We start from the raw sequence: 122,514 nt of genomic DNA on the forward strand, positions 1-122,514 counted from the left end.
TTTAAATGGCCTGGGTGGGTCTCGTCCCCTCCAGCGTTTCCTTCCACTTGTGTCTTATCCATGTCCAGGTCTATCAGTCCCTATCTGTTTACTGTACCAGACTGTCTTTGTCTTGTGTGGGGACACAAGACCCGTCGTTATCCTAGTCGTCTTGCTGCTTGTGTGTCTTGCGTTTTTGGTTTGTTTTGGACATTAGCAGTGTTTTTATTTTGCATTGCTAACACTGAACGACAGCAGCGCCCCAGGCTTTTTTGGGAATGAAACCATTTTGTCGAGCTGCATATGACTGTCACCTCTCCTTCCACACCTGCCAGCATTTGGGTCCACCTGCTAGCCCCCCCCCACACACACACTCCAAACCGTGACAGGGTGACCGGACTTAATGACTTAACAGAAAGGGGGAACTAAATCCTCACAGATCGATTAGACGCCGAGGTACACCTGGGCCCCGAGTTGAAGGACACAGCTAATTGGAGGAGACGTGAGGATCAGGACAAGACGCCCAGGTGTAGACCATGTCGCAATGGACGACAAATCAGCAGGAACCAGAAATTCTGTATTTCCGTCCATTTAACTTGTGACGTTGATGACATTCAAGTCAGGTTAAATTGCAAAGTTGAGGAATGTGTGTTACCTTCGGTGCAGAAGCGGCCCTTGTATTCTGTTTTGGAGCAATCACAGACGGCTTCTCCATCCACCACTGCGCACGTGCCGCCATTCTCACACGGGTTCACGGTGCACCACCCCTCGGACTCCAGGGGAACCTTGAGACTTCCTAAGAACCGGGGTTGCGAGTTGCCATATTTAAGGTCCGTGATTGTACCCTTGAAGGGCTGCATGTTTCGCACTGTGGGCAGTGTGAGGGCACCACTGCGAATATCCTGAGGCACCCCGCCCAGGAAGAGGTCGCTGACGATTTTCATAAATTGGCGTTGAGGCCGCACCTCGTCTGCTTTGGCCTGTCCGTCGAGGGCCAGAACGGTACGCAGGTTATACCTGCTCAGAGTTGCAAAGTGCCAGTTGCTGTCATCCACCCGTCTGTCGGACACGAGTGTCGTTTCGGCACAGTCGATGCTGAAACGCAGCTGGAGTCGACCTTCTACCACCGCCAGTTGCAGAAAGTCACAGTAGCCGCCGTCGTCGAAGTAGAGCAGCAGCGCCTCTGAGAACTCCGTCTTGAACTGGAAGCTGAGGTCACCACGAGTGCTGGCATCCCAACGGAGGTAGCGAGCCCACTGACCTGGTGTGCCTAAAAATTCCATTCCCATACACGTGCTGAGGAACATTTGCAGTTTGATACAAAAACTGAGGAGATCCATAATTGCAAAAAATAGATGTTTGATTGGAATTCAGTCTGGTTGGACTAATTTCCGATAATCCTATTCATCTTTTTAGAGATCTATTCAGATATATATTGTACAGTTATAAAAATATGCTTCTAAAGGAACAAGGGCAGTAGCAGGAGAACAGTCGTTGCGGCTAACAGTCTTGACGCCGATCACATCAGGAAATTGTCAAATAGTTGGCAGGCAGTGGTCTTTGCTTCCCTCCTGAGGGTCCACAGATTGAGAGGAGGTAACGTTGAGATTCTTTTTACACTTTAGTGCATATGCTGTGAAGACTCATGGTGCAAGGTCCTGCTGGAAGCGACTCCTCTGGCTGTGAGGTCAAGCGGAGCATCCTTCTTCATGTCATATACGGAGGAGAAATACAGCTGACGTGGGGTCTGCGCTCTCTCTGGGTTCCATTACTGTCAAAAAGAGAGACAAGGGGAGGTCACACAAGGTCGATCAGCAAGCGACAATTAATTCAATTCTTGTTTGCTTTTTATTAAAAGACGTAAATATGTCTAAAAACCTACAATAGCAAGCCCAAATAGCTAAATAATGTAGTTCTATTGGGGGTAGCTCTCAGCTATGGCTGGAAGTCACCCATCTTAATTAAAAGGGCCTTTGATAGAGCAGCATTTCCCCCCCTCCTCACAAAGGTTGTTTGTAGTTATCGGTCATCTGCCGGGTAAATTAGTCCCATTATTCTCATGGCAGTGCATTACTATCTGTCAGCCGGGCAGAACGCCTTTTATCTGATGATGAGCCTGGAGAGACAGCTTTCTGTTCAATCCTAAAGAATACAGAGCAACCGGCACATACAGCGTGACCACCTTTACACCGTATATGCTAGACTGAGAGGGGGTTGGGGGCTGTGCACCACGGGGCTGTGGGCCGGGGACTGGTGGCTGTTGACCGGGGGGCCGTGGGCCGGGGACCTGTGGCCGTGGACCAGGGGCCGGGAGCTGTTGGTTGTGGGCCGGGGACCTGTGGCTGTCGGCCATGGGCCGGGGACCCGTGGCCATGGGCCGGGGATCTGTGGCTGTCGGCCGGGGGCTGGGGACCTGTGGCCGTGGGCCGGGGGCTGGCCGGGGGCTGGCCGGGGGCTGGAGACCGGTGGCTGTTGGCCGTGGGCTGGAGACCTGTGGCCTGGGACTGGTGGCCATGGGCCGGTGACCGGTGGCTGTCGGCCGGGGCCCGTGCGCCGGTGGCCATGGGCCGGGGGCCGGGGGCCGTGGGCCAGGGACCTGTGGCCGTGGACCGGGGACTGGTGGCCGGGGCCCATGGGCTGGGGACCTGTGGCCGTGGACCGGGGACCTGTGGCCGTGGACCGGGGACTGGTGGCCGGGGTCCGTGGGCTGGGGACCTGTGGCCGTGGACCGGGGACTGGTGGACGGGGGCCGTGGTCCGTGGTCCGGGGACCTGTGGCCGTGGACCGGGGACTGGTGGCCGGGGTCCGTGGGCCGGGGACCTGTGGCCGTGGATCGGGGACTGGTGGCCGTGGGCCCTGGTCCTCGCTCCTCGCTCACTTCTTATGCTACATAAATGTCAGGTTCACTTGTAAAAACACTGAAATAACACAGAAATACAGAAGAAACAATATTCAAAGTTACTTCCACTGTCCCTTTAACATCGTCTATCATCAACAAAGGGTATATGTATGTGTGTGTGTATGTGAGAGTCATTACTTTTATTGTTTTATGAGTTCTTATCTTGACACATTCTTGCAGGATTAACATGAACATCTGCATGGTTGCTGTTGGTGCATCCAGGCACCTCCAGGACCTGGGGGTCGCTGGGGGTCTCTGATCAGGGTCACAGGAACCTTCCTCCTTCAGCACGTTCACAAGCTTTCTATTGTTTAAGCTAATGAATATAAGGGTGATAACTAACACTATATTTATTCTATCTACATTTTATTCTAACAATAATTGAATTAAGGGCTAAAAAAGTCACTGGAATTTTGAGAAATAATTCTAAAGAATGCTTAGTTACGTGTACTAATATAAAGAATATCATCTGATTGGTGGGCCTTATTTTTCGTATTATGTATGCTAGCACGGTCATCGACTTCAATACAGTAACAGGACCACCAAAGATGTGGAGGAGGCCCAGGAGGAAGACGTATGAGTCCCAGTCATACAGTATGATGGATGACATGCTTTATTTCTCCGATTATGGCTAATGTGATATGCTGGCTGGTGAATAATCAATATCAGGTACCCGTAGCTCGTTTCCATCTACTTTTTCCAACATGTCACTGTGATGCTTTTGTTTGACTGAGAAACTACGGTACTGTATCTTTAAGAATATCCCTAAGTCTTGCTCACATTGAACCCTTTTAACCCGCAGGGACCTCAATAGTCAACGTCCAGGAGGGGGACAAGGGTACAGGGAACTGATTATGGGATGCCCTCAATTGTAATCTGATGCATGTTCAAATGAAATTAAACCATTACCATTACCATTACCATTACCACTACCATTACCATTACCATTAGGCTGCAAGTTTCAGTAGATGATCTGACAGCAAACACTGATTATGGCCATGACCAACATCCTTCACCGTAAATCACTAACACTTTATTAATACCACATTTTTCGTCATGTGTTGTGATTGTTTGGCGGTCCTTGAATGCACTTTGGTGTTTTTTTGTGAGATTCAAAAATCAACCCGGCCTGAGGTGAACACCAGCGAAGATACGATTATAGACATTTACCGGTATATCAATATCAGGGACATCATGTTTCATAACTGAGTCCTTCTCTTGTTTTGTGTGGAAGTGGTTCATGTTTTGGCTTGTTTTGTCTTTTCTTCCCCACTTTGTTGAAACCCTTTTAAGTTTAGAATAAATTGGAGGTGAACTTGTTAGCCTGCTAACATGCTAGCATGCTATGCTTAAAGCTGTGACAGTGTCTTGTGACCCTGCAGTGATCCGTAGTGTGGTAATGTGGTGTAAACAAAGAATAAAGTTGACCATAGGGTTGTTATTTCATATCTGCAAGGCTCTAATAATGGTAAAAATCAAATTCAGAAAACGTGTAAACAAAGAATAAAGTTGACCATAGGGTTGTTATTTCATGTCTGCAAGGCTCTAGTGATGGTAAAAATCTAATTCACAAAACGTGTAAACAAAGAATAAAGTTGACCATAGGGTTGTTATTTCGTGTCTGCAAGGCTCTAAAAATGGTAAAAATCAAATTCAGAAAACGTGTAAACAAAGAATAAAGTTGACCATAGGGTTGTTATTTCATGTCTGCAAGGCTCTAATAATGGTAAAATGCACTCAATTGTAATCTGATGCATGTTCAAATGAAATTAAACCATTACCATTACCATAAAAAATAAAATCATCACTGGCCTTTCCTTGGTCACGGATTTTGACATTTTGAATTTGTGTGTATGTTCATGTGTAAACATTCCCATTTGTGCTTTTTCTCGCCCCAAACATTTAGCCGAAACACAACAATTCCATTGATGTATTTATACATCTTTTTGTGGGGGTTTTTTTGTGCAAAAAATGCATAATGGTGAAAGTACACGACCCGTAGTACAGATAAAAACAATACAAAGCTCTACACTTCCTGTGTTCTGGACGTGAAAATGTAACCCAAGCTTCCCATGCTGGCATACGGCAGCAACTCCAAGCACCAAACATCAACTACTATCTTCTTTAAGCTGCACTCTTATCAAACTCCAGCAGAGCCTCCATATTGTGCCTGCAGGTTCAATCTATACAAGCGAGCTGCTTACTAAGCTTCCACGGAATACAAAGTATCAGCCAGTCAATGCCTTCCATTGCTGACATCATAGGACTCTCCTCGACAATGCGCCGCAAAGATAAAGAATTAGTTTGTCACATGTGAAGGCATTTCATTAATTCCTGCTCATGGAATACCGTACACCAAAAAAGTAGTTTTTAATCAAATGAAAAAAACGACCATCCATTTTTTTGGAGTGGGGGTATGCTGGAGCCTATCCCAGCTGACTTTGGGCGAAAGGCAGGGTCAGGGTTGGCAACGTGTCTAATGGTCACGGTCTATGTGCCCTGGGATTGGCTGGCCACCAGTCCAGGGTGTACCCCATCTCTCGCCCAAAGACAGCTGGGATAGGCTCCAGCGTTAGAAAATAAATTAATGAATGAATGGAAGATTCAATGTTAATAAAAGGAATATTTTCATAGAACATAGAAAACCTATTTATGACTTTTTGAATTACATTTTTACCATTATTAGAGCCTTGCAGACATGAAATAACAACCCTATGGTCAACTTTATTCTTTGTTTACACGTTTTCTGAATTAGATTTTTACCATTGTTAGAGCCTTGCAGACATGCAATAACAACCCTATGGTCAACTTTATTCTTTGTTTACATGTTTTCTGAATTACATTTTTACCATTATTAGAGCCTTGCAGACATGAAATAACAACCCTATGGTCAACTTTATTCTTTGTTTACCCCACATTACCACACTACGGGATCACTGCAGGGTCACAAGACACGGTCACAGCTTTAAGCATAGCATGCTAGCATGCTAGCAGGCTAACAAGTTCACCTCCAATTTATTCTAAACTTAAAAGGGTTTCAACAAAGTGGGGAAGAAAAGACAAAACAAGCCAAAACATGAACCACTTCCACACAAAACAAGAGGAGAACTCAGTTATGAAATATGATGTCCCTGATATTGATATAGCGGTAAATGTCTATAATCGTATCTTCGCTGGTGTTCACCTCAGGCCGGGCTGACTTTTGAATCTCACAAAAAAAAACACCAAGAAGGATGTTGGTCATGGCCACAATCAGCGTTGCTTGGACGCTTTAAGAAAGGTTTTTGTCCTCCTGTTATGTTCTGCTTCGCTGTCAGATCATCTACTGAAGCCTGCAGCCTAATGGTAATGGTAATGGTTTAATTTCATTTGAACATGCATCAGATTCCAATTGAGTGCATCCCATAATCAGTTCCCAGTTCCACATGTCCAAAAGGAGTAGGAAGAAGCAAAGCTTATTAAATCCTACCCCTCCATCTGGTACTTTTACAATCAGTAACTGTTACATTTGTTCACTTCCTGCTTTCCTAATATAGTTTAAGGTTTTTTTTTGTTAATTTCTTGGATTTTTTTTTATTTTTTTGTAGATATTTTTTAGAAATTTTTGACATTTTTTTGAATATATTTTTTTGTATTTTCTATTTTTTATTTTTTTGTCACAAACCGAAGTACTCGGTGATATGAGCATCCAATGCCATAATGGGTACCATAGTAAGTGTCAATATAGTGATATATATAGCACATCATGACTGGTTCAAGACTCTTCATCCTTGTATTTAGCAAACATCAACTGCTTGTATTGTTTCTTGAATTGGCTCATCGTTGTGCATTGTTTGATTTCCTTACTCAATCCATTCCATAGTTTGATTCCACATACTGAAATGCTGTGGCTAGCATAACGTAGTCCGAGTCCTTTTAATTTGTTGATCATGACACACAACAAATATTTGAGGCAAACAAAAATGAAAATATATCAACAAAGTTATTAGTGAATAATTGATGAGTATGTGAATATAGTACAGTACACGGTAATAGTGTCAACAAATCATACAATTGCCTTTTCCTTTGTATTACTCCCGATTGAATGTTTGAATGAGGGGGGGGGCACTCACATGCAATTATCTTAGGCTGCGTCCATACCAAATAAGTGGAGCACCAGTGCACTCAAAGAACATCGTTGGACCTTCGCGGAGATGTTACCAGAGAAGTCATGTCGGGGGGGTGTCATACACAAAAACACACATGCAATAATCTTTTTTTGAAGATCTGCACGTGTGTGTGTGTGTTCATGTGTGTGCGCCTTTGTTGCAGTGCAGGGAGCGTCAGGGTTAAAAGGCTAAACTACACGGATCATTGTTCCCAGTGAAAGGCTCTTTTGACCAACACCGCAGGGATGAGTCCACGTACACACAGGCTGACAAAAGGCAGCAGCACTCTGGATCCTATTAACAGACACATGAGCACGGGGGGAAGCGGTGTGTGTGTGTGTGTGTGTGTAAATACAAATAAAAGCAGCCCACCAGCGGGCCCCTTGTGTTTAAATGGATGCCACTTGCCAGTAATTTTACAGCAGGTGACTCCATGGACAAAAAGCCACAGCAAGCTCACATCCGGTGACAAAATGTCCTCCGCAGCTTGAAAAGATGGCCCGCAATCACGCTCTGATTTATCCACGTGAGTGTTTTTTAATCGTGCCTTTGATGAATCTTTGAAGGGAGGAGGAGAGAAGACGAGGGGGGGATCTTGCATCTCATCCACTCGTGGAGAACCTACATCGCCCAGACGTCAGCCATTCTTTTCTCTCTCTTCTTCATCACCTTTTTCCGACATAAACCTTCCCTTCTTGGCGTTGTCGGACAGCCATTTTAGGTCAATCTCATGGGAACCAGTTTCCCCCAAAACATGGCCAGCCACACCGATGGTGTCTTTAAAGAAATACACCAGAAATCCCTACTGGGATGTGTTAACAGTAAAGATGATAACTCGTTCATTGAATCGATTACGCTAACGTTTTTAGCATATTTAACGAATCTGCTTCACGCCTCTCTGCAACGTGTAGCGCCTCCATGCGTCTGACGCTCGCTTACTTTATTCAGGCCTTAACACTTCAACAGCAGCACAATTTAACACCATATACCACATATAACAGGATGAAGGTGCATTCACTGACACTCCGAAATCCGAACATCGCACCAAGATTGTTATCATGTCGTCGAAGTATAAAGGAAGACATTTAAGTGTGCCTGGAAATGCCAGAAAATACACTTAAAACATGTGAATTCCAATAAAACTGTGGTGTCTTTGAACGCAACACCTCAAGGTAATGATCAGGTTCATTTCCAGCGTGCTTGAAAAGGTTACAGTGGCATAATTCTAATGTCCGAAAACGAGAAAGAGGAAGTAGAGCTTATTTGTTAATAAGCCCCAGAAATTTATAGTGATCATTTGTTCACTTCCTGTCTATTACTTCCTGTTTTTGCATCAATTGTAATAATAATAATAATAATAATAATAATAATAATAATAATAATAATAATAATAATAATAATAATAATAATAATAATAATAATAATAATAATAATAATAATAATAATAATAATAATAATAATAATAATAAATAGCTCATCTACATACAGGCCATGCAGGAAACAAGGTGAATGTTTCCGGCTTCTTTCAGTCGGCACTTTGTGTTATCAGTCAGACATCCACGTAAAGTAGACCCCCGCTTTTTGGGAGACTTGGACTGCTCCGGGACCGCCATCGAATGTTAAAAATGGAGAGGTGAATGACTGAGATGGCCATAAAAATGCCAACTTCTGATACACAGATCAATCCCTCACCGCCTCCTGCTAGCCTCCTGCTAGCTTAGCGTTCAATGTTGGATCTACATTTGCAATAACACAACAATAAAAATATGCACTTATTAAAATGTCAAATATATAAGTACTCACCACTAGTTATTGGCCTACGTTTCATTTTGGTAAATATGGTGCTTTTAAGGACTGACACACAAAGTGCGAAACTAGCTGACTGTAAAGTATGCTGTACATTTTTCCTGTATCGTGTATTTATAAATTATTTATTATTTATCTGTGTGTGTGTGTGTGGGGGGGGGGGTGATATGTCTCAGAAGAAAAAAGAAAAATAATAAAAATAACTTCTAAATCTGGAAGTAAATCGGCAGAACCATGGATGGTCCAACCCAATAAGCCCAAATGTGAGGGGGTGCACCCCCGTCCTTCAATAATGTGGTTACTCCTGTTCTGTTGTACTGTGTAAATTTTTTTTAAAATAATATTAATTTAAGTTATTTTGTCTTACCAACAACTTAGCAAAATAAATAACTTAGCTTAGCTATTTTGTCGGTAAGACAAAGTAACAGCATGCTTGAGTTATTAGGACTAAAAATGTCTTAAGTCCATTCATGCAAAGCTTGTTGTTTCCATGAATGGAGTCATCGGTTAGGCCTTGGACGGACCAAACCAATATGAAGCAAACACAAACAATGAATGGTTTGGTCTGCAACATATCGAAAAAAGTCCAAAACTGATGTGATGTCTAAAAAAGAATGGATGACCCAGGAAATTATAAATCATACCAGAGACTGAAATCAGAGGATATTTACATTTTATAATATACATAAAAAACCATGAATTAAAACAAAATTGTTGATTAATTGGATAGTTAATTAATCATAGATTATTGATTGTAACAACATAATTGCATGTATCATTTTCAGTGGAATAATCAATATATTTGAAATAAAACATTTAAAGCAAGAGCGACCAAGCTTTTTCCATGAAGGCCACATACATAAAAATGAAAGGATGGGGGGGGGGGGGGGGTATTTTGTACATAAAAAGATGCTAAAAGCAATCAGCTATCCTAGCTTTGTGTTGTAGCCGACCAAACACAATCATGTAATAACTAATAATATTTCATGTTTTTACAAATATGCCAAGGGCCCATGACAAACAAGCTGTGAACCAAAAATGGCCCCCGGTCCGCACTTTGAACACCTATGTGAAATGACTGTGTGAGTGGACATACATACATGAATGTTCCAGATTGTTACGGCAAAACGGAAATATCATTTCATTTGGATTCAATTTCTTTTTTCCTTGCTTTCATTTTTGCATCCGAGCCTTTTTGAATATGCCCGGAATCTGGATGATCCCATGGTCCCAAATGTGCCATTTTATTATTACAGATAGAATGCAACATAGAAAATATGTCTAAGTACTATTCCTAACACAACATATATGTTTAAATACTTCCAATTCCATATCATTTCTTTGGATTTACATTGGAATCATAAAGTATGGAAAAAGGATTGAACAAACATTTCCTACCGAGGATCGAACATGGAAAAATGTAAGTTCAGATTTAAAGAAGCCTCCACATTTTAGCTGAGAGAAGCAATGGCTGCCATAACTCATAAAAATATTATTCATAATGAATTGAGGATGTTTTTACAAGGTGCCGAAGGCCATTAAAAAAACAGCTGCGAGCCCAAAATGGCTCCCGGTGCGCAACTTGAACACCTCAGAGAGAACATTATAATATACTTCAATAAATGATTTGGCCCAAAAGCAGGAAAAATATTGTTATGTAATTGTCGGCCTGTTTTTTTTTTTTTGTCTGATCAAAAAATGCACCAAAGCAAATGCGCTAAGAAAATGAGTGCACGTTTACGCGTGGATTTTTGGCGTGTGCACGACACGCGTGGGCAAGACCTTGTGTATGTGTGTGTGTGTGTTTTCCCGCTACTCCCGCAGGCGGGACACGCCTTCTTTGGGTTGTGTGGTACTGCTGCAGCACCCTTCACGGCATTACATCACCCAGTTAGAGAGCACCTCACACACGCACACGCACACACACACACGCAACATTACACGCGTACACGGACACACGTCTCACCACTACAAGACACGCCACACAAACGCCAACAATCACCATTTTTGTTTAGGATTTTCTTCCTCGTGTGTATCATTTTACGCACAGGTGTGCGTATTTGCAAAAAAACGAACCCAAATATAGAAAAACATGAAATGAACAGCGAACATGGTGCAAAATCCAAGTAATATTTGACCCCCCCCCCCCCCCCCCCCCCCGCCGCCCAAAAGGGATTAGGGTTACCTTGAGAGCCCTTGGCTTTTCGCGCTTGATTTGTCAGAGGAGTTAATCGCCCGCCAACCGGAGGAGGAGAAAAACACAACAGCCAAATTACGCAAACTGCCGCTTCCAACCCTTCCGAAATGGATTGGGGGGAGAGTCAGATGTTAAAAATAAAATCCCCCCCCCTTCGGATCCACGAAAAAAATGTGTAGCTCATTTGGTATATGCATCAATTTCACGCCTGACAAAGTGTCAACATTGGTCACACACCCGCAAATATATTAGCGCACACTCGGCAATGCGGCAAATACTTTGTTCCCCCTCTAAGACTAAACCGCCATTGCATAAACACGCACTGCACATCAAAATATGAACAGTGAAAAATAAAATAGCCTTTTTTTTGGTTTTCTTTTGGGGGGGGGCGCAAATCCTGAGGGCCACTCCCATCCCAGTTAGCCAGCTCCACTGGAAAAAAAAAAGCCTGATTAGGAATTCCCTTCCCATAAAAAAAATACACGACAATCATCTAATCCTATTAAGTCTTCAAATCCGACACATTGAAATGTGAGCTACGGTAGTGCGGAAAAAATGACATTTTTTGCGCCAGTTTAGCGCTTCAACTATTTCTCCGACTGAGGCCTCCTTGTTTATTTCACTGCAGGCGCACTCTGTTCTCTGCTATGGCGCACACACAGCGGAAGGCCTTGTTGCTGTTTGAAATGACAGAAAAAAATCACGCCCCCCCCAAAAAAAAAATTACATAAAAACGCTATTAGCATCCAAAAAATATGTTTATTGTTTTATATAAGAGATGCATGAAGGAAATGTATTTTTATTTACATCCGAGAACAATTAATTATTGGCGCAAATGCGGCATGGAACGTAGTTGATTTGGGCACAATTTCGCTACCCCCCCCCCCCCACCCCCCTTCAAATAAATAAATGCCCCAATAAATAAATGCATCCAGCACTCCGGCTTCTTTGTAGCAGCTAGAATTAAAATGTCGGAAGTGTGCGCACACCAAGTGTGCGTGTGCAAATTCTGTGCAGTCGCAGAAAGGAAGAGATGTGACCTGGTGCTCTTGGCTTCGTGGAGCGCCAATGCGCAGTCTGCCGGTGCCCACCCAGGCCAAGAAAAATATATTAAAAAAAAAAAAATGAAGTGTACTGTAAACCGCACACGCAAGTGCGTGACGTGCTAAATCGGCAGGTGCGTTTGCATTTCCACGGTGCGTTTGTGGTCGTGTGTGTGCGTGATATGCGCAAAGGGACATCCATGCCAACGAGAACAATGCGCCGATATTTGACACCGGCATTCATAATTAATCCTTGTAAATAAATAAATACGAATCGAATAACTAAAGTACTATTTGTAGGAACGGTCATAAAGGCGCAAAGATGCGCATGTGAAGTGCTAGTGAGAGCGCAAAAGATGATTGATAGTAAAATAGAGAATGTGTAATTGGACAGCCGCATCCATAATCCCACACGTCTCCTATTTTAAATGTTTCAAGTGGGTGTCCACTGGGGGGGGGGGGATTGACCCCCCTCCCTGAGAATAAACCATTCCACTCTTCCATCAGCAGCTTTAAAGGCAAATAAAGAGAATAAAAAGATAATACTGACCTCCGTCATTAAGACCAGCAATGGTGTAAAAAAGGTAAATCCAACCGGAAGTCCCCAGACGGCTGCAAATGTGCTAAATATGTAATCTATAAATAGATGGAATATATAGATTATTTAATCCAGGATGCGGATGCTGGTGCAAGGTATCGGATCTGGCGGCGCTGCGGTGCTGGGTGACCACCGGCGGGCTCGAACGTCGACCGCGGTGCACCGCGTCCACACAAGCCGCTGGTCGCCTCGGTGCCACTCGGAGAGCCTGTGGGCAGGGACGAGCACGCACACGCAACCCGCGCCCACACGCACGGCTCGGGCCCGCCCTTTCCCGCCACGGCGGCGCGCGTCATTTTAAAGGCGCACGGCTTCGACTTGCCGGGAAAGGCCGACACACGTGAGGCGTGTGTTCGACGTGCACGTGTGGACGTGGGATTCGGTGCGCTGCCCTCCACGTGCGCCGGAATAAGTCTTTTCATATTGAGCAGGAAATATGCACAAATATAAAGAATATACACAAACATATAGAATATACAGAATGTACAGGAATATACAAAATATACTGAAATATACAAAATATACAGAAATATATAGAAATATATAGAATATACAGAATATAAAGGAATATAAAAAAATATACAGAAATATTAAAAATATACAAAAAATATACAGAAAATATAGAATATACAGAATATACAGGAATATTAAAAATATACAGAAAATATACAGAAAATATACAGAAAATATACAGAAAATATACAGAAAATATACAGGAAAATATACAAAATATACAGGACTATACAAAATATACAGAAAAATACAAGAATATCCAAAATATACAGAGTATCCAAAATGTACAAAAATATATAGAATATACAGAAATATACGGAATATACAGAAATATACAGACTATACAGACTATAGAAAAATATACAGAAATATACGTACAAAATATACATAATATACAGAAATATACTATAGTATATATATAGTATATATAATATAGTACTATATACTATACTATATTATACTAGACTATAGAAAAATATACAGATACGACAGTCAATGAGAGAGCAGGACTAAACATGGTTAATTTCAAACGACAATAATGCAGATTTTATGGTTATTAATATGGTTATTAATATGGTTATTAATATGGTTATTAATATGGTTATTAATATGGTTATTAATATGGTTATTAATATGGTTATTAATATGTATGCATAGACTGCATAGACTGCTCTGTATCATGAATATACTGTACATCGTAGGCCGATACTGTATTCAATGCACAGAAAATGGAAAGAAAAAAAAGAATTGGGAATGATGGGCAAAATTCCAAAAAGTCCAGTTCCCTTTAAGGAGGTTGAAAGTAGAGTTAAAAAAAAGTCAGACAAGGAAGTGAAGGAAAAAGAAAGTGAAACAAACAGGCTGTTCATCAGATGATAAGACCACAGCTCCAAGAACCTGAAACACCCCCCCCCCCCGCATCAGAAGGGAAATGTTCCGAAGGGGACTCGGAACGAAACGGCCTCATTCTTGTTCATCACCGCAAAAATTAGTTTGGGCAGGTTTGATTCCAGTGTTTCCAGGATAGTGGAGATGTGGGAAAGTTCCTTGGGGTCAAAAGTGTTTCAAAGTGAGGGAAGGATAGAGTGCAAGATCAATCCATGGGGAATTGGTTGGGTTGTGTCGGACCAACTCAGGAACCCCCGAGAGTGAAGCCATAAGAATGTGGTCTACTTATGAATGATAATCTTCATGGTTCATCTAAAACCAGTCATATGAAGGTTTTGAATGTGTATGATTATATAATCCCAAGAGTTTGGGGGTGTAAGGTTAGGTTTAGAATTAGGATTAGGTGGTGCCAAACAACTTCTTCCTGGACACACACACACACACCAGCAACCTGGAGAGACCTGGAGAAACCTGGAGAGACCCGGAGAGACCCGGAGAGACCCGGAGAGACTTGGAGAGACCTGGAGAGACCTGGACAGACTTGGAGAGACCTGGAGTGACCTGGAGAGACCTGGAAAGACCTGGAGAGACCTGGAGAGACCTGGAGAGACCTGGAGTGACCTGGAGAGACCTGGAGTGACCCGGAGAGACTTGGAGAGACCTGGAGTGACCTGGAGAGACCTGGAGTGACCTGGAGAGACTTGGAGAGACCTGGAATGACCTGGAGAGACCTGGAGAGACTTGGAGAGATCTGGAGAGATCTGGAGTGATCTGGAGAGACCTTGAGAGACTTGGCATGACCCGGAGAGACTTGGAGAGACCTGGAGTGACCTGGAGTCCCAGCTGTCTTGGGTGAGAGGCAGCACATATAAACAAACAACCATTCCCACCCACATTCAAGCTAACATGTTTTTGGAATGGTTGAGGAATCGGGAGAACCATAGGCTTAGCTTTCACTTTTAAAATGATCAGTATCAGTATTTATGTGGTTTTAGATGAAATAAAAAAAAAAACCCTGGAAAGAAATCTTTCCACAGTACTACCGATTTTTCCCATAGCACTCCTTATTATATATATTCCAATTATTGTCAGTTATAGTCCATGTGGAAAATGTGATTGTTTGCTTTGCAGAGAATACCGTAGTTGCCCTTGGATAGTAAAGAAATTTCAGTCGGGAATGGAACACTGGGGTTTAGTGATGGTGATAAAGATAGTGTGAAGGAGAGAGGCTGAATCCATTAGGACTTTTACTACCTTCAAAGAGTATATATCCTAAGGACACAGGTAATGGTTGCCAACAAAGTACTATTGATCACATCTCTCTTATCTACTCTACTCCAGAGGATAGAAGCCAGGCCTGCCCCACAGGGAGTATTGCTATCTGTGTGCATATATGTTTTAAAAGACGGTTGAGTACATGGAATACCTTCACAGAAAGAAAGCCGATACTAGGTTGCGTATTTTTAGGGAACAATCTTTATCCTGGTCATTTTTGATATGATGAATCCATCTCTGTTTGAGGCTAGACATCATTATTTTAATAAAAAGGCAGATGTTTTGACACTGGATTGGTTTGAACAAAACAAATCTTAGTGTCATAGCCCCCCCCAAATTTTATGGTAGTACAACAAAAAAAAACGACCTAAATTGTCCAGACAAAAGTTGAATACATGTTTAGTAGTATGAACAGTACATATCTATACGGCATACCAATGATACCAATGATACCACTTATACCAATCGTACCAATGATACAAATGATACCAATCATGCCAATGATACCAATCATGCCAATGATACCAATGATACAAATGATACCAATAAAACCAATGATACCAATAACACCAATGATACCAATGATACCGATCATACCAATTGTACCGATAATACCAATGATACCAATCATACCAATGAACCGATCATACCAATGATACCAATGATACCAATGATACCGATCATACCAATGATACCAATGACACCAATCGTACCAATCGTACCAATCGTACCAATGATACCAATAAAACCAATGATACCAATCACACCAATGAACCAATCACACCAATGATAACAATGATACCGATCGTACCAAAGATACCAATCGAACCAATGATGCCAATTGTACCATTGATGCCAATCGTGCCAATGATGCCAATCGTACCAATGATGCCAATCATACCAATGATGCCAATCATACTAATGATACAAATGATACCAATAAAACCAACGATACCAATGATGCCAATCATACCAATGATGCCAATCATACTAATGATACAAATTATACCAATGAAACCAACGATACCAATGATACCAATCGTACTAATGATACCAATCGAACCAATGATGCCAATCGTACCAATGATGCCAATCATACCAATGCAAATGATACCAATAAAACCAACAATAACAATAAAACCAATGATACCAATGGTACCAATCATACCAATGAACCAATCACATCAATGATACCAATCATACCAATGATACCAATCATACGAATGAACCGATCATATCAATGGTACCAATGATACCAATCATACAATGATACCGATCATACCAATGGTACCAATGATACCAATTATACAATGATACCGATCATACCAATGGTACCAATCATGCCAATGAACCGATCACACCAATGACACCAATGATACCAATCATACCAATGATACCAATGATACAAATGAACCGATCATACCAATGGTACCAATGATACCAATTATACAATGATACCGATCATACCACTCATACCAATGATACAAATGATACCAATCATGCCAATGATATCAATCTACTTCTGGGCTGTCAAAATTAATTTACATTTATGATCTGATTGTCATCTATTCTTGTCCCTACTGCCTAAGAAACATTTTGTCTCTGAAGGAGAAATCTTGTCACGTCTTAATCTTAATCTTGCAAGATCTTTTCCGTTTATAGCAAGTCTACGTTGGACTGTATGTTTTGCTGAAATGCAGCAATGGAGCAATCAGCTGCTTCCTGGTGTGAAACAATATTGGGTTACCTCATCCTTTGAACACTTTATATAAGAAAAGTCTCCATGGGGTTATTTTAATTATTCTAATGTCCTCTGAGGTGGTAAAGACACGTCTGACGGTGCTGGAAGCAGGAAACAGCACAATGGGAATCATCTGGGTGTGCAGACGAGCGGTGAAACGGGCCAAGGGCTGCTTGTTATGCCAATGACCTGCAGTGTTGCGTATTGAGTGGCTCCATAATGCAGAGTGATTACACAGCAATTTCAATTCACAAGTCATACACAAGCAATGTCCCCCGATAAATGACATTATTCTAGCTCTTGCTCTTCCACGACGTTAAATACACGGCGACTCACACGGAACTTATTTTACATGAATCGCATTTGAAGAATACCAATCCTGCGGATTTTAAAACGATATTGAAAGACTTGTGCAAGGTCGACATGGATTCATTGAAAATAACATATTGTAGTGGTAGGTTACCGGGACATAATTCAGCCCGGAACGATCGATAGGGGAGGGGTTGCCACCCGGAGGGGTGGGCGCAAGGGGTTTTCCGCTTCCTGTTGTGGTTGAGAGACGGGGCTTTCATGTCTCACGTAGCAAAGAGTGCAAGTTAATGTTTGCAAGAAAAATAAATTTTTCTCCCAAATTCGACACTCCGTCTAAGACTCCAGTTCTTCTGCGCTTCACTGGTGACCCCGACAGTAGTCCCGAAGTGTACAGCGAACATGGCTATAAACGCCCATCCTATGACAGACCATACAGGGTCCTGGAGCACGGCGACAAGTATTTTGTTTTGGACATGGGTGGCCGACGGGAGACCGTCTCGGTGGACCGGCTGAAGGTTGCGCTGGTGGACGACACCCAACCCCAGACACTGGCGGAGCCCCCTCGCTGGGGTAGGCCCCTGCTCCCCGGCAAGGCGACCCCTGTCGGGCCAGGCGTGCCACCCCCTGCGTGGACAATCTTGTCCCCTTCACCACACCCTTCTCCCCTGCCGCAAGGAGTGCACACACGGCGGGGCCGTGCGGTTGTCCCCGCACGCATGGACGATTTTGACTATGGGTGAATTCTGGGGGGGCTTGTGTAGTGGTAGGTTACCGGTTGTTTTTGTATCCTTCCTCCAATATGAAACTGGACCAAGTAGGAAAGCCACAACATTAGCGATCAGAAACCGTTCTTTAGTCCGACGTCTTCTCTCAAGCTAACCGTGGTTATGTTTGCTTTTTCTAAAAGTTTTTTGTCAATTTCCTCAACTTGGCCGGTCGTCACTACGGATGTCAACACCCCACAGTTAGCTTGCATATTTCCGTAGTGGAAGATTCAAATCTCGGCAGGTAAAACCTTCGGACAGTAATCTGTTGTGTCCACAAAATGTCAAAGTGGAAAATCCTGGTGGGAGAATCTCGTCCAGTGGCGTCAACACAACAACGTTCCCGTGAAAAACAATGAAAGGCTAAATCCAATCACTTGTTGCTTCCCAGGGTCACCAATCAGCTCCACAAAGCGTTCACCCACAATTCCACTTTTCCGTACCGGATTGTGTAGTGTTCGAGTCACGATCGGTTTTACAGCAGGCTCTTTGACGGGAACGATCCGGTTTAGTTGATTTTTTTCTGTTCAAGCCGCACATATTTGGTCAGCTACATGATGTGTGATGGCTTCTTTGTGTCGGCACTGACAGGACGGGCAGAGGCGGAGTGACAGACAAGTACGCACGGAGAGAAAGCAGTTACAGAGGCACGATGATCCAAAGGTTAGGAAAATGACTGACAGCAGGAAAACACAGTAAGAATCATTTCAGCTTCCAGATCATACAAAAGCAGCGTAAAGGAAGCACAATGGAAATCTCATATCTAGCAGCCCTTACAAAATAACACACTAACACATTAGAACACTATTGTTTTTAAAAAATATATATTTTGTTTGGTGCGAAATAAAAAAATGACACCACCAATTACGATCTGTAAATGATCGTGAACGAACATGCAAACTCCACACAGATATGACCGAGGGTGGAATTGAACCCTGGTCTCCTAGCTGTGAGGTCTGCGCTATAACCACTCGACCGCCGTGCCGCCCAGATCAAAAGATAACAAAACAAAATGGCCTCATAAAGTAAACATTAATATTCCAATGCATTTGAGACCGGTCACAAGTACCACCTGCAACCTTTAGTGTTGACCACCAGGGGAGAGTATTTCTATGTCTATTTCCCGAACTTCAAATCATCAGAAAATACTAATAATTGTTGAAGATCAAAAGATCAAACAAAATGGCCTCATAAAGTTGTGTATTGTTGTAACAGACGTAAACATTATGTCTATGTGTATTTCCCGAACATCAAATAATCAGAAAATACTAATAAATTCAAACAACATCAAACAACAAGTCCATACAACATGGCTGCACGAATCTTGTAACAAAATCTTAAATCAGTGTCAATGGCTCAGAGGTGGTTTGTATGATGGGTCATTGGGTAGGTTCTAATCCCTCTGCTAACCCCTCATCTTCCACGATGTTTACGGTCCTGCAGTTCATCAATATCCACTTGGCAAGATCTGTCGCAGTTTAGTTTGCCATAGTCCCCGCTCCTCGCCTTGCCCTCCCAAGTCTAACAGGAGCCTATAAGCTGATGTTAAACAAACAAAATGACAGCCAATGGATGTTGCCATCAGGGTGCGACTGACTGTTGTTTTCCAATCCCAACAACTCAAGCACCAGAATTCCAATACATAGAACTCCAGGAGATGATGTCGGGTAATCTGAAAATACATGTTGGCAGGCTGGAAGGTGTTATGCTCATTAGCATAATTAGCATCCTCATTAGCTCCTATGTGTTTATCTCCGTCTTTTAAACGTACCATATTCCCAAGGATCGTGAAAGACGACACAAGTGGATTTTGGCCATACAGTGTGCTCCCTTTGATATGATGGACGTTAGTATTTACATTATTATAATTCTATGAACATAAAAGCTGCTCCTGTCTGGTGGACCAAGCCGTAGAGCACATAGCAGCTGTTAGATATTGGTGCAGAGTCACGGGAGAAATGTTACCGTCAATACCAGAGATGGCATTCTAACACTTGAAATAGTAATCAATAGATTTCCAGTAACACCATTAGTAATTACTCGCACACGACTCGTTCATTGATGCTTACATTTTAGTTTAGGTGTTAATGTGTTCCAAACAGGTTGCTGATGGTTTACAGTAGGTGTGAATAATTTATACCAGAGGGGGGGTTGTCGGTGTCTGTCCATTTATTCCACAGTGACTTTACCCACTCTACTTTGGATCCTAGTTATACGCCTTAGTCAAGTGGTTTGCAAAAAGAAAATCTTTCCTCTGTACACTGAACACTGATCGTACCCTGCAGCATAAAATGTGAGTAGACGGAATTTTTGTCGACACAAAGTGACACCAAAGCGCATGCACACGCACAAACTTGCTTACGCTGGCCAACTGTTACCTGTGAAATTGGATCATCTGGCCTCCTGGGTTGTGATGTGGCACACAAACACATCGGCTACCGGAGGAACCAGTATGGGGGCAAACATTGTGAGGAGCGCAACTGCTGCACCGGGTGCTGGCTAATAAATGCAGCGGCCAAATAAACAGCAACGTGCATTCCTTCCTTCAGGATATGGAATAAGGAAGCAGGAGTGAAAGCCAGAGGAAATTAGTGAAGCAATCAAACATCATTTCTCTCTCCCGCTTGATTGGTGCACAGCTGTGACACATACCTTCATCTCCAGTCTCATGCTAGGCTGCCCGAAACATCATCCTCATCCTCATCCAAACGCTGGGATGGGCAGGAGAGGACAATACCTGGATCTTCAGACCGCTTGCATTGCTCCTCAGGCTGCACGCTGGACAAGTGGTTAGGACGTTGACCGCACACCCTTTTTTCCCAACTATAGTACCCTTCTTTCCCAACTATAGTACCTTTTTTTCCCAACCATAGTACCCTTTTTCCACAACAAAAGTACCACCCTTCTTTCCCAACTATAGTACCACCCTTCTTTCCCAACCATAGTAACCTTCCTTCCCAACCATAGTACTATTTTTTCCCCAACTATAGTACCTTTCTTTCCCAAATATAGTACCCTTCTTTCCCAACCATAATACCACCATTCTTTCCTAAATGGTACCCTTCCTTCCCAACTATAGTACCCTTCTTTCCAAAACATAGTACACTTCTCTTTCCCAACTATAGTACCACCCTTCTTTCCCAACAATAGTACCACCCTTCTTTCCCAACTATAGTAACCTTCCTTCCCAACCATAGTACTCTTCTTTCCCAACTATAGTACCTTTCTTTCCCAAACATAGTACCCTTCATTCCCAACTATAGTACCCTTCATTCCCAACTATAGTACCACCCTTCTTTCCTAACTATGGTACCCTTCCTTCTCAACTATAGTATCCCTCTTTCCCAAACATAGTACACTTCTTTCCCAACTATAGTACCACCCTTCTTTCCCAACTATAGTACCACCCTTCTTTCCCAACCATAGTACTCTTCTTTCCCAACTATAGTACCTTTCTTTCCCAAACATAGTACCCTTCTTTCCCAACCATAGTACACTTCTTTCCCAACTATAGTACCACCCTTCTTTCCCAACTATAGTACCTTTTTCCCAACTATAGTACCCTTCTTTCCCAAGTGTAGTACCTTTCTTTCCCAACTATAGTACCCTACTTTCCAGCACTCCTGAATAGACTTTCCCAGGGAGGCCAAGTACTGTGATGTCCTGGAGTTGGAACTCCAACTCGTGTTGTCTTGGACTATCAAACAATTCAATCGGAAGAGTCTTAGTTGACGATCAGTCTCAGTCAAATCGCATGAAAATGTCATGTGATCAAGATCGTACCATTGTGACTACAGGGGGTGCCGACGGCTGCTGCTGAGCATACATTTGAATATACGTAGTGTCTCCATTTTTGTTATGCATAGCCTATTTGGATACAACAGTTGAAATTCTATCAGTCAAAACTGCTACAGTAATTCATTTTAATGTGAAATTGGCAGTATAGTATAGACTTTACTTTACTAGTTAAGGATCATAGAAAAGATCATTTCTCTTTTCACTCATATTTCTACATTTTTTTTTTTAGAATTCAGAGCAGGCTCGAAATCAACCATTCCTTCCCAGTCTTACATGCTATAATCCCTGAAGCAGCAGTGGAAGCAGCATCCAATCTCACACACACACACACACACACACACATACACACACACACACACACACACACACAGTCGTCAGGGCGCTGATCATTTCCTTCTCTGTGAGGCTCATCCTGCTAAAGTGCATAAATGCAAAAATATCCAAGAGGAGGAAAGTATTTCTTTGACCCGGAGGTGGACTTGCAGTCACTTGAACAGGATGGTTTATAATCTCATTTGCAACGACCCGTCAGGTGAGTGGAAATTTGATTGAGTTTGGTTTGTCAGAGACTCTGCAGAAAACTGTTTTCCAGCTCCAATGGACGAATGCGACCAAGGTTGTGCAATGCAAAAATAGGCAATTTGGACGTTTTCTGCATAGTCATAACATTTACATTTTACATGCAACCTTATAGCGGGACATAACAGTTCATTCATAATTGTCTTGGGTTTACAGTACGATAGTACCAGCCCAACTATACTACCCTTCTTTCCCAACTATACTACCCTTCTTTCCCAACTACAGTACCCTTCTTTCCCAACTATAGTACCCTTCTTTCCCCAAGTATAGTACCACCCTTCTTTCCTAACTATGGTACCCTTCCTTCCCAACTATAGTACCACCCTTCTTTCCCAACTATACTACCCTTCTTTCCCAACTATAGTACCCTTTTTTCCCAACCACAGTAGCGCCCTTCTTTCCTAACTATAGTACCCTTCCTTCCCAACTATAGTACCACCCTTCTTTCCCAACTATAGTACCACCATTCTTTCCCAACTATAGTACCCGTCCTTCCCAACCATAGTACACTTCTTTCCCAACTATAGTACCACCATTCTTTCCCAACTATAGTACCACCCTTCTTTCCCAACTATACTACCACCCTTCTTTCCCAACTATAGTACCACCCTTCTTTCCCAACTATAGTACCCTTCTTTCCTCAACTATAGTACCCTTCTTTCCCAACTATAGTACCCTTCATTCCCAACTATAGTACCACCCTTCTTTCCTAACTGCGGTACCCTTCCTTCCCAACCATAGTACACTTCTTTCCCAACTATAGTACCACCATTCTTTCCCAACTATAGTACCCTTTTTCCCCCAACTATAGTACCACCCTTCTATCCCAACTATAGTACCACCCTTTTTTCCCAACCATAGTACAACTCTTCTTTCCCAACTATACTACCCTTCTTTCCCAACTATAGTACCCTTCATTCCCAACTATAGTACCCTTATTTCCCAACTATAGTACCCTTATTTCTCAACTATAGTACCACCCTTCTTTCCCAACTATAGTACCACCATTCTTTCCCAACTATAGTAACCTTCCTTCCCAACCATAGTACCCTTCTTTCCCAACTATAGTACCACCGTTCTTTCCCAACTATAGTACAACCCTTCTTTCCCAACTATAGTACCCTTTTCCCAAACTATAGTACCACCCTTCTTTCCCAACTATAGTACAACTCTTCTTTCCCCAACTATAGTACCCTTATTTCCCAACTATAGTACCACCCTTCTTTCCCAACTATAGTACCGCCATTCTTTCCCAACTATAGTAACCTTCCTTCCCAACCATCGTACCCTTCTTTCCCAACTATAGTAACACCCTTCTTTCCTATCTATAGTAACCTTCCTTCCCAACTATAGTACCCTTCTTTCCCAACTATAGTACCACCCTTCTTTCCCAACTATAGTACCCTTCTTTCCTCAACTATAGTACCCTTCTTTCCCAACTATAGTACCCTTCTTTCCCAACTATAGTACCCTTCATTCCCAACTATAGTACCACCCTTCTTTCCTAACTACGGTACCCTTCCTTCCCAACCATAGTACACTTCTTTCCCAACTATAGTACCCTTTTCCCCCCAACTATAGTACCACCCTTCTATCCCAACTATAGTACCACCCTTTTTTCCCAACCATAGTACAACTCTTCTTTCCCAACTATACTACCCTTCTTTCCCAACTATAGTACCCTTCATCCCCAACTATAGTACCCTTATTTCCCAACTATAGTACCCTTATTTCCCAACTATAGTACCACCCTTCTTTCCCAACTATAGTACCACCATTCTTTCCCAACTATAGTAACCTTCCTTCCCAACCACCGTACCCTTCTTTCCCAACTATAGTAACACCCTTCTTTCCCAACTATAGTAACCTTCCTTCCCAACTATAGTACCCTTCTTTCCTAACTATAGTACCACCCTTCTTTCCCAACTATAGTACAACTCTTCTTTCCCAACTATAGTACCCTTTTCCCCTAACTACAGTACCACCCTTCTTTCCCAACTATAGTTGAACAGTCAATTGATAGTTGTCTTAGGTTTACAGTACGATAGTACGAGCCATACAATCATGGTAAATAATATTAGACCACGCTTGTTTCTTCAGTTTCTTTTTCATGCCTGGCGCAACTAAAAGTACATTTGTTTGAACAAATATAATCATGACAACAAAAATAGCTCATACATTTTTAATTGTTTGGAAGTACAACCAAGCTATTGATGTAAGAATTTTTGGTTGTCATCAAGAAAACCATGAAAATGGCTAGATATAAGCTCTTCAATGAAGCTATTCTGAACTATTTTTGTTGTCATTGATATATTTGTAGAAACAAATGTACCTTTAGTTGTGCTATGCATTAAAATTAACTAATCATCTAAAGAAACAAAGCTGGTGTAATATTTCTGGTGACCAGAAACGGGGAAGAGGGTGTACCTCAGCGACAACAAGCCCCCCAGTGGTGACCCCTAGTGGTGATTGTCTGCAAGATCAGCCGCAGTAGACAACACCATACTCAACAGGATGGAGAGCCAAGTCCATCCTGTTCTACCTGCAACACGGGGCCGTGCATCGCTGTGCTGCAACACGATGTAAATGATTGACAAAAATGGGCCTCAGGCTGACGCCGCCGCATCGCCGTGCTTTCAAAATGCCATCACTGCAGTGAAACACGTCCGTGTTGATGACGTAGCGGCTAGGTCTATTGAGAAAAGCTGTGATTAGCGATAGCGGCTGTAAAAAGCAGCTTGTTCCTTGTGTGCTCTAGATGGGTAGAGCGACCTGGACCTCCGCGTGGGCGATGGCAATGTCATTGTGCGTCTGTTCCAGCGTGTTCGGAGTAATAAATGACGTGTCAAAGCCAATTGGCCTACGCTGCTCACATCCCAGACCACGGTCTGGCACCCAAGGTAAGCGCAGGCTAAGAGGTTTTTCTTTCTTTAACGCCTTCCTTTTCTGACCCTTTTTCCTTTTGTTGTTATCCCAAGAGTAAATTGTTAACTCTTACATAGTTTGGGTCCAATCTGACCTACATCGGGAAAAGTACAAATACGAGGGATGCTCCAATCCATCAGCTGATTCCCGTAAAAAAACGAGATAATTCATTTTCTACCGCTTTTCCTCACGAGGGTGGCAGGGGGTCCCAGCTGTCTTCGGGGTACACCCTGGACTGGTCGCCAGCAAATCACAGGTCACATATAGACAAACAACCATTCACACTCACATTCATACCTATGGACAATTTGGAGTGGCTAATTAACCTAGCATGTTTTTGGAATGTGGGAGGAAACCGGAGTACCCGGAGAAAACCCACGCATGCACGGGGAGAACATGCAAACTCCACACAGAGATGGCCGAGGGTGGAATTGAACCCTGGTCTCCTAGCTGTGAGGTCTGCGCACTAACCACTCGACTGCCGTGCCGCCCAGATCAAAAGACAACAAAACAAAATGGCCTCATAAAGTTGTGTATTGTTGTAACAGACAAACATTAACATTAAACATTAACATTCCAATGCATTTGAGACCGGTCACAAGTACCACCTGCAACCTTTAGTGTTGACCACCAGGGGAGAGTATTTCTATGTCTATTTCCCAAACTTCAAATCATCATAAAATACTAATAATTGTTGAAGATCAAAAGATAATAAAACAAAATGGTAACCACTCGACCGCCGTGCCGCCCAAACGTGATCATATGTCGATAAATGGCTATCAAAGATAATGACAAAAAACTATCAGCGTGCTTCGGCAAACCGTAAATGTGCTGTGTCACGTAGGGTTGCCGACACTCCCATTTTACTCACAAGGCCAGCTAGCAGGCCTACAAGAAGCTCAGCATTTTCACATCCTCTGATTGGTTGGTCAGAGCCAAACTGTTTGACAAGCCAAGTTAAACCAAAGATGGCTGACTGAGGCGGAGCATCGCTTTGTCACGTTTTGGAATAATATATATATATATATATATATATATATATATATATATATATATATATATATATATATATATATATATATATATATATATATATATATATATATATATATATATATAAATATAATGGCACCTTATTGTTGAGCTATCTGTTTTTTACGCATTTGCTTTTCTTTGTACTTTTAATGAAATACCTTTTAGTACACAAGTTGTCTCAGAGCTTTAACCATGCAATACAGTACGGATACAGCAAAAACTGCATTGCATGTAAAATAAACACAGCAAGACAACTGAGCAAGACAATTCCACATGCAACCACAGCCCACGGGAGTTTTGGCTACAAAAAATGTCTGAAAATTGGTCAACATCCATTTAATTCATGTACACAAACTTAATGAGGCGACAAGCATTTCACAATCTTTATATCAGTGGAAGGAGTGTAAACCAGTGTTTTTCAACCTTTTTTGAGCCACGGCACGTTTTTTACATTGTAAAAATCTCGTGGCACACCACTAACCAAAAATGTTCCAAAATGTCACCACGACCTCACACGTGCATCAATAAGTCTATGGGAGGAACAAGCTAGGTGTTGCCACACGGACCAATATTACATTGCTATGCCAGTCTTTACACCACAGACACTCCACAGTAGCCACGTTTTTACATCACCACTTTTTCTCTTTCCCAATGACCTTTCGGGAAACAATGGTATCCATGGAAAGGAATATTCCAATCTCTTGTCTACATGCGCCGTGAAAATCAACCGGAATAGTCAATAGGGCATGCCCAGTAAAACGTAAACATCAATATCACGTGATACCGGCTTCCCCGAGTTATTCTTTCACTTGTTGGAATAACTCCGTATTGCCAGTTTTTCGTCTGTCCAGTCTTGAAATTTAGTTTGAATCAAAAACAAACTTTGCTTAGTCCAGTGCCGATTGCTGGCCTCCATTTTTAAAAGTGAAGAACGTCTGGATCTGCGTGTTACATCATATCTGAGCATGCGCTGAAAGAACGCACCCGGGATCAATTTAAACAGGAAAAGATCAAATTCAATCTTGCTAATATTTTATAATTAAACTCAGGACATGTTTTATATAGATATATATTTTATTTTTTTATAAAACTGCACTTGTGAATAAAGTATAGAAGGGTTTAGATTCTGTTCCACAGATGGCGCTAATGCATACGAAAGCTGCTTGCCAACCGCCAATAAACAACAGAAGAAGAAAAACACCAGGAAGAAGAAGGCACCCTGACAACTTTCCGTTTGAGCGGGTACAAGATACCTCAATCGGATTGGTTAAAGGAATATTCCATCCCTGTTCAATTCTTTCCGTTTGAGCAAATAAACAAAAGTGAATTGGAATATTTGGGTCCATGTAGACTATTGACATAATGGCTATTGACATCACATTTGCAAATGATGATTAATAAATGTTAATTATAAAAAGTGATATTGGATAATTCCTCACGGCACACCTGACGGTTTCTCAAGGTACACTAGTGTGCCGTGGCACGGTGGTTGAAAATCGCTGGTGTAAACAATGAGTCATTTGTTAATGAAATAAATACAAATGTCTTCAATTCAAATATGACAAACTGGTCTGCTTGTGGAATGAGATTACAGTATTTGACCTAAGAGAATGCTATCAAAATCAGGGATGCTCCGATCCATCTGCCAATTTCTGTAAAAACGTGATCAGCATATGATGATCAATGCCTTTCACAGCCGATCACAAAAAGCGGCGACATGGCAATTCATGTCATGACTACACAAACATGACATGAATGTGGCCCCACGGGCCCCACCCGTACTGAGCCGACAAGGAACGCACTTGGTCCTGTGTTGCTGTGAGAATCAACACTAGTCTCTGATTGGCAGCTGGTTCTTCTTCACGCGTTTTGCCTAGCTCTCACCTGTGCCGGCTAGCTAGCTAGAATTATGGTAATGGTTTAATTTCATTTGAACATGCATCAGATTCCAATTGAGTGCATCCCATAATCAGTTCCCAGTTCCACATGTCCAAAAGGAGTAGGAAGAACCAAAGCTTATTAAATCCTACCCCTCCATTTAGTACTTTTACAATCACTAACTGTTACATTTGTTCACTTCCTGCTTTTCATAATACAGTTTAAGGTTGTTTTTTTTTTTTTTTTGTACCTCGTACCGAAGTACGAGGTGATATGACCACACAACAATGACATAATGGTTACCATAGTAACTGTCAATATATGCCTAGCTTCTCATCTCTGGACTACAAAAGTCACTTTTACCACAGTGACATTTTGTTTTTAAAGGAAACAATCAATGTGGTTAGTTTGGAGCTCGTTTTTGTCCCACGGGGAAATGGATATCACTTCCAAGGGGCATGCGTGTGGTTATGTAATGACCCTAAACACATCGTGGGGGCGGCCTTATGCTCGGCACATGAGTTGGAATAGCTCACTATCCGTCCATTTTCTATCCCGGTCGTACTCACTGGGGTCGCTGGTAGCTCCCAATGGGTTAGAGAGTATCTGCTTTAGTTATTATGTTTATATTATATATATATATATATTATATTATTATACATATTATTTATTATATATTATTATTTAGTTATTTAGTTTTAGTTATTTACTTATTTTACAACCTAGTATTTTATTGTAAATGTTAAAGGTTGATGCTGTTATATTATGACAAATGAGCACAAAATAAAGTCAATGGCCACACCATTTGAGTAGAGATGTGCTTTGTAAATCAAATGTTGCCAATCATAAATAAAATACAAACAGCTCTAATAGAAGGTTGGAGACCCCCGAGACCTCAATTTATTCTCTTTAAGTTAAGCAGGATAATTTTCTATTTTATAAAGGTATTTATTTTGAGTATTTATTCAACTAAATAAAGAATTATTGAATCGACAGCATAAAACCCTGATCAGAGCATCCCTAATAAAAACATCATCATTATGCAAATAATACAACAATAATACTACTCGAGCATTATAAACATTGAGATTACAGCTTCTGACCTAATAGTACGGTGTACAAATATAATAATAATAATAATAAATCATTTGATCAAATATGAATAATAACAATCCAGAGCCTTTTTCACGGTCCATAATGTGGAGGTACACGAGTATTTTAAGTATTTAAAAACCCAAATCCTTACACATATACAGTACTACAGTACAGCCAACTATGTTTACTCCGAACCCCATCTATCGTAATACCAGATCCTCGACCTGAAGTTTTCGCAACGTAGGAAACCTTATTTATAAACAAAATATCATAGTTGGAGAATGGAACACCTGTTTATGACCTTCTAAATGCACTTTTTAACATTATTAGAGCCCTCTAAAATAATAATATTAATAATAATAGTTATCACCCAATATAGTACAAACAATACCAGTAAATAAGACTCATGCTACTGTATGTTGCTGTGCTCAGGGAGTTTGGTGGGGGGATTGGCCGGGGGGGGTGACAAGAAGTGGCACCCGGGATTCAGAATTGAATTTAGGGTTAGGGTTCGTCCCATCCCTACTAGCGGTGTGTTGCTGTGCTCAGGGAGTTTGGTGGAGGATTGGGGGGGGGGTCCAGACACTAAGTGACACCCGGGATTCAGAATTGAATTTCAGTGGCCGCAACAGTGTTTTTTTTTTTAAAATATATTATTATTATTGTGCCTGATGTGAGATTCAAACCTGCAATAAAAGCCCGTTGTTGTGGCAAGGAAATCTGGTGCTTGTGTGTCTCACCAAACATGGCAGCAACATTAACGACACCTAGTGACCAGGGCTGGGTCAAACGATTATTTTTGTAATCGATTAATCTAGAACATAGTTTTTCGATGCATCAATTAATCTAACGATTTGTAAATACGATTTGATTCGATTTTGTAATCGATGACGTCGACGCGTCGTCCCATCCCTACTAGTGTTGTGTTGCTGTGCTCAGGGAGTTTGGTGGGGGGATTGGCCGGGTCGGGGGGTCCAGACAAGAAGTGACACCCGGGATTGAGAATTGAATTTCAGTGGTCGCAACAGTGGTTTTTTTAAAATATATTATTATTAATGTTTGTTGTGAGATTCAAACCTGCAATAAAAGCCTGTTGTTGTGGCAAGGAAATCTGGTGCTTGTGTGTCTCACCAAACCTGGCAGTAACATTACCGACACCCAGTGACCATGGCTGGGTCAAACGATTATTTTTGTAATCGATTAATCTAGAAAATAGTTTTTCGATGCATCAATTAATCTAACGATTTTTAAATCCGATTTGATTTTGTCATTGATGACGTCGACGCGTCGTCCCATCCCTACTAGTGGTGTGTTGCTGTGCTCAGGGAGTTTGGTGGTGGGATTGGCCGGGTGGGGGGGTCCAGACAAGAAGTGACACCCGGGATTGAGAATTGAATTTCAGTGGTCGCAACAGTGGTTTTTTTTAAAATATATTATTATTAATGTTTGTTGTGAGATTCAAACCTGCAATAAAAGCCTGTTGTTGTGGCAAGGAAATCTGGTGCTTGTGTGTCTCACCAAACATGGCAGCAACATTAACGACACCTAGTGACTAGGGCTGGGTCAAACGATTATTTTTGTAATGGATTAATCTAGAAAATAGTTTTTCGATGCATCAATTAATCTAACGATTTGTAAATACGATTTGATTCGAATTTGTAATCGATGACGTTGACGCGTCGTCCCATCCCTACTAGTGTTGTGTTGCTGTGCTCAGGGAGTTTGGTGGGGGTGGGGGGGTGGGTTGAAGAAGTGGCACCCGGGATTCAGAATTGAATTTCAGTGGCCGCAACAGTGTTTTTTTTTTAAATATATTATTATTATTGTGCCTGTTGTGAGATTCAAACCTGCAATAAAAGCCTGTTGTTGTGGCAAGAAAATCTGGTGCTTGTGTGTCTCACCAAACATGGCAGCAACATTAACGACACCTAGTGACCAGGGCTGGGTCAAACGATTATTTTTGTAATCGATTAATCTAGAAAATAGTTTTTCGATGCATCAATTAATCTAACGATTTGTAAATACGATTTGATTCGATTTTGTAATCGATGACGTCGACGCGTCGTCCCATCCCTACTAGTGTTGTGTTGCTGTGCTCAGGGAGTTTGGTGGGGGGGTGGGGGGGGGGGGGGTGGGGGTTGAAGAAGTGGCACCTGGGATTCAGAATTGAATTTCAGTGGCCGCAACAGTGTTTTTTTAAGTATATTATTATTATTGTGTCTGTTGTGAGATTCAAACCTGCAATAAAAGCCTGTTGTTGTGGCAAGGAAATCTGGTATTGTGATATATGTAGATATTGATTTAATTTTGCTGTTTTTAAAATAGATTTCCTTTCTAGAATGTGTTGTGTGTCTTCATTCATGGCATACAGTAACAAACAGTAACAAGTATGATGGCTGGACTCCACATGGGATGTTTTGGCAAAAGCAGACAGATATGTCGTTATCGTTAAGACAATCCTTCATGAGCACATAACGGGCGCTGGCGTTCCAGCATGGTGTCATCATGTCTCAGTGTAGAAATGCATGCAGAGTAGAAAGCCCCCGTCCCAACAATGAACTCTTCAACCACAGAAACAATTCATACATGCAGAGTCTCCAGAGGTTGAAGGACTCTACCAGTGTGATCTGCAGAAGTTCCTTCCTGGACTGAGTCTTACTCCTCTTGTGCCTGTCAGTCAAAGCAGAGAAGACAGTTACAGGAAGAATGTCATGTAAAATGACGACTCTTTTGCACATATGACTTTTCTTTTTGGTAAACTCTAGTTGAACTTAAGAGGGCTACATGACTTGTGGAGGCCAACGTGATCTGATTGTTACACAAGATATTTTCGGATGTGTTTGGAGTCCAAGATGTTCTGCTAAAATACTTATACCAGTCAGGAGGCATGACCAGAGTTCATGAGGTCTATGTAAGTGCTGTATTAAATAAACAAGAGGACCCTTTCCTACAACTGCAGAGGTGATCGTGTTGCATTATTTGCCAACATAGTAAAGTGGAAAATGCCATTGATTCCAATGGAAAAGTACCAAGAACAACACAAGCTTTTATACCTGGCCAATGCACGTATGCAGCAGCGTGACATGTTGATGAAGGACGAAGACGAGGCTCTGGTCTGTAGGGTGGTTTCGATTCCCCTCAGCAGGTCGTTGGTCTTCAGCAACAGCAACATCTGCCGAGGAACTCTGTTCAAGAGATCGCTGATCTGGGGCAGGTAAAGAGCCGCGTTGGTCCGGATTTCAACATCCTGTCAAGACAGCAGACATTGCTTTCTAACACGGTGGTCTGTTAGGCGTCTTCTGACTTCATCATGTTTTGGAATATGTAAAAAGGGCTCAAACCAAAAAACAGTGTCCGGATCAAAAAGAGTCGCTGTGGGAAAAAGCAATGAAAACCAGTGGTACCAGGTTATACCTCGGATATGCAGTACTCTGGTCGCTAGGCATCAGTGATGTTATGAGACATGATGTTTGATTACACCTTTTACACAGCATGGAGACTAGCTACAGACCCGGCAGAGCCAAGCCAACGTGCCATGGCGGACATCGAGTGGGGAAAAAAAAGTTTCCCTCTCATTCAGTGTGGAAGTGGTATGTTTTTGCTTCCACTGTCCTTCTTCCCCATTCCATTTCAAACATTTTCCCGTGGGCCAAATGTGGCCCACAGGACACTAGTTTGAGGCCCCCGCCTTGATATGAAAGTTTAATGTTAGTGCGGCCCGCGCAAGTTTGATATGGATGCTGTATGGTATCATGTACCCAGAAAAAATTATTACGTTTGATTCATGTTCATGTTAAAGGTTAAATAACTGTTAATAGTTATCCTCCCTATCCGTGTGGAAGTGGTAAGTTTTTGGCTATTTAAGTTTAAAGGAAATAACTTGAAGGCTACCGTTTAGGTCGCTAGCTCTCTAGTTTGCGAGTTAGCATGTGTCTCAAGACCCTGCAGTTGCGCAATATGTTGTAAATAAAAAGAGTATAAAGGTGACTATAGTCGTGTTTTGTCATGTCTACAGGGCTCTAATCATGCTTTGTTCATTTTAATCTGAAAAAAATCATTTGTCTACCCACCAACTATATGTGGTTTCTTAACTTTTTATTACTTGCCCTTTTATTATTATTATTATATTTATTTATTTATTACTGATTGATTGTTTTTCTTTATTCTTGATTTGTTTATTTAATTTTCATCTTATTTTGTGTAGAAAATAAAAACTCAGATATTTGAGAACAGTGGAATGTTTTATTTATTGTAGAAAATCGGAACCAAAGCAAAGTTTATAAATTTTTCCGTTTTTAATAAATGCGTTCTTTGTTTTTTTTTTTGAAAACCTGATGTGGCCCAGTCTCACCCAGACCCTAGCTCCAGTGGCCCCCAAGTAAATTGAGTTTGAGACCCCTGGTTTAGAATAAGTAAATCGGAGAGGCTAACGTTAAGGCTAATGTGGTAATATTACAAGTGTAAAGTGACTATAGTGGTGCTATTTCATGTCTAGGGGTCTCTAATAATGTTCAAACCCGAATTTACAAAGTCATAAACAGGTTTTGTGTGCTGTAACTACAAACATATTTAATATGGAATCCCGACCCTTCTGGATCGACTGGATCGAGATACGACTATTTGATTCCCTGATAATTTTAAATGTTTAATGTTGATGTTTGGTGTTGTTTATGTTGTGGTATTCTCGTTTCAATATTTGATTGGTCACACAAGCAAATAAATTTCTATCAAAGTGAAAGTTTTGCTTGAAATGTATCTTCAAAAAAACTTATTTCACTCCCTTTTTTAGTCAGAAACTGATATTTTCATGAAATTTACCTCTGTTCTACGGCTGATTACTAAAAGGTAGAAAAACATTTTTTTTTCGGATGAAAGACAGGAGTCTAATCTTTCTTTTGGCAGCTTACATGTTTATAAAGCCCAGCAAGACAATAAATATAAACACATAAATATTCTGTCTGCCTGCAGAAAGTAGTCAAAATGTGCCAAAATGGCTGAAAATGGCTGTGGATAACACTCGGATACCAAGATATGGATCCTAGGTTACCTGTATCATTGCACCACTGAATCTGAATGTATTTTTATTTTAGATGTGTATTTATTGAAGAGTTAGCTGCTAGCAGTCATCACTTTTGGAAATTCATTTAAGCTGTTGACACAAAAGCAGAGACATTTTATGCTTCCTTTTAGTTTCCTTCCGGGACCCGAAATTAACCAAACCGAGGAGCTTCCCGAACGGTGATTGTGGCTTCCCGTTACGGCCGTCGTATGTCAATACAAGACATACCATCCATCCATCCATCCATTTTACTCCGCTTATCCGGGTCCGGGTCGCGGGGGCAGCAGTCTTAGTAGGGAAGCCCAGACTTCCTGGTCCCCAGCCACCTCCTCCAGCTCCACCGGGAGGACACCAAGGCGTTCCCAGGCCAGCTGTGAGACATAGTCCCTCCAGCGTGTCCTAGGTCTGCCACGGGGCCTTTTCCCGACTGGGCATGCCCGGAACACCTCACCAGTGAGGCGTCCGGGAGGCATCCGGACTAGATGCCCGAGCCACCTCAACTGACTCCTCTCGATGTGAAGGAGAAGCGGCTCTACTCTGAGCCCCTCCCGGATGACTGAGCTCCTCACCCTATCTCTTAGGGTGAGTCCAGCTACCCTACGGAGGAAACTCATTTCAGCCGCCTGTATCCGCCATCTTATTCTTTCGGTCATGACCCAAAGTTCATGACCATAGGTGAGGGTGGGAACATAGATGGGGGGGTAAATTGAGAGCTTTCACCACAACGGTCCGGTACAGCGACCGCGTACAAGACATACCAAAAAAGAACAAAAACACAATATGACAGAATGAAATATGCTGAAGAGAAACATCCCAGTTGGAAAAGCAGCAGTTTGGATATTCCCAAGTGCTGTGCTTCAGTCCTTCTTGGGGAATAACAATTAGTAGCAATTATAGGAGGTTACATAGCGAGCCTCACAGCTGTCAGCAGAACATAGAGCCATTCTCATTTGCATGTGAAAGCTTCAATAAGGACACATTGTATAGCAAGTGCAGCAATAATAGGCAGCGCTAAAGGCAAAAGGAATGCAGTCAGTAGGAGGAGAAATCGGTGGGAGCCATTTAATTTTTTCCCTGGCGTAAAAGAGAGTCATCTGGGTTATTTCACGAGTGAGACATGAGGGAATAGTGGGTAGAGGCAGATGACAAAGAGTCAAATAATGTCTGAGTCATAAGGCATTTGCTTTCATCACCAAACTGATCTCAGCTCCTTTGTTGGGGGGGCGGCTTTCTCTCAGGTAAGATGGCTTTCCAGGAGAACCCAACACGGCATTATCAGTACACTGATGGAAATGATACCAGTTTTCCAGGATATTTTATCCTATGCGGGGATGCAGGAAGCTCCCTATGCGTTCATTGACTGTGATACTGGACATTGGCTGGAATTGTTGATGGAAGACACGCTGGTTAAGTTAAAACAAAATTCGGGCAAGTAAATCCAATCAGTGATATTAATTGATTAATTAATTAATTAATTAATTAATATTATAAGTGCACTTTGGCATGCCATACTGCCAAGAGTTCTTTTAAAAGCGGTTCTTGTTGGGTGTTGGTAAAACACAGACTGCGTAATTCCGGTGGTAATTAAAAAAACAAGTAACGCATTCATCGGGCTGCTGCAATGACATCAGCCTCCCATTGGGATCTGGGCTCTGTGACTTCCTCTGGTGGACAGAGGCAGCATTGCAGCTTCCATCCACCATTTTTTTCCCTCGCTTGTCCTCTAATGAACTGTTATTCTGGCAGTAATGCATTATGGGTAGATGTTAAAAAAGCTGCTGTTCCTTATTTTAAACTTGCATTGGTATTTGTAATGTATATTTCCTAGGTACTTTTGAGTGTTAAGTTTGATTCGTTCAATGTTGTTTTTTAAGATGACAGGGCTCGACAATAACGATGTACCGATGGCCTGGGGTAAGTTCAAACAAAATTGGGGCAAGTAAATCCAATTAGTGATATTCCCGTCGGGCAAGTGCACTTTGGCATGCCATACTGCCAAGAGTTTTTTTAAAAGCAGTTCTTGTTGGGTGTTGGTAAAACACGGACTGCATAATTCCGGTGGTAATTAAAAAACCAAGTAACGCATTATTGGGCTGCTGCAATGACATCAGCCTCCCATTGGGATCTGTAAAGCCCTGCTTTTGTTTTTCTAGCTATGGTCTTACACGTTTAATCAGTTGATGGACATCCCATTTCAATGTAATGCCTGTTTGCAATAAGTATTGAAGTTGTATATTTGGCTGGAGTTTGTGGCGTTACCGCTGTGCTCTTTCACGTTCCGACCAATATACGCACGTACGTAGATATCCTACCTCAGAGGCTGTGACGGGAACAGAGCCGATGCCAGAGTTGACGGCGGTCCATGAGCGAGCAGTGAGTACGCAAGCGAAGAGTGGGTAGAGATCTCCAGCTCCAAGTTTGCGGCTGTAGCGCTCCACCCCAGACATGTCTCCGCTGATCAGTGCCTGCCATAGCCGGCAGTAGTTCATCCGGAAGTCTGGTTGGAGCACCTGGGCACAAAAGAGCAGTGGGAATTTTTTACTGAACACATTTGCATTTGCATTTGTATTTGATGGAAGTGAAACAGGGACAGTGGAACCTCGGGACCTTCATGATGAATCCTTTCCACTGGGTCCATCTAAAACCAACCTGGAGTGATCTTTGACGACAAGCCAAGATGATATCTCAATATTGAGTCATGACTCACCAGTCATATTTTCATGTTTATACTCCAAAATGACACACTCTATCCTAATATTTTTAAACTTTTCTTATGTTTTTATCTTTTTAGTCCCATTTTATGCTTTTTGTTTTTAGCTTTTAACTCCAGTCCAGTCCTCCACACTGGGGGCTGTGTCGGGTCTGCTGACGGGTTCCATCCTTGGGTCCCTTTGACCTGGCCGGATTGGGGTTCCTCCCTTTAATGTGGGGGTCCACCCGTCTGTCGGAGTCGGGGAGCCCGGGTGCTGGTCCCCTGATGGCTCCTCCCAGTGTGGACGGCCCCAAATGTGGCGTTTCCTTGATCCTCAATGCCATGCCATGTCTCCCTACTGTGTGTGATTGTGTGTTTGTGTGTGTGTGTGTGTCTAGTATGGAGGGTGGGAGGTTGTTGTTTTTCCTTTTAATTGTGGTAATTGTTTTTAATTCTGTAAAGCACTTTGTGTTGCATGTCTTTGCAGGAAAAGTGCTCTACAAATAAAGTTGATTTGATTCATACCCATAGACCAGGGGTCTCAAACACGAGGCCCGCGGGCCAAATGTGGCCCGCAGGACACTAGTTTGAGGCCCCCGTCTTGATATGAAAGTTTAATGTCAGTGCGGCCCGCGCAAGTTTGATATGGATGCTGTATGGTATCATGTACCCAGAAAAAATTATTACGTTTGATTCATGTTCATGTTAAAGGTTAAATAACTGTTAATAGTTATCCTCCCTATCCGTGTGGAAGTGGTAAGTCTTTGGCTATTTAAGTTGAAAGGAAATAACTTGAAGGCTACCGTTTAGGTGGCTAGCTCTCTTGTTTGCGAGTTAGCATGTGTCTCAAGACCCTGCAGTTGCGCAATATGTTGTAAATAAAAAGAGTATAAATGTGACTATAGTCGTGTTTTGTCATGTCTACAGGGCTCTAATAATGCTTTGTTCATTTTAATCTGAAAAAAATAATTTACTATATGTGCTTTCTTACGTTTTTATTATTTGCTGTTTTATTATTATTATTATTTATTTATTACTGATTGATTGATTTTCTTTATTCTTGATTTGTTTATTTATTTTTCATCTTATTTTGTGTAGAAAAATAAAAATTAAGATATTTGAGAACAGTGGAATGTTTTATCAGAGCTTTTATTGTAGAAAAATCTAAACCAAAGCAAAGTTTATTCATTTTTCTGTTTTTAATAAATGCGTTTTTTGTTGTTTTTTTTTTGGAAAACCTGATGTGGCCCAGCCTCACCCAGACCCTAGCTCCAGTGGCCCCCAGGTAAATTGAGTTTGAGACCCCTTGCCATAGACAATCTGGAGTCGCCAATCAACCTAGCATGTTTTTGGAATGTGGGAGGAAACCGGAGTACCCGGAGAAAACCCACACATGCACGGGGAGAACATGCAAACTCCACACAGAGATGGCCGAGGGTGGAATTGAACCCTGGTCTGTGAGGTCTGCACGCTAACCACTTGACCACCCCACTGTATATTCATTATCAATAATTGTATGACTTCATTTTGGCTTTTTCGTTACCACAGGATGACATCCCACATTTTGACAGATGTGTAGGATTTGACCATAAACAATAAAAGCTGTGTGCGTTTATCTGAAATAAAAAAGTCATTCTGAATAATGGCCACCTTTGGCATGCTGGCTAGGAACAACAACGTGGATAGAAACAACCTTTGAATGTCTGTCTCAGTTAGCCAACGTTAGTTAATGAATGCTCCCAAGCAAAAAGCATTCATCTGCGTGTTGTGTACCTCCAGAGTACACATCGGCCAAGTTCAATTTGAACACGGCACCCTGCACTCTGCTAAGAACATCGAACGAGCTGTTGATCAAAAAGCTTTTAGTCTGCCGAGGCTCTAATAAATACGTCCGTTTGTCTGTGTACGTGTGCGCAACAGCCAGGTATTTTTATGTGGATCCCAATTTCTGATCATTGGTTTACTCAAGGCTTCACGCGGTGCATGAAAAATGGACTGCAATATTGGAACATTTCTTAGTTTTCCTTTCCCGGCATGAAGATTCCGAACCTGATAAAGGCCGTGGTCAAGTAGAACAATCTCTGCCTTCTTGCTTTTGGGACATTTTCGAACCAACACATTGCCAGGGTGGGGGTCGCAGTGGACAAAGCCGTGTATGAAGATCATTTCGCTGTATATTTTGCCCAGGTTTTGTGAAATCTGAAAAAGACATTGCGAAACACGTTAAGGAAGTACAAACCAAAAAAAACCCTGAAATGTACCAATCCTGCAGATTTAACTATGACGACTAGGAATGGTCCCAGATTGCAGCATTATAGGAACGTAGTTGTAGATACGTACCGCGGTTTTAAGGTGCTTGTGTCAACAAAACATGTTCATCTTTTTACTGTGACGAAAATATTGACAGGCATATTTTCTGTGTTTCTGTGTGGTTGTCACGACAACCAGTTTTCTTCTGGAGACTCAAGAAGGAGTAATTGACGTCCCTGCAACCAGGCTCATTTATTTCTACAGGTTTGTTTATATTCAGTACAAGCTACACTAAAAGGACGTATTGTGGGACGCAAGTCCATGGGGGCCAGTAGCCAATCAGGAACTATGAAAAAAACTTACCATGGGCTTGCCAACCCATTGGAAATTGCAGGAGGTCATAACAGTCTGACTCACGGTGTCATCCAGGGCTCTACATTAAAAACAAAAATGACTTGCCCATGGGGAATCCTTAAGGTGAGAACTACTTGCCCGATCTTGCGCCATGTAAAATGAAAAGACTGCCATAATGATATCATATATATCAATATATGCTGATAATTCATCAGATAATAGTACTGACGCATTGTATTTGGAGGAACGTCTGAAAAATAGTGTAGATGTATGTTAACATGGCATGCCATACTACCTTACACATGGTAGTCGTAGTAAGCAGTGATATTTATAAGTTGTGCACCACAATGAAACATTATTATTATTATATAATAGACACATTTGTGTACTAGTAAAGTGTTTTTAATCCAGAAAAAAATGCTCAACGGTCAAACAATAATTTGTGAAGCAAAGGTGATAAAAATCCACAGAGAAACGCTAGATTTTGTAGCTTGTGCAAAATCAGCACTTGGTATTGGATCTAATGGGTGGTGTTTCATTGTGACCACTTCAAATTGTCACAGCAATGTGATTCACTCACCTGTGCCATCATTTGATTTGCTGCCGCTAATAAAATACTTGTTTAGGAGGCACTGGTTCATCACTTTTTGCTGTTTTCCTTCACAAGTTGTTGAAGAATTAGACCGTGTTGGCAGGGACGCCATGATAGATGTTTTCCTAGTCAAACCATCGCTGATTGGTTGATCGCCAACAAGAACGGGTGTGGGTAAAACGCGGACCGCGGTCTAAATAAACGATTCTGATTGGTCCGTTTCAAGATTTGCAAGGATCGGTTTGCAAATTACCACCGGAATTACGCAGTCCGTGTTTTACCAACACCCAACAAGAACCGCTTTTAAAAAAAACTCTTGGCAGTATGGCATGCCAAAGTGCACTTGCACGACGGGAATATCACTGATTGGATTTACTTGCCCCAATTTTGTTTTAACTTGCCCCGGGCCATCGGTACATCGTTATTGTCCAGCCCTGTCATCTTAAAAAACAACATTGAACGAATCACACAGCAACTTAACACTTAACACAAAGTACCTAGGAAATATACATTACAAATACCAATACGAGTTTAAAATAAGGAACAGCAGCTTTTTTTAACATCTACCCATAATGCATTACTGCCAGAATAACAGTTCATTAGAGGACAAATGGTGGCTGGAAGCTGAAATGCTGCCTCAGTCCACCAGAGGAAGCCACAGAACCCAGATCCCAATGGGAGGCTGATGTCATTGCAGCAGCCCAATGAATGTGTTACTCAGACGCAGTGGATTATGGGACAATTTAGTTGTTGTTTTTTTTATTTCAAACCTATAATTGCATTTATTTATGTCACTTTTGCAGAATTGCCGCACAGCCGTGGAGCCCATTATTATATTAAAATAACACAATATGTATCTACAGTGTACAGTGTAAGATGATGTAGCAAAATTAATGAGTTTCTCTGCCTAGGCTTAGTCTCGCAGCATCAGCGACCCCGCTCACGTTACCTCATTGACATCGATGCCGTGGGCGTTCATATACTCTCTATCGTTGACCTGCCCTCCCTCAGCAAACTCCATGGTCAGAATCCTCTTAGTGGACAGGTCCCAGTGGATCACAGGAACCTGAAAAGAAAATGATAATATGTATAGTAGTGTGAACGAGTATTTGCCCCTTTCTTGATTTCTTATTGTTGTGCGTGATTGTCACACTTAAATGTTTCAAACATTTAGACGACGCTCTTGTCCTAAAGTGCTTTTCATCTTGGACCTCTGCTATTTGTGCCCAGTTTCTTTCTGATGGTGGAGTCATGACCACTGACCTTAACTGAAGCAAGTGAGGCCTGCGGGTCTTTGGATGGTGTTGTGGGGTCTTTTGTGACCTCTTGGGAGTCGGTGATTTTGGTTGGCCGGCCACTTCTGGGAAGGTTCACCACTGTTCTATGTTTTCGCCATTTGTGGGTAATGGCTCTCACTGTGGTCTGCTGGAGTCCTAAAGCTTTACAAATGGTTTTGCAACCTTTTCCAGACTGATGGATTTCAATTAATCTCATTTATGTTATCTTTTTACGAGGGGCAATCACTTTTTCACAAAGGGCCATGATGATATGAATCATTTATGTGTGACAAACATGCAAAAAAAACCTAAATCAGGAACAATAAACTCCACTAAATGAATCCAGTTGTCCCAAAAGCTCATTGAATCTGAAGTCAACCAATGATTTAAAATGAATGTCTCTTTTTACTTCATAAGGTAAATGTAAACAAAGTAAGAGTAAACCTGCACCTGAATAGGAGTTGGGCTATGATTGCACAATGCGGAGACATATGATCCCGATTAACATCCACCTGCCAATGTGACTGCGGTTGGAAGTGGCAGCGTTGACCTGTTAATGCAAGCCTGACACCGTGGAAATAGAGCTGGAGGTAATGTTTTGACAAACGTGTCTGCAACATGGAAGTCATGGAAAAACACACTGCTGTAAATATAAACTACAGCCAAAGTACAGTACATGAGAGGTGTGCGGACCGTTTGTAAGGAAAAGAATGGCAGACGACATTCAGCAGAGTAGAGCAGAAAATACCTGCAGTCGATGCCAACTAAGCAGGGTAACTTGTTTCATGGTTAACATCTTCATTACACTGGTACTGTGGTTAGCATCATTAATCATCAACGTCATTCATTACTTCACCAATGTCACTCAAACGGAAACATACTCTAACCCGACATTATTTTCCATAAATAATGTAACTCCAATGATGCACAGTGTTAAAACATTTACATGTTGAGTGAATGTACATTGACATGTACAATGTACATGTCATTGCTATAGTTTCAAAAATGTCTATTTAGGTGTCAGCACGTGAAACATGCTTGTGACATATTTGATTGCCACAACAAAAGGCTTTTATTGCAGGTTTGAATTAACTCCCAGCAGGCACAATAATAAAATAATAATCATAGTACATGGTAATAACACGGGCAACTAATCCAGTTACAACTCAACTCTGAACCACCGACATCACTTCCTGTCCACATCTATACTAACAACACATACAGACATGGGTTATGTATCTTTAATCATCTTTAATGTCTTAAATGGCTGATTTTCTCTTTTAATATGGACTATATTGGGTCATATGAGAGTAAAGATAATTATAGGGGTGTTATTTGATTTCTAGAAGGCGCTAATAATGTTAAAAACAGGTTTTCTGTACTCCAACTACAAATATATTCCTCTAATAAAGAATTAATCCTACTTGGAATTGGACTTTTCATGGTCGGGTCTGGAATCGATTAACCACGACAAACCAGAGATGATCGTATAAGACGCGTGTCTCATCAAAGTATCCGATTCCAGAACAGATGCTCTGCTAGGTGCAAACCACCAATTACCACACAAAAACACTTACATAACGATATATGTTATCTACAAAAGTATTGTGAAAGATTCAATTCATGGTTATGGTGCATTCAGGTAAGTTAGGCATTAAAACTGGAGCCAACATTACAAGAAAGCTTTGTTACTGCTTTGTTATCTGAAAATACCAACAACAAAAAAAGCATTTGTAAAAAGATAGACGTCGTATTTTCCAAAGTTTGGGAAAATTTGTTTGATTACTGTTTTTTAACATATTTTGGGGAAAAAAATCTTTAAAAGCTACCTTTAAGACAGGGGTCTCAAACTCAATTTACCTGGGGGCCACCGGAGCTAGGTTCTGGGTGAAGCCGGGCCGCATTAGGTTTTCAAAAAAACCCAAAACGCTTTTATTAAAAACTGGAAAAAAAATCTATAAAAAAAAGCATCTTCAATGCTTTTGCTTCTGCTATACCCTACACTTTTTTCAGTACTTTGGTTCCGGTTTTCCACACCAAAATATCTGATAAAACATTCCACTGTTCTCAAATATCTTCATTTTTATTTTTCTATACCCAAAATAAGATAAAAAAAAAAAAACAAATTAAGAATAAAGACAATAAATCAATCAGTAATAAATAAGTAAAATAATAATAAAACAGCAAATAAGAAAAACGTAAGAAACCACATACAGTTGGTAGAGAAATTATTTTTTTCAGATTGAAATGTACAGTATTCACAGTTATTTAACCTTTAACATAATATATGAAAAATAAAAATTTGACCCAATTAGCAAGTTAGCATGGTACTCCGTTCCATCTGGGAGCAGCGTGGTAACTTTAACAACATGTTTGATGAGATGCTTTATCTTGACGTGTATTTTCCCTTTTATTCCAAATCATTTCCTGCATTTATTTGTACCCAGCGTCATAAGCCTTTAGCTTCATTGCTAATCCAAAGCAAAACAGGGCGGGGTAACAGGGTAGGGTACCAGTACGGGCGGGGCAAAATCATGTTCATTGTGTCCGGTGTGCACACAGCTTTAAGATGTCACTTCAACATTTTTTTTTTTTTTTTTGTCCCGTCCAGCCATTGGGGCAGATAGTATTGTTGATCTAAATGCCCTTACCTGCTAGACAGATTTGCTCTGTGTCAGGAAAGGTGTTGGCTACAACTTCCCTGTACCATGAAATTTTATTTGCCGTTATTTGACGTCTTTGTTATGCCATTTGGGACGACCGGACCGGAGCAAGAAGAAGAACAGAAAAGAAGAAGAGAGAAGAGAAAGGTGGGGTCGGGGGGGGGCAGTAGAGGGAGAGACAAAAACAGCAGCAACAAGAATTCCCAAAACAACAACAGTGACAAACAGAACAGTTAAATGTCAATGATGGCTAAGGGTCACACTGGAGATGATATCAGTGGAATGAAACAGTCCAACTTACCAATAGCAATAGTAACAATGAGGACATGACCCATGATAGTAAACACAATTGCAACCATACAGTTACAGTAATTAAAATCTCATTGCTTGACACCATTATTACTGTAATAATAGCATACCAATACTATATAAACATCAGGGATAAGAGAGTAGATTGTATAGAGAAGCACCCATGTGCTGTGAGTGCCCATATGGAGGTGTGTTGTGTATGTGAATGCGAGTGTGTGAATGTGTAATTGTCACTGAGAATGACAAAAGGAGAGAGACTGCCTTCTACCACCCAGCAAACCCCGCCCCGCGCAGCCAGGTCAAGCCCCCACCGCCAGAGATCCTCCGGCCCCGTGGGTGTGGGCAAAGCCAGGGCCGACTCCCCAAGACCCGCCCCCGAAGCAACTCCCCGAAGAGACCAGCAAGAGGCCATGGAGGAGCAATCCCAACCGGCAACAGGGCGCCAGCAGGCCGGAGGAGAGCCGCACCCCCGAGACCAGCGGGAGACCATACCCTACTAGGGCAGAAGGGCATCGAAGGCCACACACCCGTGGGCACAGGGGCGCCCCTGCCGGCCGGAAGGGAGCCCGTCCACGGCCGGAGGCACCGCCTCCCGCCCCCCACACACCCCCAGGCAGCAGAACCCGGCCCGCCCCAGGTAACCCCAGGCCCGACCACCGACATAGGACCGCCCCGGCCAGGACAGAAGAGGCCCGGGCACACTGCCCCATGGAGGACCGGGCGGTTGAGATGGAACACCCTACGCCAGACCCCCGCAGAGCCCCCCCCCCCGTATATCTACATGGCCATATACCCACATACACATCCACACATATACATATATATATACATATATATATAATTATAATAAAACTAATCATTAATTATCTAAGTATTTAAAACAATAAATACATAAAATAAACTCAGACACATGCACACCCCATCCACTCAATACACACACATGCTGTGGACGTCCCCGGGTGGGGCGTCCGGGGCATCACAGGGTGGGGGACCCAGGGGTCCCAGACCCACAACCAGGCCCCGAGCCCAGGGAGGTACGGACCGCCAAGGCATAGCACCCCCAAACTCCCCTCGACCACGGCATCAGGGCTACTGCAGTGTGGCAGACAAAGGAGCGGGCGAGGGGAGGAGGCCCGCACATGAGCAAGCGGAGGGGGCGAGCAGGCGAGTGGTGAGGCGCTCCACTGCGCCGGCCGACATCCACCGGGCAGCTCAACCCCGTGAGGGAGAGCCATAGCTCCAAGTCACGGGGAGGCCACGCACCAGAGCCGAGGAGTTAAGACCAGCGCAAGGCCCCCGAAGGACCCCACCATCCACCGGGAGGGCCAGCCCCCCCCCGCCCCCAGAACCAGCAGCGCTCCGCCCACGTACCGGAGAACCATCCCCGACGAGCCCTAAGGCAAGACTGGGGATGGGCAAAGACAGGGACAGCGATGCGGCAGAGCATGGGACCAGTGGCAGCAGACACCCAAACGCCCGAAAGAGCACCGCCCCCCCAGCAGGCCCCACCCCGAGGAGCATGCTCCCCATCCCCACACGCCACCCCGGCCCCCGTACCCACGAGCAGGATCAGGTCCCCTCCCAACACACAGCCCGGTCCCCGCAGCAGCCACCACAGCGCAACAACCCCAAGCCACCACCGTAGACTTCAGGCCACCAGCAGCGCGGACCCCACTGCCTGGAGGCCGGTGAACGCCCCCCCAAGGGCACGTTGGCGCCCGCGACCCAGGACAGATCCAGGGAGGTAGCGCCAACCATGACACCAGGGCAAGCCCCGGCGTCAGCTGGTTCCAGCGGGACCCCCAGGAAGGCCAGGCAGACCAGACCAAAATATCCTGCAGCCCAGGGCACCCCGAGCGAGCCGCCAAGCCCCAGCAGCCAGCGGGCCAATCGCGGGGGTAGGCAGTAGGCTCTCCGGTCCAGCCCGCTACACCTGTGTGTGTGAAGATGGTATTGTGTAGATAGTGCAATTAAAAATAGGCCTGTCCCATAGGGCTGACCTATGTGTGTGGTGTATGTGTATGTGTGTGTGTGTGTGTGGAAGGAAGCTGAGCAATGGTGGGTCCCCTGCCTGCCCAGACCCCCCCCAGAACTGAGTGTCTAAGGTGCGGTTAAAATTGAAGGGTGACCAGCCAGAGGAATGCCGAGGACAAAAGGGCATCCGCAAGGAAACCCTTCGCCCCCGGCAAAACCAGTTGCAGGCCACCCCCCAAAGTCCTACATGTATGTGAGGTGGTGCAGTGCAGCAGGGAGGATCGGGGCCCCACACACGCTCACCCCGCACTACCGGCCAACCGAGCCGGGCAAGCCAGCCGCCCGGAGCAAGCCCTGGGCCACAGGACCAACCACGGGCCCCACCCAGCCCATGGGGGCGGCCAGTCCAGCCTGCCAGCTCCCCCCCGGAGGGCCCCACCAGAGATTGAGCCAGCTATGCCACCCCCGGACCACCAGGAGCCGCGGACAAACCACATGCCCCGAGGCTGCTCCTACAACCACCAGAACAGCAGGAACCGCGCCCCGGCAACACATCCGTCACCATGGCAGCCCAGGGAGTGACACCACAGAGACCGCAGGAGAACCGGGACCCGCATGGGGAAGAGCCCAACCCCACCCCCCGGGCTCGTGAGCCAAGAGTGCCAGGGCGGGACAGAGACACACACACCAGGCAGCAGAGCCCACCAGGCAGACGATACCCCAACAGCCGCAAAAAGTGAATGGCCCCCCCAGTCCCACCCTCCACCACAGCGCCGACCCGTCTCCACCACATCTCCCATCCACCCACGGACCCGCCAAGTAGGACACCCCGGAGGCGGGAAGACCGCCACCAGACCGGAGACAGAAGGGGCCAACCAGACACCGGCAAATAGCAGGGGCCGCCCGTGAGCCACCGGCCAGCCCCACCCCCCAACCCTTGGTCGAGGCCCCCCCACGACCCAGGGCCCACCACCCCGCCCCCCAAGCAAGCCCCCCGCTAATCCCGGCCCACGCCGCGCAGAGCACCACCCCCACCGCTATCCGCCCCGCTACCCACGCACCCACAGCCAGCCCCCCACCCGCCCGCCCCACATCCACCACAACCCAGCCATCCCTCCACCGAAGGGAGGGAAGCAGGTAATGCCCCACCCCAGCACCGCACCTCCCCACCCAGAGCCCAAGCTGCACAAACGAGACCCCCCCTCCCGTATGAGCTTACCAGGCGCCCCACCCGGGGCCATACACCTACCATACACAAAAATTAAAATTGAGAATAAAAATAATAAAAAATAATAATAATAATAATAAATAAATAAATAAAAATAAAAATAAAGTAAAGTAATTGATAATAATAATAATAATAGTAACCATAATAATAATATTAGTAATAATAATAATAATAATAATAACAACAATAATAATAATAATAACAATAATAGTAATAACAATAATAGTAATAATAATAATATTTATTGATAGTTATGTATGTATAATAATGATACTACTATTGATACTTAATATATAATAATTTATATAAAATATATTTTCTAATAATTTAGATCTTTTAACTATTTTAGATATGATAATAATAAATATATACATGCATACCTACACACACACATATATAGCCATGTACATACCTAAGAGGGAAGGCTCTGCAAGGGCAGCGGGGTATAACCACCCGTGCCCACACCAAGGGCAGGGCCAAAGCCTCCCATGCCCACACCCCACGGTCCCACACAGTAGCCAGGCCAGAGCACCCAGGGCAAACCCGGCCCACCCCCAGGGGCGAGGGAGGCCGCGGAGGAACCAGCGCCACCGGACGCACACAGGCCCCCCCCAGCAGCAGCAGGCGCCCACCACCCACAGGATGCGGCTCCCCGTCTACCCACCACCCCGAGGGACGGCCTGCACCACCCCCGGGACGACCACCACCACCCCACCCACGCCCCATCCCCAGATCCGGACAGCCCCCCACCAACCCCCACCTGAACCTCCAGGGGGTCAGCCCAGCAGGAAGGGACAGAGATACACGGCACCCACCCGCTCACCCCCCAGACGCCAGGGCAACCCGGCGACCAAGACCATGCCCCAAGCCAGAGGAACGAGACCGCCAGGGGCAGAGACAGGCACACTCAGCCCTTCGAGAATTACAAAAAGAGATTAATTTAAGAGATTAATTATTGGAGCCCATATAGATTGAAATTCTGACAGTTGTTCTTTGGATTCAGCAGACATTCTCTCAATTGCTATATGATCTAACAGAAGATTTTTGTAAAAGGCTATGTTCAGTTTTTTTTTGGATTTCCAATTGATAAGAATGGTTTTCTTGGCAATGCTTAACGCTGTGATGAGGAGTTGTGTGTGATTTGTTTCTACGTTGACTGTAGAAAGATCACCCAACAAGCATAATACAGGTGAGGAAGGAATAGAGGTCCCAAGTGCCAAAGAAAGGTCCTCGCACACTGCTTGCCAGAAATTACTAATGGGGGCACATGCCCACATGGAGTGTAAATAATCATCTACTACATGATCTGGGCAGTATACACAGATGTTGGAGTCGGTTAGACCCATTTTAAACATTCTCTGCCCTGTGTAGTGTACTCTATGAATGGTTTTGAACATTAAACTTCAACATTAAACTTTGGTATCAAGGTGGGGGCCTCAAACTAGCGTCTCGCGGACCGCATTTGGCCCGCGGGCCGCGAGTTTGAGACCCCTGCTTTAAGATATATTTTGACAAGTCATGAATATTTCTTGTCATGTTAATGTCAGGTAGGTCTTTTTTTTTTTTTTCTTTTTTAGATATCTTGCTATTTAGCCACAATACCGTAAAAAAGACTTTAAGCCTATTTTTGTCACCCTAAAAGTACATATCATTCCTATAGTTTAAAAAAATGTCTATCAGCACAACATTGGAATTAGCCTACACAAGCAATTAATTGAATGCAGCTTAATTACCTTGAGGAAGGGGAAGTGGGTCAGCATATTTGATACAGTCTCTGCGTTGTGGCCTTCATTCAGGAAGTCCAGCTCTAGCGGCATGTTTTTCTTGGCCTCTTCCACCAACCACATGAAGGCGAAGTCTGGGAAGAGCCAGTGGACGGCTCTGACCAACACCTTCACAACATAAAGCAGAGCGTGCATTGCCGTTTTATATTACCGCAGCTCATTTATCAAGCATAGTTTGCACTAAAGAGCTGCTGCAGCAGGATGTGTCGTGTCTGACTTCGGGTATATTATCTTGGAATTCATGGTAATGGTAATAGTTTAATTTCATTTGAACATGCATCAGATTCCAATTGAGTGCATCCCATAATCAGTTCACAGTTCCACATGTCCAAAAGGAGTAGGAAGAAGCAAAGCTTATTAAATCCTACCCCTCCATCTGGTACTTTTACAATCACTAACTGTTACATTTGTTCACTTCCTGCTTTTCATAATACAGTTTAAGGTTGTTTTTTTTTTTGTACCTCGTACCGAAGTAGGAGGTGATATGACCACACAACAATGACATAATGGTTACCATAGTAACTGTCAATATATGCCTAGCTTCTCATCTCTGGACTACAAAAGTCACTTTTACCACAGTGACATTTTGTTTTTAAAGGAAACAATCAATGTGGTTAGTTTGGAGCTCGTTTTTGTCCCAGGGGGAAATGGATATCACTTCCGAGGGGCATGCGTGTGGTTATGTAATGACCCTAAACACATCGTGGGGGCGGCCTTATGCTCGGCACATGAGTTGGAATAGCTCACTATCCGTCCATTTTCTATCCCGGTCGTACTCACTGGGGTCGCTGGTAGCTCCCAATGGGTTAGAGAGTATCTGCTTTAGTTATTATGTTTATATTATATATATATATATATATATATATATATATATATATATATATATATATATATATATATATATATATATATATATATATATATATATATATATATATATATATATATATATATATATATATATATATATATATATATATATATATATATATATATATATATATATATATATATATTATTATACATATTATTTATTATATATTATTTATTATATATTATTATTTAGTTATTTAGTTTTAGTTATTTACTTATTTTACAACCTAGTATTTTATTGTAAATGTTAAAGGTTGATGCTGTTATATTATGACAAATGAGCACAAAATAAAACTGTTACATTTGTTCACTTCCTGCTTTCCATAATACAGTTTAACCCTTAAATGCGTAAGTGGGTCAAAAATGACCCGGTCAGGTTGTTTTCTTGAAATATCTTTGTAATGAAAAATTTTTATCATTTCATATTCCAACATATTTTTGATATCATGCCGTTCACATTTTTAACTTACCTTTATGCAACACACAATGGATCCTCACATTTTCTATTGTTGTACGGGGTCATTTTCTTTTTCAAAGATGTAAAAAAGTGAAAAATGAAGATGTTTCTAACATGAAATCATTCTTGTGTGGTCCTAAATATAATACTAAATATCATACAAGTGATTATTCCTAACCAAAATGGCAAAATTGGCATAAAAACGCATTGATTCTAGTATGGGTCATTTTTGACCCACTTATGGAAGAGTGTAGGGTCCAGTCACTCGTGCATCTAAGGGTTAAGGTTTTGGGGTTTTTTTTTTAAATAATGTACCTCGTACCGAAGTACTCGGTGATATGAGCATCCAATGCCATAATGGGTACCATAGTGCGTGTCAATATAGTGATATATATAGCACATCATGACTGGTTCAAGACTCTTCATCCTTGTATTTAGCAAACATCAACTGCTTGTATTGTTTCTTGAATTGGCTCATCGTTGTGCATTGTTTGATTTCCTTACTCAATCCATTCCATAGTTTGATTCCACATACTGAAATGCTATGGCTAGCATAACGTAGTCCTAGCATAGAATTGTTTCAAATGTACTTCTTCCCTGAGATCATATTTCTCCTCTCTTGTAGAGAAGTATTGGATGACATTTTTAGCTAATTGCTTATTTTTAGCCTTATGCATTATTTTAGCTGTTTGAAGATGAACTATATCAGCAAGTTGAAGTAGTTGTGATTTTAGAAATAAGGAGTTAGTATGTTCTCTGTAGGCGGCATTATGAATTATCCTTACCGGCCTTTTTTGCAGTACATTTAGCCAGTGAAGATTGCTTTTATAGTTATTAGCCCATATTTCCACACAATAAGTAAGATATGGTAGAACCAGAGAGCAATAAAGAGTGTGGAGTGATATCTGATTGAGAACAAATTTTGCTTTGTTCGATACTGAAATATTTCATAGCAAAAGGTTTCTTCAAAATCCTGCCTCTGGGATATTTAGTCAAATATTATTGGCAATATGCAATAATATTAGATTCTGTATATATAATGTTTAGCCTGTGCTATCCAAAAGTCCCAAATAAAGTTGAACATGTGCACTGCATTCTTATTTTTTAAAATTCATTCTTATTCCAAATTTGCATTTGGACAATTAAAAAAAAAAGTTCAAATGAAGAATTACAAGATGGACGTGTATTTGACATGAATACCCACAGTGAATGTACATGCTAAAGTGTGACCACAACTGTACCTTACCTCCATCACCAAAATATCTTTGGAGCTTTGTCTTTGTACTTTGGGGTGTTGGACCTTCACAGCCACTGTCCTCCCATCATGCAGCACTGCTTTATGGACCTGGGCTAACGAGGCGGCTCCCTGCGGCTTCTCGTCAAAGAAGACGAATAACTCTGACAGCTGCAACACAACGCCAAGACACGGGAAGAGCAACAGTGAACACACACTGTTCCAAGGAAATCAGACCACCTGGAGTCGTTTGGACCAGTTCTGCTTCTCCACCGCGAGAAGCGACATTGGAGTCAATGTGAACTTGGTCACGCTCTGACCTCGTGTGGCAATACGAGCCGCAATGCTCCCCCAGCACACGGGTTGAAAAATACTGCTTTCCGTCTTCCGTCTGTTCAACGTGTCTTCTAAAAGCGAATAAATGGCCTCAGAGGGATGGGCTTGTGAGGAATATAGGCGGGTGATTTTTCTGGCCAGGACACCTCCTCCGAAAACCAAAACATCACAACGGCAGCACTCGGGTGAAACCAACATGGCAAAAAGACAAGGGGACATCCAAGAAACATCTGGTTCGAGTAATCTTCTTGGTGTTTTTGTTTTCTTGAATTATTCATTCATTCATTTTCTAACGCTTATCCTCACGAGGGTCGCGGGGGTTGCTGGAGCCTATCCCAGTTGTTTTCTGGCGAGAGGCGGGGTACACCCTGGACTGGTCGCCAGCCAATTACAGGGCACATATAGACAAACAACCATTCACACTCACATTCATACCTATGGACAATTTGGAGTCGCTAATTAAGCTAGCATGTTTTTGGAATGTGGGAAAAAAACGGAGTACATGGAGAACATGCAAATGAGGGTGGAATTGAACTTGGGTTTCCTAGCTGTGAGGTCTTCACACTAACCACTCGACCACCGTGCAGCCCAGAACTAAAGTTCATTCATTCATTTTCTGCCGCTTATCCTCACGAGGGTCGCAGGGAGTGCTGGAGCCTATCCCAGCTGTCTGAGAGGCGGGGTCCACCCTGGACTGGTGGCCAGCCAATCCCAGGGCACATATAGACAAACAACCATTCACACTCACATTCATACCTATGGACAATTTGGAGTCGCTAATTAAGCTAGCATGTTTTTGGAATGTGGGAAAAAAAACGGAGTACCCGGAGAAAACCCACGCATGCACGAGGAGAACATGCAATCTCTGTGTGGAGTTTGCATGGCCGCAGGTGGAATTGAACCTTGGTCTCCTAGTGAGGTTTTCTTGAATAAAAAAATGCAAATTCATGGAAGGTGATGGAGAAAGATGTTTCCGTTTTAACAAAAGACAAAGCAGAAACTCTTACATTAGAACAGTGGTCAGAGGAACATCTTCGCCATGGAAGATGGACTCACCTCCTTGCCAAGGTCTTCTCGAATAACCTGCTGGATCTCCTCCTTGCTGCTCTGAGGAGCCTGGCTATGGAGGACTTTTAGTGTGGTCGTGTACTCCTCCGGGAGGAGATAATCTAGAGCGCCCAGATGCTGGCCCACCTTGATGAAGGTACCCCGATTGGCACAGCACAGATCTCGAAGACGCTCTGCCGAACGTCGATGTACCTGGCAGTGGTGGGGAGGACAAAATGAAGATCTCACAGGGAGGGGGGGGTCCTATTGTAACTGCATGCTTGTGTCATGTCAGCCTGAACTGCTGCACTTAAAACTTCAATCTGGCCAAACATTCATCACTAATCAGGCAATCAGGCAACACTCTGGGGTGGGTGCTGTTAAATTACGAGGTCACATGACTGAGTATGATTATGTATGTAGTATGATATAGTACCATATAATCCTTTCTTAAATTGCTCATGATGTTCATTCATTTTCTACCGCTTTGTCCTCGGAGGTGCTGGAGCCTATCCCAGCTGTCTTGGGGCTAGAGGCGGGGTACACCCTGGACTGGTGGCCAGCCAATCACAGGGCACATATAGACAAACAACCATTCACACTCACATTCATACCTATGGACAATTTGGAGTGGCTAATTAACCTAGCATGTTTTTGGAATGTGGGAGGAAACCGGAGTACCCGGAGAAAACCCACGCATGCATGCGGAGAACATGTAAACTCCACACAGAGATGGCCGAGGGTGGAATTGAACTTGGGTCTCCTAGCTGTGAGGTCTGCGCGCTAACCACACGACCGCCGTGCAGCTGGTCAGTGTCAAAATTCCCAAATTAAAATGGAAAGTTTTCATTCATTTTCTAGCCCTTATCCTCACGAGGGTCGGGGGGGGCGGTGCTGGAGCCTATCCCAGCTGTCTTCGGGCGAGAGGCGGGGTCCACCCTGGACTGGTGGCCAGCCAATCACAGGGCACATATAGACAAACAACCATTCACATTCACATTCATACCTATGGACAATTTGGAGTGGCTAAATAACCTAGCATGTTTTTGGAATGTGGGAGGAAATCTGAGAAAACCCACGCATGCATGCGGAAAACATGTAAACTCCACACAGAGATGGCCAAGGGTGGAATTGAACTTGGGTCTCCTAGCTGCGAGGCCTGCATGCAAACCACTCGTCCATAATAACAAAGAATATTTGTTATTATTTTTGTTACTCTTATTTATACAAGATGTGCCGCTACATTTTGACCTTTAGAAAGAAGACGGTCGAGGTCTCCTAGCTGTGAGGCCTGCGTGCTAACCACTCGACCGCCGTGCAGCCTGCTCATAATGTTGTGAAATGTAAATATATATTGAATCCCCTGCTGATTTTCTAAGTTTGGCTGCTTATATAAAGTCCATCATTTTTATGGGGTTGAAGTTGTTCATCGCTGCATGTGTACACATGTGTGTGTGTGTGTGTGTGCGCACTTGAGAAAGAGAGAGAGATGGCACCATCCTGTCTGACTGAGGCAGCTGATAATGCTTATTGAGAGCTCCTCTCCTGAGACCACTGCAAATAAAAAGCTGTGAAACTAGCTCCCCTTAACCTTTGTAACCTCCCGTGCACACACCATGAATACACACTTGGCACACACACACACACACAAGGCTTTCTCCCATGGGCCGTCTGACTTGAGTGTCACCTGTACAAGAAAACAGTGGCTGGAGATTACCAGATGATACCTCTGCTCCGAAATGCAGGAACAAGTATTAGTAGTACAGTAAACCTCGGATATATCGGATTCAATTGTTCCCACTGGTTTTGTCCGATATAAGCGAAATCCGTTATATGCGTATACCGGAAAATGTCCGTTTTACGCATATATCGGATTTATATCCGGTATATGTGTAAATCGGATTTTATCCGTTATAAAAAGGCACTTCCTTGACTATGTTTCCAATGTACCTGGACGCGCAGGCAACGCTGCAAACGCTGCAAATGACGTCGTTTAGCGGCCTGTCACGATTCGGCGAATCGGAGCGCCACGATGCGGCCATCCGATATATGCGAGGGAAATTTAATGGAAATGCATTGGAACGGGACTGGAGATTTTGTCCGAAATAGGCGAAATCCGTTATAAAAAATCCGATATATGCAATGAATTTTTATTGGAAATGCATTACAGAAAAATTGGTTCTTTTTTATCTGTCCGTTGTGAGCGAATTTCCGATATATCCGAGTCCGATATAGCCGAGGTTTACTGTATCACATTTTGTGATGTGCAGTATTGTGGACCGGCCACTAGGGGTCAGCACGTGAAACATGCTAGTGTCAGACTTGATTGCCACAACAAAAGGCTTTTATTGCAGGTTTGAATTAACTCCCAGCAGGCAAAATAATAAAATAATAATCATAGTACATAGTAATAACACGGGCAACTAATCCAGTTACAACTCAACTCTGAACCACCGACATCACTTCCTGTCCACATCTACACTAACAACACATACATACGGACATGGGTTATGTATCTTTAATCATCTTTAATGTCTTAAATGGCTGATTTTCTCTTTTAATATGGACTATATTGGGTCATATGAGAGTAAAGATAATTATAGGGGTGTTATTTGATTTCTAGAAGGCGCTAATAATGTTAAAAACAGGTTTTCTGTACTCCAACTACAAATATATTCCTCTAATAAGGAATGAATCTTACTTGGAATTGGACTTTTCATGGTCGGGTCTGGAATCGATTAACCACGACAAACCAGAGATGATCGTATAAGACGCGTATCTCATCAAAGTATCCGATTCCAGAACAGATGCTCTGCTAGGTGCAAACCACCAATTACCACACAAAAACATATAAACAATATATGTTATCTACAAAAGTATTGTGAAAGATTCAATTCACGGTTATGGTGCATTCAGGTAAGTTGTCCATAAGTATGAATGTGAGTGTGAATGGTTGTTTGTCTATATGTGCCCTGTGATTGGCTGGCCACCAGTCCAGGGTGTACCCCCCTGTTTTTTTAACATATTTTGAAAAAAAATCTTTAAAAGCTACCTTTAAGATATATTGTGCCAAGTCACAAATATTTCTTGTAATGTTAATCTCAGGTAGGTCTTTTTTTTTTATTTAGCCACAATACCATAAAAAGGTTTTAAGCCTATTTTGTGTTGTTGTTTTTTTTTTATGTAAAACTACACTTTGCCATAAAATATGTAAAAAGGGCAACATTTTGAAGACAGTCCAAACCATAATCCCAAAAACGGGTCAAATGTGGACAACGAGGGAGCAGTAGCAGCAGAATATGTCATGAATAATTTGACAAAACAAAGCAATAATCCAACAAACTACAAATAAAAAGATGGTACAATAAGATAATAAGTGGAGCCAATTACAAATTAGAATATTTAATTATGACTTCTTGTATTGGAGGACTCACTGGTGGGATGACGATGTGATGCTGGACAGCTGCTGCTATATCGAGAGCCCAGATGCAGTAATTGATTTCTGCTGCAACACCAGGATTTAAAGAGTGGGATTAGTGGCCTATGAAAAAGGCCCCATTAATTATTAGGATGCTCATGATTAGCTCGTTACTGGGCTCACTGAGGCTCATCAAGCTGCCGAAAACAATGAGGGGCGCGGTGAGTGGGCTTGTGTTTGTATGCATGGTTGAACCTGCCTGGTCAATAGGCCTCGTCCGAAGGTGCAATACCGGAGTCGCCTCGCTGACACAACACAAGGATGAGAAAAATCGGCACAATTCAACATGGAAGTAATTATTGGTCATGGTTGAAGTCAAAGGCAAGGTAAATATATATATATATATATATATGTTTTTCCTTTATAATACAGTTTTTTTCGATTGTTTACACCAGGGGTCTCAAACACGCGGCCCGTGGGCCAAATGTGGCCCGCAGGACACTAGTTTGAGGCCCCCGCCTTGATATGAAAGTTTAATGTTAAGTTTGATATGGATGCTGTATGGTATCATGTACCCAGAAAAAAATATTACGTTTGATTCATGTTCATGTTAAAGGTTAAATAACTGTTAATAGTTATCCTCCCTATCCGTGTGAAAGTGGTAAGTTTTTGGCTATTTAAGCTGAAAGGAAATAACTTGAAGGCTACCGTTTAGGTCGCTAGCTCTCTAGTTTGCGAGTTAGCATGTGTCTCAAGACCCTGCAGTTGCGCAATATGTTGTAAATAAAAAGAGTATAAATGTGACTATAGTCGTGTTTTGTCATGTCTACAGGGCTCTAATAATGCTTTGTTCATTTTAATCTGAAAAAAATAATTTGTCTACCCACCAACTATATGTGCTTTCTTAACTTTTTATTATTTGCCATTTTATTATTATTATATTTATTTATTACTGATTGATTGATTTTCTTTCTTATTTATTTTTCATCTTATTTTGTGTAGAAAAATAAAAAGTAAGATATTTGAGAACAGTGGAATGTTTTATCAGAGCTTTTCTTGTAGAAAATCGGAACCAAAGCAAAGTTTATTCATTTTTCTGTTTTTAATAAATGCGTTTTTTTTTTTTTTTTTTGGAAAACCTGATGCGGCCCAGCCTTGCCCAGACTCTAGCTCCAGTGGCCCCCAGGTAAATTGAGTTTGAGACCCCTGCTGTATACATTTAGATGCAGACCACTGTATGTGGAACTTTGTGTTGGCTGTGCTGAACACTTCGTCGATTGTTTTTCTGTGAAAAATAAAAAAATATATTTCTGTGTAATTTTGTGTTCTGAGTAAAAAAATTACCAAAAAACAATTCTAAAATATTTTGCAAGAAGTGTCACACTGAACACAAAAAGGCCCAAGTCGTAGCAAGAGTAGTAGCAGAGTACGCATCTCCAGTTTGAAGCCCTTCATTAAAACAAAGCAGCAGATGACAATAGAGCATTCTTTCAATTCGCTTCTACATTTACGCCCCCCCACTAATACGCTGCAGATGACTGCCAAGGTCAGCATTATCAGCCACTAGCCTTCAATCTGTGTTGCTCCTCAAAGGAGAGAAGAAGTGAAGATGGCCTTTTATCTAGGCTAAGTACCCTCATGTCCTGTGGGAGATGAGATGAGCCTTCCAGGAAGCTGCCAATGGCGACACCTGCTGGTCACGGAGCAAAGTGAACCCCTGTGTTCACTTTCCTGAATACACTTAAGGTATAATGGACATGTTTCCTCACCATGGTCTCTGTTTTATGGCATATTCTGTTTCCTGGCCGACACTTAGTCGTTGACATGGCGACAACTGATGATGTTGATGATTTGTGTTGTATGGTATCGTTATTTGGTTGGTCTTGTTCTCCTCTTATGGAGCGGTGGAGCCCCGTCACTAACTCATCCATTCCACACGTTATCTCCTTCTTCAATTCATCAACCTGATTGCTCTTAGATTTTGATGATTTGTGATCATGTGATCATGCGCTATATCAGGGGTCTCAAACTCAATTAACTTGGGGGCCACTGGAGCTAAGGTCTGGGCGAGGCTGGGCCGCATCAGGTTTTCCAAAACAAAAAACAAAAAAAAACGCATTTATTAAAAACAGAAAAATGAATAAACTTTGCTTTGGTTTCAATTTTCTACAAGAAAAGTTCTGATAAAACATTCCACTGTTCTCAAATATCTTACTTTTTATTTTTCTACACAAAATAAGATGAAAAATAAATAAACAAATCAAGAATAAAGAAAATCAATCAGTAATAAATAAATAATAGAATAATAATAATAAAAGGGCAAATAATAAAAACTTAAGAAAGCACATATAGTCGGTGGGTAGACAAATGATTTTTTTCAGATTAAAATGAACAAAGCATTATTAGAGCCCTGGAGACATGACAAAACACGACTATAGTCACATTTATACTCTTTTTATTTACAACATATTGCGCAACTGCAGGGTCTTGAGACACATGCTAACTCGCAAACTAGAGAGCTAGCGACCTAAACGGTAGCCTTCAAGTTATTTCCTTTCAACTTAAATAGCCAAAAACTTACCACTTCCACACGGATAGGGAGGATAACTATTAACAGTTATTTAACCTTTAACATGAACATGAATCAAACGTAATAATTTTTTCTGGGTACATGATACCATACAGCATCCATATCAAACTTGAGCGGGCCGCACTAACATTAAACGTTCATATCAAGGCGGGGGCCTCAAACTAGTGTCCTGCGGGCCACATTTGGCCCGCAGGCTGCATGTTTGAGACCCTATACCCTATACCCTATACCCTATAGTTCCTTCCTGCTGTCATTCAACATTGGGGCTATGATCTCTGGGTTAGTATGTTTTGTGGCACCCTTCCACATCCTGTTCCTCGGCATTCAAAGCCACAGAAGCATTTTCTGCCTATTCTGTCACTTTCTTTGAAGTTCAGCCGTCTTGCTAGCAATAAGCTATTGTTTTTCTTTCAACAATGACTTCCTCACGCCACACAGTATTGCAGCCAACGGCGCCGGCAAACAGATATATAAAAATAGTCTAATGAGGTTGGAGATCTGTGGTCACGAGTGGGTCTTTTTTTCAGGATCTTTTAGCAAACAGACAATCTTTTATTGTGTCCGACCTTGGTAAGCTTGTTTGACCTTGCCATCGGCAGGTCATGGCAACGCAAAGGTTTGACAGAAAACTCCAGCAGCAGTCAGTCAATGACCAACAGGCACCACCAGGCACCACCAGGTACCATCAGGTACCACCAGATGCCGACCAGTGGGGACGGTTTCTTCAACCTTACTACCAGGTGCCGTAGGAAATGTTCCTGTTCCAACCACCAGGAGGAGCTCTGCTGTGATGCATTCACGGTCTTACAGAAAGTCAGATATTTTTAACTCTTTTCATAAATGCAGTTTCCCCACTCTGGTGTGGAAAAAAAATATTCAAGCCACCCATCCATCCATGCACCCATCCATCCATGCACCCATCCATCCATCCATGATCCATCCATCCACCCACCCATCCATCCATCCATGATCCATCCATCCATCCACCATCCACCCATCCATCTGTCCACCCATCCGTGCAGCCATTCATCCATCCATCCGTCCACCATCCACCCATCCATCCGTCCATGATCCGTCCATCCGTCCACCATCCACCCCAGGGCTCTACGTTAAAAACAAAAATTACTTGCCCATGGGGAATCCTTAAGGTGAGAACTACTTGCCCGAACTTGCCGCATGTAAAATGAAAAGTGCCATAATGATATCATATATCAATATATGCTGATAATTCATCGGATAATAGTACTGATGCATTGTATTTGGAGGAATGTCTGAACATTTGTGGAGATGTATTTAACATACATCTCCACAAATTTTCAGACATGCTACCTTACACATCGTAGTCGTAGTAAGCAGTGATATTTATAAGTTGTGCACCACAATTAAACATTATTGAATAGACACATTTGTGTACTAGTAAAGTGTTTTTAATCCAGAAAAAAATGTTCAATGGTCAAACAATAATTTGTGAAGCAAAGGTGAGAAAAATCCACAGAGAAATTGAACCGATAGATTTTGCAGCTTGTGCAAAATCAGCACTTGGTATTGGATCTAATGGGTGGTGTTTCATTGTGACCACTTCAAATTGTCACAGCAATGTGATTCACTCACCTGTGCCATCCTTTGATTTGCTGCCGCTAATAAAATACTTGTTTAGGAGGCACTGGTTCATCACTTTTTGCTGTTTTCCTTCACAAGTTGTTGAAGAATTAGACCATGTTGGCAGGGACGCCATGATAGATGTTTTCCTAGTAAAACGATCGCTGATTGGTTGATCGCGAACAAGAACGGGTGTGGGTAAAACGCAGATTGTGGATTACGGACCACGGTCTAAATAAACGATTCTGATTGGTCCATTTCAAGATTTGCAAGGATTGGTTTGCAAATTACCATCGGAATTACGCAGTCCGTGTTTTACCAACACCCAACAAGAACCGCTTTAAAAAAACTCTTGGCAGTATGGCATGCTAAAGTGCACTTGCCCGACGGGAATATTAATGATTGGATTTACTTGCCCGAATTTTGTTTTAACTTGCCCCGGGCCATCGGTACATCGTTATTGTCGAGCCCTGCACCCACCCATCCGTCCATCCATCCATGATCCATCCATCCGTCCACCATCCATCCGTCCATCCATCCATGATCCATCCATCCATCCACCATCCACCCATCCATCCATCCATCCATGATCCATCCATCCATCCACCATCCACCCATCCATCCGTCCACCCAGCCATCCATCCATCAATTCTTCAACCTTACTACCAGGTGCCGTAGGAAATGTTCCTGTTCCAACCACCAGGAGGAGCTCTGCCGTGATGCATTCACTGTCTTACAGAAAGTCAGATATTTTAAACTTTTTTCATAAATGCAGTTTATATAAAAATATTCAAGGATTGCAACGGGAGCAACAACAAGGAGGCTGAAGACATGCGGGTCCGCTTTCTTTGAAGTTCAGCCGTCTCGCTAGCAATAAGTCATTGTTTTTTTTCAACAATGACTTCCTCACGCCACACGATATTGCAGCCAATGGCGCCGGCAAACAGATGTATAAAAATAGTCTAATGAGGTTGGAGATCTGTGGTCACGAGTGCAAAGACGGTCCAAAACCCTGATATCAAACAAGCGGTACGGAAAATGAATTCTTATTGGAATAATGTGAAGCTAGCACTCAGCCCCAAACACTAATGCAGCCACCTGCCAAGCGACACGTATTTAACATTTCTAATGGAGCACATTTACTGTATATAAAAGCCCATGCTGTCAAGCTTGTACCTCCAGAGAGAAGTGACACTAATCACCATCCGCACTGGCTTTCAAACCTTTTCCCACGGTGGCTTCAGATGGCGATGACGCATTCACTGAAGTTTCAACATATGTGAACATCGGCGATGAAGGCTGCTGTCGCAAGAGCATTTGCATCATAGTATGCAGATGCACGCAGTCAATCAGCATTTTGTTCGCTCCTTTCATTTCCGTAATGAAAAGACTTTTTCAAAACGGCCGCTTCCCCCAACTGCTGGGCCACTCGCCTTTTTCTCATGCAGCTGAGGATGCAAAGGCCTCTCAGCATATGCTTTGAAGAGGAATGTCATCGCTCTTGATGAAGCTAAGGCAGCCAAAAGATTTTACTCTATGTATTCACATTGAAATTGGTGGCACACATCTAATATATTTAGGGCCTTCCGTACCTGCACTGGTCTAGGGGAGGCTGCCATCCATCTGCACATCCATCCATCCATGCAGCCATCCATCCACCCATCCATCCATGCAGCCGTCCATCCATCCATGCAGACATCCATTCACCCATCCATCCATGCAGCCATCCATCCAGCCATCCACCCACACATCCATCCACCCATCCATGCAGCCATCCACCCATCTATCAATACATCCACCCATCCACCCAGCCATCCATCCATCCACGAAACATCCATCCATCCACGCAGCCATCCATCCAGCCATCCATCCATTCACCCATCCACAGCCATCCATTCATTCATGCAGTAATCCATCCATCCACGCAGTAATCCATCCATCCACGCAGCCATCATCCATCCACACATCCATGCAGCCATCCATCCAGCCATCCATCCACACATCCACCCATCCACGCATCCATCCATCCACCCATCCATCCACACATCCATCCATCCACCCATCCATGCAGCCATCCATACATCCACGCAGCCATCCATCCATCCACGAAGCCATCCATCCATCCACGAAGCCATCCATCCATCCACGCAGCCATCCATCCATCCATCCATCCACCCAGCCATCCATCCATTCACCCATCCATCCATCCATTCACAGCATCCATCCATCCACGCAGTAATCCATCCATCCATCTATCCATCCATCCATGCAGCCATACATCCATCCACACAGCCATCCATCCATCCACACAGCTATCCATCCATCCATCCCTCCACCCAGCCATCCATCCATCCATCCATCCACGCAGCCATCCATTTATCCACGCAGCTATCCATCAATCCATCCATCCATCCATCCATGCAGCCATCCATCCATCCATCCATCCATCCATGCAGCCATCCATCCATCCACCCATTCACGCAGCCAGCCATCCATCCATCCATCAATCCATGCATCCATCCATCCACCCATCCATGCAGCCATCCAACCACCCATCCATCCATCCATCCATCCACCCATCCCGCTTATCCTCACAAGGGTCACAGGGGTTATGCTGGAGCCTATCCCAGCTGTCTTTGTGCGAGAGGCAGGGTCCACCCTGGACTGGTGGCCAGCCAATCACAGGTCACATATAGACAAACAACCATTCACACTCACATTCATACCTATGGACAATTTCAAGTGGCCAATGAAGCTAATGCTAATGTGTTTTTGGAATGTGGGAGGAAACCGGAGTACCCGGAGAAAACCCACGCATGCACGGGGAGAACATGCAAACTCCACACAGAGATGGCTGAGGGTGGAATCGAACTCGGGTTTCCTAGCTGTGTGGCCTGCGCGCTAACCACTCGAACTCCGTGCAGCCCCTCAGTATTTATTTTATTTATCTTTAACATTATTGCTGTGTGTTTTTTTTTCACATTTAATCCATCCATCCACACCCACCCGCCACCGCCCACGGCCAAGGCTCTCATGTATTATTCATGTGTGTTAAATAAGCTACATTTAATTTCCCAATCAGCTGTTGGCAAGGCTTGTAATGAGATGCTAATAGTTGAAGAGCCTGAGCTCCCTGAGAGGGGAAGGGAAAGGGTGGGGGTGATATACATTTACAATGGCACTGTCAGTCCAGCGATAAGGACCTATCGCCATCAGCCAGACTTCCCTTATTTTTTGGTTCTTATGAATGTTTGTTTGAATTTAATGGATTCTTTTGTCAGTTCATCTTTCTCATCATTTATCGTGATTCAAAATAATTTTTGTAGACACACGTATGTAAATGTATCACTTGTTTTTGTTCCAGAACCTTCAGGATCGCGGCACGGTGGTCTAGGGGTTAGCGCACAGACCTCACAGCTAGGAGACCAGGGTTCAATTCCACCCTCGGGCATCTCTGTGTGGAGTTTGCATGTTCTCCCCGTGCATGCGTGGGTTTTCTCCGGGTACTCCGGTTTCCTCCCACATTCCAAAAACATGCTAGGTTAATTGGCTACGCCAAATTGTCCATAGGTATGAATGTGAGTGTGAATGGTTGTTTGTCTATGTGTGCCCTGTGATTGGCTGGCGACCAGTCCAGGGTGTACCCCTCCTTACGCCCGAAGACAGCTGGGATAGGCTCCAGCACACCCCGCGACCCTCGTGAGGAAAAAGCGGTAGAAAATGAATGAATGAACCTTCAGGATCTTTTAGCAAACACAATCTCTTATTGCATCTGCTGTGATGCATTCACGGTCTTACAGAAAGTCAGATATTTTTAACTCTTTTCATAAATGCCGTTTCCACACTCTGGTGTGAAAAAAAAATATTCAAGGGTTGCAACGGGAGCAACAACAAGGAGGCTGAAGACATGCGGGTGCGCAGCCGCGGGTTGCCGACCCCTGGCACGTTCAAACAGTCCATCTGATCTCGTATTGCGATGTACGGCAAACTTCAGAGTGCTACCATGCTTGCTCTGAGATCAACTGCATCGGGCCATGAGTGGAACTGCTGCCCGGAACGGCCTTTGATGAGCCTCCAGGAAGGCCGGTTGCTGAAGTGGCCGGCGAGTGGGGGCCATTATACGAGGCAGGCAGCTGCTTGGCTTCTCCACAGAACCATATTGGGACTTTACTTGGGAATTGTTCACAGATTTTACAAATGTTGACGAATCAGGGGGCAACTGCTGGCCTTTGGAAGGTGACTGAGTTTAGGCTATTTAAGGAATCTAAGCAATTAATAATTATTGAAATGAAAAATGATTACATTTCCATAAATCACAGAGAACCATCCGGTTGCAGGGAGTACCTAATTCACTGATTATTGCCTCATTATTAATCAGTCTCATAAGCTTGTGCTTCAAATTATACAGAATTATGATTAATGCTACATTACCGTATTGACCGGCATATAAGATGGTATCGTTTCCTAAGAAAACAGTCGGCAACAATGGAGCGCTCCACTAACATCGCCGACAGGGAAACACTGTGTACACAGGAGATTGAGTACAGGACGGAGATGGCAATCACATGGTGTTGGATAGCTGGAGGTTTCGGTAACTGTTATTAATAAATCAGATGACTTTGTGGACCCAAATGGCTGCTGAGAATGCATACGTCATGATGTCAGCGGTCTGTGCTGTTTCTGTAGGATCAGTTGCTGCAGCAGGCATTTTTAGATTTTAAGTTTTTCATGCAATTTTATTTTTTTCATATATCAATTGTATAGAACATCCATAACTGCTAACAGTTATGTGATACGCATTGTGATTCATATGGACCAGCACAAGTATCTACCTTGGACTTGAGGGCCCAATACTCCTCAGTGCCATGGTCCACGTATTTGAACGCAGTGAGGTAGTCATAGCTGATGACTGCAGTCTGTGCACAAAAACAATAAAAACATGTAAGAGCTCTGACAAGCTAAGGTAACAACTGCACTGCAGTTACATCAGCTACCCACTAGATGGCGACAAAGACAAATAATCCCACCACTTCACACAATTCAAACATATTCACCATGCAGCCAATATTCGATGTATTTCCAAAATATGATTAATTCATAACTTACAGTGGCAGCAGCTCGTCCAAAGCGGATCAAACTTAGGTCATTGAAATCCAGTTGTCGATTGTAAAGGTAAACTCCAGAGGAGGCAAAGACTGCCGTGGCCAAAGAGGAAAGTTTCAGCAGCCGGCCAGCCATCAGCCGCACTCTTAAGAAAATATGGGAAATGGGGAAAAGAAAATAAAGTATGGAATAAATAACTTAAAACTTAAATAAATAAAGCTTAGAGCTCCCAACAGCATGACAGCTATTGGCCAATGAACTGCTCTGGTGGGAATACTGCATTATTATTATATGAAGAAGTTTGATATAGTCATTTGAAACTCCTATTGGTACCGTTCTTGTATATGTGAGTGTTAAGTTGCTGTGTGATGATTTTAGCATTTTATCAAAAACGACACCATGAGTACACGGTACATAGTATATACTGTATAAACTCACAAAAGTCAGTGTCCCCGTCAATTGCTGGAATATACGTATATCGACAATATATGCTGACGCGTCCTATTGTTTTACAAAAAGTTGTGATTGAAAAAAAAACTGTATTTTTCTTATAATTTAAGACATTTTCAACACAGGTAGATTTCAGCGTATGGAAAGTATTAGTACCTTTTTATTTTCATTGACAGTCAGTATTTACAAGAATTGGTTAACTAATGTGTGTTATAGCACAAATAGCCCATGTGTTATAGCCAACAATAGGTCATATGACAATATTAATATTCAATTTTTACAGTATGCCAACAGCTGGACACGATGGTTTGTATATTTTGTTCAGTAGGATACAAAGCAGAAGCAATTTAGGTTCACTTTCTTGCAGAGAATTAGAGATTCGCTATTGTTTTGTACATACGGTACTTCTTCATGTACAGTATGTAATGTGTTGGTTATTGCTTAACAACATTTGAAACGTGTTACAGTGTTATGTCGTACGACCGCCAGGGTATCGCAGCAAAATTCGCAGGAAGACCCACAAGCGGAAGTTAACACAAACATACAAAACCACACAGAATAGTGATTTTAACAAATAAGCTTTAAATCGAACACATTTACCTTTGCTACACCGGCGGTTGTGCTGTGACCTCTTCACCAGCTTCCCATGTGGAAAACAAAGGATTATGGGTAATGTAGGAGGAAACGAAACAGTGGCTGTTGTGTCATGATTTATAAGCATGATTTGCACGCTTGCGTTCATAAAACCTAGATGTGACTTGCTATTTTAATTAATGTGTTAAATGTTTCTGTCGCTAATTAACATTACCTATGTTATTTGTACGGTCTATGTTCCACTAAAAACTACAGTCATGGTGACGGGTGTGACGTTAAACACATGCGTCAGAAACAGTCAGCTGGACACAAGAAGCAGATACAATGTTACACGGAAATCAACAACATAACAACAAAATAAAGCAAGGGGAAAAATAAACAGTGCTGGGGTTTTAATCAGACGTAAAGCAAAATTACCAAAACACAGACCAAATGAACATTATACTGTCGATCAAAAAATTAAAAAACACTCGAGCCTTCTGTTGCAACACTGTGATACATTACAGACTATTCCCTTCATTCAAAGTTTACGTCACAAATTACGGTTCTAAATTAATACTGAAGCTTGGTTTATACTTTGGAAACAAGTGACGTTTTCCCTCTGAGGAGCCTGTAGCTATTTAGTCAATCAATCAATCAATCAAATAACTTTATTTATAAAGTACCTTTCACACATCACATACAATAGCCATTGGAGGTGCTGTACACCAGCACGACTTGACAGAAAAACGATACAACAAAAATCAATAAAAACAACAGACATTAATTACAAAATAAAAAAACACAATTTCATGCAATAAAATCAGTAGTTCATGCTGTGTCAAAGGCCAAACAGTAAACATATTTTTTTAAAGAGGCCCTATGATGCTCATGATTTGTGCTTTCATTTATTCCATGCACGGCCCGCCTCCGGGCACGCCCACTCCACTGTGATTGGCCACACGGCCAAAGTGCTTCTTCACTATGAACCATATGAGGAAGTCCGCCCTTCTGTGACGTCACAAAGGGACAGTTTTACCACGCCTTTTGAAACCCAGCCTATTGAGCCATCCGAAACGTCTTTCAGGGCTCACTTCCACATGATGTGACACTTTGGCATGGTTTAACACCAGAATACTACATTCTAACTACAGTTATACTTCAGAATGGTTTAACACCAGAATACTACATTTCGAACTACAGTTATACTTCAGAATGGTTTAACACCAGAATACTACATTCTAACTACAGTTATACTTCAGAATGGTTTAACACCAGAATACTAAATTTCGAACTACAGTTATACTTCAGAATGGTTTAACACCAGAATACTACATTGGTACTAAAGTTATAGGTCAGAATAGTTTAACACCAGAATACTACATTCATACTACAGTTATAGAATGGTTTAACACCAGAATACTACATTCTAACTACAGTTATACAACACCAGAATACTACATTCTAACTACAGTTATAGGTCAGAATGGTTTAACACCAGAATACTACATTTGTACTACAGTTATACAGTTATTACATTCATACTACAGTTATAATTCAGAATGTTTAACACCAGAATACTACATTTGTACTATAGTGATACAGTTATTACATTCATACTACAGTTATACTTCAGAATGGTTTAACACCAGAATACTACATTTGTACTACAGTTATAGGTCAGAATGGTTTAACACGAGAATACTACATTTGTACTACAGTTATATTTCAGAATGGTTTAAGACCAGAATACTATATTCGTACTACAGTTATACTTCAGAATGGTTTAACACCAGAATACCACATTCTAACTACAGTTATACAACACCAGAATACTACATTGGTACTACAGTTATAGAATGGTTTAACACCAGAATACTACATTCTAACTACAGTTATACAACACCAGAATACTACATTCTAACTACAGTTATAGGTCAGAATGGTTTAACACCAGAATACTACATTCATACTACAGTTCTAGAATGGTTTAACACCAGAATACTACATTGGTACTACAGTTATAGGTCAGAATGGTTTAACACCAGAATACTACATTGGTACTACAGTTATAGGTCAGAATGGTTTAACACCAGAATACTACATTCTAACTACAGTTATAGAATGGTTGAACACCAGAATACTACATTGGAACTACTACATTCATACTACAGTTATAGAATGGTTTAATACCAGAATACTACATTCATACTACAGTTATAGAATGGTTTAACACCAGAAGACTACATTGGTACTACTACATTGATACTACAGTTATAGAATGGTTGAACACCAGAATACTACACTCTAACTACAGTTATAGGTCAGAATGGTTTAACACCAGAATACTACATTGGTACTACAGTTATAGAATGGTTGAACACCAGAATACTACATTGGTACTACTACATTCATACTACAGTTATAGAATGGGTTAACACCTGAATACTACATTCATACTACAGTTATAGGTCAGAATGGTTTAACACCAGAATACTACATTGGTACTACAGTTATAGAATGGTTGAACACCAGAATACTACAATCGTACTACTACATTCATACTACAGTTATAGAATGGTTGAACACCAGAATACTACATTGGTACTACTACATTCATACTACAGTTATAGAATGGTTTAACACCAGAATACTACATTCATACTACAGTTATAGAATGGTTGAACACCAGAATACTACATTGGTACTACAGTTATAGAATGGTTGAACACCAGAATACTACATTGGTACTACTACATTCATACTACAGTTATAGAATGGTTTAACACTAGAATACTACATTGGTACTACTACATTCATACTACAGTTATAGAATGGTTTAACACCAGAATACAACATTCATACTACAGTTATAGAATGGTTGAACACCAGAATACTACATTGGTACTACTACATTCATACTGCAGTTATAGAATGGTTTAACACCAGAATACTACATTGGTACTACAGTTATACTTCAGAATGGTTTAACACCAGAATACTACATTCATACTACAGTTATAGAATGGTTTAACACCAGAATACTACATTGGTACTACTACATTCATACTACAGTTATAGAATGGTTGAACACCAGAATACTACATTCTAACTAGTTATAGGTCAGAATGGTTTAACACCAGAATACTACATTGGTACTACAGTTATAGAATGGTTGAACACCAGAATACTACATTGGTACTACTACATTCATACTACAGTTATAGAATGGGTTAACACCTGAATACTACATTCATACTACAGTTATAGGTCAGAATGGTTTAACACCAGAATACTACATTGGTACTACAGTTATAGAATGGTTGAACACCAGAATACTACAATCGTACTACTACATTCATACTACAGTTATAGAATGGTTGAACACCAGAATACTACATTGGTACTACTACATTCATACTACAGTTATAGAATGGTTTAACACCAGAATACAACATTCATACTACAGTTATAGGTCAGAATGGTTTAACACCAGAATACTACATTGGTACTACAGTTATAGAATGGTTGAACACCAGAATACTACATTGGTACTACTACATTCATACTACAGTTATAGAATGGTTTAACACCTGAATACTACATTCATACTACAGTTATAGGTCAGAATGGTTTAACACCAGAATACTACATTGGTACTACAGTTATAGAATGGTTGAACACCAGAATACTACAATGGTACTACTACATTCATACTACAGTTATAGAATGGTCTAACACCAGAATACTACATTCATACTACAGTTATAGAATGGTTGAACACCAGAATACTACATTGGTACTACTACATTCATACTACAGTTATAGAATGGTTTAACACCAGAATACTACATTCTAACTACAGTTATAGGTCAGAATGGTTTAACACCAGAATACTACATTCATACTATAGTTATAGAATGGTTTAACACCAGAATACTACATTGGTACTACAGTAAAAGGTCAGAAAAGTGGAAAAGCAGCTATGACTCTAGCAGAGGGTACCGCCTCAAGTCAGTTCACTCAACATTCCAGTACCGGGAGATACTTGGACAAGGTGTGATGTGCCATTCACTGGGGTTCTTGGGTTCTTGGGTTCTTGGGTTCTTGGGTTCTTGGGTTCTTGGGTTCTTGGGTTCTTGGGTTCTTGGGTTCTTGGGTCAAACCTCGGTAACGCTTCCCTTCCTCGCCATGCAGTACGGTGTTATTGTGTTATTATTCTGTTCTGATGCTATTCTGTTCCGACATTCACCCGTGCTTCGGTGATTTTCAGCGGGTGTTTGGAACAAGTGGTGGAAAAGTATGGTCTGAGCGTGCCGCTCCATTGCTTTTTAAATCTATGGATAAGAGTGTTGCCATTGGCGTCTGAGAAAGTCAGACACCCCCTCTCCCAGTCCAGCTGAATCCTGATCCTGGATGGTCTTTTCCTGAGTGTGAGAGGTGAAATGTGCCCGGGAGAAGCACGATACACCCCGGAAGAGAGGGACACAGTCCATAGACCACCGCTAAATTCAACAGGATTTTCATCCAAGTTCAACCAATCTTTTCTACGGACGCTCTCGCTGGCCACCCCTAAAGACCACTGACTGTTCTCGCCGACTTCCACCTCCCAGTGGTGGCTCCCAGAACTGAATCCAGCTGACCCCAAGATGCCCTGTGGGTTCACAAATCTCTCTGGGTTGTCCGGCAGAGGCTGCTCGTCACACACCATCAGGCTGGACAGGTCAGGAGACACAACTAGACACGACGAACCCGTGTTGGGGTCCAAGGTCACTGGAACTGGAGATAAGGGACACTGGTGTCATACCATAACATCAAAAAAGTATCCATACTCAAAGTCCACTATTTTAATCAAGCAAAAAACTCATACAGTTTTACACCAGCGGAAGCTAATTGTGTTTTTACAGTTTTAGGTTAGCATACACAGTTATTGTGTATTCGACTAAAGTGGACTCAAGAGGACTATAAATCAGGGTCTCTCAACTGGTTTACTGGACTATTAGCTCCCAATGTTCATGTAATAAAATCAATCACTGTGATTGTGCTTCCTCACTATGAACCATATGAAAAAGTCCGCCCCTCTGTGACATCACAAAGGGACAGCTTTACCACGCCTTTTGAAACCGAGCCTTTTGAGCCATCCCAAATGTCTTTCAGGGACTCCATTTTCCAACTTCTCAAATGTCTTTTACTATTTAAGGAGACTGTTTGCGACACAATGTGAGCTACAGCAGTGGGACGCTGTCTCTCGCTTTATGCCGTCTTCTTCTCCAGCAGATATCTGCAGCGTTTACACCCTGGACTGGTTTTCTAACATACAAAAGTTTGTATGACTTGTGCTGATATGGGATCGTTATCGGCCGATACGCAAGGCTGTACCATCGGAATCGTACCGGAAGTACAAAAGTTGCATTGGGACACCAGTTACTCACAGTAGTGGATGATTCGCAGCATCTTTTCCCAGACATGGTGTTGCATGCAGCTCTGGTACTTTGGGACATCAATCAGGGCTCCAAATTCTTCTTTGTACTCCTCCACGTTGTACGGAGTCCTGAGACAAGCAACTTGGGATACTTAGGATACTTAGGATACCTAGGATACCTAGGATACCTAGGATACCTAGGATACTTATATATAACATGCTTCTTCTGGCTACTATTTGGACATGTTGAATTGTGGCAATGTTGACAGTAGCAAGCCTAACGATCATCCACTTTGTCTCCTATGGCATAAAGCTGGCAAAGATTTGCATGTAATGCTAATGGTAATGGTTTAATTTCATTTGAACATGCATCAGATTCCAATTGAGTGCATCCCATAATCAGTTCCCAGTTCCACATGTCCAAAAGGAGTAGGAAGAAGCAAAGCTTATTAAATCCTACCCCTCCATCTGGTACTTTTACAATTAGTAGCTGTTACATTTGTTCACTTCCTGCTTTCCGTAATACAGTTTTATTTTATTTTATTTTATTTTATTTTATTTTATTTTATTTTATTTTATTTTATTTTATTTTATTTTATTTTATTTTATTTTATTTTATTTTATTTTATTTTATTTTATTTTATTTTATTTTATTTTATTTTATTTTATTTTATTTTATTTTATTTTATTGTTGTGCATTGTTTGAGGTCCTTACTCAATCCATCCCATAGTTTGATTCCACATACTGAAATGCTATGGCTAGCATAACGTAGTCCTAGCATAGAAGTGTTTCAAATGTACTTCTTCCCTGAGATCATATTTCTCCTCTCTTGTAGAGAAGTATTGGATGACATTTTTAGCTAATTGCTTATTTTTAGCCTTATGCATTATTTTAGCTGTTTGAAGATGAACTATATCAGCAAGTTGAAGTATTTGTGATTTTACAAATAAGGAGTTAGTATGTTCTCTGTAGGCGGCAGAGAACATACTAACCTTTTACTTACTGACCTTTTTTGCAGTACATTTAGCCAGTGAAGATTGCATTAAAAGTATGTGGTTATTCTTATAAGAAGAAACAAATGAGGTTGCTCACCTTGTGGAGGTACTTCTGTAATTCTGAAGGGAGACAAAAAAGTACAATCAAGTGGAGGAAAGAAAAGTAAGCCAGCATGAAAAAGGTTTTTTGTCAGCTGTCATGTTGTGTTCATTTCCACAATTGCTTGAAACATTGACTGGCATTAGAAGAAAATCTGCTGGAAGGTTGTGTAAGACTGCATGCCAAGGTTTGGATTAGGATGTGGGTACGGACACTATCTTCAGCACCCGCAATTTACTTCAGGTGTGGCATTCAAGTGCAGTCTTTCTATGCACGGATCTTCAAATAACATAACATCCAAGTACTCAGTCATTTAGACGATTGGTTTGTGCGGACCTCGTCTTTGAGCCCGTCCAGCAAATGCACTGCAGCTGTGTTGGCTCGCACAAAAGACCCACTTGGTACCTGGCGGATCAGCCAACTACCTGAGGCTTCATCTGGACTCGGGAACGTCGGGAGCCTGTTTGATACGCAAGCAAGTGTCTGCAATCAGCAGTGTTGCTGTTTGGGAAATCAGATCTCCTGCAGGCATTCGGACCCTGAACATCAGGCAGGCGGATGATGGTGAGGACAGACAACACAGCTGTGGTGTCCTCCTGCATCATTAAATGTCCAACCTGTCCTGTCCTGGGGGCCTGTTACCTTCCTGGCCTTCTGAATGCAATTCTCACGGAATCCTGTTTACATACGCACACCAGATAATGTACACGTGTTTATCCATGAATGCATTCATACATACTGTACGTTTGTATTTACTTATGTTTGTTTGTGTCTGGACTTTACACGATATTTTATCAATTTGACTTCAGGATTATCATCTACTCCTCATTTTCTCATTATTAATTAAGGCATTATTTATCATGTTTTATTCAGTTTGACTCTATTTATTCTGCTTTTTATTTATTATTTATCATCTATTCATTTTTCTGTACTATCATACATCTTCATCCCTTTCATTGACAATTTTGATAATAGACTGGTGTATATTAGTATACAGTATGTTATGTATTTATACAGTATGTTATGTATTTTACAGTATGTTATGTATGTATTTCTTTTTTCTTTTTATTATTTTTTAATTTTTATTTATTTATTTATTTTAGTATACAGTATGCTATGTATTTATACAGTATTTTATGTATTTATTTCTTTTTTCTTTTTATTATTTTTGTATTCATTTTTTCTTTTTTTCTTTTTTTTAGTATACAGTATGTTATGTATTTATACAGTATGTTATGTATGTATTTATTTATTTTTTATTATTATTATTTTTTTTATTTATTTATTTTAGTATACAGTATGTTATGTATTTATACAGTATGTTAAGTATTTATACAGTGTGTTATGTATTTATCTCTTTTTTATTATTTTTGAATTATTTTTTTCTTTTTTCTTTTTTTTAGTATACAGTATGTTATATATTAATTTCTTTTTTCTTTTTATTATTTTTTTTTCTTTTTTCTTTTTTTAGTATACAGTATGTTATGTATTTATACAGTATGTTATATATTTATTTCTTTTTCATGTTATTACTTTCTGTATTATTTTTTTCTTTTTTTCTTTTTTAGTATACAGTATGTTATGTATTTATACAGTATGTTATGTATTTATTATTTTTTTCTTTTTATTATTTTTTATTATGTTTTTCTTATTTTATTTTTTAGTATACAGTATGTTATGTATTTATACAGTATGTTATGTATTTATATATTTTTTCTTTTTATTATTATTTTATTATTTTTTTATTTAGTATACAGTATGTTATGTATTTATTTCTTTTTATTATTTTTTTTATCATTTTTTCTTTTTTGTATGTTGTTTTGTTATGTATTCATACAGTATGTTAGTCAGCATTCACTAGGGGTGTCACTTTGTTCATACACAAAATTGGGTCTGCAAGAATGAGATGAGATTGCAATCTACTCAAATATTACACTCCTCTGCAGTGTAATCTTGTCATGTTTTCATCTTGCAAGACCTTGTGAACTCCTGAGAATTGACAAATGATAACAAGAATATTCATTCATTCATTTTCTACCGCTTATCCTCACAAGGGTTTCGGGGGTGCTGGAGTCTATCCCAGCTGTCTTGGGGCGAGAGGCGGGGTACACCCTGGACTAGTGGCCAGCCAATCCCAGGGCACATAAAGACAAACAACCATTCACACTCACATTCATACCTATGGACAATTTGGAGTGGCTAATTAACCTAGCATGTTTTTGGAATGTGGGAGGAAACCGGAGTACCCGGAGAAAATCCAGGAAGAACATGCAAACTCCACACAGAGATGGCCGAGGGAATTGAACTTGGGTCTCCTAGCTGTGAGGCCTCCATGCAAACCACTCGTTCATAACAAGAATATTTATTATTTTTGTTACTCTTATTTATACAAGATGTATACAAGATATTTTTACCTTTAGAAAGAAGATGTTCTCTGATTCCATGAATTCTTCGAGTTCTCCAATACTGGCAGTCAGGATCCGTATGTCATTACTCGTCTTGTTTATCTTGTTCTCCACCTTCTGAATCTTCTCTTCTTCTTCCTGTTTCAACTCTGACATCAGAGCGGCCTCCTCATCACGCAAGTGCTGGTGCATCTTCTCAAATTCCTCCCTCAAGATTTGGGTGGTTGTTATTGACTGGCTCTGTGAACAATGTCCAGGAGTTAGCATTTCACATTACAACATTCAGGTTGATCAGGGGTCTTAAACTCAATTTACTTGGGGGCCACTGGAGCAAGGGTCTGTGTGAGACTGGGCCGCATCAGGTTTAAAAAAAAACAAACAAAAAAACGCATTTATTAAAAACAGAAAAATGAATAAACTTTGCTTTGGTTTATTTTCTACAATAAAAGCTCTGATAAAACATTCCACTGTTCTCAAATATCTTCATTTTTATTTTTCTGCACAAAATAAGATGAAAAATAAATAAACAAATCAAGAATAAAGAAAATCAATCAATCAGTAATAAATAAATATAATAATAATAATAAAACGGCAAATAATAAAAACTTAAAAAAACCACATATAGTTGGTGGGTAGACAAATGATTTTTTTCAGATTAAAATGAACAAAGCATTATTAGAGCCCTGTAGACATGACAAAACACGACTATAGTCACATTTATACTCTTTTTATTTACAACATATTGCGCAACTGCAGGGTCTTGAGACACATGCTAATTCGCAAACTAGAGAGCTAGCGACCTAAACGGTAGCCTTCAAGTTATTTCCTTTAAACTTAAATAGCCAAAAACTTACCACTTCCACACGGATAGGGAGGATAACTATTAACAGTTATTTAACCTTTAACATGAACATTAATCAAACGTAATAATTTTTTCTGGGTACATGATACCATACAGCATCCATATCAAACTTAACATTAAACTTTCATATCAAGGCGGGGGCCTCAAACTAGTGTCCTGCGGGCCACATTTGGCCCGCGGGCCGCGTGTTTGAGACCCCTGAGGTTGATGGTATGAAATAGTCAACTCGTGTAACTGAATGACCTTGGTGTCAAAACCGGTAGAACGGCTAATGTTAGCTTCCTGGAGATGCGCCGATCCAGGTTTTATGCAACCAATTCTGATACCGCTGAGGGTTGCGACCCTTTCTTTCCAGGAAAACTGCACTACTTTGGAGGGAATTTGCCCATCACCCAGAATCCTTAACACCCGCGGTGGTCAACCAAAGGTTCCAGAGTATTTTGAGTTGGGTGGCAGTTCAAGTCGGATGCCTGCACCACCTGGTCTTCATTGGCCAAACATCACAAAATCATTCAACAATCTTGAAAATGTTCAAGTACAAACGGCAGTAGTGGCCATGCATGTATGTACTTGGTATTGAATCAGTACCAGAAATTGCAATATCCCGTCGCCCACCCCTACATCATCAACCGTCATCACCGTGATCACTCCAGACATACCATGATGTGAGTTGCAATGTCCTCCCAGTTTTGTTTTATGGCGGTTATATTCTCCAGTTGCTCCTGGATGGCTCTGATGGTAGATCTCATCTTCCTCTGCAAGCACACAATCATGGAGACGTGTTATTGTTTGGAACAAAATAGAAATACAGCCTTGTTTTCACCAAGCAGTACAATAGACGCAGTAGCTGACCCAGATCTCACCATCACACCTGAACAACCTGTGGTTCATATGTGACACAGCTCAAGGTTTCTTGGTCCTTTATTTTGTTAGCTGAACTGAAGTGAACCACTTAGAAGAAAAGTCAGCAAAATTTCCATGTACAGGGTTGCGAGAAACCGGAGCGTATCCACTGGAAGATGAAGTGTTCCCGAACAACGAAAGAGAAAGGATCTCCAGTTTCAGACTTCTCTTAGACCAGGGGTCTTAAACACGTGGCCAAATGTGGCCCCCGCCTTGATATGAAAGTTTAATGTTAGTGCGGCCCGTTAAAGTTTGATATGGATGCTGTATGGTATCATGTACCCAGAAAAAATTATTACGTTTGATTCATGTTCATGTTAAAGGTTAAATAACTGTTAATAGTTATCCTCCCTATCCGTGTGGAAGTGGTAAGTTTTTGGCTATTTAAGTTTAAAGGAAATAACTTGAAGGCTACCGTTTAGGTCGCTAGCTCTCTAGTTTGCGAGTTAGCATGTTTCTCAAGACCCTGCAGTTGCGCAATATGTCGTAAATAAAAAGAGTATAAATGTGACTATAGTCGTGTTTTGTCATGTCTACAGGGCTCTAATAATGCTTTGTTCATTTTAATCTGAAAAAAATCATTTGTCTACCCACCAACTATATGTGCTTTCTTAATTTTTAATTATTTGCCGTTTTATTATTTTATTTATTTGTTACTGATTGATTGATTTTCTTTATTCTTGATTTGTTTATTTATTTTTCATCTTATTTTGTGTAGAAAACTAAAAAGTAAGATATTTGAGAACAGTGGAATGTTTTATCAGAGCTTTTCTTGTAGAAAATCGGAACCAAAGCAAAGTTTATTCATTTTTCTGTTTTTAATAAATGCGTTTTTTTGTTTTTTTTTTGGAAAACCTGATGCGGCCCAGCCTTGCCCAGACCCTAGCTCCAGTGGCCCCCAGGTAAATTGAGTCCCAAAGGCTGGGCTGTACTTTGTTTACTTGAGAAGCACTTCCTGTCTGTCCTGTGTACCAATGGAGGAAACTGATACGCCTCTGGACCGAACCAAAGGTTCTGTGGTAAAATCACGTTATGAATGCATGTACCTTGTACCCCAGCGGGAAGGTCAGTATGGACGGTCTATCTCTGCGCTGTGATCGCCTGGCCACCAGTCGTGGACTAGCTTTAATTGGGCAGGTTCCACAGCCACGGGATAAGTGGCGAAGGAAATGGATGGATGAAGGGTGGTTGCAGCAGGGTTCACGACACATTAACCCTCCTCTTGTGTTCGGGTCGGCACCGACCCGTTTTACATTTTAATGCATCAAAAGAATCCCATAACATATATTTATTTATTGCATCAAGGCTTTTTGACTTTGTCAGGAAACTCTATTTCAACAAAATAAAACCCAAAAAATAATTTTTACTACATTTTAAAATGGTCTGGTTGAAATTATGACCACTGTATTGTTAGGGTGGGTTTGGACCCGGTTATAATAATAATATGACTATAAAGCAATATTTTGAACCCCAACTGAAGTCACAAGCGTCCAATTAGCCAACACAATGACAACCAGCTCCTCTTCTCATCATGGAAGCTTCAGGGGATTCTCATTTTGACCGCTTTTCCAGTATACCAGCAGAAAAACAAGGTCCACACATGTGAGGGGAATTCACACATTTGATTGGCTGATTTCACATTTACAATTTGGATCATGGAAAGAATGGCAAGAAGTACAGTGAACCAAGATCTGGACCTGTTCTGCTTTTTCATTTCACTTTATACTAAAGTTCTGTTGCTGAAAACAATCACTTTTTCTACCTTTTCTTGACATGAATATATATGGGTCAAAATTCACCCCAACACCATACATGTTTCTTTAGTGATTCATACTAAAATGAGAAAATAAATACAACTCATTGATTTAAGAGATATGTTCTATATCCCTCAGTAATAGCCAGGTAACAAACGAACCTTCAATTTATGAATATGATTCTTTTGAGGTTCATTTTTGGAAATAGAAATGGAGGGGTATAGTGACAAAAAAAGGCCTGCATGGCCACACCAAAAGTATTAAAAGCAACATTTTCATGGATGAGGAAGCCTAAGAAGGTAACCAAGACATGAGAAGCAAATTTGATGGTAACTTATTGTTTTTAGTGTATTTTATAGCTGATTTAATACATAATATGGGTCAAAACCGACCCGTTAACATAAGAGATACTAGAGATACTAGAAAGCTAACACAAGAGGAAGGTTAATAAAGTGTTATCAGGCAAAATATGTGCATTGGTTGTCATGTTAAATCATGACATATATTCAACCAACCAATCGATAGAGTTGGTTAAGATATTTCCAAACAAAATGTGATCATACCACAATCACATTCATAAATTCTTAATAAAAGGTACAGTCTGGATTTGTTGTTTTTATCCATCTGACCTTACAAACAAGAGCAGCCTCTTCAATGGAGCACCTCTGGGGTGGATCCTGTCCGTTCGTTTGACACTTTTGACAGAGCAGGTCTCCCTTGTCCAGACAAAATCCGCTGAATGGTTCTCCATGCTGCACGCATTGCAGCTGTTTCTCCGAATTACCACCTTCAACTTGAATATTTCTTTCCTCTGCGGCAGGCCTTAAAACCGCCGCTGTCACCCCTTCTCTTCTGGGCTGCCCCTGGAACAAGGCACCCAAGAGACTGTGAAGGACAGAGTCCATCAGCTGGGAACCGTAGCAGATTGTGCAACCTTCGTGACCCATCTCTTGCTGGCTCAGGTCAATACAGCTTAGACATAGCTTGTGGCTGCAGGGTAAAGTCACAACACCCACTGACTGGCAACCTGGACACTCGAGCTCTTCTTCCGTTTGGGGTGAGGTCTTCTCTTCTTCAGTCAAATCCACATTCATGGACTCTCTTCTGGCTGTATTGTCAAAAGTTTGGTCATCAGAACATCGAGGGTTTTGCTCTTCTTCCTGTTTTTTTTCCTGATCAGCCCGACTCGTCTTCTCAGCCATGGCTGGTCTTCAGATGAAGTCTAATTTTAGTCAGACTGCTTTTGGATGAAGTATTTGTTTGTGTGCTTCTGTGTGTGCTGCAGTTCCACATTGACACAAGCACCTCCCACTCAGCTGCTGCATGCCTCCTCCACTCATATCATGAAAGGTCATCAAATGACGTGATAAAAATACTTGACAGAGTTTGGTAAGTTGTTTGTAGTACTAGCTCCATCTGATCGCTTTATTTGATTTGCATGTGTACATGCAAATACAGTTCCATGACTACCATAAAGTGCCGTGCAAAAGCCACTGCTTTTTTCTTAATGCCTGAATTCTAATGTCGCGATGGCTCCTTGACTTCGGAACTACTACTGATTGTTGAAATACTATGCTGCTTGCTAGTCAGCGAGGAAACGGTAGCTCTTTCTTTGGCAGGAGCCAATCAGTGCACCCATTGGAAATCACAGGAGGTCACTACTAATTATAACAGCCTGACTGAGGGTGTCATCTTACAAAGAACACAAAATTCATCACTCAGCAACTTAACATTCAAAAGGTATAAGGCAGGGGTCTCAAACTCAATTTACTTGGGGGCCACTGGAGCTAGGGTCTGGGCGAGACTGGGCCGCATCAGGTCTATAGTCACATTTATACTCTTTTTATTTACAACATATTGCGCAACTGCAGGGTCTTGAGACACATGCTAACTCGCAAACTAGAGAGCTAGCGACCTAAACGGTAGCCTTCAAGTTATTTCCTTTCAACTTAAATAGCCAAAAACTTACCACTTCCACACGGATAGGGAGGATAACTATTAACAGTTATTTAACCTTTAACATGAACATTAATCAAACGTAATAATTTTTTCTGGGTACATGATACCATACAGCATCCATATCAAACTTGCGCGGGCCGCAATAACATTAAACTTTCATATCAAGGCGGGGGCCTCAAACTAGTGTCCTGTGGGCCACATTTGGCCCGCGGGCCGCATGTTTGAGACCCCTGGTATAAGGTATAAAAAGGTATTAATGGAAAAATGACGTTGACGCTGCAATGACATTAGCCTCCATATGGGCTCCTCGAGTTGAGCAGAGGCAGTGTTGCAGTACCATCCATCATCCATCCATCCAATGAAATGCTTTGTTCAGACTTTGTCATATTTTTTTTCATTTTACAGGTACAGTAATCTCAAAATACATGGAAATATCCTTTCCTTTCCTTTTTGGTCTCCACAGGATTGAGGGTCAAGGACACCCAGCTGGAAGGGGCCCCATGTTCACTTCACAGTAAACAAGGTTTTGTCAGGCTGACAAAAATCCAAACGTTGTCAATGATTCCAATGTTTTCAATAACATCTACCGAGTCCCTCTGTTAACATGAGGTTGAATATTTTTTTTAAAGATATTCTACTTCTATGAAGTATGCTGGAACATGTAAATTTCCTAATGGGGATGAATAAAGTACCTACCTACCTACCTAGCTAAAAACACAAAGTGCCCATAAAGCAACTCTATGAAGTATATATCTATGTTAAACAGATCATTTTACTATGCAAATAAATGCAAAGAAATCCAACATGAATGTATGTTGAAAACAATGTATGAATATGTGCATGTTTTTTTTTTAAATAAACGCATATGTTTTGTCCGACGTGTGTTGTTTTACACACAATCTATTCTGGGATAGTCACATGACTGATGACTATCGACCTCTCCAAAATTACATCACTTAACTTGACATCACTTCAGGTTTGAACGGGTTTAAGTAACGTGACGCCGTATTAAATGTGCAATAGCCAGAAGTTTCATGAAGTGGCAGCGGTTTAGTACTTGCTGCGTCCAGTGGATGGCATCATGTGACCATAGAAACCACTCCACAGGGTGTGAGGCTTTCAAAATCATCTTCCCACCTGGGCCTTGATGTGGCTTTTTCTGTCCATTTTTTCCACAGTGTATGAGTGATACAATCAGTGAAGCTAATGAGCACTCGGCCTCTCCAGATGGCCCCTGCTTCAGTAAACCATGAGTCATTTTAATGGCATGAAAATGTGACTGTTTACTTTCAAAACAGGTGGGAAACAATTGCATCTTCTCTTTAATCTACAGGCAATCTACAGGGGGGAGCGAGGCAGGGAATTATCAATCCACAGTCGCCAATATAGCCGATATCGATACTTTTTTTCAAAAAGTAATTTTTTTTCAAACAATTTTTCAAAAAAAATTTTTTTTTCAAATTTTTTTCCAAAAAAGTATGTTCTATATTATAACAATGTGTTTATGTGGCTATCTGAAATATACCTATTAAAATAAGCGGAGATAGGGTGGTGGGGTGGGGGGGGGGGCACAATCCTTCCAATCGCAGGGCAGATGAAGACACCCTCGCATTCATCCATCCATCCATTTTCCATGCCGCTCATCCTCACGAGGGTGATCCGTCCATCTATCTGTCCGCCCGTCCATCCATCCATCCATCCATCCATCTGTGCGTCCATCCATCCATCTGTCCGTCCATCCATCAATCCATCCATCTGCCCGTCCATCCATCCATCTGTCCGTCTGTCCATCCATCAATCCATCCATCTGCCTGTCCATCCATCAATCATCCATCTGCCCGTCCATCCATCCATCTGTCCATCTGTCCATCCGTCCATCCATCCATCCATCCATCTGTCCATCCATCCATCAATCCATCCGTCTGCCCGTCCATCCATCCATCTGTCCATCCGTCCATCCATCCATCTGTCCATCCATCAATCCATCCATTTGCCCATCCATCCATCCATCAATCCATCCATCCATCCATCCATCCATCCATTCATCTGTCCGTCCATCCATCAATCCATCCGTTCACCCGTCCATCCGTCCATCCATCAATCCATCTGCCCATCCAGCCATCCATCTGTCCGTCCATCCGCCCGTCCATCCATCCATCTGTCCGTCCATCCATCAATCCATCCGTCTGCCCGTCCATCCATCCATCCGTCCATCTATCCGGCCATCCATCTGTCCGTCCATCCATCAATCTATCCGTCTGCCCGTCCATCCATCCATCCATCCATCTGTCCATCCATCAATCCATCCATCTGCCCATCCATCCATCTATCCGTCCATCCGTCTGCCCATCCATCCATCCATCCATCCATCTGTCCATCTATTTTCTATGCTGCTTATACTCAATAGGGTTGCAGGTATGCTGGAGCCTATCCCAGCTGTCTTGGGGCGAGAGGCGGGGTCCACCTTGGACTGGTAGCCAGCCAATCCCAGGGCACATATAGACAAACAACCATTCCCATAGTGATGTGGACTCGGTGTTGGTCTGTTGCGTTTAAGGACAAGCTGAAGGTAAAGCTCTGCTGTCCTGGCAACCTGACCCCAGATAAGTGGAAGAAGATGTATACATGGATGGATGTTTGAGCAGCCGGAAAACGTTAAAGGCAAATGGAAAATTCCTGGAGCTAACAGAAGTGAACACAAGACTAGACACATTCCCGTAAAAAAGACACAAACTGGCACAATGCACACACTAAGAACAGGAGATATGACATAAGACCTAATGGGGGGGTTAAAGACACAGGTTCAGTAGAAAATGAGAGACAGCTGGGGAAGTCATCAAGTCAGGGAAGGAGTTGACTGACTGAGACAGGAGGGATCGACACAGGTGGAACACCATGGACAACGTTGCTAAATAAGTGGACTTGACACGATAAACATGACTTCCTGGGGTGTCAGGTTCTTCTTTGACCTTGGTCTGATCATACCCTGATGGAGTCCACCTGAATCTGTCCGGCTTTCTCAAGAGCAATGGAGAAAAACGCATTGGGGAGGATGCTTAGCTCGGGACCCCGGGCCGGCTACTGTTGCTGGGCAAAGCTGAGGGTCATGATGCACCATGATCGCTGCAGCTCCTCTAAAACAGGAGCTTGACCTTGACAGGTTCATTGACAACACAGGCCTCACCGCCGGGAATATTTCTTCCCAATCATTTCCGTAGGGCCACCTCAAGCATGAGTTGACCCCTTGTCTGTGCGGCGTGACCCCTGCTCCATCAGCGCCATGACACAAGTGGACTCAACCCACGGCATTGAGTCATGAACGGCCAGAATGTGATGCATTTATCCGCACGAGCGTCTCCCGCAAAGCACAGGGGAATCACATCAGGCTAGCAGGTGCAAACTTCACATAAAAGTTAAGACAAAGGCCTCGTGCAATAAATAACTTTACGGCGGCGTCTGTGTTCACACACATAGGTAATGTCAGTGAGACAAAAGAATGCTTTATGGGGTAGCAAACACAGAGGGGGGCGTCAATTAAGTGTGGCCATACAAATGGTGTAACATATTAATTGCACAGTAATGTTCTTCAGAAAGACTATAAAAAGTACACATTAACTATGCCCTCTGTCTTTAAGTATCCCGCGGCGCTTCCAGCATTTGAGGGAAGCTTGACTTTACACTTTTTACACCGCGATATGTTCATGCCAAGCGGCCAATAGAAAGTCACGGTTTCAGCCAGATGTGCAGTTTTGAAACATGAAAAGTATGACTGTAAAATGTTTTTTTTGTATTTTTGTAACTGATGAACCTTAAAACAGACAACATTCTCCTGGCTCCCGATGTCAGCATCTTTGATTTGTCACAACTGTTTGCTGATTGACACTTATAAAGAGTACAGAGGTGGTAGGGGTCCCTCTGGGACACATCCAGGACGGCAACGCTTAGCAAAACCATTGTAGCGGACAGCCAAGGTGCCAGGTACTAAGTGTTTGTACGGGTTTGAGTATGCTGTGAATGTTCCCTTCAGTGTGGACCGGAGGATTCGGTGCACCCCAACGGTACTTTGGAAGCAGGCTAGACAACAACTAGTTCCAGCAAGTCGCAATTTATTTTTGTCAGCAGGGAACCTAACTGGGAAGCTAACTGGGACCCTTCTGAGCGATTGAGTTCCTGCTGCCCGGGGATAAGGAACGAGGTAGTGCATTATTCACGCCTTAGTTACTCTTATGGCAAAATTCTTAGAAGAAAATTATTGATAAAAATTAAAGCATTGGAGACCGTCTTGTTTGTCTGGTTTTATTTCATTCTATCATCAAATTTATTTATTTATTTATTTATTTATTTATTTATTTATTTATTTATTTATTTATTTATTTATTTATTTATTTATTTATTTATTTATTCATTTATTTATTCATTTATTTATTTATTTATTTATTATTAGTAATTGATTTATTTATTTATTTATTTATTTATTTATTTATTCATTTATTTATTCGTTTATTCATTTATTTATTATTTATTATTTATTATTTATTATTTATTATTTATTATTTATTATTTATTATTTATTATTTATTATTTATTATTTATTATTTATTATTTATTATAAAAAACGTGGCTGTCAAAGTTAACATGTTAACATAGGTTTCCTTTAACAGACGTGTGATTAACGTGCGCTCCTCCGGTTTGACCCTCGACCCCCACCATAGTTTGGTTGAAGCACGGTAACTCTGTAGCCTCAAGCTGGAACAGATATTTATGGCAAATGGAGAAAGAAAAGAGCATTTAGATACTTAGATATTTAGATTTAGGTAAAGTTAGCTTCAAAGCCCTGGCTCCTTGGCTCTTGTAGCAAGACCAAAGTTATTTGGATCTACTGTTGCTGTCTTTGACTTATCACGGATTCCATGGCCTGCCAGGGACTGGAGCAGTGCAGGTATTGTTTTTATTGTCATATACAGTGTGGAGTTTGCATGTTCTCCCCGTGCATGCGTGGGTTTTCTCCGGGTACTCCGGTTTCCTCCCACATTCCAAAAACATGCTAGGTTAATTAGCCACTCCAAATTGTCCATAGGTATGAATGTGAGTGTGAATGGTTGTTTGTCTATATGTGCCCTGGGATTGGCTGGCCACCAGTCCAGGGTGTACCCCGCCTCTCGCCCCAAGACAGCTGGGATAGGCTCCAGCATACCTGCAACCCTATTGAGGATAAGCAGCATAGAAAAGATGGACGGATGGATGGATGGATAGATGGATGGATGGATGATGGACGGGCAGACGGATGGATGGACGGGTGGGTGGATGGATAGACGGATGGATGGACGGATGGATGGATGGATGGATGGGTGGACGGATGGATGGACGGATGTATGGATGGATTGATGGATTGATGGATTGATGGATGGATGGATGGACGGATGGATGGATGGACAGACAGATGGATGGACAGATGGATGGTAGTACAGATGGATAGATGGATGGATCAATGGACGAATGGATGGCTGGACAGATGGATGGACAGAGGGCCGGACAGACGGATGGACGGACAGATGGATGGATGGATGGACAGACAGATGGATGGACAGATGGATGGTAGTACGGATGGATAGATGGATGGATCAATGGACGAATGGATGGATGGACAGATGGATGGATGGTAGGACGGATGGATAGATGGATGGATCAATGGACGAATGGATGGATGGACAGATGGATGGATGGTAGGACGGATGGATAGATGGATGTATCAGTGGATCAATGGATGGACAGATGGACGTCACTGGTATGCTGGAACCTTCCTCATCCATCTTCAAGTGAGATTGCTTCTTCTTCTGTGCCCTTGGCATCCTGGAGAGGAGACAAAATGGCGGTAGTGGTCCGTTGGCTTGGAACCAGTGCTGAAAATCGGTGCACACAACAAGCCTTTCAAGCGTGGTGCTCACCATCACGGTCCACACGAGCTACCGATATCAGACAATCGGGGGTCGATCGATGGGAGCACCCCCAGTTTGTGTTATGAGTGTGCTTTGAATGTTCAGCTGCTATTAAAGAGACTAGAATTAGGCAATTGGAGTTTTAGACTTATGAAGGCTTGATTGACATATTCAGTTCCCTTGGAGATGCTAATACATGATACATACATGTTAATAATTTCTGTTCATGAAATACAGTGAAAATGGCATGTTTCAGACATGGTTGTAATGGTGATTAATTATGATTTATTACATTAAAAAACTGTGATTCATCTGATTATTATTTTTTTAAATCATTGACAGGCTAGTTTTTATTGTTTATGTACTCTTGGCGAGTACCTGGTTCCCCTGGTACCCTTCATCAAGGGCAAACTATTAAAAAGTAATAGTTTAAACATGGTGCCACCATAATTATTAAAGCAAGACCAAAGCTCACAAATAATGAAATAGAGTGTTTATCCCTGTTGTAAAAATAGCATTAAAAATGACATCATGAAGATCTCCTCTTATCTTGTTCCAATCCCAGGTTTGTCCCCCGTAAGCCCGGGTTTGTCTTTACGACAGGAGCATCGTAATTACACGAAAAAACATACTTCAAGTAAAACGTTCTTGACTGAGATCATGCCTGAAAGGTCCAGCTGCCGTTTGTATTCGGGGGCATTTTATGGAATCACACCTGCTTACTCACTGGAGGTATGACTCATTTGCCTCTGTGGTCTATTAGTGGGGGCCATCTTGTTCTATTTAAGAAAGCTGTCATCATACCCCGACCCGACCGACAGGCTTTTGGGTGTCTTGCAACAATTGCTACCTGTCTTCCTGGGGTTTTGAAAAGATGAAATTGACCTACAGTGTGTCTAGTCACCTCAGGTGTTCCCGTGGAACCAGGTGAAATAGGAGGGGCCCAAATTAGTGTCTTTCCCAGGGTGGTTGGTATGAGTTAGAATGAAGCGATCGGTCATCCGGAGAGGAGCCAGTTGAGGTCAACATCTAATAACATGTAACATCTCCATTGGGGAGCGGCACGGTGGTCGAGTGGTTAGCATGCAGACCTCACAGCGAGGAGACCAGGGTTCAGTTCCACCCTCGGCCATCTCTGTGTGGAGTTTGCATGTTCTCCGAATACTCCGGTTTCCTCCCACATTCCAAAAACATGCTAGATTAATTGACCACTCCAAATTGTCCATAGGTATGAATGTGAGTGTGAATGGTTGTTTGTCTATATGTGCCCTGCTGTGATTGGCTGGCCACCAGTCCAGGGTGGACCCCACCTCTCGCCCCAAGACAGCTGGGATAGGCTCCAGCACCCCCCAACCCTCATGAGGATAAGGGGTAGAAAATGAATGAAAACTTTCCATTCTCCTGAAAACTTTCCATTTTAATTTGGGAATTTTGACACTGACCGGCTGCACGGCAGTTGAGTGGTGAGCGTGCAGACCTCACAGCTAGGAGACCAGGGTTCAGTTCCACCCTCTGCCATCTCTGTGTGGAGTTTGCATGTTCTCCCCGTGCATGCGTGTTTTTTCTCCGGGTACTCCGGTTTCCTCCCACATTCCAAAAACATGCTAGGTTAATTGGCCACTCCAAATTGTCCATAGGTATGAATGTGAGTGTGAATGGTTGTTTGTCTACATGTGCCCTGTGATTGGCTGGGCACCAGTCCAGGGTGGACCCCGCCTCTCGCCCCAAGACAGCTGGGATAGGCTCCAGCACCCCCGCGACCCTCGTGAGGAAAAAGCAGTAGAAATGAATCTCCATTGGGATGCCATTGAGACGCCTCCCTGGTAAGGTGCTGTGGACATGTCAAACCAGGAGAAGGCTCAGGGTCGACCTCAGGAATGCTGGATGATGGAGGGATTATGTTTCACACTTGAGAATGCCGCAGTGTCTCACTGGTGGAGCTGGAGGAGGCAGCTGGATCAGGGAAGTCTGAGCTTCCCAACCGAGAATGCTGCTGTGACCTACTTCAGCCAACCAGAAGCGGGACCAGCACGCTAGCCGGGACCGTCAACTCGACATCCAGTGTGACTCTTTCGTATAACTGTTGGCCCTGAGGTGAAGCTGTGACGAGCAGCAGTTCGACTGGAAGCATCGTTCAAGACGCCCTGCATTCGCCATACTGGACTGGGTCTGAGGCATTGGTACCAGCCGGTCCCACAACCTTCGTTTGGGTCAACCCTGCATCAGATGACTGCACAGCTGCCAACAGCTCAAGCTGGCACGCCAACCGCCTTAGATGAGTGGTGCTGCCGTCTGCTTCAGACCAGGTTGCTGCCGTGGATCCGTGCCACGCAGATGGTGACTGGTTGAGGTGTCAGGGAGGTTTACCGATGTCTGCCATCCTGGCATCCATTACGCTGCCCCTGGACACGAGGAGGAAAATAGATGGATACTTGCTGGCAAAATGTTTCAGTGCTCTCAAAGATTGTAAATGTAGTCATCTCTTGTTTATCGCAGTTCATCGGTTCCAGATCCAATTGCATACGTGAAGTTTAGCTAGGGTCGCGGGGGGTGCTGGAGCCTATCCCAGCTGTCTTCAGGCGAAAGGTGGTGGCCAGCCAATCACAGGACACATATAGACAAACAACCATTCACACTCACATTCATACCTATGGACGATTTGGAGTCGCTAATTAACCTAGCATGTTTTTGGAATGTGGGAGGAAACCGGAGTACCTGGAGAAAACCCACGCATGCATGGGGTGAACATGGAAACTCCACACAGAGATGGCCGAGGGTGGAATTGAACCCCGGTCTCCTAGCTGTGAGGTCAGGATTCCATATTAATAAACAAAATATTTTTGAAGTTAGAACATAGAAAACCCACTTAGAGTTTTTTTTCTATTTCAGAACCATATTGACATGAAATAACATCCTATAGTCACCTTTATAGTCCTATTATTATCTGTTTACGTCACATTATGCAGGCTACAGGATCACTGCAGGACATAAAGAACGGCTACTTATTCTAAACTTAAGAAAATGTTTCAAATGAAGGTGAAAACTTACCACTTCCACACGGAATGGGAGGATAACTTTTTTTTTTTGTTTTTTTCCACTCAGTCATGTCGGATATGCCCTGGTTGACTCCATGCAGTGTGAAAAGGTAATGTAATATCATCTCATGTCTCAAATGTAGCATTACTGACACCTAGCGTCCTGAATAAGACATATGAGTTGTCATTCAATACTTTTTGGCTAATAAAAGTCATCCACGAAACAGGAATCATTTATTATTGTGTTCAGTTTTTTTCAAAAACAGTGATATAACAAGGGAGCGATGTTCCAACTGAACTGCGATGTAGCGCGGGATGTCCGTCATTTTATTTGAATAAACATTTAGCCTTAACGAGCTGTATATCCGTCGCTGGAATGTGACCATAAAGTCCCAAAAGTCTAATCTCCATCACTGCTTAAATTCAATAGGAAAGTCCAGCATGTTGAAATCCTGCATTTAAGAACTCCTGGGTTCTCAAATGGAACCTGAAAAACTAAAGAGAGTAGAAAGAACATGGGGAGGGGGACTTGGCATCCCACCCCAGTCATGTCATGTAGTCTTACTGACATCATCATTGTAAATTAGGAAACTGGTTTCATCTTTCCTGCAGATGTGGAAGTTGGAATTGCATTCCATGGACGAGTGCCACATTTCATCAGGGACTTTTCCCCTCGGTACTTGCTCCTACTCCCCATGTACCGTCTCTTTAAATTCACTACACAAAAATGTTCAACCCTCCTTGCAAATTTTACTTATTTGCAAAATACTGCCCGTAAAAAAAACTTTTATTTTGTTGTATTGTTGCAATATTCTTGACCTTCTTTCCAGTCATTGTGATTATTCATTTGGTAGCTGTCACTAATTACTTCCCAGAGGAGTGATGACATCAATTAATGACACTTTTATGGCGCACCCTAATTTTGCGAGTGAGTGTGCTGTGTGTTGTACTTTTGGATTATATTTTATGAGTTGTGTTGATTATTATTAAGAACTTGCGAGGAGCGATCGCATGACAGCCATTCTAATAGTCGACTAGACTGCACAAATACATATGCAGGCATAGGCTGTCCATACATAGGCTGCAACCGTAACATGAAAACACAGATCATTCCAAGGATGTCTTCACCGAAGACTGACGTGAGAGCGTGGAAAATAACCTTGTTTAGAGTACAGTATGAAAAATGAAGTAGTAGTCGTAAAACAGGGCTGTCAAAGTTAACATGTTAACATAGGTTTCCTTTAACAGACGTGTGATTAATGTGCACGCCTTCGGTTTGACCCTCGGCCCCCACCGTAGTTTGGTTGACGCACGGTAACTCTGTAGCCACAAGCTGGAACATATATTGATGGCAAATGGAGAAAGAAAAGAGTATTTAGATTGGTAAAGTTGGTAAAACTCCAAATTCTCCATAGGTATGAATGTGAGTGGGAATGGTTGTTTGACTATATGTGCCCTGCATGGATGGGTGGATGGATGGATGGATGGATGGACGGATGGACGGACAGATGAATGGATGGATGGATGGATGGATGGACGGACAGATGAATGGATGGATGGATGGACGGACGGACGGACAGACGGACGGATGGATGGATGATGGATGGATGGATGGATGGATGGATGGATGGATGGACAAGCGGACGGATGGACGGATGGATGGATGGATGATGGATGGACGAAAAGACAGACGGATGGACGGACAGATGAATTGATGGACAGACGGACAGACATGTGGATGGATGGATGGATGGACGGATGTATGGATGGACAAACAAATGGATCAATGTACGGATGATGGATGGACGGACGGATGGACAGACGGACAGATGGACCGACAGATGAATAGATGGATGGATGGATGGACGGACGGATGGACGGACAGATGAATGGATGGATGGGCAGACGGTGAGATGGATGGATGGATGGATGGATGGATGGATGGATGGATGATGGATGGATGGATGGATGGATGGACGGATGGATGAATGGACGGACGGATGGCTCGATGGATGGATGGATGGACGAACGAATGGATCAATGTACAGATGGATGGACAGATGGACAGATGGACAGATGGATGGACAAGCGGACAGATGGATGGACAAGCGGACAGATGGACGGATGGATGGATGGATGATGGATGGACGGGCGGATGGATGGACGGAAAGACAGACGGATGGACGGAAAGATGAATGGATGGACAGACGGATGGACAGACAGACGGATAGACCGACAGATAAATAGATGGATGGATGGACGAACGAATGGATCAATGTACGGATGATGGATGGACGGACGGATGGACAGACAGACGGATAGACCGACAGATAAATAGATGGATGGATGGACGGACGGATGGACGGACAGATGAATGGGCAGACGGTGAGATGGATGGATGGATGGATGATGGATGGATGGACAGATGGACGGATGGACGGATGGATGGATGGATGGACGGATGGATCGATGGATGGATCGACGAACGAATGGATCAATGTACGGATGGATCGATGGATAGATGGACGGATGGATGGATGATGTATGGATGGGTGGACGGGCAGACGGACGGATGGAAAGACAGACGGATAGACGGACAGATGAATGGATGGACAGACGGCCGGACAGATGGATGGATGGATGGATTGATGGATGGACGAACGAATGGATCAATGTACGTATGACGGATGGACAGATGGATGGATGAATGGATGGACGGACAGATGGATGGATAAATGGATGGACGGATGGATCAATGGATGGACGAACGAATGGATCAATACACGGATGGATCGATGGACGGATGGATGGACGGACGGATGGACAGATGGATGGACGGACAGATGGATGGATGGACAAACGGACAGACGGACAGACGGACGGACGAACGGATGGATGGACGGATGGATCACTGGACGAATGGATGGATGGACAGATGGATGGACCTTACTGAATGTTCCCTGAAGACCCCTGCTACCAATCATGATGATTCCAATGACTGTAATCTCCCATCATGTCTCCCATTTTCTCCTGCTGTTAGGAAGGTTTCTGAGGAAAGGTTCAAGTGAGATTCATGACGTTCTGAATTGTCTGCACCTGTGTTTTGATGTAGGCCTGTTTCTTTCCTAAACTGGAGGTGTGGACCAGCTGGTCCTAATTAGCATAAGTAAACACACCAATGAGACTAACTGCAGTGTGCACACTACGTCATTTTGTTTCAAGCCGGCCAGTCTGCAGGCCAACCCCTCAATGCTCCACTCCTTCTTCCATCAGCGATTCAACGCCTCTTTTCAACACCTTACACCTTGGATTGGATTCCTCTCAACTGTTTCACAACTCTCGGAAACTTCACACTTTCCTGGCATGGGAACCATTCTGAGCTAATTAGGAACCAAATGTAAACGGTCCAGTTAGGCGCAGCTGACTCTCGATCTATACGTGCCGTATCTATCCTGAGCAGCTATGTCTGAGCCATGCCTGCGAATTTCTTGCCTGAAATTGTCTGGCGAACCTTCTCCCCTCCTGACATTGGCTGAGGTGGGCCGGTGCTGTCTTGCATTCTGGCGCTGTCTAATCCCCAAGCAGGGCGCACAGCTGCTGCTGATGGGATCCTTCTGGAGTACAAAGGCTGAAACGGTCTTAGTGCCTGAAGAGCTGCAGGTTCGGCTCCAGCTGCAGAACAGCAGGAAAGGGAAGCTGATCATCTTGCTCTGTGCTCCCAGGGATGGCCAAAACTGACCTCTAACATTGGAACAATCACAGCCAACACTGGAAAAACTACGGCAGCGTATATCCGTCCATACGTATATCATTAAACACATCCAAACTAAATTAGAAATTGGAATATATGGATTTAGATTACATTTAAATGCACCATAAGTGAATTTCTCCACTACTCATCTGCTCTAAACACACAGTTTAAGTACACCTGCATGAAAAAACACAATTATTGAATTTTGATATGACTGGGTACTAAAGGTGTTCCAATATATGTAGAAACAACTTTTTGTCTTTGTAATTTGAATGATTTGTAGTCATACTTATAAGTATTTAGTGCTCATTGCCTCTACTGTAGCTAACATTAGCTAGCTACAGTTTGCTAATGACAGTTAGCTAATAGCTGAGCAAGCATAAAATCAGGAACAGTAATATAGAATAGACAGTATTACTGATGCCTCATATTTATTGAGAGTAGTACTGCAGTACTACATAATCTGATATACACTTGTCCATTTATTATTTTAGACACTGTTTAGTGCTCATTGCCTCTACTGTAGCTAACATTAGCTAGCTACAGTTTGCTAATGACAGTTAGCTAATAGCTGAGCAAGCATAAAATCAAGAACAGTAATATAGAGTAGACAGTATTGCTGATGCCTCATATTTATTGAGAGTAGTACTGTAGTATTACATAATCTGATATACACTTCACCATTTATTATTTTAGACACTGTTTAGTGCTCATTGCCTCTACTGTAGCTAACATTAGCTAGCTACAGTTTGCTAATGACAGTTGTACTCAACATTTCCAGGTCAACGTTTTGGCAATTAGACTAGAAATTGCACATTTTCCGAAATTTTACAAAGGTTTATGTGTGAGGTGGCACCCCTAAATCTCAATGGATTTCCTCAAAACTTTGCAAAAGACATTTTTATGTTCATTAGAAAAAAATGGAATGCCAGCCAAATTGATATTATGAATTTAAAATTTCCCATTCAAATTTGCTGCACCCTAATATACATAATTGTAGTAACTACATTTGAGTAGGATTTCTAAATAGTATTTTTGTATGTATCCAAATGTATTGTAACATAATACTGGAATAATCTCCACAGATTGAATGCATTGTAGACTGGATCTGCAACAGAAGGTAAAAGGAGGTCTTGCCGTTACCTCAGGCCTCCAACTTGGCACCATGTCGACACAGCTGTCTTGGACCCGGCTCTGTTGTTTGTGTACCCGTTCACACATGCATGCTTTGGAGTTTTATTTGCAGATCCCTAATAATCACAGCGACGTCTGCCAAGCCAAAGCACCTGCAACAATTAAAAATGCCTCAGCAGGACGCTGTTCAACGTTGCATTATATTATAAAGACATGATGTTTGCAAACGGCTTGTAAAAGTCTGATATGCTTTCAGCGCCTCTGGCCTCCTTAGCCTGTCGTTTCTTTCTCATGAAGTGGAAGGAACCAAATGAAAACAGCGTCGAGCTTTATCCACTTCATTCACTGTGGCGCTTTCATGGAAGTCTTTAATCCAGGGGTCTCAAACTCAATTTACCTGGGGGCCACTGGAGCTAGGGTCTGGGCAAGGCTGGGCCGCATCAGGTTTTCAAAAAAAAAAAAAACGCATTTATTAAAAACGGAAAAATATACAAACTTTTTCAGTGCTTTGGTTCCGATTTTCTACAATAAAAGCTCTGATAAAACATTCCACTGTTCTCAAATATCTTAGTTTTTTTTTTTCTGAACAAAATAAGATGAAAAATAAATAAACAAATCAAGAATAAAGAAAATCAATCAATCAGTAATAAATAAATATCATAATAATAATAATAATAATAATAAAAGGGCAAATAATAAAAACTTAAGAAACCACATATAGTTGGTGGGTAGACAAATTTTTCAGATTAAAATGAACAAAGCATTATTAGAGCCCTGTAGACATGACAAAACATGACTATAGTCACATTTATACTCTTTTTATTTACAACATATTGCGCAACTGCAGGGTCTTGAGACACATGCTAACTCGCAAACTAGAGAGCTAGCGACCTAAACGGTAGCCTTCAAGTTATTTCCTTTAAACTTAAATAGCCAAAAACTTACCACTTCCACACGGATATGGAGGATAACTATTAACAGTTATTTAACCTTTAACATGAACATGAATCAAACGTAATCATTTTTTCTGGGTACATGATACCATACAGCATCCATATCAAACTTGCGCGGGCCGCACTAACATTAAACTTTCATATCAAGGCGGGGGCTTCAAACTAGTGTCCTGCGGGCCACATTTGGCCCGCGGGCCGCGTGTTTGAGACCCCTGCTTTAGTCTCAGTTGCAGTCAGGGGGGCTTCGGTCACAGTGGGATTGTGAGTGGGAATAGTTCTGGCTATAGATGGAAACCAGTCCAGGGTGTTGTCTGATGAACAGGACAGAACATATTCTCAGCGGATGAATTGTTTAAGAGAAATTGTTTAATACTGAAATCATGTGTCAGTTAAAGTTACATTTGTGTATTGCTATCATATGATCCTATAATCTTACACCAACGAATGAAGTTGGTTTATCCAATTGTTGCTTCTGCTTTTTGTATTCCCACCTCAACACCATGGAAAAATCCATTAACCTTTGAAAACAGGAATAACCCGGCTGCTGGTATGTGTCCGTGTTGCTATAGTAACTGCTGAGTATCAATAAACACATATCCATGTAGAATATCACCGAAAAGTTAATGGAATTGATTTTAGGAAAACAGAAAACAGAAACACAATTAAAACCACAAGCGTGTAAACAGGAACGGTCGGAGAACAGCATACGTCAGGAATGATGAATCCATTCATGGAATGGCCTTTTTTTGTCACTTATACACGGTACAAGTCGAATTGTACAAAACACTGATGGGACAAACTTGGCCTGGACTGAACGCTAATGCTAACACTTCCTTTACCACTTCCATCTTCAAGTCAATAGCATTTCTCATCTTCTTTGTCAAAGTTCTGGTGCAGATTCAATACCAGGTCCGTTAGTTAGACTGAAGGATTTCCAGGCCGGATTCTGTTTATAGTTTCCCAACTCTAAAAGAACCGCCGCCATCCATACGTAACCGATGCGTTGATGCTAGGATTGGACCCTCAACTCCACAGGCATACTGTTTGACGTTATAAACCGTAAACCGTGGATGGATAGATGGATGGATGGATGGATGGATGGATGGATGGCTGGCTGGCTGGATGGACGGATGGATCAATGAACGGATGGATCGATGGACAGATGGATGGATGGACAGATGGACGGATGTATGGATGGATGGATGGATTGATGGATGGATGGATGGAAGGATGGATGGACGGACAGACAGACAGTTGGACGGATGGATGGATGGACAGATGGATGGAGGAATGGAGGGACGGAGGGACGGACAGATGGATGGACAGACGAATGGACAGATGGATGGATGGATGGATGGACGGATGGGCAGATGGATGGACAGATGGATGGACAGACGGATGGATGTTTGACGTTATAAACCGTAAACCGTGGATGGATAGATGGATGGATGGATGGACGGATGGATCAATGGATGGACAAACGAATGGATCAATGGACGGATGGATGGATGGACGGAAAGATGGATAGATGGACGGATGTATGGATGTATGGATTGATGGATGGATGGATGGATGGATGGACAGACAGGCGGATGGATGGATGGATGGATGGACAGATGGATGGATGGAGGGACGGAGGGACGGACAGATGGATGGACAGACGGATGGACAGACGGATGGACAAATGGATGGATGGATGGACGAATGGACAGATGGATGGACAGACGGATGGACGGATGGATGGACAGATGAATGGATGGATGGATGGAGGGACGGAGGGATGGACAGATGGATGGACAGACGGATGGACAGATGGATGGATGGATGGATGGATGGATGGACGAATGGACAGATGGATGGACAGACGGATGGATGGACCTTACTGAAAACCGATGCATTGATGCTAGGATTGGACCGTCAACTCCACAGGCACACTGTTTGACGTTATAAATTGTAAACCGTGGATGGATAGATGGATAGATGGATAGATGGATAGATGGATGGATGGATGGATGGATGGATGGATGGATGGATGGATGGACGAATGAATGGATCAATGGAAGAATGGATCGATGGACACATGGATGGATGGATGGATGGATGGACGGATGGATGTACGGATGGATGGACGGATGGATGGACGGATGGATGAACGGATGGACGAACGGATGGATGGACGGATGGACAAACAGATGGCTGGACAGACAGATGGTTTTACTACCGTAGTAAACCGTAGTAAAACTGTACTTTAGCAGTACCGTTTGTCAACAACCATACGTACGCCTTCTGTCATACCAAAACCAAGTTCCACCGTATACTTTTTTGCATACTTTCAAACCGGTGTCGCCAATGTCATGCGGTATCGGTATCGGACTGACAGCTCATCCTGCACTGTGGAAACGTTTCCATTTTTTCAGTGAAGCGGCCTGTGTCATTTGAGCCCATCCAATTGACCTCCATTTGGGACAATTTCTGTAATTATGCAAAATTGAGCTGCTGTCAGTGATTAAAGTCGTTCGGAGGAGGAACAACTCTCTTTGGCTACGTCAATTATTAGCATTGATTACGATAACGCAGGAAATTGTCAATTGCAGTCAAGCGCCAGCAGAGCTGCAATGGTATGTGCCATGGTGCAGGTTCGATTCCTGGCCAGGACACTATCCCTCAGCCATTGGAGATGACTAGGGTTGGAGTTGGGGTTGGGGTTGGGGTTGTGGATGGGGTTGGGGTTAGGGTTTGGGTTAATGTTGGTGCCACCGAATTTAAAACAATGTTAATAAATATATGTTATTATGAATAAATAATTATAAATAAATTATAAATATTATAAATTATAAATATATATTATATATATATCATATATTATAAATTATAAATATTATAAATTATAATTATAAATATATTATATACATAATAAATTATAAATATTATAAATTATAATTATAAATAGATTATATACATAATAAATTATAAATTGTAAATATAAAATAAATAATAAATATGAATAAATAAATTAATAAATAATAAATATAATAAATAAATAAAATAATAAATAAATAAATAAATAAATAAATAAATATTATGTTAGTTCGAACATACAAAACCTGTTCATGTTTTCTAAATACGAATGTTAACATAATTATAGCCCAGTAGACATGAAAAATACCCAACTTTTACACTCCTATTATTCTTTGTTTACATCACATTCCTCAGGCTATGGGATCACGACGGGGACATAACAGACGACCGGCGCTACCAGAGCAAGCTAACTAGTTAGCCTTGCCAATTGGCTGACTCTAAACTTAAACTTGAATTAGTGATATCATAACTCAATATTTTCTTTTTAAAGAACTCTGGTGCCAAAATGGCCAACTTCCTGCTTGTTCCTTGAGACTTTTATATACTTCCTGTCATAGTAAATGTCTGCTACAAATTTGGGGTTGGTGTTTGGGACCACTGGAATACAAGATTTTTCACCAGGCCTAAGGTGCATGCAAATATTGGTGAGTTCTCAAACATGTTACGACCCCCCCAGCTAATATGCACACGGGAAGTCGTATTGGGAATGGCCGGGGTTGGCTCCTAACACACTGACATGTTTATCCTGAGTTCCAACAATATTCTGAATGATTTGCTGTGTAATCCGTTGCGTAAGAACGGTCCTCGTTCCGTAGAACAGTAGTAAAAAACTTGACAGGCATCCGTTAAAACGTCATGTTTTTCTTTCCCACCAGAACTCGTAGAACTGCATGCATATATTTTGACTTAACATAATTCAGAGCATATGTTACAGCTTTTGCGTCCCAGCAGATTTTCACATGTCAAAATAATGTAACTTTTAAAGTCCCGACCATAAAAAAAAAACAAAAACGTATGCTCCATCATGGATTTTATGGAGGCTTTATGGAGGTGTGATAAACTATCAAGGCCAAAGAAACAGCATCTGCACATGGATATGTACTGTATTGTACTGTATTTCTTAGCTATTGATTTGGTATTTCATTGCATAATTGTTATCATAAAACATTTCCATTGTTGAGTTCAAGTCCAAAATATTTTTATTTTCATATGGTTTTATGTTCATTGAATCCGTTGGGTGGCCTGAACATTAACTGGTGGCGATGTAGCAAACCTATCAAAAGTAAAGCACCTGTCTTTCTTACATGATGATGGAAAAATAATCATAATATAGCTATATTATATAATAGTGCACTGAAATGTACTTTATTCTGGTTTGTTTTTTAACATTTTTTAAAGCCGAAATCTCGGAGTTTGCGCAAATACTGGGCGGAAACCAAAGATCATGTCGTCATTATGTCGCAGAAACATTTATGATACGCCGTGACTTTCTACATTTTGTGTATGTATTTAATTCATTTCATTTGATTTAAGTCTGATGCCATTGTTCTCGCTGAGTTATAAAACGGAGACGTTATACGGGAGCCGACGCAGTACTCCATTCATTCTGAAGAGGCGGGGGCGTGCATGAGCTAGGTGGTGCTTGTCACTGCCGCCCGTCCATTGTCTTGTGCAGCCTTTCTATGTACTTCATGCAAAAATTTGTAGCAAAGTCTTATGACTGCTCATGAACGTGCTTACACCGACTAGGAAAACCGTGTGACTTTCCGACTTCCATGTCATAAGTTTCAACGGGAGAGGATTTGAAAGTCAGATTGTGGGTGGATGCTCTTCTGGCAGCGGGTAAGGTTCAAGAAGAAATGTGTTGTTTCCCTGGAATGCAGTAATATAGTACTCTTGGGGTCTTGCATAAACCATGACTGTCTCCACGCATACTTTGACCCATCAGTCATGGCTAGAGAGCGTTTAGCTGCATTACTGTCATATGGAAGATGCTACTCATTCCACAGTGGAGCAGAAGGATTCGTCCGCAAAGTCTTTCCATTCAATAGTCCAGACAGGAGCCAGTCCATGTTGGATCTGGACCAGTTTGACAACATGGTCTGATCCTTCCTTTGGGAAAATAACACTGTATCGGGTTAGGATGTTCAAAGAGCAAATCGGACTGTATTGGGTTAGGATGTCCAAAGAGCGGATCGGGGGCCATTTGTGTCACATTATAAAAATATCAAAAATATAATAAATAAATAAATAGCTCCCAGGCCTCACAGCTAGGAGACCCGAGTTCAATTCCACCCTTGGTCATCTCTGTGTGGAGTTAGCATGTTCTCCCCGTGACTTTTCTCCGGGTACTCCGGTTTCCTCTCACATTCCAAAAACATGCTAGGTTAATTAGCCACTCCAAATTGTCCATAGGTATGAATGTGAGTGTGAATGGTTGTTTGTCTATATGTGCCCTGTGATTGGCTGACCACTAGTTCAGGGTGTACCCTGACTCTCAATTGAAGACAGCTGGGATAGGCTCCAGCACCCCCGCGACCCTTGTGAGGAAAAAGCGGTAGAATATGAATGAATGATTTTTTATGTATTTACATGCATGAGGAATTCTTTGTCCAACTATACTTTAAAATGATATAAATATGTGTTTAAATGTGTGAATGGAGTTGCATTTTTTATGGGAAAAATTGATTTGGTTAGCATCCGATTCGGTTAGAGTCAAACCTTCTGGAACAAAAGAATGATGCTAACCAAGGTTCTGAATTTCATTCATCATTTTTATGTATTTACATGCATGAGGAATTATTTTCTGCATGTCCAACAATACTTTAAAATGATATAAATATGTGTTTAAACGTGTAACTGGATTTGCAATTCTTATGGGAAAAATTGATTTGGTTAGCATCCGATTCGGTTAGAGTCAAACCTTCTGGAACAAAAGAATGATGCTAACCAAGGTTCTGAATTTCATTCATTTTTATGCATTTACATGCATGAGGAATTATTTTCTCCATGTCCAACTATACTTTAAAATGATATAAATATGTGTTTAAATGTGTAAATGGAGTTGCATTTTTTTCTGGGAAAAATTGATTTGGTTACCATCCGATTCGGTTAGAGTCCAACCTTCTGGAACAAATGAATGATGCTAACCAAGGTTCTGAATTTCATTCATCATTTTTCTGCATTTACATGTATGAGGAATTATTTTCTGCATGTCCAACTATACTCTAAAATGATATAAATATGTGTTTAAACGTGTAAATGGAGTTGCATTTTTTCTGGGAAAAATTTATATGGTTAGCATTCGATTTGGTTAGAATCCAACCTTCTGGAACAAATGAATGATGCTAACCAAGGTTCTGTCATTTTCTGGTGGTTAAAGAAGGAAGCTATGGATTATAAACAGCCGGTCGTATACACAGAGGGCTACAACGATGAATGCAATGGTCATAATTCAACCATTAGACCAATCATTATGCATATGTGTAAAAATGTCATAAAAAAAACATATATGCCAAAGTAGAATAAGGGATAAACAATTGGACAATAGTATTCATGTTGTCATAATTCAAAGAACATCTGGCGCCCACACAAATAGTACAACTATCCTGGACGACCCACTCGTGTTTGGTGTCCTCTGGGCTGCGGCGCTCTCCATGTGGATCCCATCATCAGGACTGGAAATATGGCTACATGTGGATACACACAGGTAGGACAAAGGCTCCATCAAAACCAGATTGGCTCTTAGCTAAATTAGACACAGCGATCCCACTTGGAAGAGAAAGACAAGGAGAACCCAGGATGGGATAGTTTGGGCTCCTGGTTGATTTTTAGGTGTAACTGCAGTCCACCCTTTCATCTAACAAGACGCGGTGCATCATGACTTTTTGATGGATCATCCTTGCCCCGGCCAAGTACACTTCATTTATTATCCCGACTCTATAAAAAGTACTCTCATTCTATCTCAGCCTGAATCTTAAGACATTTATCAAAATGGTTGGAGGAAATAATGAGTGCTTTACGGCCATCGCTAATAGAGAGATAACAAATGATGAAATAACAAATGATGTTCTCGGAAAGTGTACTTTTAACCCTCCTCTTGTGTTAGGGTCGGCACCAACCCGTTTTACATTTTAATGCATAAAAAGAATCACACAACCTCTCCGTGAATCACCACCTTATCGTGGTGGAGGGGTTTGAGTGCCCGAGTGATCCGAGGAGCTATGTTGTCTGGGGCTATATGCCCCTGGTAGGGTCTCCCAAGGCAAACAGGTCCGAGGTGACGGGTCAGACCAAGAGTGATTCAGAAGACCCATATGAGCAAGAACGAAGGAGAAAGCGTACCTCGCCCGGATGTGGGATACCGGGGCCTCACCCTGGAGCCAGGCCCGGGGGAGGGGCTCGCAGGCGAGCGCCTGGTGGTCGGGCCTTCACCCGTGAAGCCCGGCCGGGCCCAGCCCGAAGAAGCCACACGGGATCTCCCCCTCGTAGACCCACCACCTACGGGGGCAAACATAAGGGTCCGGTGCAATGTGTGTTGGGTAGCGGTCAAGGGCGGGTGCGTAGGCGACCTGGTCTTCGGCGGCCAAATCTGGTTCTTGGGACATGGAATGTCACTTCGCTGGTGGGGAAGGAACCTGAACTTGTGCGAGAGGTTGAGACATTCCGACTAGACATAGTCGGACTCACCTCGACCCACAGTTTGGGTTCCGGAGCCAAACTCCTCGAGAGGGGCTGGACCTTGTTCTACTCTGGAGTTGCTGCAGGGGAGAGGCGGCGAGCTGGTGTGGGCTTATTAATAGCCCCCCGGCTTGGTGCCTCTGTGTTGGAGTCAGCCCCGGTGAACGAGAGGGTCATTTCCCTACGCCTTCGGGCTGGGGAAAGGGTCCTGACTGTCATTTGTGCGTACGCACCAAATGGCAGTTCGGAGTACCCGGCCTTCTTGTTTTTTTTTTTTTTTTTTTTGGTTTTTTTTTGTCCCGTCCAGCCAATGGGGCAGATAGTATTGTTGATCTAAATGCCCTTACATGCTAGACAGATTTGCTCTGTGTCAGGAAAGGTGTTGGCTACAACTTCCCTGTACCATGAAATTTTATTTGCCGTTATTTGATGTCTTTGTTATGCCATTTGGGACGACCGGACCGGAGCAAGAAGAAGGACAGAAAAGAAGAAGAGAGAAGAGAAAGGTGGGGTCGGGGGGGGGGGGGGGGGGGGGAGTAGAGGGAGAGACAAAAGCAGCAGCAACAAGAATTCCCAAAACAACAACAGTGACAAACAGAACAGTTAAATGTCAATGATGGCTAAGGGTCACACTGGAGATGATATCAGTGAAATGAAACAGTCCCACTTACCAGTAGCAATAGTAACAATGGGGACATGACCCATGATAGTAAACACAATTGCAACCATACAGTTACAGTAATTAAAATCTCATTGCTTGACATCATTATTACTGTAATAATAGCATACCAATACTATATAAACATCAGGGATAAGAGAGTAGATTGTATAGAGAAGCACCCATGTGCTGTGAGTGCCCATATGGAGGTGTGTTGTGTATGTGAATGCGAGTGTGTGAATGTGTAATTGTCACTGAGAATGACAAAAGGAGAGAGACTGCCTTCTACCACCCAGCAAACCCCGCCCCGCGCAGCCAGGTCAAGCCCCCACCGCCAGAGATCCTCCGGCCCCGTGGGTGTGGGCAAAGCCAGGGCCGACTCCCCAAGACCCGCCCCCGAAGCAACCCCCCGAAGAGACCAGCAAGAGGCCATGGAGGAGCAATCCCAACCGGCAACAGGGCGCCAGCAGGCCGGAGGAGAGCCGCACCCCCGAGACCAGCGGGAGACCATACCCTACTAGGGCAGAAGGGCATCGAAGGCCACACACCCGTGGGCACAGGGGCGCCCCCGCCGGCCGGAAGGGAGCCCGTCCACGGCCGGAGGCACCGCCTCCCGCCCCCCACACACCCCCAGGAAGCAGAACCCGGCCCGCCCCAGGTAACCCCAGGCCCGACCACCGACATAGGACCGCCCCGGCCAGGACAGAAGAGGCCCGGGCACACTGCCCCATGGAGGACCGGGCGGTTGAGATGGAACACCCTACGCCAGACCCCCGCAGAGCCCCCCCCCCCCGTATATCTACATGGCCATATACCCACATACACATCCACACATATACATATATATATATACATATATATATAATTATAATAAAACTAATCATTAATTATCTAAGTATTTAAAACAATAAATACATAAAATAAACTCAGACACATGCACACCCCATCCACTCAATACACACACATGCTGTGGACGTCCCCGGGTGGGGCGTCCGGGGCATCACAGGGTGGGGGACCCAGGGGTCCCAGACCCACAACCAGGCCCCGAGCCCAGGGAGGTACGGACCGCCAAGGCATAGCACCCCCAGACTCCCCTCGACCACGGCATCAGGGCTACTGCAATGTGGCAGACAAAGGAGCGGGCGAGGGGAGGAGGCCCGCACATGAGCAAGCGGAGGGGGCGAGCAGGCGAGTGGTGAGGCGCTCCACTGCGCCGGCCGACATCCACCGGGCAGCTCACCCCCGTGAGGGAGAGCCATAGCTCCAAGTCACGGGGAGGCCACGCACCAGAGCCGAGGAGTTAAGACCAGCGCAAGGCCCCCGAAGGACCCCACCATCCACCGGGAGGGCCAGCCCCCCCCCGCCCCCAGAACCAGCAGCGCTCCGCCCACGTACCGGAGAACCATCCCCGACGAGCCCTAAGGCAAGACTGGGGATGGGCAAAGACAGGGACAGCGATGCGGCAGAGCATAGGACCAGTGGGAGCAGACACCCAAACGCCCGAAAGAGCACCGCCCCCCCAGCAGGCCCCACCCCGAGGAGCATGCTCCCCATCCCCACACGCCACCCCGGCCCCCGTACCCACGAGCAGGATCTGGTCCCCCCCCCAACACACAGCCCGGTCCCCGCAGCAGCCACCACAGCGCAACAACCCCAAGCCACCACCGTAGACTTCAGGCCACCAGCAGCGCGGACCCCACTGCCTGGAGGCCGGTGAACGCCCCCCCAAGGGCACGTTGGCGCCTGCGACCCAGGACAGATCCAGGGAGGTAGCGCCAACCATGACACCAGGGCAAGCCCCGGCGTCAGCTGGTTCCGGCGGGACCCCCAGGAAGGCCAGGCAGACCAGACCAAAATATCCTGCAGCCCAGGGCACCCCGAGCGAGCCGCCAAGCCCCAGCAGCCAGCGGGCCAATCGCGGGGGTAGGTAGTAGGCTCTCCGGTCCAGCCCGCTACACCTGTGTGTGTGAAGATGGTATTGTGTAGATAGTGCAATTAAAAATAGGCCTGTCCCATAGGGCTGACCTATGTGTGTGGTGTATGTGTATGTGTGTGTGTGTGTGTGGAAGGAAGCTGAGCAATGGTGGGTCCCCTGCCTGCCCAGACCCCCCCCCAGAACTGAGTGTCTAAGGTGCGGTTAAAATTGAAGGGTGACCAGCCAGAGGAATGCCGAGGACAAAAGGGCATCCGCAAGGAAACCCTTCGCCCCCGGCAAAACCAGTTGCAGGCCACCCCCCAAAGTCCTACATGTATGTGAGGTGGTGCAGTGCAGCAGGGAGGATCGGGGCCCCACACACGCCCACCCCGCACTACCGGCCAACCGAGCCGGGCAAGCCAGCCGCCCGGAGCAAGCCCTGGGCCACAGGACCAACCACGGGCCCCACCCAGCCCATCGTGGCGGCCAGTCCGGCCTGCCAGCTCCCCCCCGGAGGGCCCCACCAGAGATTGAGCCAGCTATGCCACCCCCGGACCACCAGGAGCCGCGGACAAACCACACGCCCCGAGGCTGCTCCTACAACCACCAGAACAGCAGGAACCGCGCCCCGGCAGCACATCCGTCACCATGGCAGCCCAGGGAGTGACACCACAGAGACCGCAGGAGAACCGGGACCCGCATGGGGAAGAGCCCAGCCCCACCCCCCGGGCTCGTGAGCCAAGAGTGCCAGACCCGGCCTTCTTGGAGTCCGTCAGAGGGGTGCTGGAGAGCACCCCAGCTGGTGACTCCGTCGTTCTACTGGGAGACTTCAACGCCCATGTGGGCAATGACAGTGTGACCTGGAGGGGCGTGATTGGGAGGAACGGCCTCCCTGATCTGAACCCGTGCGGTGTGATGTTATTGGACTTCTGTGCGAACTACAGTTTGTCCATAACTAACACCATGTTCGAACATAGGGATGTCCATAAGTGCACTTGGCACCAGGACACCCTAGGCCGCAGGTCTATGATCGACTTTGTAGTCGTATCATCAGACCTGCGTCCGCATGTTCTGGACACACGGGTGAAGAGAGGGGCTGAGCTGTCAACTGATCACCACCTGGTGATGAGTTGGATTAGATGGCGGAGGAGGATGCTGGACAGACCTGGTAGACCCAAACGAGTAGTGAGGGTGTGCTGGGAACGTCTGGCAGAGTCTCCCGTTCGTCGAGTCTTCAACTCTCACCTCCGGCAGAGCTTCACCTGCATCCCGGGGGAGGACCGGGATATTGAGTCCGAATGGGCCATATTCCGTGCCTCCATTGCTGAGGCAGTTGACCGGAGCTGCGGCCGCAAGGCGGTCGGTGCCAGTCGCGGTGGCAGGCCCCGAACCCGATGGTGGACACCAGAGGTCAGGGCTGCCGTCAAGCTGAAGAAGGAGTCCTATCGAGCCTTGATGGCTTGTGGGACTCCGGAAGCAGCTGACAGGTACCGTCAGGCCAAACGGTTTGCGGCTTCGGCGGTGGTCGAGGCAAAAACTCGGGTGTGGGAGGAATTCGGTGAGGCCATGGAGCACGACTTTCGGTCGGCCTCGAAGAGGTTCTGGCAAACCATCCGGCGCCTCAGAAAAGGGAAGCAGTGCCCAGTCCACACTGTTTACAGTGGAGACGGGGGCCTGCTGACCTCGACTGGGGATGTAGTCGGACGGTGGAAGGAATACTTTGAGGCCCTTCTCAATCCCACTGACATACCTTCCATAGAGGAAGCAGAGTCTGAGGACACATACGTGGACAGTACCATCACTGTGGCTGAGGTATCTGGGGTCGTTAAGACGCTCCTCAGTGGCAAAGCTCCGGGGGTGGACCGGGGTGGTGGTCCCCCTTTTCAAGAAGGGTGACCAGAGGGTGTGTTCCAACTACAGGGGATCACACTCCTCAGCCTCCCTGGGAAAGTCTATTCCAGGGTGCTGGAGAGAAGGGTACGACCGTTGGCCGAACCTCTGATACAAGAGGTCCAATGCGGTTTTCGTCCTGGTCGTGGAACACTGGACCAGCTCTACACCCTCACGAGGGTGCTTGAGGGTGCATGGGAGTTTGCCCAACCAGTCTACATGTGCTTTGTGGACCTGGAAAAGGCATTCGACCGTGTCCCTCGTAGCGTCCTTTGGGGGGTGCTCCGGGAGTACGGGATTGGTGGCGCGCTACTACGTGCTATCCGGTCCTTGTACAAACGGGGCAGGAGTCTGGTTCGCATTGCCAGTAGTAAGTCCAGCCTGTTTCCGGTAAACGTTGGTCTCCGCCAAGGCTGCCCTTTGTCACCGATTCTGTTCACAATTTTCATGGACAGAATTTCTAGGCGCAGCCAAGGTGTTGAGGGAGTCCAGTTCGGGGGCCTTAGAATCTCATCTCTGCTATTTGCAGATGATGTGGTTCTTATGGCTTCTTCGGGCTGCGACCTTCAGCGTTTACTGGGACGGTTTGCATCTGAGTGTGAAGCGGCTGGGATGAGACTCAGTACCTCCAAATCAGAGGCCATGGTTCTCAGTCGGAAAAGGGTGGAGTGCTCTCTCCGGGTTGGGAATGAGGTCCTGCCCCAGGTGGAGGAGGTGCACAGACGGATCGGTGCAGCCTCGGCAGTAATGCGGTCGCTGTACCGGACCGTCGTGGTGAAAAGAGAGCTGAGCCGGAGGGCAAAGCTCTCAATTTTCCGGTCGATCTATGTTCCCACCCTCACCTATGGTCATGAGCTTTGGGTCATGACCGAAAGAATGAGATCGCGGATACAGGCGGCTGAAATGAGTTTCCTACGTAGGGTAGCTGGACTCACCCTAAGAGATAGGGTGAGGAGCTCAGCCATCCGGGAGGGGCTCAGAGTAGAGCCGCTTCTCCTTCACATCGAGAGGAGTCAGTTGAGGTGGCTCGGGCATCTAGTCCGGATGCCTCCCGGACACCTCCCTGGGGAGGTGTTCCGGGCATGCCCAGCCGGGAAAAGGCCCCGTGGCAGACCTAGGACACGCTGGAGGGACTATGTCTCACAGCTGGCCTGGGAACGCCTTGGTGTCCTCCCGGTGGAGCTGGAGGAGGTGGCCGGGGACCGGGAAGTCTGGGCTTCCCTTCTAAGACTGCTGCCCCCGCGACCCGGACCCGGATAAGCGGAGGAAAATGGATGGATGGATGGATGGAAGAATCACACAACATTTATTTATTTATTGCATTAAGGCTTTTTGACTTTGTCAGGAAACTCTATTTCAACAAAATAAAACCCAAAAAATAATTTTTACTACATTTTAAAATGGTCTGGTTGAAATTATGACCACTGTATTGTTAGGGTGGGTTTGGACCCGGTTCAAATAATATGACTATAAAGCAATATTTTGAGCCCCAACTGAAGTCATAAGTGTCCAATTAGCCAACACAATGACAACCAGCTCCTCTTCTCATCATGGAAGCTTCAGGGGATTCTCATTTTGACCGCTTTTCCAGTATACCAGCAGAAAACCAAGGTCCACACATGTGAGGGGAATTCACTCATTTGATTGGCTGATTTCACATTTACAATTTGGATCATGGAAAGAATGGCAAGAAGTACAGTGAACCAAGATCTGGACCTGTTCTGCTTTTTCATTTCACTTTATACTAAAGTTCTGTTGCTGAAAACATCACTTTTTCTACCTTTTCTTGACATGAATATATATGGGTCAAAATTCACCCCAACACCATACATGTTTCTTTAGTGATTCATACTAAAATGAGAAAATAAATACAACTCATTGATTTAAGAGATATGTTCTATATCCCTCAGTAATAGCCAGGTAACAAAAGAACCTTCAATTTATGAATATGATTCTTTTGAGGTTCATTTTTGGAAATAGAAATGGAGGGGTATAGTGACAAAAAAAGGCCTCCATGGCCACACCAAAAGTATTGAAAGCAACATTTTCATGGATGAGGAAGCCTAAGAAGGTAACCAAGACATGAGAAGCAAATTTGATAGTAACTAGTAACTTGTTTTTAGTGTATTTTATAGCTGATTTAATACATAATATGGGTCAAAACGGACCCGTTAACATAAGAGATACTAGAGATACTAGAAAGCTAACACAAGAGGAAGGTTAAGAATGCATGCATTAAGGTACATATGATCATGCCAGTGGCCCATAAACTGCATGTTAGGAAATATAATTATCATTTTTAGTAGTACTTATAGTACTACTACCATACCATTATTTAGCATCTGTAGGTGGAGAAGGAAAATTCATTTCATGTTTCCATTTTGTCACATCCAAATACAGTAGCATACTTATTGTACATGTACAGTATGTGAGTGATTCTCCTAGGAGGGGGCCGTCACTTTGAGGCGACATATTGAATAACCAGGAGAAGCGGTTGAACGTGTTCTTGGGTCAGTCGTGTACAAAAGACCATCTGATGTCAATTTCCGATGGACCGGCACATTTAGAGGTTTGATTTCGGCCCAGCTCCATCTACGCTTTCAAATGTACTTTCATTTGAACCCCACATCAAACAGTTAACCCGGACTGCATTCTTCCGTCTTAAGAACATAGCCCGACTCCGTCCATCACTTCCATTCTCTGCCGCTGAATCCCTGATCCATGCATTCATCCCAACCAGAATGGACTACTGCAACAGTATTCTCTACGGCAGTGATTTTCAACCACTGTGGCGCGGCACACTAGTGTACCTTGAGAAACCGTCAGGTGTGCCGTGAGAAATTATATCACTTTTTATAATGAACATTTATTAATCATCATTTGCAAATATGATGTCAATAGCCATTATGTCAATAGTATACATGGACCCAAATATTCCAATTCACTTTGGTTTATTTGCTCAAACGGAAAGAATTGAACAGGGATGGAATATTCCTTTAACCAATCCGATTGAGGTATCTTGTACCCGCTCAAACGAAAAGTTGTCAGGGTGCCTTCTTCTTCCTGGTGTTTTTCTTCTGTTGTTTATTGGCGGTTGGCAAGCAGCTTTCGTGTGCATTAGCGCCATCTGTGGAACAGAATCTAAACCCTTCTAGTCCAGTTTTATTAAAAAAGAAAATATATATCTATATAAAACATGTCCTGAGTTTAATGATAAAATAATTTGATCTTTTCCTGTTTAAATTGATCCCGGGTGCGTTCTTTCAGCGCATGCTCAGATATGACGTAACACGCAGATCCAGACGTTCTTCACTTTTAAAAATGGAGGCCAGCAATCGGCACTGGACTAAGCAAAGTTTGTTTTGGATTCAAACTAAATTTCAAGACTGGACAGACGAAAAACTGGCAATACGGAGTTATTCCAACAAGTGAAAGAATAACTCGGGGAAGCCGGTATCACGTGATGTTGATGTTTACGTTTTACTGGGCATGCCCTATTGACTATTCTGGTTGATTTTCACGGCGCATGTAGACAAGAGATTGGAATATTCCTTTCCATGGATACCATTGTTTCCCGAAAGGTCATTGGGAAAGAGAAAAAGTGGTGATGTAAAAACATGGCTACTGTGGAGTGTCTGTGGTGTAAAGACTGGCATAGCAATGTAATATTGGTCCGTGTGGCAACACCTAGCTTGTTCCTCCCATAGACTTATTGATGCACGTGTGAGGTCGTGGTGACATTTTGGAACATTTTTGGTTAGTGGTGTGCCACAAGATTTTTACAATGTAAAAAACTTGCCGTGGCTCAAAAAAGGTTGAAAATCACTAATGTAGACCATATCCATGTGGGGCATTTGAAGTTTATTTTCGGGCAAAGCAGCGTCTAAGATGTTAAAAAGCCAAACATTTACGGTGCCCTCCTTTTTTGGCATGATTGTGTTTACGCGTCCACTGCAGCACACTTGATGTAGTCGTGAATACGTCCAAATCAAAAGCAGCTCCGCCACAAATAGTTCCTGAGTGAGTCAAGAGTGTGTTGGTTTTTAAGTCCGAGCACCCTCTTTGGTTTCATGCGCTCATAAATGTATATGTACATATTTCTTTAAAGGCGACTGGCTCCGAACCAAACGCCATTGCTGAAAGGTCCTAAAAGTCGGTTATAAATAAATACATGGAGTGGAAGAATAGCACGGGAACTTTTACTACAAAGCAAGATGAACTGGTTTACAAGCTGAGTTGAGTGAGATGTTTTCAGTTTCAAAAATGCATCTGTCTTTTATTTTCATGGCATCATTATGGCCTGCTTTGGAACTGATGACATAAGCCAGTTCTAGTCCTCCTTTGCAGGTTATGGTTTTCATAGTGGAGTCGGTCTCCCTCGGCTTATGCAATTTTTTACGAAGTGAAAAGTAGCCATGATGGACGCCCCTTGACTGTCCATACGGACGTAGAAGACACACATGGAACACGACTCAACCAGAGTCCAAAGCAGTCATACGGTCTACACGGCAATACATTCAATATTGTGGAGGTCGTCGGGGTCGTGAGGGAGCGGCAGGGTGTGGCAATTGGAAAGATATGGTGGAAATATTCTGTTTAGCCTTGAAAATAAACACAATTATTCCCAAATTAATGTGGTATTGGATGGGGAGCGAGTGGAGCCGCTGCAAGACTCGGGTAATGGATTTTACGGAACTGGACCACTGAGTTCGGGGGGGGGGGGGGGGGGGTGCAGACGTAGAGCTGGGTGTCATCTGTGTAACAGTGAAATGTATCTTAAACTTGAAGAAAATATTGCAAAAAGGTAGAATGTAGTTGATGAAGAACAAAGACCCCAAGACGGAGCCCTGGGGCACGCCAGAGGAACAAGGGGATGGATGGGCCGGAGAGATATGATTGGAGGGGTGAGTCTGGGATGCCATGGAGGTGCAGCCTGCTGGGACAAGTCCAGGAGGATGTCGTTTTCCAAAGGGCGTGATCGGAAACCGGTCGAGAATTCCTTGTGTAAGTTATTAAGGAATCGGTGGGAATGGAGCCGGGAGGCTACAGTCTTTTCAAGGATTTTGGAGAGGAATGGGAGATTGGAAATAAGACAAAGGTTATAAAATAGCTTGGATGTGAAGCGGGAATGATGAGGGGACCACTGAGGGAAGGCGGGTTTGAATCAAGCCATTAGGGCGGGGCTGGAAGAGGCAGGTGGACGATAAGGTCAGTCCTGTCCACGGAAGAAGGCGGTGAACAACTGGAAAATGAATGGGGGGGGCAAGGAGGATGGAGGGAGCTGAGTAAGCTCTGGATCAGAGGTAGGGAACCTATGGCTCGGGAGCCAGGTAGGGCTCTTTTGATGACTGTATCTGGCTCTCGAGCATTTCTTACCACAATAAAAATGTATGTTTGCTAACATTTTAAAGTAAACATCACAGAAATCACTGTTAAAAATAATATTAAAAATCAAAACTTTCTTATGCATTTTAATTAGTCCATCTATTTTCTACTGCAATATGGCCGACCATATCCATCTTTCTTGATGATATTTTCCAGATCAAACACCAAAACTTGATTATTACTGGGTAATGCGGTAGTCTACCTCGGTCATTGAGATGTCAAAAAAACATGTAAATGCAAACTTTCCTCCTTTAGTCAAATAGTCACCTTGCTAAAGCTGCAGAACCAAGCCTCTTGACGAAGATGGCCAAAAGAATGAAATACGTGTACTGAATACGGTTCAAAACCATGCAGCAGCAGAAGTTGCATTAATGGCAGCAAGTATTTGATTTATTATTGGACACTGCGCTGCTCACGAAAGTGTGCTGGCCACACCCCATTGGCGTGGGGTAGTGTGCCTGGTCTACGTAATTAGAGCCCATTATATCTAAAACTGTTGGTCTTACATAAAAATGCACACATTTTATTGCATTCAATGTTTAAAAAAATGTATATGGCTCTCACAGATACACATTTTAAAATATCTGGCCTTCATGGCTCTCTTAGCCAAAAAGGTTCCCGACCCCTGCTCTGGATTTTTGAAGTACAGATGAGTTGATATGGTATGCACTTTGTATACAAATGAGAGGTAAAAACCCAAACATTTGTCATTTTATCCGTTTGTGTTCAAAATAATTGGAAAAGTTCAGGATAGATTTGGATTCCATTTTCAGGAATTGTGGGAAAAACCGGATACGGAAGAACTGATTCAGTTATAGGATCCAGGTCTTTGTTAAAGGATTCTTTAACAGAGATACTGTAGGATCATTTTTGGCATTTCTGCATATTACGCCACAAAAAATACAGTTTCCAAATACGATTTCCAACACTAAATATTAAATACCGATACAAAAAACGTAGGATTATTATTTTGGTGTGAATCCCAATATGGCGCTAGAGTAATCAGTGCCCTACAGCCACAAAAAATACAGTTTCCAAATACTGTTTCCCACACAAAATATCAAAGACTGATCCAAAAAACGTAGGATTATTATTTTGGTGTGACTCCCAATATGGCGCTAGAGTAATCAGTGCCGTACAGCCTCAATGCATTGTTGTACATCAATATTTTATTATTGTTAGTATTATTCTTGCATTATTGGGTATATAGATACACACCCTCATGTATAATCGTAGTAATGCTTTCAATTCATTGGGTTAAATATTTTTGGTTATATTTTAGGTTAAGTGACCCTTGATGAGTCACATAAACTTTGACCAAAAATTATATAATCCAAATATTGCATCAATACATACTGTATACTGTATGAAAGTTTGCATTACCTTGACAGTAAAAAAATGTGTCATTTTAGAAAATATTTTTTTGAAATGTGTAAAATGGTTCCTGTGACCGTGCATACAGCCAGTTTGTTCCGCCATAGTACGAATGTTAGCAAGTAGCATTCACCTGCCTGAATGTGCGTGTTCCTACGTACGACATGGTGGATAACACGATGTTCATGACTCTGATTGGCTGGAAGTAAATACAGTAAACCTCGGATATATCGGACTCGGATATATCGGAAATTCGCTCACAACGGACAGATAAAAAAGAACCAATTTTTCTGTAATGCATTTGCAATAAAAATTCATTGCATATATCGGATATTTTATAACGGATTTCGCCTATTTCGGACAAAATCTCCAGTCCCGTTCCAATGCATTTCCATTAAATTTCCCTCGCATATATCGGATGGCCGCATCGTGGCGCTCCGATTCGCCGAATCGTGACAGGCCGCTATACGACGTCATTTGCAGCGTTTGCAGCGTTGCCTGTGCGTCCAGGTACATTGGAAACATAGTCAAGGAAGTGCCTTTTTATAACGCATAAAATCCGATTTACTAACTAAAACTGACATTTTCCGGTATACGCATATAACGGATTTCGCTTATATCGGACAAAACCAGTGGGAACAATTGAATCCGATATATCCGAGGTTTACTGTACTGACTATGTGATTAGTCTGGTTATCGCTTGTTGCCACCCGACGGTACAAACTAAATGGTTGTCTTTACTTTATTTACACTGGGATGTTATGGTATGAACTGCATGGATTTGCTAAGAACGCACGAACAGGCTTAGAGGGAATATCGACTGTTGTTGAGCCATCAGTCCCTGAATCCGCTGAAAGGTCTTCAGACAAAGGCCATGTGTAAACTGTCCAGCTGAGGGCATTGTTGATCAAGAACCAAACCGGGCTGTCCTGCAAGAACTTTAGCTTCCCCAGAGTGGATCAACGATATTAAGGTCAGGAGGCTAAGATGGTCACAAAAGAACCTTGACTATTTTTTCTGCGACTGGGCATTGTTTTTGGATCGTTGTCATGAGGGAACGTCCAAGAACGTCCCATGCAGAGATTCTTGTACTTTTACTCTGATGTATCCATCTTGCCAAAGAAATCATTGTTAAATAGTATATTGCTGAAATGTATCCATACATACAAAACCTCACAAAAGTGTTTCTTTTGTCATTACACTTTGGGTTTTCAATGTGGTGCCCAATGGATTCATTTGGGGGGGGGGGGGGGGGGGGGGCAGTTCTCCAACAGGTGGCAGACTTTATTCACTCCAGCTCACTTCCTGTTACCGACAAGAAACCACCTTTTGAAGACTGTTCAACATTAGCATGTGGCAACAGTCAGTGTGTTGAAAGGCAACGCCCCTCCGGACGTAACGCTGATGATTGACATGTTGTCATGTAGAAACGTTGGAACTCAACTTTCATCTCGGGAAGGTCACCCATGTCGGAAGTCCCACTTTGCTTCATAGCCACAAGTAAAAGAATGTACTTTTTGATTAAAAACTTTGTTTTTCAACTGATCTTAAAGTTTTCATCAGGAGAGTACTAGCGCATGTCAATGATTAGAATATTTTTCAGAAGTTCTATTCAAAAAGTCTTCCCTGCATGACACTTAATTTTTTTGAAAATAAACTAAAATTCCTAAAATAAGTATTCTCTAGTAAAGAAATATTTGTGTTGTTCAATCTTTCCTGAACAGAATTTCCTTGAGGGGGAAACGACTACGGTACATGTCCTGTATGAACGAGTAACTATGTTAACAAAGTACATGTGTAACAACACAAGCAATAACATGCAAAAATATTCCGTCCAAAAACTGACTTTGCATCCCGCTTCGCTTAATCGGATCCATTTCACTCTTTCTTCCACGGTCATTAGCGTTCTTCTTTGTTTGGATGCCATGATCTAAAGGACGGAAATGGAAAAATGGCGAAACGGACATAGTTCTTCCGTAGTATCAAGCCACTGCGGGCTAACGGTTCCGGGTACAGGGACTTCCGTTTTAAGGAATCAAACCTTCATGTAATATAGTAGTAGAACATTTATTGCATACGTTTTTTTCCGAGTTTGGGAATTTCAGTTAGACTGCGGTCCATAGGTGGGAATACTTTCTGTACAAATATAATTCAGAACACGAAACCAGAAGTGAAGTAGGAACTACTTTTTTTGACAATTTTCCCAAATTGATACTGGATGTGGGTTTTAATTAGCTGTAATCAGCAAAGTCATTACCACATGAAGAAATGCATGATTGAAATATTTCACTCTGTGTATCTTCAGAATGGAATAATATCCTGTTTATCATGGTAATTGGTTCCAGACCATCATAAGTGAATTTATGTTAGGTAGGATTCCGTCTTTAAAAATGGAATAGTTTCATATTCACAACACGGAAAACCTGTTCATCACCTCCTAAATAAGCTTTTGATTACACATGATTAGAACCCTGTAGACATAAAATACCGTTGATATAGTCGCCTTTACACTAGTGTGTAGGGATCGACCGATATGTTTTTTTGGGGGCCGATGCCGATACCGATTTTTTTCCATCACCCCTAGTCAATGGCCGATTTTGTTTGGGCCGATATTTGTGGCCGATACTGCTTTTGATCTCTCAATTTATATGAAAAAATGACCATGATAACAAATATTCCAGGTCTCATGTTTAAAGAAATATTTATTGAAATGTAAACACTGAACGCAGTAGGATTCAGCTTTCTCAAACACACATTTAAACGGCATTATCAACTTTAAAAGGAATAAATATTCAACCATGTGCAAAACATTTCTGTCGTAGTTTAAGTTTTATCTAGCATTGATGTGATGACTGCTCCTCCGCAGCGTGACGCACGCGCATATCGGCTGATACTGATACAAGGAAAAAAACGCAAATATCGGCCCGATATATCGGCCGGCCGATGTATCGGTCGATCCTTACTCGTGTGTAAACTACGTATACTGCCACAACATTGGTTTGTGTTAGAGCAGGGGTCTCAAACTCAATTTACCTGGGGGCCACTGGAGCTCGGGTCTGGGTGAGACTGGGCCGCATCAGGTTTTCCAAAGAAAAAACTAAACGCATTTATTAAAAACAGAAAAATATACAAACTTTTTCAGTGCTTTGGTTCCGATTTTCTACAATAAAAGCTCTGATAAAACATTCCACTGTTCTCAAATATCTTCATTTTTATTTTTCTGCACAAAATAAGATGAAAAATAAATAAACAAATCAAGAATAAAGAAAATCAATCAATCAGTAATAAATAAATATAATAATAATAATAAAAGGGCAAATAATAAAAAGTTAAGAAAGCACATATAGTTGGTGGGTAGACAAATGATTTTTTCAGATTAAAATGAACAAAACATTATTAGAGCCCTGTAGACATGACAAAACACGACTATAGTCACATTTATACTCTTTTTATTTACAACATACTGCAGGGTCTTGTGACACATGCTAACTCGCAAACTAGAGAGCTAGCGACCTAAACGGTAGCCTTCAAGTTATTTCCTTTCAACTTAAATAGCCAAAAACTTACCACTTCCACACGGATAGGGAGGATAACTATTAACAGTTATTTAACCTTTAACATGAACATGAATCAAACGTAATAATTTTTTCTGGGTACATGATACCATACAGCATCCATATCAAACTTGCGCGGGCCGCACTAACATTAAACTTTCATATCAAGGCGGGGGCCTCAAACTAGTGTCCTGTGGGCCACATTTGGCCCGCGGGCCGCGTCTTTGAGACCCCTGTGTTAGAGACTATTGTGACTATTGAGATAATTCAAAGCTGCAATAAAAGTCGTTGTTCTGACCATCGGCTGATTGTTTTTGACAAGATGGCTTATTTTCCGTCTATTATTTCTATTTCTACTTAGAAAGTGTTTTAACTGGACTGATGAAGAAGGATTGGAAGAAAAGTTCAAATCGAATCATTTTACCTGCTTTAGAAACAATGTGATGAAAAGGTTGGCTTTTACAACACGGATGTTACAAACCTAGACTTTATTTGCCCTGACTGTCGGAGCTCACCTCTTACCGTCTGCAACAGGCTTTTTGTCAACTGTCATCTTGATTGGCAGACGTTGTCTGTGTACGTTTTGCCGTTCAGACATTGCGTGCAGCTTTCTCCAGGAACATCGGGGCACCCTTTAGTGGGGATTTGTGTGGGTAAATCAGACATATGTAAACAAGGAAAGCAATACTAAAACTGCATGCACACATTTCATTGGTTAGATCAGTGATTTTCAACCTTCTTTGAGCCACAGCACGTTTTTTACATTGTAAAAATCTTGTGGCACAACACTAACCAAAAATTTTCCAAAATGTCACCACGACCTCACACGTGCATCAATAAGTCTATGGGAGGAACAAGCTAGGTGTTGCCACACGGACCAATATTACATTGCTATGCCAGTCTTTACACCACAGACACTCCACAGTAGCCATGTTTTTACATCACCACTTTTTCTCTTTCCCAATGACCTTTCGGGAAACAATGGTATCCATGGAAAGGAATATTCCAATCTCTTGTCTACATGCGCCGTGAAAATCAACCAGAATAGTCAAGAGGGCATGCCCAGTAAAACGTAAACATCAACATCACGTGATACCGGCTTCCCCGAGTTTTTCTTTCACTTGTTGGAATAACTCCGTATTGCCAGTTTTTCGTCTGTCCAGTCTTGAAATTTAGTTTGAATCAAAAACAAACTTTGCTTAGTCCAGTGCCGATTGCTGGCCTCCATTTTTAAAAGTGAAGAACGTCTGGATCTGCGTGTTACGTCATATCTGAGCATGCGCTGAAAGAACGCACCCGGGATCAATTTAAACAGGAAAAGATCAAATTCAATCTTGCTAATATTTTATAATTAAACTCAGGACATGTTTTATATAGATATATATTTTCTTTTTTAATAAAACTGCACTTGTGAATAAAGTATAGAAGGGTTTAGATTCTGTTTCACAGATGGCGCTAATGCACACGAAAGCTGCTTGCCAACCGCCAATAAACAACAGAAGAAGAAAAACACCAGGAAGAAGAAGGCACCCTGACAACTTTCCGTTTGAGCAGGTACAAGATACCTCAATCGGATTGGTTAAAGGAATATTCCATCCCTGTTCAATTCTTTCCGTTTGAGCAAATAAACCAAAGTGAATTGGAATATTTGGGTCCATGTATACTATTGACATAATGGCTATTGACATCATATTTGCAAATGATGATTAATCAATGTTAATTATTAAAATAATTAATTATCGAAATAAACAAACGCCCAAGTCACTCAAAGGTAAAAACACTAACTCCAAGAATGAAATGAAACAAACGGGAACAACTTACTTCATTCCTGGGGTTTGTTGGATGGAAGAAGTAGAAGAGGTCGTAGAATCTGCAGAAGGTGCTGAGGTAGAGGGTACAGGATCACTTCTTGAATCAACAGAAGGCTCACTGGGATGCGGTGTTGATTCTGCTCCTCCAGCCGGAGCACAGCAACCTTTCCGTCTCCGTAATACGACCACAACATTCCTTAGTTGTCGCTGTCGCTTTCATAGGAGCACATCCTTCGAAATGGTCCAAGATACGATCTTTATCTTTAAGGACAAACAGAACAGTTGATGGGCTAAGACCAAAAGTGTCTGAGCTGCTCTGTTTTTGCCGTCACGGTAATGGCAAGACAAAGTAACTTAAATATGTGGGCTCTCAACTGATCCCCACTTGGTGATCCGTACCTGGTGATCCCCACCTGGTGATCAGTTGGGAGAAATATGTGAGTGTGTGCTGGTCTTCAGAGAGTCTTCAACTCTCTCCTCTGAGAGTACGAGGTACTGAGTCCGAATGGGCCGAATTCCAAGCCTCCATAGCTGAGGAATGGGATCTGTGGTTGCAAGGTGGTTGGTGCCAGTCGGCGGAAAATCCCAGATCCCAATTGGGGACAGGCACTTGAAGGTCAAGCCAGTCTTCGGCTGTGGTGGAGGCAACAACTCGGGTGGAGGAGGAACTTGGGGACGTCATGGACCAGGATTTTTGGTCAACTTCCAAGAGGTTCTGGGAAACCGTTCAATACAGAAACAAGAAGCAGTGGTCGGTCCGCATTCGGTGGAGACAAAGACCTGCTGACCTCAACTGAGACTATCATTGTCAGTGGGCTACTCAAGTCCATGTAGTTCCTTGGGATTGGGAGACCGAGGGGGCTGGACGGTATATTCCAACTACAGGGAATGGCCCATCTTAGCCTCCCAGGGAAAGTCTATTCCTGAGTGCTGGGGAGAAGGGTACGACTGTTGAACCTGAGCTACAAGAGGTGCGATGCAGTTTTCGTGGTAGTCGTGAACACTGGACCAGTTTTACCCCCCAGGGGGTTTGGCCAACTGGTCCACGTGTATTGCGGACATGGAACATGAATTTGACTGTTCCGTGGGGGGAGTTCTGGGAGTACGGGGTTCATTCCAGGAGCCTGGTTCCCAATTCCAGCTGGACATCCGGTGATGCCCTTTGTCACTAACTCTGCTCATAATTTTTCGGGGGAGACTAGTTCTGGGCCTTAGGATCTTGTCTCTGCTATTCGTAGATGATGTGGTCTTGAGGGTCACCTCAGGCTGGGACCTTCAACGTTTACTGTGGTGGTTCGCAGCTGAGTGTGAAGCTTCTGGGGTCGGGGTAAGACTCAGCAGGAGGGACGGAAGGCTGGAGATGGATACGGGAATCGGGGACTGTGTCCGCTGTAATGCCGTTGCCGTACCGGACCATTGCGGTGAAGAGACAGACCAGCTGGAAGACCAAACTCCATTTGGTCGTCTGGCTGCTTTTCAAGGTCAAATCTGTTGTGCAGACTTCTTTGGCGTTGATATGTACTATTTAAATATTTGCTTAAAAGGAGTCATCTTTTCTACGAGTACTTCATTGCGACACATGGAAAAACTTGATACTGAATGGTTTACAGTATTACAGTGTTTATTTTGTCAAATTATCATCATCATTAAGCATGATACTGGATTAAAGGTAAAATCACCAAATCATTGAATGATCTTGAAAATTTCTCGTACTTTGGTACGGGACAAAAAAAATCATATAAAACAAAAAAAAAATTTAAATAAAAAAAACAACCTTAACCTATATTAGGAAAGCAGGAAGTGAACAAATGTAACAGTTAGTGATTGTAAAAGTACCAGATGG

General features: G+C 42.8%; 3 protein-coding genes and 1 long non-coding RNA gene across 20 annotated transcripts in view; 1 reads left to right on the forward strand and 3 right to left on the reverse strand.

Annotated features, from left to right (window-relative positions):
• nrxn3a (neurexin 3a) overlaps positions 1 to 12,875 on the reverse strand; it is a 134,304-nt gene extending 121,429 nt beyond the window's left edge. For all 14 annotated transcript variants that reach the window (XR_009130343.1, XR_009130341.1, XR_009130342.1 and 11 more), the window contains exons 1-2: positions 12,623 to 12,875; positions 635 to 1,750 (exon numbers count right to left, since the gene is read on the reverse strand). Coding sequence is in view for 10 of the 14 variants with exons in the window: in XM_058077788.1 (XP_057933771.1) it covers positions 635 to 1,319 (685 nt within the window). In the remaining 4 variants the exon portion in view is untranslated. The remainder of the gene's footprint in view (positions 1 to 634; positions 1,751 to 12,622) is intronic.
• Positions 12,876 to 26,601: 13,726 nt separating this feature from the next.
• adck1 (aarF domain containing kinase 1) lies at positions 26,602 to 67,423 on the reverse strand. 3 transcript variants are annotated; one of them, XM_058077970.1, is made up of 11 exons: positions 67,363 to 67,423; positions 66,316 to 66,457; positions 66,042 to 66,125; positions 53,612 to 53,815; positions 52,232 to 52,390; positions 49,605 to 49,763; positions 41,370 to 41,486; positions 39,274 to 39,423; positions 36,845 to 37,042; positions 32,527 to 32,720; positions 26,602 to 32,143 (listed from the first exon to the last, which is right to left on the reverse strand). In XM_058077970.1, exons 2-11 carry the CDS (start codon positions 66,445 to 66,447, stop codon positions 31,984 to 31,986), a joined length of 1,557 nt encoding a protein of 518 aa, XP_057933953.1. In that variant the 5' UTR covers positions 66,448 to 66,457; positions 67,363 to 67,423; the 3' UTR covers positions 26,602 to 31,983. The 3 variants fall into 3 exon arrangements, with proteins under 3 accessions (XP_057933953.1, XP_057933955.1, XP_057933954.1); XM_058077972.1 differs by lacking the exon at positions 53,612 to 53,815; XM_058077971.1 differs by lacking the exon at positions 39,274 to 39,423.
• Positions 67,424 to 67,751: 328 nt separating this feature from the next.
• On the reverse strand, positions 67,752 to 81,030 carry LOC131132715 (E3 ubiquitin-protein ligase TRIM35). Of its 2 annotated transcripts, none has more exons than XM_058078602.1 (6): positions 80,407 to 81,030; positions 77,780 to 77,875; positions 76,268 to 76,498; positions 73,851 to 73,873; positions 72,768 to 72,886; positions 67,752 to 72,114 (listed from the first exon to the last, which is right to left on the reverse strand). In XM_058078602.1, the coding sequence occupies exons 1-6, from the start codon at positions 80,977 to 80,979 to the stop codon at positions 71,567 to 71,569; spliced, it is 1,590 nt and encodes a 529-aa protein (XP_057934585.1). In that variant the 5' UTR covers positions 80,980 to 81,030; the 3' UTR covers positions 67,752 to 71,566. The 2 variants fall into 2 exon arrangements, with proteins under 2 accessions (XP_057934585.1, XP_057934586.1); XM_058078603.1 differs by having other exon boundaries at positions 79,070 to 80,558.
• Positions 80,739 to 82,525, forward strand: LOC131132716 (uncharacterized). The gene is made up of 3 exons (XR_009130414.1): positions 80,739 to 80,834; positions 81,063 to 81,166; positions 82,200 to 82,525. It is a non-coding gene; the product is annotated as an uncharacterized LOC131132716 (long non-coding RNA).
• Positions 82,526 to 122,514: the final 39,989 nt, after the last annotated feature.

The sequence above is a fragment of the Doryrhamphus excisus genome, chromosome 7 (assembly GCF_030265055.1).
Source record: "Doryrhamphus excisus isolate RoL2022-K1 chromosome 7, RoL_Dexc_1.0, whole genome shotgun sequence".
In the NCBI taxonomy this organism is placed as follows: Eukaryota; Metazoa; Chordata; class Actinopteri; order Syngnathiformes; family Syngnathidae; genus Doryrhamphus; species Doryrhamphus excisus.

Bases quoted from the DNA above. Each gene is read 5' to 3' on its own strand.
- adck1 (XM_058077970.1), bottom strand. From the start codon at position 66,447: ATGGCTGGCCGGCTGCTGAAACTTTCCTCTTTGGCCACGGCAGTCTTT. The intron at 52,391-53,611 runs GTGAGTCCATCT...GTTGTGTTGCAG, and splicing joins GAGAAGACCTTGGCAAGGAG to CTGTCAGAGTTATTCGTCTT. The intron at 49,764-52,231 runs GTAAGGTACAGT...TATGTTGTGAAG, and splicing joins AAGATATTTTGGTGATGGAG to GTGTTGGTCAGAGCCGTCCA.
- LOC131132715 (XM_058078602.1), bottom strand. From the start codon at position 80,979: ATGGCTGAGAAGACGAGTCGGGCTGATCAGGAAAAAAAACAGGAAGAA. The intron at 77,876-80,406 runs GTCAGATGGATA...GTGTGCTTGCAG, and splicing joins AGGCTGCTCTTGTTTGTAAG to AGGAAGATGAGATCTACCAT. The intron at 73,874-76,267 runs GTAAAAATATCT...GTCTCCCTTCAG, and splicing joins AGAACATCTTCTTTCTAAAG to AATTACAGAAGTACCTCCAC.